The sequence below is a fragment of the Tenrec ecaudatus genome, chromosome 2, assembly GCF_050624435.1.
Source record: "Tenrec ecaudatus isolate mTenEca1 chromosome 2, mTenEca1.hap1, whole genome shotgun sequence".
In the NCBI taxonomy this organism is placed as follows: Eukaryota; Metazoa; Chordata; class Mammalia; order Afrosoricida; family Tenrecidae; genus Tenrec; species Tenrec ecaudatus.
In genome coordinates, this window is record NC_134531.1 from 171,810,543 (window position 1) to 171,946,540 (window position 135,998).

The following is a 135,998-nucleotide window of genomic DNA, read 5'->3' on the forward strand; positions in this document are numbered from 1 at the left end:
TGTATTCTTCATCAGTGCTACATCACACCCTGACTAACTCACCTCCTCCTCTAAACCCCTCTGTGAGGGGATCTCCAGTGGCCGACAAATGGGCTTTGGGTCTCCACTCTGCACTTCCCCCTTCATTCCACATATGCGTTTCTATGGATTGGTTTCTCTAGTCTACCTGGACTAGCACAAGTAACAACTTTCTAAAAGTTAAAATTCTAAGAGATCCAAGTAAGTGTGTAAACCAATTCAGTCCCAACTTGGCAAAACAATGTTCAGAGCAATAGGAATATCCCAGGCTCCTTAGTTTTGTGATCTCACTCTGACACATTTTTTTTCTGTTTTTTTAAAACAATTTATTAGGGGCTCATACAACTCTTATCACAGTCCATACATATACATACATCAATTGTTTAAAGCACATCTGTACATTCTCTGCCCTAATCATTTTCAAAGCGTTTGCTCTCCACTTAAGCCCTTTGCATCAAGTCCTCTTTTTTCCCCTCCCTCCCCACTCTCCACTCCCTCATGAGACCTTGATAATTTATAAATTATTATTTTGTCATATCTTGCCCTATCCGGAATCTCCCTTCACCCCCTTTTCTGTTGTTCGTCCTCCAGGGAGGAGGTCACATGTAGATCCTTGTAATCGGTTCCCTCTTTCCAGCCCACTCTCCCTCTACTCTCCCAGTATCGCCCCTCACAGACCTGGTCCTGGAGGTGTCATCCACCCTGGATTCCCTGTGCCTCTAACTCCTATCTGCACCAGTGTACAACCTCTGTCTGCTCTATCTAGACTTGCAAGGTAGAATTCGGATCATGGTAGTGGGGGGTGGGAGGGGGAAGGAAGCATTTAGGAACTGGAGGAAAGCTGTATTCTTCATCAGTGCTACATCACACCCTGACTAACTCACCTCCTCCTCTAAACCCCTCTGTGAGGGGATCTCCAGTGGCCGACAAATGGGCTTTGGGTCTCCACTCTGCACTTCCCCCTTCATTCCACATATGCATTTCTATGGATTGGTTTCTCTAGTCTACCTGGACTAGCACAAGTAACAACTTTCTAAAAGTTAAAATTCTAAGAGATCCAAGTAAGTGTGTAAACCAATTCAGTCCCAACTTGGCAAAACAATGTTCAGAGCAATAGGAATATCCCAGGCTCCTTAGTTTTGTGATCTCACTCTGACACATTTTTTTTCTGTTTTTTTAAAACAATTTATTAGGGGCTCATACAACTCTTATCACAGTCCATACATATACATACATCAATTGTATAAAGCACATCTGTACATTCTTTGCCCTAATCATTTTCTTTTTTTTTCTCCTCTTTTCTTTTTTTACATTTTATTAGGGACTCATACAACTCTTATCACAATCCATACATATACATACATCAATTGTATAAAGCACATCCATACATTCCCTGCCCCAATCATTCTCAAAGCATTTGCTCTCCACTTAAGCCCTTTGCATCAGGTCCTCTTTTTTTCCCCCCTCCCTCCCCTCTCCCCCTCCCCAATGTGCCCTTGGTAATTTATACATCGTTATTTTGTCATATCTTGCCCCATCCGGAGTCTCCCCTCCCCCCCTTCTCTGCTGTCCCTCTCCCAGGGAAGAGGTCACATGTGGATCCTTGTAATCAGTTCCCCTCACTCTGACACATTTGTACAGGAATTTTAACACACACACACACACACACACACACTCACGGAACCCTAGTGGTATCGTAGGTTATACATTGGGATGCTAACTTCAAGGTCAGTAGTTTGAACTTAACAGCTACTCCTTGGGAGAACGATGAGCTTTCTGCTCTTACAAAGATTGACAGTCTTGGAAACACAGAGGGGCAGTTTTGCATTGTCCAATAGGGATTAGAGAGTAGAAATTGACTTGAGGGCTGTGTGTGTGTGTGTGTGTGTGTGTGTGTGGTTTGTATATCTCTCACACACAAAGAACTTGTGGTAGCTTTTATACTTAATGGAGAAGTTAGGATGCGTGTAAAATTTCAACAGTAAATAGATATGGCTAACATCCCCATTGATGAACTATTACGAAGCTGTTTCTAACAATAAACAGGACAGCTTGATAGAGACATGGGGCATGTTTACAAACCAATGGTGGAGTAGAAAAACGATGTGCTATTGAATTTACATGGTGATTATGGCTGTAATATCTTTGCTATAATTGGAGTTTTGAGAAATAAAGCTGAAAAAATAAAGTTTTGCAGCTGATTTACTGCAAAATACATAATTTGATTTCTTTATTGTTTAAGTTTTATTGGCACTTCATACACGTCATACAATTCAATCATATAAAGAAATGTTGTACAATTATCACCACAATCAATCCAAGAACATTTTCTTCTTCCTTGTGCCCATTATCCATGTAATTATTATTTTTTTAAATTGTGATGAAAATATACACAACAAAACATTCTCCAATTCAACAACTTCTACATGTAAAATCCAGTGCCATTGATTATACTCTTCATGTTGTTCAACCACTATTGATATCCTTTTCCAAATTATTCCACCACCATTAACATCGACTCAATGTCATTTTATTCCTTGACGCCGACTCCATGGGCATTGACTGTGGAGTCAAATAAAATGAAATCCTTGACCACTACATTGTCTTCCCCACCCTTTGTCATGCTGTTGCTAATTAGTGCAGTTGTGAGGATTTTTCTTTTCTGTATGCTATGCTAACCCATGCGAAGGCTGCCATCTCTGATATTTATCACCAAGTGCTTCAAGTCCTCTCCGCTAGCGTTCCTTCGGCATCATCCTGCTATTCTGTGTATTACAGGCTGTTCACGAGCCTTCCTCCAATTCTTCTCCGGGTAGTCCAGCTTCTAGAAGCATTTGCTCTGCATAGAGACTGAATAAGTCTGGTGAAAGGATCCAATCTGGATGCATATCTTTCCTGATTTTACGCCTTTGTTGTTTGAACAACTCCTTTTGGGGGTCTAGGTGCAGGTTTTCACAGGAGCACAATGAAGCGCTCTGGAGCTCCCACGCTTCCCAACACGCATTCACAGTTGTGATGCTCCAGGCGGTTGAAAGGCTTTGCATAGTCAATAAAACAAAGTAAGGCTCTTTCTGATAGTCTCTGCTTTCAGACAAGATCCATCTGAAGTTCAGCAATGATAGCCTTTTCCCATATCCTCTTCTGAATCGGCCTTGGAATTTCTAGAAGCCCCTGTCAATGTGCTGCCACACTCATTGTTGAATGATCTTCAGCAAAATTTATTTGCATGTGATATTAATAATGTTGACAGTTTCCACATTCCGTTGGTCACCTGTCTTTGAAATGGGTGCACCCTATGGAGCTTTCCCAGTTGGTTGGTCAGGTGACGACTGTCCTCCTAATTTCTTGGCATAGACGAGTGAGTTTCCAGTGCTCATCAGCTTGTTGAAATGTTTCCATTGGCATTCTCTGAATTCTTAGACCCTTCTTTTTCACCAAAAGAGCTCTTGTGGTGCTGTCAGGTAAGTGTTGGATTCCTAACCACAGTGTCAGTGGTTCAAATCCACCAGCCACTCCTTGATAGAAAGATGAGGCTACTTTGATCCGGGGAAGGTGAATAGACTTGGAAACGCTGCATGGAGTCACTGTTAGTTGAAATTAACTCGATGGCATGGGGTTTAGTCTTTTTAACAACGTCTCAGTACAACTTGGACTTCTTCAAGACCATTGATCCTTGACCGCAGGCTGCCTTCAGGAATGGTTCAACCAGTTCTCTTTGATACAGTGACTCTGTATATTCCTTCCATCTTCTTGTGATGCTTCCAGGATCTTTTAATATACTCCCCACAGAATCCTGATGCAGTACCAGAAATGAGCGCCTGTAGCTTAAGAGGCACCCATAATGTAAGTGGGGAAGAGCCGCCTCTTTATAGCAGCGGAGATTTGAACCAGGCGATGGAGTAAAGTTCTGGGACCGTCACGTGCTGATGTGGCACAACTGCAATGAAAAGAAACCATGGAACACAGACACGAGCAAGCCGTGAAGAAGGTAGACTGTTACTGTGCTGTGGAGACGGCCGGGGGAGGAGCTGGGGGAACAGCCTTACAAAATTTGAGGGTTGTTTGGTAGTAGTGATGAATTTGTGATGTTGGGCAAGTCAGTCAACTTCTCTGAACCACAGTTTCTTTTTCTGAAAATGGAAACACTACTGACATTCATGCCATGGGGTATTTTTTAATAAACCTTTTTATTAGGGCTCATACAACTCTTATTACAATCCATACATATATCAATTGAGTAAAGCACACTTATACATTCGTTGCCCTCATCGTTCTCAAAATTCACCTTCCACTTGGGTTCCTGGAATCAGCTAATTTTCCTTCTTTCCCTCCTCCTCCCTCCCCGATCTCCCCTCCCTCATGAACCCTTAATAATGTATAAATTATTATTTTATCTTATCTTACACTGCCCGGCATCTTCCTTTATCCACTTTCCTTTTGCCCATCCCCCAGAGAGGAGGTTATCTGTAGATCCCCGAGATCGGTTCTCCCTTTCTACACCCTCTTCCCCTGGTGTCGCCACTCTCACTGTTGGCCCTGAGGGGCTCATCTGTCCTAGATTCCCTGTGTTTCCAGATCCGCCATGGGGTATTTTTGAGGCTGAAGTGAAATAGTCCATGGGAAACACTGAGCAGGGAGGCTGTCCACGGGCCGCAAGCACTCAATACATATTAGTTATTAGTTGCCATTATTATTTCATCATCATTATCAGCAAGAGGAAGGTCTTATATGGTAGAGGTGGGGTGTGAATGCAGTATAACCTTTTTGAATATTTGTAGACTAATAGAAAATGTTAAATATGTAAAACCTTTGTTCTATGAATATCACACGTGGGAATTCATCTTTAACAAATAAGTCTAGTGAGATACCTGACTAATCTAGTAAGAGGTGTGGACAAAGTGTTTATCCCAAGGTTATTTAGAATAAAGCAAGCTTCGAGACGAGCTAAAGATCCCGCAGCAGTTCTGTAAATTATGAAACAGGATAGGACATACCTCTGCACACGTGCACATGTTGTCAGCAGAGACCGGTGTCTGGAGAAGGGCTTCAGGGTCGGTAAAGCGGAGCTGTGGCGCAAACAAGGAAGCTCCTTCAATGAGATGGCGCCGGAGCAGGAAGAGTTTTGTCCGATTGTGCACAGGGTCACTGCGGGTTAGAAGCAAATCGATGGCACCGAACAGCAACATCCCTCTGTACCATGACAGTAACCTGGGCCTAGAGACTCCTTAAAGGGAATTTCTGAACGCTCCTAATCTAGTGCGTGGCACTAGGTGCTTCTCTGCACCCAGCTCCTGTTCCTTCAAGTGCATGGCTTGCGGCTTCTCTAGTCTGGCTCTCCAGACCAGGCCAGTGCTCGCACCATGACACATTCCTGTCTGCATCACAGCCCCCCACCCCCCTTCCCTCATTCCTGTACGCCAGCTCTCCACGTTCTCTGCTTCCCCAGTCTTCCTGCTTTTCCATATCTGCAAATCCAACAGGTCCTCCCTATTGGACTTTTAATGCCAGCTCCTTCCCAAAGATGCCCCAGACCCCGCAGCCAGACAGCCTCCCTCTCCTTCCAGGTCATAGGTCTGCCTCTGCAGGTACACGGCTTTTCTCTGCTGAGGCTAGGAGGTCTTTGGGGGAGGGTTCTGTCTCCTTCATCATGCCCACCGCATGCACACAGCAGGTGCTCCTTGGGCTGTGGTTGGGGAGGGCGTAAAGGATGGGTGATGGGAGCGTGGCCAGAGGACAGAATGAAGAGAGGCCAGCCCTGCAAACCATGCACAGTCCCTGGCTGGAGTTGGCAGTGGGCTGCCAGCCAGCACCTCCCCTGGTGAACGACCTCCAGGTCCTGCCATCTCCAGGCCCTGCCCATGTCATAAAGCGGGGTGCTTCCTCTTCAGGGGCGGGAGGGCGAAGTGGGGTGATCCAGGGGCTGAGCCTTAGCAGCAGGGAACGTTTATAAGCGGGGCAGCGGCAGGGCTGGGGTCAGACATCCCCTGGGCGCTGTCTTCTCCAGCTTCCCTCTCCAGCAGCATGGCCTTCAACGGCAAGTACGAGATCGAGAGTGAGAGGAATTATGACGAGTTCATGAAGCGCCTCGGTGAGTGGACTCCTGGACGCCTTCCCCAGGGCCGCCTCAGCCCAGCCAGCTCTGGGGCAGGAGGGCGGGGGTCTCGGCGAGAGCGGGGCAGGCCTTCATTCCTCAGGCATGAGTTCACCATGTCACCCACACTTACTGCTCCATGCCAGGCTCTGGGGACAACAGGAATGTGTCCTTACGGCCTTCAAAATTTACTGATGGGAAACTTGAGGCCCTGAGACGTCGAGCTCTCATCTGAAGTCACACAGTTAGTAGGTGGAGAAACTGAGGCTTGATTCGCTAATTCATCCCGACATGAGCTGAGTGCCTGCTATAAGCAAGGGCTAGCTGAGTGTGAAGGAGCCCGGGCAGCAGTGGTTAAGTGTTCAACGACTAACCTGCGAGTGTGAACGCTCTACCCCTTCTGAAGAGTAGTGGAGTAATAGATAGAAAATGTTTAAATGCATAAATCTTTTGTTCTAGGAATCTCACATGTGGGAATTCATCTTTAGCAAATAAGCCTAGCGAAGTACCTGCCGTGTCTACTAAGAGGTGTGGACAGAGTGTTGATCTCCAGGTTATTTAGAATAAAGCAAGCTTGGAGGTGATCTGACTATCCAGCAGCAGGTTCAATCTCACCAGCAGCTTCCCAGGAGGACGCTGTGACAGTCTGAGTCTGTAAAGACTGCAGCCTAGAAACCCTGTGAGGTGGCTCCACTGTGTTTTACAGAATCGTTGTGAGTTGGAATCGACTCATTGACAAAAGACTGGGTTTTCAAAATTTTTTAATCCCGTGTTACTCATGAATACTTGCCTGAGGTCACCTACAAAGTCAGTGACCGATGTCACATTAGCACCCAAGACTCTATGACTACCGGTGTCATCACACCCTGTCTGGCTGGGCAGGGCAGGCTGAGAGTACCGTAGACTCCAGCTTTGACAAGCCGTTCATTGACTCAGCCATGCACCGCACAGGCCGTTAGTTGTGCTGAATGCAGAGTGGAGGGGGTGGCAAGGAGGGGGATCAAAGGTCTCCTCCCTTCTATACCCGCTCAGCTCCCACCAGTGGAGGTGAGGGACCAGTGAGGCAGCAGCTCGACAATCTGGCAGGAATCTCAGTTTACCAAGTCCAAGGTCCTCACGATTGAGGTCATCATGACAGCCCCAGGAGACCTCCGACTTTGGAGGTCATGTCTTGCTTGCTAACTCAGTCATGCAGGGCCAGAGAGCTGGGGCTGTGGGAGGTGAGGGCTCTTTCGAGGCCATTACCAGCAGCCATTCCTAGGAGCACAGGGACTTAGCATTGGTCACAAGAGTCTGGTGTTGGGAAACTCAACGGAATTGCTGGTGCTTCTGTGAATCTGCTCAGAAACTAAAGAAGCCCTGTCCGCCTCTGGGCCTGTTTCCTTATCTACAAAGTAAAAGCATTAGAAGACACAGTCTCGAAAGTCCCTTCATTCTAGAACTTGGTGGGCTTGGCAAGTGCTTGTTATATGTTGGCTTTATTCACATATTATATTATATCCGAAGAACCCCAACCAAACTGTGGCTGCCGTGTTGATGCCAGCTGATGGCAATCACAGGTGTTACAGAGTCAAACTGAGCTCCACGGGGTTTGCTTGGGTGTTCACGGAAGCTGATTGGCAGGCCTTTCTTCTGCAGAGCTGTTGGGTGGGTTTGAACCACCAACATTTCAGTTAGTCGTTAGGCACACAGCACAGCGGGCGTGCCATGACTGGGTACCAACTCAGTGATACTGAGGGTGTACAAGTCACCGTCACCTTTAACGCCATCCTTGCCACCCCTGTGAGATGGCCTTTAATACGCACCACACTGTCAATGAATGGGAGGACTGAGGCTGGGAGAGCTTGCGCTTGTAGCTCCAGGTCAGCTTGCAGCTGGGGAGGAAAGCTTACTCCAAGCACAGCCTTGTAAGCAGCTCTTACGTGACATTCTGCTTGTCCTCCTGTCCAGGGCTCCCCAGTGATGCGATAGAAAAGGGCCGAAACTTCAAGATCGTCACAGAGGTGCAGCAGGATGGGCAGGACTTCACCTGGTCCCAGCACTACCCCGGGGGCCACTCCATGACCAACAAGTTCACCATAGGCAAGGAGTGTGACATGGTGACCATGGGAGGCAAGAAGTTCAAGGTGAGAGGCCACAGGCCAACCCCCACCTCCCGGTTCCTGGGCCTCGGGTTAATCTCCCCATCTCTTATGTGGCCTCCCTGCCCACCAACCCGAGGTCACCCATCTAGTCTAGCGCCCATCACCAAGCACGCCAGTTACTTGGGATTCAGCCCCCTGGCTCCACTCACTAACAGCCCTGCTGGTGTTCTGCAAACTGAAAGGTCAGGAGGTCAGCAAGGCAGGCTTTCTACAAAAGATTTGGTCTTTGAAACCCACAGGAGCCGAGCTACTCTGTCCAATTGGGTGATTAAGAGTTGGAATTGACTCAATGGCAATGAGGTTGTTTGTTTGTTTTCTTATTATCAAATAATAGCTAACATTTACCGAGCACTTAATATGCCTGAGGCACACGCTGTACACAGCTAATCACCTGAGGTTGAGACGGCGGGGTGGTGGTTGTTACTGCTGTCAACTGTTGTCCACTCTGACTCGCAGTGGGAAGGTTCTGGGCCACCTCCATGACGCTCGGTGTGTGTGAGCCCCTTGTTGTGGGGATTGCATCCCTCTATCTCAGTGTGGGGAACCTTTATTTGCCCAGATCCTCCACCAAACGTGAGAGCCTTTTCAAGGCACCCTGCTGGCACAGTGGGTTACTCGCTGGGCTGCTAACGACGAGATCAGCAGTTCAAATCCATCAGCCGCTCCGCAGGAGAAAAGTGAAACTGCATATTCCCACGAAGTTACAGTCTCAGAATCCCCGGAGAACACTTTCTGTCCTGTAGGGTCAACATGCATCGGAACCCACCCAGTGGCAGTGGGGCGAATCTGTTTGTCTTTCTGGCCACCAAACCCAACCCACTGCTGTTGAGTCAATTCTGCCTCACAGCACCATACAGTTTCTGGGATGCTTCCATAAGTCTTTACGGAAGCGACAGTCTCATCTTCCCCTGGCAGCACATTTGGTGAGTTGGAACCACCGACTTGTGGTTAGTAGTCCAACAGTGAACTCACAGCGCTACCAGAGATCCTTGTTCTTCTGCCTCAACTCCTTCTGCCATCGAGTTGATGCTGGCTCGAAGCGACCCTATAGGACAGGGTCGAACAGCCCCTGTGCGTTTCTGAGACTGTAACTGTTTCCCGGAGCAGAAAGCCCATCTTTCCCTGAAGGGTGACTTGTGGTTTTAAGTTGGTAACCTTGTGGATCACGTGGCAACCACAATATAGTTACTCTTTTTTTGGACAACACTGCAATTTGGATGCACCCATTCTGTGCTCCCTTTCCTCAGTGCCCGGGTTTTGCAGGCACAGGAAGTGATGGCAAAATAAGACCACGGCTCGTACTCTAATGGTCATGCGAGACCTACTCCCAGTGTACCGATGGGGTTATGTAATGATGGGACGGCGTAGCTTGTCCTCTGGTCACGTGACTCCGTGGCGTCCTTCCCTTCCAGGCCACTGTGCAGATGGAGGGCGAGAAGGTAGTCGTGGACTTCCCCAACTATCACCAGACCTCAGAGATTGTGGGAGGCAAGCTGGTGGAGGTAAGTGTCCTGCTGGCTCCTGGATGGTTGGAGCCACCGGTGTCCTCCACCGCTCCCCTCAGACTGCACCCCAGGACACCCTGGGTGCCCCTTGGCAAGCTCTCCTCTCCTTCCCCAGGCCAGGTCCTCCCACCTCCTGCATCCACGCCTCCCACATGTAAATCACGCGTCACTTCCCATGGCTCTTCTAGGCACCTGCATCCTCTAACCAGTGAAAATAGCCTGGCATGCCCAGCCTGAGCGTGAGGGCCCTGGGCTCCTCTCCCGTAGACCAGCCTTCACGTGAGGAGTCTGGGAAACCAGGGTGTGCTTGCCCCTTCCCTGCGGACATCCTCTGCGAGCGTCCCAGCCACCCGCTCGTCCCTGCCCACCCCCTTCTTGGCCTATACAGTTGCCTTTGTTAGGAATTTCCTGTCCTCCTATTTGCTTTCCCAAATCTACATAGTCTTCAGTCCAAATGTCAGACAGAGGGGTCCCCCAAATTTCTCGGTTTATGACACCCTTCAGCCCAACCTCCCCCCGCCCCCCCACCATGCTCCTTCCTGTGGGAACTGTTTTCCTGCCCTGGGTATCAGACCCAGCTGATGATGTGGGCACATCCAGCGAGAGCCTGTCCCTATGGTGCCAGCCCAGGGCATGGCACCCAGTGACCCTTAATGAGAGCATCTCCTTGCTGGCCCCTCCCCTCCACCCTCTGCACCCTGAGGGCGTGGCCCATATCCTCCCACCACACTGTCCCGTGCAGTGGGTGAACTTGGCCTCTAGATCTTGGGAAGGTGACCTGACTAAATGCCAGTTTTCTAATCGGCACACTGAGGATCCTTTCCTAGGGTTGCTGGGAGGATCGAAGGGGTAATTCCAGAGACGCTCCTGCACGGGTGAGCCTAAGTGGGCACATAGGAGGTTAGGTGACTGAGACCCCAACACCTCCCACAACTGCGTGGAGTCCACAGAGTGACTCAGGGAACAAACTGGGAGAGAGGCAAGGGGAAGTAGCACAACTGACAAGCTTCTCAGAGCTGGCCTGGGGCTTGTCTTCCATGGCTACTTGGGTCCCTGTCTGAGTCCTGGGTTCTGACTCCCTCTCTTCTGCCTGCGTCTTTCAGATCTCCACCATCGGAGGCGTGACCTATGAGCGTGTGAGCAAGAGGCTGGCCTGATCTGTGAGGTCGAGGCCTGCGGGGGCCTAGAAGCCACTAATAAAGCCGACACGAGAACTGACACTCTGCTCTCCGTCGTCTCTTCATTTGCGGTGTCTGTGTCTGGGGCAGTTTCTGGTGGTTGGGAATGATGGTCACTTGGCTACACGTTGGGCCTGAGTGCCCTGTGGCATCCGGGTGATGGTAGAGGGAGGCAGGCTCATGGACTGAGAAAGCCCTCGAGAAGTGGATGGGCACTCACTACCCCACTCTGCCACCTACTGCTTGCTGGGCCTGTGGTCACTCAGCTCCAGTTCTTGAGTGAAGGCTCCTCTAGAGAGACAAGCCACCGGGGAGGGGTAACATGCTGACACTCAGATGGCTCACTGAGCAGGCAGGTTGGGACTTACGGTGAGGACAGGAGGGGCATGGATTTCTGGGCTCCAGGCTGGGCACAGGTGCTCAGATGGATGCCCCGGGCTGAGCCGGGGAAGGTGGTAGCTTGGCTGTGGATCTGCTATCAATGGGTTGTGGGATTTTATGAAAGACCCAGCTTACTCACTGGGAGAGATGGGACCGGGGTGGGGGTGGGGGCAGTGAAGGACCAAAGGGGGGGGGCTGGTCACCTCTGAGATAGAGGTCATAGGAAGTATCTAAATCTCTGCTTTCAATTATCCTGGGTGGGAATTCTAGGAGTGGAATTCCTTGATTTGCAGATGTTATTTTAAATTATTTCCTCTTCATAAAGCTATTAAAAAACCCAAACATTGCCATCCAGTCAACTCTGACTCTATAGGACAGGGTAGACCCTATAGGACAGGGTAGACTATAGGACAGGGTAGAACTGCCCATGTGGGTTTCTTAGACTGGAAATCTTTAGCCAAGTTGAATGCCTCCTCTTTCTCCTGCTGAGCAGCGGGTGTTTTTGAACGCCTGAGCTGGAGGTTAGTAGCACAGCAGTAATCAGGGCACCAGCAGGGCACCTGGTCACAACTCTATAAGGCAGGTGCAGTTATGCCCCTGTTTTGAGGGGAGGAAGTCGGGGCACAGAGAGGTTAAGCGGTGCCCTGGTGTGGATGGAGACCTAGGAGAAACTTCACGAGGCCGTGGTGAGCTGGGAAAGGTGGTTGGACTACACTGTTGGCAGGGGTCTGGAACACGGGCTGAGAGGGATTCTGATGCGGTATTTGGGTCTGCTGGATAGCCTGTGACTGATGAGTAGGTCTTCCCCAGCTGCAGGAGGATGCAGGGTGGCCTGTTGGCTGTCCCTGGCTCGATCATTCCGAACGCAGAGCACTGAACAGGCCTTTTCTCCTCCCTCCGCCTCTCTCCGTGGTCTCTTAGCCACATCTGTGTACCAACATAAATAGTAGCTTTTTTTTCCCTGAATGGCAATTCACTTACTCTTACTACAGTGGAGACTTACCATCACTTCTGCACATGGAAAGTCAGTATCATGTGACATAAAGAGGTGGTTTTTAAAAATCAAATGGAAACAATGCTGCATTCTAGCTGGGTTCTGTTGCCAGGCTGAGGTCCTGATCTGACGGCTCCCTGCCTCGGGAAAAGGGAGAGGGAGATGCAAAGACATGGCAGTGCCCAACGAGCGTGTCCTCTCAGACTGATCAAAAAGCAATGACATGCTTCTGAAAAGGGAAGCGCAGACCCAGCAGGAGAGCTGACTGACCTCAAGACACGGAGTGCTCCCGTGACCGCTGCTTCCTCAGATGTGCAAGGGCCCCCTCAGGGGCACAAGACCCGGGGCCTTCACAGAGCCCTGCACAGCGCCTGGCACATAGCAGGCACCAAGTCAGGGCAACCCCTCCCAAGGCCTTCCCAACTGTGTCCCTTGTGGACCCTCATGCTCATGGCCAGCTTTGGCCTAGACGGATGGGATCGTGCAGCGCATAGGCAAGGTTCTCCCCTGAAGCTGTTTATTTTTCAAAGAATAGCATCCAGCCCCTCCATGAATCTCACCATTTGGGCCAAAATTTGCTGCTAATGAAGTGAACCAGGTAAGCATCAAATTAAACTAGCAGCGGTGCTGCTTCCCCTCGAGACTGAATGAGGACTCATAATGAGCTGGGGTAATCGGCGTCTAAATAACAGAGAGGCAACCACAGCTAGACTGAAAATGGAGAGAAAGTTGCAGAACGGGAGGGAGAGAAGGGGAGTGAATGAGAACGAGAGATGGCTGCTATTCCTGGCCGGACCAGTGGGCAGCGTGGAACCGTTTAAGCCATTATTGTTCTTCAGAGATTCAAGGAATTTTAGGACTTCCTAGCTTAAAGCCTGCCTTGGGCAGATTTGGAAACCAAGGTTTAGCGAGGGCAAGGGCCTCACCCCAGGCCACACAGCAGCGAGGGGATCTCATAAAGGTATTTAGGGGGTGGGCACGACTGGCCGCTATCATGAGGTCAGCAGTCTGAAACCACCTCACCTTTCTGCTCCTGTCACTGAAGAAGCTGTCATGACTTCTTGCTCCACAGACTGAAATTCTAGTGCTTTTGCTCCAGGTTCTACATGACTTCTGTCATTTCGAACCTTGAGAGTTATCTCTGCTGGGGGACCTCTTCCTTCAAGCCACATTTACCTGGTGGACGCTGTGGCTCCCCAAAGTATCTTTAAATACCACCACTAGGTGGTGCTCCACCACCCCAGCCTGCTGCCCTGCAGGCACCAAGTGGGCAGTGAAAGTCTGATTGGGCCTTGGGTGCGAGTGTTTGTGTCACCTCATGGTGACATGGTATGGGCTGTCACATAGGCTCCTCAGTCTGGCCTATCTAAGTGGGAACTCAGTCCCACCACCTACCTATGATGGCCCTTAGAGCCTCCCTGAGCGTCAGTGTCCTGACAAGGGAATCTTACTACTAATCATACTCATAAACTCTGAGGGCAAAGGAGAGTGAGGGCTTAAGGAGGAGGGGAGAGGTGTTAAACAAGGGCCCAGGGCACAGAAGGGAGCTATTAATGCTAAGCCCCTTCTTAATGGTTCCACTGGGGAAGAGGTACCCACAGAACCAGTGTCTGGACCGCAGGGAGAAGGGGGCAAACCTGGCTGTTGCAAGGAGCATCTCCCAGGGAGCCTGCTGAAGGGACAGATGCCCAGGCGCCCCTCCGCCCTGCTGAACAGTATTTGGAGATGTCCTGGTGACATGTCCCTGTGACATGATTTAGGAGACACTTCCAGTCCCAACCCTCCCATGTTCCAGATAAAAAGACCGAGATTGAAAGGAGGTCTGTGATCCATCCAGTTCTATATTGAGGGGGAGCAGACAGCCTGGGTTCTGTATAACCTGCCTGGGGCGTGTCTGCTACAGCCCAGGGCCAGTGCCCTGAGCACTTGGGCTGATCTTCCTTGATAGCAGCGTTTCTCAACCGTGGATCTTGACCCCATTGGGGGGTCGAATGACACTTTCACAGGGGTCTCCCAATTCATAACAGTAGTAAAATTACAGTTGTGAAGTAGCAATGAAAATAATTTCATGGTTGGGGGTCACCACAACATGAGGAACTGTATTAAAGGGTCATGGCATTAGGAAGGTTGAGAACCACTGTTTTATAGCCAGAGCTGAACCACAGAGGGAGGAAAACTGAGGCTTGCTTGAGCCCCCACATGAGGGAGAAGCTCACTTATTTACAATGTAGAGCTCACTGACAAATAAGGACGCCACAAATCCCAAATGGTCTCACCACACACCTGAAGTACACATCGGCTAATGGCCTCTTGCCTTGTAAATCAAGGTAGATTCAGAGACACACACACACTCTCTCTCTGACATGGAGTTGATGCTGATTCAGCAACTCTACAGGACTGAGAACTGAGACCAACCCTTCCCAGGAATAGAGGAGGAGCAAGCCTCACCTTCCTTCCAAGGAGCAGCTGGTGGGTTCGAACTGCTGACCTTGCAGTTGACAGAGCAAGTGAGTTAGCACACTATTCATCAAAATAGTAGCAATATGACCTAATGTAAGATATAATCTGCTAAAGTTCTAAACTATACTAGCCCCTTCCCCCTCTTTGCAGTTAAATTTTTATCCTAAGCTTAATCAGTAAGGATGTCCTAACTCAGAAAGGAGGCTAGCAAGGACATTAAGTAATGAGTAGCCAGTAATCATTCCCCATTCAGAAGCCTCAGGAGTTGTGGTCTCTTCCGGCCAGGTAGGAAGCATCACCCCAGTTTAGGTGACCAAAGGCACCTGAAGCTGCAGGGGACTGTAGTCTAATGGTCCCTGAGAAATGTGGGTGCAGATGATTTCCTAACAATCACTACACAATCTGCCTTCTTAGAGTACCACTGAACCTGTGACGCTGTAAAAACCTGCCAAATCTCTTGCTGGGACATTGCAAGCACTTGTTTCTGTCACGTAATTTGAGGTTTATTACGTGCTTGACTTTCCCTGGATTTTTGAAGCTGTTTGGAGGTTGCAAGCCGTGGTATCTCCTTCTGTCACGTGCTTCAGAGTAAACGTAAGAGTGTCTCAGCTCGGCCTGGTGCGTGGCTCTGGACGAACCAGTAGCAGGCGCTCGCGGACACTGTTTCCTGGCAGCACACTTAGCAGCTCAGTGAATCACCCAGTACACTACGGGGCTCGAGATGCGGGGCAGATGTGGCTTTTCTCAAGGTCACCCAGCTAAGAGCAGAAATGTCAGACTTTCCACCTCTCGGGACCAAAGCCCTCATGTACATACCGTGGGACACCCAAACTCACTGCCGTTCCAGCACCGTGAATCTGCAGGGGCAGCCAGCCTCATCGCTCTTCCTGGAGTGGCTGAGAGATTGGAACGGCAAATGTCCAGCCCAAGAATCACTCACTTTGGCCTGTATTTATATTCCTCCCCAAACAAAAGCAAATCAATTTCCAGCCACCGCGTCGATGCCGACTCACAGCAACACTGCAGGTCCAGGGAGAACTGCCCCTGCGAGTTTCTGAGACTGGGACTCTTTAAGGAAGTAGACCCATCTTCCTCCGGAGGAGTGGCTGGTCGTTTTGAACTGCTGACCTGGCAGTTAGCAGCCTAACACGTAATCACTAGGCCACTCTGGCTCCTATATTCTCACCAGGCACCCATTTATTTACAGTATCCCCCGCTTCTCAGAATTTCCCTGTATGCCACTGTGCATTTGGCCAAGATCTACACGAGCGCCTGCTTTCGCTGAGAGGCCCGAGGAAGCCTTTGTGTTTTCCGAGCAGCAGCAGCAGAAGCAGCCTGCAGGTTCCGCCTGTTGTGCAGCGAGCCTGAGCAGCAGGGACTGGGCCGGTGTCACCTCCCCCTTCCCCGGGAGCTGCACTCAGCATCCAGCCGCACAGCCTTGAGCTGTGTCTGTCAGCACGGTATGCCCGTGCGGTGTTCCATCTGTGCCATCTGGTATGATTTGGGAGGTTATTTTGGGGGGTTGGGAATGCTCAATTTTCCCATCTTCGTTTTGCACCATTTTGGCCTATGAAAGGTTTCACGGAGTGGCCTACTTTGGCGGTGGGGTACACCTGTATTTCCAGGAAGCTCAGCTCTGGGAGGGGTACTGCACTGCACTGGTTCGGTGCTGAAATGTTCTTAGCAGGACGCTTGCTTCGGGATTTGGCACGGCCATGCCACCGCTTCCGGGGTGCAGCTCACCTCCCCTGAGATGGCTCTGGTTTTGCTGAGTCTGCTGCCAGGAGCCCCTGCACTGTTCTTTGCTTTGTCCACACAGGCACACCTCTTGTTTAAGAAGAATTCCATTTCTTCCAGGCACAGCACCTCCATTTTTCAGAGTGGTGTGTTCCTGATTCGAGACCAGTAAACGTGGCCTCGGGCCACAGCTTTCCTGACACACCAGGGGCTTTAAAAAGCCCTTGGCACCATTCCAGCATCTTTTAAGTCCATTTTCCGCAGACTTTTTGAAGCTCCCCACCCTCTCCCCACCCCCCCAATACTACATTTGCTGGTTTGAAAATCCTGTTCCCAGCAGGCACCACAGGCTCCAAGACAGTGGAGCCAGATGTATTCCTATTGGGTTACGATTTCAAAATGCCATCTTCAAAACCACCCAGAGTCATGGACTTCATAGAAAATGCTGCTTCTCTGTGGGCTGGGGAGTGGGGTGTGTGTGTACACCTGGTTTGGCAACACAGAGCTTGCCTGGGGCGTGGGTGTGGTGTGTGTGTGTGCGCACCTGGTTTGGCAACACAGAACTTATCTCGCAAATGGCCCCTAGAAGACCCGGGCTCCACAGTCCTCAGTCCATAGCCCCTCATGCTCTCCGGGTTCCCCTACTGGGCCCCACCCACACATTACCAGCCGGCTGCTCAAGGGCATTTGGACTTGAAGCCCCTGCCGTGTGCTTTGCTGAAATTTAAGTCACAGGGTTTTACAGAGGAACAGGCTGTGGTTAACAGGCTCTAAGATGTCTTTCTAGGTACTCTGTGTTAGGAGTGCCCAGAAATGCAAATCCAGGCTGGGGCAGGGGCAGGGAGGGCAGCTTCCTGGGTGGTTTGAGCAGCTGGATGCCGCCCAGAGCCTGGGATGCAAGCCCCGCCTGGGCCGCAGCCAACTCAGAGGCAGGCCCCCTCCGGCTTGGGGAGGCAGCAGACCTCCCCCTGCACAGACTCAGGGGAACCCTCCCAGACCCGCGTCTGGCCCACAGATGGGGCGGTAAATCACGTTAGCCGAGGCGGATGTGCTAGAAGCGATTTATCCGTCTGCTGGTGAGCACGCTCTGGGAACTCCCTGCCTCTCCGTAAATCAGCGGGTGAACGCTAGGCAATTCTTCCCGTTTATGACCCCATGATGGCCACTATTCTGTCCCGCTGACAGGTCTCCTCCACCAGGTGAGCGGGCAGCCAGGTCTCCCACACATGGCTTCAAACTGAGGCAGTGCGGGTGCCCATTCAGACTCTGGGTTTGAACTGAGGCCCCTTCTCAGCCCGCTGTTGCCCTTAAACAACCCCTCCACGCCTCGGTTTCCTGATCTGTGAAACACAGCAGCACAGAGTCCCGACTGCTCGGAGCTCCTGAGATGATGAGAACCTCTGACCGTGGTGCTGGTGCACAGCAAAGGCGGGGTAAATGGCAGTCAGCCAGCTGCTGGTGTGCCTGCCACCCTGCCCGCCTTTCGGGATGCTCTGAGGGCTGTCAGAAGAGGGCGCCTGGCTCTCCTCTAGCCCTGCTTCCTAAAACAGGTGCACCCCCCTCCTAGGGGCACGGGAGTGATCCAGGGGGTCTGCCAAAGATCCATACCTTTACCCGGACTTAGGGGCCACAGAGCAAAAGTTTTCATTCGCCAGGGGCACACTGAGTAATAGTTTTTTCCGTTTTTCAAAGAACTAAACCCCAGAGAAAGGCTGGTCACATTGAAAGATGAGCAGGCCTCATCCTGACACAGAACAGACCGCTCTTCTCTCTCCTGGTCAAGCACGTCCCCATCCTCGGCCACCTCTAGCAGTCCTGGGTGCTCCCACCCCACTGTGGGGCCGAGGCCGGGCACGGGCACTGCTGGGCAGGCTCACTGGCCAAGCCCATCAGCAGCCTCATCCAGGCCCACGCAGGGCCTGGTGTCCTCGGGGAACATCCGTCCACCGCAGCTTCATCTCCGCCCTCAGCTCGAGCCAGCACTTCTAGCACCGAGTTTTTTGTTTTTTCCTGCAGTGCGGGGTGTGTGTGTGGGGTGGGGGGTGGGATGGGGGGTGTCAATTAAGTTCAGGAGCCTATGCTTTAGTGTAAGCGATGGGAAAAGATGAAATTATCTCTTCCAGTCGAGATTTACAGCCCAGGAAACCCCATAGAGTGGCTCGGAGTCAGAACTGATTGGCAGGCAGTGGGTTTTGTTCTGTTAATTGCTACAGAGCCCAGTGGTGCAGCGGGCTAAGGATTGAGCTGCTAAGCACAAGACCAGTGGACACCACGGGCCTCCACAGCATAAGGAAGAGGCTGACCACGCATGTAACGACTTAAGTCCTGGAAGTCCCACAGAGCAGTCTACTCTGTCCTATTGAGTCACGATGGGCCGGGATTAAGAAGTAGATGTCAGTGGGTTTAATGAAAGAAAGGTTGGAAGCCTCTTCAGTGACCGAGAAGCTGCGCGTGCAGCGATCGAAGGAAGGTGAGTGTGGGAAGACTCTGTTGTGAGCAGGGGCTGGTCCAATCTTTCCAGAGCGTGAGCAAATTGACATCACCTCACAGGGCCCTACAGTTGGCAGGGAAGAAATGAAAGCTGAAAGCAGCTGTCAGGCGAGACTCTGAAACTTGCTCTCGAAGGCAGAGAAGTTAGAGGGATTGGAGGAAGAGCTGAACAGGAAACTTCAAAGGACAGCTTGAGAAGACAAAATATTATAAAAGGATTACAAAGAAATGCTCTAAGACACGGAGTTAGAAAACTAAAAGGGAGAAGTCTTGCTCAGCATCTCGAAAGCTGAAAGAACCAGAGGATCATTTAACCCCAAATTGCCAAGCGCTGGGCACTGGACTAACGGCAGGGTCAGTGGCTCAACCCCACCAGCTGCCCCCGAGGAGGAAGCAGCAACTGTGTGCCCCTGCACAGACTGCCGCCTTGGGGCAGAGGACATGACCAGACAGCTCCCCAAGGCAGACATACATGCAGGTGGCCAACAAAGGAAGATCACCAGCCGTGCAAGAGCTGCGAGTCCAACTGACCAGAGAAGAGCAGAGGCTGGCGCGGGTGGGAGAGCCCGGAGCCCCCAGACCCGGCTGGTGGGGCTGGAAATCAGAGCAACCACTGTGGAAAGCGACAGGCTTCCTGAAGCAATTGGGACTACGTGGGAAACTGAGAACCCCAAGAGAGAACTTATCCGCAGACAAGTTCTTGATTCTCATGTCAGAAGCCTGGGAAGCAAACTTCTGGGTGGAGGGAAGCCTTCACAGTTGTGAGTTAGAGCTGGGTCCCAATCACATTCTCATAATTACGATTAACGGCCCCAAATGCCAATTTTAAGGTGCTCCTTGCGAGCATGTGGTTGCCTAGTATAGGCTTGAAGGTTAACTGCTTGAAGGCTCTGTCTGAAGGCTGTCTGTTATCAAAAGCAAGGAGACCCTACTGTCTGTCTGTCCCACCCTAAGTACGGCCCACTCCCTTCAGGCAAGGATCACAGATGGTTCCCCTGGAGAAGTTCAAGGACCCCTAAGGTCAAGCCAGCTCTGAGATGACCAAGTTTACACTGTCAAGTGTATGCCTTTGATACCTCCCCTTCCTATTGTGTGCACACCCCTAGCTTGTCCCCCTCATGTTATGTGTATGTCTCTAATACAACCTCTTCCTGTTACATACGTGCTTGTATGCCCAAGAGTCTATATGCTGTCAGAGAATACATTACTGCCTCATTCTGGTTCCAGTCGCCACCGAAGAGGTGGGCCCTGCTTGCCTTGTCAGTTGCTCTTTTAACGTACCCCTCAATGACACAACTGCCCCTTGATCCTATTCGGTTGTGGAGGCTGGTCCCCCACAGGAATAGAAATACCATATGACCCAACAACTATGTGTTGGTTCATACCATACCGAAAAAACAAACACAGCACAAGCAAATATATGTGCACCCATGTGCATGTCAGCACTATTCAAAATAGCAAGATGGAAACAATCTAAATGCCCATCGGTGGGTGAATGGATAAGCTGTGGTCCTTTACAATATGGAGTCTTTTGCATCATTAGAGAATAATGGTAAAACTTTGAAGCACTTCCTGGCATGGGTGGATTTGGTGGGCAGCACACTGAGTGAATGGGCGACATCATAATAGAGCAAAGAGGAAAGTTGTCATAGGTTTATCTTGCCTGAAGCCACAATCCAGTCATGCTCAGGGCAGCAGCAGTCCAGAGATAATGGGAAGCACTGTGTAAACCTGCTGCTTAAGCCCCGGGGAAAGTGCTGAAAAGCAAGGCTGCCACGTTCAGGACTCGGGTGCACCTGACCCCCGTCATGGTGACTTCAATCACCTTTGATGCAGGTGAAAGCTGGATCCGGACTGAGGTAGACTGAAGAAGAGTCGATGCATTTGAACTATGGTGTTGGCAAAGAATCTTGAAGCGCGATGGGCTCCCCCCAAACACACAGATCTTTCTTGGAAGGACAACCAGAATGCTCCTCGGAGGCAAGGATGGCAAGACGTCGCCTCACGTATCTTGGCCATGTTCTCAGGAGAGACCAGTCCCCGGGAGGGACATCAGGCTTGGTCCAGGAGAGCAGCAGTGAGCGAGAGGAAAGCCCCCAACAAGATGGACTGACAGTGGCTACAGCAGCAGGCTCAAACGGAAGGACAATCGAGAGGATGGAGCAAGGCTGGGCAGTGTTTTGTTCGGCTGTACACAGGGTCACTGTTGAGCCAGAACTGACTTGACTGCACCTAACAACATGCTGAGTGACATCAATCAATCACCAATGGACACACACTGTATGAGCCACTGACTTAGGGGGAAAAAATCAAGAAAAAGTTTTCATACAAAAAGCAATAGCTTTTGATGGCTACCAGGAGTGGGAGGGCCAGGGGGCGGAGAGGGAGCAGTAGGCTGGTGGGTGGACAGGTGTTAAGTTTGGGAGGAGGGGAAGACTGTACCGCAAGGGGTTGCTGAGGGGGAAGAGGAAGGGGAAGTAAGGTGAGCCACTGAGGGGTTGCTAAGGTGCTCGAGTTGCCGACTGCAAACAGGGCTGGATGCGAGCCCCTACCTAATTCACAATAAAACGTTCTAAGATTTAGTCTCAGCAGCCCTGTACAGTCTCCCAGTTGGAATCTATTTGTGTTGTTTTTGCTAGTCAGTTCCAACTCAGTCAATGCCTGTGGACTTGGTCTAAGTTTGCAATAAAGCTTCAAGAAAAAAGAATGACCCAACCTAAAACATTCATAGTGTTGGGGGGGAACACCCTGTTCTAGGTCACAGCTGACACCTCCACGAGAACCCTGTTTTCTCGAGGTGCCATCGTGTTGGGGCCGACACACTGCGACCAGTGCGGCGCCATGCTCACTGTGGTCCCTCTGCCTGAGCCACTTTCGGCCACTGTGTGGTCCCCTTGTGGAGGGCCCTCTGCTAGGAATTCCCTGTCCTGTTTGCTTTTCCAAATCGACTTACTCTTTAGGGCCGTTCAAATGTGAGTCCTTCACTGCTTCCTTGGTCAGGCAGAGGGCTCTCCCCCTTGTCTCGGTTTGCCCAAATCCCCCCATGCCCCTTCCCATGGGAACTCTACTCTCCTGCCCTGGGTACCAGACCTGCTGATGGTGTGGGCGCATCCAGCAAGAGCCTGTCCCGATGGCGCAGGCGCAGGCCCAGGCACTGAACGCCGTGGCCCTTAATGAGCAGCATCTCCTTGCCGGCCTCTCCCCTCCACCCTCTGCATCCTGAAGGCATGGGCCACCTTCTCTAGGGACTGGTCTCTCCTGACACGTCCAAAATATGTAACATGAAGTCTCACTCTCCTCGCCTTTAAGTACTTCTTCCAAGACGGATGCTTGCCCTTTCAGCAGCCCCTGGAACTGGTCCATGTTCTTCTCCAGCACTCAATCCAAACTCATCAACTCTCTTCGGGCGTCCTTGTCCAATGCCCAGCTTTCACATGCGCACGAGGCAACGGTGCAGGTCAACTGCACTCAGGCCTCAAAGTACCCTCTGGCTTTTCAACACTCTGCAGAGGTCTGTGCAGCTGACTGACCCATGCAACACGTCTCTTGATCTCATGTCGTCCCTCTTTCCCCTTGAACATAAAGTACCGGTGCCTGTGAGTGGAGCACATTTGACAACAGTGAACTTGTGTTGGACCGTATTGCCACTGAATTTTCATGAGTGCGGTGACCATGGCCACTGAACGGGTAGAAAGCTGGCACCTCCGAGAGGGTGGCTCCACTGCCCTCCTGGCAGAGCTGGAATGCCAACCTAGGGTGTGCGTCCCAGAGGCTGAGGACCAATCAGAGAGCAGGAGGTGCTCCAGCAGAGGCACTCCTGCAGCCGGGCCTCCTCCACCTCCTCTCCGCTGGGCTGATGTGGGAGAGGGAAAGAAACTTAGACACCCGAGAGAAGGGCAGGTACGGAAACCAGAGACACAGAGAGCAGGTGATGGGTTTATTAGGGGCGCCTTTCTCTGCAGGCCGGGGGTGCCTCAGCAGCCCCCAGCCCCAAACAGATACAACAACTAGGAATCCAAACCTGCCGCGCATAAATAGTTGGAGGTCGGCAAAGGAAAAGAGGTGAGCGAAAAACAAACTCGCGCTTTCCTGTGTTCGTCTGACACCACTGTCGTCGCCTGCACACAGGCTTCCTCCCTCCTCAGTCCGTTTCCACGGCGCCAGAGGCAGAAGGGACCCGTGACACCCTCGGATCCAGCTGAGCAGTGCGTGGTCACCTTCCTGGCCACCCCCTGCTATGGTCTCCAGGACTGACAAACTGGGCGCAAAAGCCAAGATACGATTCTCTTAAAAAAAAAAGACCAAAAAATTGTCCTTTGCACCCCCTAGTTATGACAGATGAACAGTGTGACTCCCCAACCACCCAAAAGAACAGACAAAGCCCAGGCTGCCGTCAGGATAAAAACATATTGCACATGGTTAACAAGCATCTTCCTGAGAACCTCGCACGACAGACACCCCAACTCTGGCTTTCCACCCAGCCAATCTGCGCTATCGATGGCTGTGTTCCCCACCTCACCACCCCCAACATTCCACCATTACACTGCACGCTCGAGATGGAGCTGGAGATGGAGGCTGGGTCCAGCTCCACGGACTGTGCGAGGGGAGGGGAGGATGGGTTGTTTTAAACCACTGTGTGCTTTTCAACCTTCCTCCTCGGGGTGCTTATCGAAGTTCCAGGACTGGGGCAGGCAGTGTGGCAATGAGAAGATTGTTTTTTTCTCCTAAGGGATTTTCAAGTATCATCAAGTCCCTGATACAGTATGTAAACAAGGTGTCGTACGGAACTAACAGCTAGGTCACTTCGGGAAGCAGCAGCACGTGAAATATCTAGAAGGCTGAGTAAAGTTTTAGGTCCAACAAAGTGTTTGTCCTCTGTGCCTGGCAGGGTTCACACACACACACACACACACACACACACACACACACACACACACTCTCTCTCTCTCTCTCTCTCTCTCTCTCTCTGAAGGAAGCCAGGGAGAGCACCAAATTGGAAATTTTACACACACACACACCCACACACACACACACACACACACACACACACACACCACCACCACCACCACCACCACCACCCCCTTTGCAGGAAGTCAGGGAGAGAGCACCAAACTGGACATTTTACACACACACACACACACACACACACACACTGCCTCTGTAGGAAACACACACTCTGCAGGATACACACACACCTTTGTAGGACACACACGCACACCCACACACTCTCTGCAGTACACACACACACCCTCTGCAGGACACACACACCCTCTGCAGGACACACGCACGCACACACACACACTCTGTAGGAAACACACACACACACACTGTGCAGGACACACACGCACACACTCTGCAGGACACACACACACACACACTGTCGGACACACACACACACTCTATAGGAAACACACACACACTGTGCAGGACACACATGCACACACTCTCTGCAGGACACACACGCACACACTCTCTGCAGGACACACACGCACACACATACCCCACCACCCCCTTTGCAGGAAGCCAGGGAGCAAGCACCAAATTGGACCTTCTCCAAGGATCCTGAGACCACGCGGGGCTGCCGCTCCCTGGTCAGGGTGATACAGTTGCCACCGGCAAAGTCTGAAGAGCTTTCAGACACTAACAACTGGGCATGCTCGGGGCATGTGGCTGGCATCCAGTTCCCCGAGTCCTGGCCTCTTGCCAGGTCTTTCGTGATTAACTGGGCCCCGTGCTTGAAGGGACAGCCACCAGGCCGTCTGCAGTGTGACCCCCCAGTGCGTCAGAGGCGTGTGGCTCAGGTGAGATCCGGCACGGAAGCCTTCTCTCGGCATGAGCTGTGTTTGGAAAGGGCGCAAACCCTGCGTGTTCAAGCTCCAGGAGCCCCCGAGGGGAAGGCTGGTTGTGGCCTCACTCCGCTGACTCCCCTCTCCGGGCTCCCCTTCTTCTGCTGGCGCTTCAAGTCCTCCCGGGCGGCCCCCGTGGCCTCTATCTGTCAAAACAACCCGTGGGAAACATGTGGCTCCCACTGAAGTAGCTGCCCCCGTAGGTGGAGGCCAGGCAGTGCCTGGGCTCGGCTGTGATGGCCATCTGCATGCTGAGGGACGCTGGCAGGGGCACGGGACACACGTCCAAGGGCTGGAGGGCAGAGTAAGGCATGTGCAGGGATGAGCTCGTGCCCCCCGAGAGCAGGTTCCCTGGGCGGGGGGCCCGCAGCGAGTCCCGGTAGGGCAAGCACAGGTCTTGCACAGGGGGCTGGCACGGGGCCAGGAGCGCCGGTGGCTGGCTGAGGGTGGAGTAGGCGGTGGGCGGCTGGAAGAGCACCTGGCTGGCGGCCGGAGGCGTGCCAGGGACCATGGCCAAGGCCTGGCTCTTGACTGCGACAGCGTCCTTCAAAACATTGTCGTACGTTCTGGAGAAAAAAGACCCAGGGAGAGTTGGAGGTAAGCGGGAGCAGGCCTCACGGGTGCCCGGCCACGCAGCTGTGCCGGGTACCCACCCTCCTCCCCAGCTGCCCACCCTCCTCCCCAGCTGCCCACCAACAAAACTCTCTGGTCACTCCTGAGTGAGTGAGCTCAGACCCCAGGCAGCCCTCCCCCAGGACCTCCCGTTGTCCATCTGAAGGACGAGCAGGGTGGGGATCTTTTTTGTTTTCCCTCCCCTATCTACCAGTTTCCTTCAACGTTTTCTGGGAAGAATAAAACCCGAGGGTCTGCAGGAAAGGGTCTGCAGCTACTTCAGGAGCTGCAGCCGCAGCAGCGAGGCGGGGGCAGCAGCGAGGCGAGGGCAGCACACGGCCTGGGAAAGGCCCGGTGCAGGCATGTGCTCTGACTCTGGGCGTCCACCACAAACGAGGTTTACACAAATGTGTTTGATACACTTGATGTTCTAAGAGCCCCCAATAAAACGATGTATTAATAATTTTAAAATACCAGGGAAGTAGTAAGGGGGTAAAACTTCAAACATTGTTTGTTGTGTGCTCAACATTTAAAACCAAAGCTGTTAAATTGGTGTATGTTTTGCTGTGTATTTTCCTGATAACAAAATAAATAAATTTGGAAACGGGAAATAAATAGATGACATAAATAAACAAGATTTAGGGCACAGGGACCACATTGCAGTGGGCTGGGATCCAGCTTCCAGGACATGGCTTCCCTTGCTGGGTGGAAAAGGGACGGAGCACAGCCTGCACGGAGACTGTGCTGTGGCCAGCTCTGAGACAAGGAACCCACCGTGCGAGGCCCGTGCTGCTCGTACCATGATGCTGGCACACGGACCCAACAGCCCCAGCCTTGAGAACAGAGAACCTCCAGCCACGGCATTCAGTGAGGACTGAGAAGTCCTCAGTGCCAGCGAACATCACACGCCTCACCAAAGAGAAGCCGTTTCCGCCGTCACTGTAAAACTCACTGCCGAGTCAATGGCAACTCACAGCGACCCGAGAGGGCAGGGGACAACCGCCTCCGGTGAGTTTCCAAGATTATAACTGTTCACCGGAGCAGAGAGCCCTGTCTTTCTCCTGAGGAGCGTCTGGTGGTTTCAAACTGCTGACCTCACCTCTCGGATCGCAGGCCAACGTGTAACCACTATGCCACCAGGTGAGTTAGTGAATAGTTTGCCTAGTATGGGCCAGGAATGATGTCATAAATGTCCAGATGGTCCTTGGCAGACAAAAGGTTCCTCAGCCCTGCTTTAGAAGGACATGCACACAGTCCCTCTTGTCCCCGGCTCCTTCCCACTAACAACTCAAGCCAGAGGCTTCCCCAGATAGGAGGGAGCCAGCTCTTTGATGGAGTCACCATGGCCCATTCGGTTCCCAGCCCTCAGCAAACCATCCAAGACCAGAGGTGGGTCTCAAGAGCAAGGCGAGGCGGCAGCACACGGGAGGCACTCACACGAGCAGGATCTCGATGCAGACACTGAGCTGCTCCGGCGAGTAGTGAGCGACCCTCTGCAGGTCTCGGGTCCAGTAGGGAGAGAGCTGCAGGCAGATCCGAGAGGCCCCGACACAGGCGGCAGCGACCACAGACGGCTGGAACTTGTAGAAAACATGGTCTGGAAGAGAGGCGCAGCGCTCATAAGACAAGATGCTGCCCCTCAGGTTTCAGGCCCCCTCCTGCCTGCGTCCACAGCAGGGCTGCGAACAAACTTCGAGGACCAAGGCTGTTCATAGCTAGCATACCTACCTACCTATCTACTTTATCAGCTATGAGTCTGGGCCCTGATGGCATACAGGTTAGGCAATGGGCTGCCCACTGTTAAGGCCAGCAGTTCAAAGCCACCATCTGCTCCTCGGGAGAAAGAAGAGGTTTTCTATTCCTGTAAAGAGTTACAGTCTTGGAAACCCACAGGGGCCATTCCACCCTGTCCTATAAGGTTGCTACGAGTAGGCAACTCAATGGCAGTGAGTTGCATGTCTAGACAGGTATAAATCTGCAGTGGTGTGGAATTCCATCTTGAATAGTAAACTTCACGGTCCTTAACTAAGGGCTACTCCCTGCTCCCTTTTACTTAAAAAGAGAGATGGCCTCTCTCGACTTTGGAAGTTCCCAAATCAAGTCTATGTTTAGTCTTCTTTGAGCTGAAAACACCGAGGACGCCATCATCTGACTTTCCTCAGCTCGGGTACAGGGCAGGATCTTTAGACTTCCCAGGTTCCCACAACCCGAGATTTCTGATTTCAGCCACAAGCAGTGACTTTGCAGAGCACGGTCAGCAGTGGCCAGGGGCTTGCTGATGGGAATACATGGAGCCACAAACCACCTGTCTTCTCCTAGGTTGTTGTGGGCAAACAACATGGTCATTCGGACTTCAGATCTTAGTCTGACTAAAGGTCCCGGGGAAGAAGCCCTGGGCTGCTAATCTCAAAGGTTAGCAGGTCAAAACCACCAGCCACTCTGAGGAATAAAGACAGGCCTCTCTATGCCAGAAAAGAGCTAAGGTCTTGGAAGCCCACAGGGGCAGCTCCACCCTGTTCTCTGGGGCCACTAGGCATCCAAATCGGCTTAATGGCAGCGAGTCTGACATTTCGAAAGGTCCCAGGTGGCACAAACAGTGTGCTAACCACAAGGTCGTTGCCTCAAACTCACCCAGCAGCTCCGCAGCGAGAAGCCCCGGAAAACTGCTTCTATAAATAGTACAGCCAACCCCACCCCGCCGAGCGGTTCTACTCTAGCACCCGGGCACCACAGGTCAGAATCGGCTGCAGGGCTGGGTGGGGGCTGGTTGGAAAGGTGAGCATTCTGAGCAGGTTTCAGCGAAACTTCCCAGGACAGACTAGGGAGAGAGGTCTGGTGATCTACTTCCAAAGCAGCAGCCATACAAAGGTCGGATGCAGGGCAGCTCGCAGGGTGGCACAGGGCCAGAGTGTTTCCGTCCACTGTGCGTGAGGCCCAGTGAGCTGGGCTTACTTGACAACAGCTGAACCAGCAGAGGCTACTCCCCACCGGGAACAGGCCCTGGCCTGGCCCACGGCCCCGCACTGCCAGTAGTTGAATCTGACGCGCCGTGCAGAGGGTACCTCGCCCTTCACCTGTGGATCAGCTGGCTGGTGGGTTCGAATGGCTGACCATGCAGTTAGCAGTCCAACACCTAACCCACGGCATGCGTGGAAACCCCCAAACATGCCTAGTTATCAGTGCACAGTCACGCTGTCCTGCGTCACTCATGAGTTTCAATGGCTTCGACGCTTTAAAGGCCCTCAATCAGGCAGTGTCCTACTGGTTAGAGCACTCTCCAGGAGCCAGACCCTGGAGTATCGACTCTTAGCAATAGTCTTGGGGGACTTCCTTCAGCTCTTGGCATAGACTTCCCCAATTGTAAGAGGATGATTGCGGAAAAGGCCTTCACGTGGGTGTGAGGTGTGGAAGAGCATGTGCGGGCTCTTAAATCCATGTGTGCTTTAGGGCTGCTGAGAGTTGGGGTTGACGTGATGGCAGTGTGCTTGGAGCTCTTCTGTTTGTTTTCCAGTCATGGTGATTGCTCCTGAGTGTTTTCGTTGGTGTTGAGGCATTAAAAGAAGGCACTATCATTCAGTTGATTGACTCAGAGTGGCCTATCAGAGTAGAACTGCCCTTTCGGGTTTCTATGAAAGACTCGGCAGCCTCGTTTCTCTACTAAGCAGTGACTGGTGAGTTGAACAGCTGACCTGGCCGTTGGCAGTCCAACGCGAACCCCCTATATCCCACCAGGGCTCTTGGTGGGGCACTGAGAAGCGACAGATTCCTGACTGGTAGTTGCCGGGTGGTGTAAACCAGTAATGTGTCCATGGCTGCTGACCAAGAGACAGCGGTTTGATCCCACCAAGGACCCTTGGAAGAAAGGCCTGGCGAAAACAAGGCACTGAAAAGCCCATGGGACCCAGTTCTCCTCAGACCTGCACAAGTTCGGCATGAGTCAGACTCGGTTTACTGGCAGCTGGTTGGGGTTTACCTAATAATTCAAATTTCAAAACACTGGGGGGAGTGGGTGTCGGGTATGAGTCCCCAGTGATTTTTTGGCTAAAGTGGATGTAACATCACCCTCTCTTGTGTCCGACCTGTCTGGTGGGCAGTTCGTAGGGCATGACCGACCTGTGCATCTGTGCTGTTTAGATCACTTGTACTGTGCCAGGTAGCAGCGCAGGGCGTTAGAGGCTGCCCCTCTCTTGGTAGGGCACCGGCTGCCTGTGTACTATGCTGTGGGGTGACATCAGCTGGGCTCCGACTCACAGCAACGCCGTGTGCAAGAGAACAGAGCACTGCCCATTCCTGTGCCACCTCCTCACAACCGCTATGCTGTAGCCTCTGCGCCATGTCTCCTTCAGACCTTCCTCTGTATGACCGACCTACGTTACCAGGAGCTCCGGTGGCATCGTCGGGTAGGCACTGGGCTTTCAACCACAAGGCAGGCGCTAGAAACCCACAAGCGGCCCTGTGGGAGGAAGAGGAGGCTGTCTGCTGCATGAGATTTAGCCTTGGGAATCCTGTAAGGAGTCACCGTGAGTTGGAGTGGACTCAACGGCAGTGGGACTACCTTACCGTGATGTCCTGCTCCAGGGCCTAGACCGTCATGGTAACAAGCATAAGCTCCCGTGTCTGTTTGAAAGGTTACTGGTAAAACACATTGCAGAGTCATAGTGGCGCTGTGAGCTAAGTGCGAGGTCATCAGTTCAAACCCACCAGTTGCTCTCTATGATAAAGATGAGGACGGCTGCTCCTGTACACATTATCTTCTAGGAAGCCCTTGATTGGGTCTCTGTGAGTGGGGCTCAACTTGAAAGCGGCAAGCTGGGTCTGGGTTGGTAACATGCCAGCCAACTAGCCACCACTCCCTTGTTCACTCCCGTTCTCTGCCTACAGCCTAGTGTACCAATGGGGTGGGTGGGCATGCCTCACAACACCCTGATCCTGCCCCTGTGGTGGGCACAGGGTACACCTTGCCTCTCTGCTGCCCTCACCTTGCAGGGTGACCTCTAGGAAGTAGTGAGCATATTCCTTGAGGCACTCTTTGGTCTTGCGTTGGCAGGTGCTGGGCCAGCTGTGGCAGTGGTGGTCCTTCTGGCTGACGGAGGCCAAGAGGTAGTAGTCCAGGAAGTGGGCAGGCGTGGGCAGGCAGAGGTTCCAGCCAAAGGCTTCCAGCAGCAGCAGCTCGGTGCTCAGCAGCTCCTTCTTGGTGAGCGTGACATTCTGGCTGCTCAGGATCCGAGTGCTGTTTATCTGCTCCAACTTGGGTACGTGGTCTTCCCTGTCCTCGAACTTACCTGTGGGAGAAGCACAAACACTTGGTTCCGACCTTCACCAGAAAGCCAAAGGCCCCCACGAGGAGCCCTGAGGCTGTGGTGGTTATAGGTTAGGCTGCTAACCACAAGGTCAGCAGTTCGAAATCATCAACCAGCTCCTTGGGAGAAAGTCGAGGCTTCCACTGCTGTAGAATTACAGTGCTGGACACCCACGGGCACAGTTCTACCCTGTGCTGTAGGGTCACCATGAATCAGCACCTACTCAATGGCAGTGAGTTTTAAAGGCCACCGTACCTGGATGGGTGCTGGTGGAAGGGACGGAGAAGAGAAAGGCCGAAGGGAGTATGAGCAAAAGCATACACTCTGGCTCTCTCAGACGCGGGCTCAAATCCCTGTACCACTGCTTTCTCCTGTGTGACCACACGCAGGTGTCCCCAGCTCTGTGGGCCTAAGCCCCTCATCTGCAAACGGGACAGTAATGGCACTTACATACCAGACCTGTTTTGTTAGAATCAATGAGAAAACATGCACTTCATGCTCAGCCAGCACCTGCATCACAGATGGTGCTCAGTTAATTTCAGCTACAGGCTGGGGAAAATAAGGTGGGTCCCTCCTTGCCAGACTTCCAATGACCTACCCTCCAGGCCACTGTCAAAGACCTGGCCGATCTGACCCCGTCCCTCCTGATGTGTACATGCCCTTCCGTGGCGGCCCTGATCCTCAGTATGAAGTTTGAGCTCTGTAAATGGGAGCTTACTGTGCGTTGCCTCACAAACAGCCTTCTTTGGAGGTGAGGGGAGAAGTCGGGGAGAAAGAGAAGCAAGCCCACCAGGCTACATTCTAGCCAGACGCCACTGTGGCCAGCTGGCTTTTCATCCTTCCGTGGAACTCTGAGCAGCCATGGCGAACAGGAGCCCACCTAGGGCCAAAGCCCGAGGAACCTACCTATGTCTCCCTGGAGCTCACCTCCCAGTGTGGCCAGGTGCCCACTGCCATCCACCCCACAGCCGAAAACGCTGTGCCAATGGGATGCTGCCTCTGGCAGAGTGAGTCAGTCTTAGGTACATGGAGGGTCAAGGCCCCAGGCCTGCAGGGTGGGCTGATGCTGCTGGGCACCTCACGACCCCCAAATCTCCTCTCCACATGGGAAGCTGCCCCACACCTGTGGACTGGAAGGCTCGTGGGCGTCTGAAGACAGTGTGCTCTCCTTGCCTCCAAGCCTCGGTCTCTGAAGGCCTGCCCATCTGTACCAGTCTTCCCCAACCTCTCTTTACTCAGCCCACCCCACTAGTCTCAGCCTCGGGCAGCCTTCTCTGATCAGACGGCCCCAAGGTACCTGACTTCCATGTGAGACTACGAACCCTGGCCGTGGCCTGGGCAGCTTGACCCTCGAAGCCCAACCTTACCAGGTGGAGCGCAGCCAGGGGAGGCCCAGCGGACCTCGAAGCCCGTGTCTGGGAAGGCGAGGGAACAACAGAGCACACCACACACCTGCTCGCAACGGCAGGTGCCCTCTGACCTAGTTCTCATGAGAATCTCCTGCTTTGAGGATAGACCAGGAAGTAACCTCAACAGGCTGTTCCTACAGAGGAGACAACACAGACCTAAGTAGGGCTTCAAAGTATGTCACCACCAAGAGCCACGTGGACTCTGTGACGCCATGCACAGCCGCCTCCCAGCACCTGGCAAGAGCCCACCGACAGTGTTACGGATTCAACTGTGACCCCCAACCCAAGTTGTGTGTTATTTTGTCTTTTTTTCCAAGTTATGTGTTACAAATGTTAGTGCTTGCTTACTTGTATCGTAATCTGATGTGGAGGCAGAGGTCTCTGTCTGTCAATGAGAACAGAGCAGTGTGGGGTGTGCCCGTAAGCCAGCCACGCCAGAGGTATGGAAGAGCTGATCAGTCACAGAAGCTAAAGGAACCCCATGGAGATCACTGCCGGGAACCCAGGGACATTCCTTCCCGCAGCGCCGCCAACGGGGAGAAAGCCTGCCCCTAGCGCTGGACTTCTAGCTTCCTGTGAAAGACCATGTTTGTCTGCCGCACCAGGGACACTTCTGCTCTAGCTGCACTGTGGGTGGAACAGCGCCAAGTGGAGCTCTGGCCTGTGACAGGTGGGGGCCACCCGGTGAACGGCAGAGGAGATGGACAACACCCTGAAGCTGGAGAGGATGCCCACCGTGCCAACCACTGACACACCACACACCACACGCCAGCTCCTCTCAGCCCCGCCTGGCATCGCCTCGAAGGACACCGTCCTTGTTCAGAGCAGATACAGAATTCAGGCAGACAATGTCAAGGTTGCCCAGGGGAAGAGCCTCACGCTGGAAGCCCCGGGGATGGCGGGTGGGAGATGCCAGGTTGCCTTTCTGGTGGCTTGCACTCTCCCGCCACCTCTGCTGCCCTCTGAGTTCGGGCCCATCCTCACAGAACTCCCACCCACCCCTCCCCTCGCCCACCTTAGCACGCGTCATTCTGGGCACAGTTCACAGGTCACAGACGATGTCATCAAGGTTCTTCCACACTTGCTTAGTATCTGTGGTTGGCCCTTGACACCAAATCCCAGGAGGCCTGGAACTAGTCTCGCCCCTCCCCTGCTGGGCCCGGGTCCCAGCACTGTGCCTGGCCCACAGCGCCAAACCAGTCCTCGTCCACTTGTTTCCAGCTCGTGGGGATGCCATGTGCTCCAGAGAGCTTCCCAAGACTCACTTGGCGGGGCAGAGTGGCAGGCTTTTCTTCAAGGTGCTCTCAGGTAGCCTTGAACCGCCAGCCTTTCCATTAGCAGCGACGCACATCACCCGCGTGTGCCACTCAGGGAGTCCGCGTCCCCAGCTGATGTCTAGCAAGCATTCACTGAAGGAGCGCATGGTCCTCTCTGGGGAGTGGAGTTTAGGCCACTTGAATGCTTCTCTGAGGACAGGCATGCCCTAGCTTTTCTTCAGTTCTTATGATTGTGCAATTTGAAAGGGAAAAGGCGAAGTAGGTAGGCAATATGTATCTAGCTGTAAAGCTGCTCAAGGTTTCTCGGAGCCCTGTGCTGAACTGCGCCGACCTTGTTGGCAGGCCCTCAATAGATGCAGCGCTGCTTCCTCCCCGGGAGAAGGGGAAAGGTTACAGGCTGAGAGAACAGCATTGTGCTGGGGTGGCACTGAGACCCTCGGAGCCATCACTGAGAGCCGGCAACCACAGATTAGTTCTCCTCCCTCCACCGGGGGCTTCTCAGGCCACTCCGACCCCTGCCCCCTCCCCAAATACCAGGCCAAAGGAGGTTCATTCTCAAAAGGGCCAAGGATTCCTGGGAGTCCCTGGGTGGTGTGCAAACAGGTAAGCCCTCAACCACTAGCCGGAATGTTCCAACGCTCCCAGGGGTACCTCTGAAGCAAAGCCTGGCTCTATTCTGCAGCCAAGCGGTGGCTGAAGAGTGGGAGCGGGCTCTACAGCAACGGACCTCTGGCAGGAACAGCTCAGAAAGCCGTCTGGCAGCAGCTTCTGAAAGAACCCCTAGAAAGCCCACACTGCCCTGACTGTGGGCGCGCAGGCACCAATCCCGGAGTCCAGTGCTAGTACGCCTTTAATACAGCGTTTCACCTGGCTTCAGTGACTTGTCTGAGGGCATTCTACCCCACCGCCGCCTCTACCGATGATGCCTTCCTGAAGAGTTATATTGGAGTTGAAAAACAGATTTTACAAAAGACAGAGCGTCTGGGGTCTTAAAGGTAAACAAGCGGCCATCTAACTCAGAAGCAACAAAGCCCACATGAAAGAAGCACACCAGCCTGTGCGATCATAAGGCGTCAAAGGGATTAGGTATCAGGCATCAAAGAACAAAAAATCATATCATTGTAAGTGAGGGGAAGTGCAGAGTGGAGACCCAAAGCCCATCTGTAGGCAACTGTACATCCCCTTACAGAGGGTCGCAGGGAAGAGATAAGCCAGCCAGGGTGCAGGGTATCAGTGACGAAACATACAACTTTCTTCCAGTTCTTAAATGCTTCCTCCCCCTCCCACGATCATGATCCCAATTCTACCTTGCAAGTCTGGCTGGACCAGAGGATGTACACTGGTACAGATAGAAACTGGAAACACAGGGAATCCAGGACAGATGACCCCCTCAGGACGAGTGGTTAGAGTGGCAATACCAAGAGGGTAGAGAGAGGGTGGAGAGGGGGAATCGATTACAAGGATCTACATATAACCTCCTCCCTGGGAGATGGATAACAGAAAAGTGAGTGAAGGGAGACATCGGGCAGTGTAAGATATAACAAAATAATAATAACTTATAAATTATCAAGGGTTCAGGAGGGAGGGGGAAGCAGGGAGGGAGGGGAAAAGTGAGGAGCTGATACCAAGGGCTCAGGTAGAAAGCAAATGTTTTGAGAATGATGAGGAAAACAAATGTGCTTGACACAGTGGATATATGTATGGACTGTGATAAGAGTTGTAAGAGCCCCCAATAAAATGATTTTAAAAACCATTAAAAAAAAGAGAGAGACAAAGTTACTCTCAAGCAAGGATGGCCACCTCTGATGCTTTCAAAAGTCTTTCTTCTACGAATGAGAACGTGTGTCCTCAGTGGGGCCCTGGGGCTGCTGGTGGGTAAGAGCGGCAGGGGCCTGAGGAACAAGGAACTAGCCCAGGTCCTCCCCATCTCACCGACCCTCCACTTTCCCCACACCATGTCTCTCTCCAGGGACTGGTCCTTCAAGATCGCATCTTCAAAGCTGGTGAGATAAAGTCTTGCCATCCTTGTTTCTAAGGAGCATTCAGGCTGTACTTCATCTACGACAGATGGATCTGTCTTCCTGGCAGTCCACGTCTATTTGGTATTCTTCACCAACGGCATAAGTACATCCATTCTTCACTTTTCCTTCTCACTGTGACAGTTACATAATCGGTCGACTTTTGAAGGGCTGGAGTTTAGCTTATTAGGTCACTGACCTCATTTGGAAGCCAAAGGAGATAAATAGCTCACTGGAGGGCAGACACACTCTCTGCTTCATATTCCTGATGATAAGACACATGGAGCTACACTAGAGCCTGGAACTGGAGGAGCCATGTGGAGACCCATGCCAGTGCTGAGATGCTTACACGGCCACTGGCTGCACAAGTGCTTCCAACCCGTGGCCTGTGATCTTCCTGCATTCAGCTTCACTGCGTGCGTTTCGTGAGTCTGAAGAGGAATTTATAGATTGGTATTGCACATACGGGCTGGGATGTTTTCTCAATATTCAGTTGCTCTTGTATTTAAAGCTCTTTCTTATGAGTGTCTATGGATTTGCTTCTCTAGTCTACCCAGACTAACACTGTTCAGCTTTGCCATCCATAGGAGGTCAATGAAAACATCATGGCGAGGCCCAGGTGGCCCTCAGTCCTCAATAAGTCTGTATACACTGGCCTGTTCTAGAGATTTCATTTGAGTGTGCTGACAGTTTGTGTCTGACTTACCCCACTCAGCAACGTTTGGTGGTTGGTGCGCATGGTGGCATGTATCAGGGCTGTTTCCCTTGTAGCGAGTGCTATCGCAGTGTGTTACATGTAAACCACATTCTGTGGATCCACTCATGTGCGGATGGGTGTGTAGGGGTTTCCACCGTCTAGCCATCGGGCTCTTCATAAGCCCCTCGAGCTGGCTCCCACTCATGGGGCCTTTGGGCCTAACAACAAAATGTCGGCCCCTCCCGTGTCACTGTCCCCACTGTGGCCCCACTGGCCCTCCGTGGCCCCGACTATCCTCCTCCAGAGATGGGTCTCTCCCGATGGCATGCTCAAGGTCAGCGAGTCAACAAGGCTCTCCTCTCCCGTGACCCACTGGGGTCTCCGTGGCTCACTTTTGAAAGTAGACGGCAAGACTGTTCTTCCTAGGTTGCCTTTAGCCAGGACGCGCTGCTGAGACCCGTCCATCGTGGGTAATCTTGCTGGTATTTAAATTACAAGTGGCAGAGCTTCTGGCGTCACAGAAACAAACGAGTCACCACAGTCTATATGACAAGCGGACAGACAGATGATGAATGATTCAGGGCTGACCCCAGTCACAGAGGCAACAGCAGGTTAGCCTATGGATGGGAAGGGATGGGATGGGATATGACGTGGGGGAGAGAAAGAGTGCAGGGCAGAGCAAGCTGACAGTCCAGCCACCATGCAGTGCTTCCCTTGTCTGCAGCGAGGACCTGTGAGGAGCCTGAGAGAAGGGAGGGCGGTGGCGCCCACTTCTCTCCTGTCCTTCAAGGTCTGCTACTCTTGCTGCTTCCAATCTCTGGCACCTCTGATGACCCTGCAGGCAGGCACCGCCCCAGATCACCAGCATGCACCCACCCCAGGCTCCCCAAGGAAACAAAAGAAGCCTGCTTCCAGTTCCTCCTCCTTCCCCTCCAAAAAGCCAGGCTGCTTTGCTGGGGCAGCACCGCCAGTCTCTGGCAGTCTGCCCACTGCTGTGGGGCCTACCGCCATCTACCGCGACCCTACAGGACAGAGCAGAACTGCTCTGTACATCTCCATGGGAGCAGATGGCCTCATCGTTGAACCTCTGACCTTGGGGTCATCAGCCGGACACTTAACCCACTGCACTACCAGGGTTCTTTCTGGCAGAGAGTGGTCCCCAATAAATACTGAAGGCAGGCAGGCAGGAAGGAGCGGCAGCAAGCACAATTCCAACAGATGGAATGAACTGCAGGGTCCCACGCTGGTAACAGAAACTAGAGCTGAGACTAGGGGTGGTTTGTGTCCTCCTGGGGGGTCACAGGTGACATAGAGTTGGTCACACCTGGCTCCCCTGCTCTGGCTTCACACAGTGATGGCTTCACACAGTGGCCACTCCGGCAAATGCCCGGCTCCTCCACGGCCCTCTTTACAAGGGAGCCCGAGTGTCTTCCCAACGCTGTCCGGGGTGGTCTGGAAGCTGTGGGCTGCAGGGAAGGGGTTTGCTCCAGAGCAAAGGCTCTGACGACACTGCTTTGCAGATGCTCATGTCTGACCCCTCAGGGGCAGCAGAAGAGCACAGAGCCCATCCTCCAGGCTGACAGGGTCAAACACAAGGCTCCCCTGGATCCTGTCCAAACCTCTGCAGGGCCATTTGTAGGCCACTGGATATCCCCTTACAGAAGGGTCTCGGGGAGGAGACAAGCCAATCAGGGTGCGATACAGCAACAATGAAAAATACAACTTTCCTCTAGTTCCTAAATGCCTCCCCCCCGCCCCCTTATCATGATCCCAATTCTACCTTGCAAGTCTGGCTAGACCAGAGGATGTACACTGGTGCAGATAGGAGCTGGAGGCACAGGGAATCCAGGGCGGATGATCCCTTCAGGACCAGTGGTGTGAGTGGTTATACTGGGAGGGGAGAGGGAGGGTGGGTTGGAAAGGGGGAATGTAAAAATGTGCTTTACACAATTGATGTATGTATGAATTTTGATAAGAGTTGTATGAACCCCTAATAAAATGATTAAAAATTCACTAAGGAAGCAGACAGACTTTCGGCCTCCACTTAAGAACCGTTTGTTCTAATAATGTGGCACTGTATGATACTCACCTTCCCGACAGGATTGCTGAAGACAAAATGGTTGCATAAGCAAATGTGGTGAAGAAAGGTCACGATGCCTGGATATTAAAAAATATAGCGTCTGGGGTCTTAAAGGCTTGTAGTCAAACAAGCGGCCATTGAGCAGAGAAGCAACAAATCCCACATGGAAGAAGCACACCAGTCTGTGTGATCCTGAGCTGTCTACAGGAATAGGTATCAGATGTTCAAAAACAAGCAACCAAATCAATGTGAAGGGGCGGGCCAAGTGGAGACCCAAAATCCACCTGTAAGACAACTGGGGCGGATGAGGAATTCAGGCTGCAGTATATCACTGATAAAATTTGTAATGATTGTCTGGTTCTTTAATATTTCCTCCCCTTGCTATTTTACCTCACTAATACTGTTAGACCTCTGTATGTTCAGGTGTGTAAGTAAGATCATTTGAGGCAGGAATGCCAGGATGGGTGATCCCACAGAAACAGCAAGGGAGCATGATTCCCGGAGGATACAGGAAGATGGGGGTGGGCGGGGTGGCTGATAGTCACGATGACTGTATAGTTCCACTTGAGAGGAGAGAATAGCAGAATTGAAGGTGTATATATATGTATATGTATATATATATACATATATAAAACAAGGGTTCATGGGGGCAAGGGTGGGGAAGGGAGGGGAGAATGGGGAGCTGATATCAAAGAGTTCAAGAAGAAGGAAAATGTTTTGAAACTGATGGTAGCAATTGTACAATTATGCTTGAACTACTTGAACTATGGAATGTTACGACATCTGTAAGAGTTCCCAATAAATTGATGAATTCCAAAAAAAAAAAGGCTGTTGTGTAGTGGCTGAGGCCAGGACTCACGACTGAAGGCCTGGGCTCCCCTCCTAGCCACACCGCTTCTTAGAAAGGCATCTTCCCTTCTGGACCTCAGTGTTGTCCTCCAATCTTGGGGAAAACACAACACTGCTTACCAGCTTGTTTTGAGAATTAAATGAGTAAACCCACAGGACAAAGCGCAGTGCCCTGCCTGGCATACCCATGTTAACAGAGCAACTCTGCCACCACGGAGGCTGGAGTGTGGCTGCTCCCCCAACATTCTGGTTAAAAGAGGGCAAGTCCAGTGAGATTCCAAGGGATATTTGCTTTCGTCTGTTTTTTCCCCCTTTAATTTTATGTAAGGAACAAACAACACCTTCTCACCGACAAAAAAAGAAACCTGGCAACGAAACAAAACAAAATTCAAAATCTTACAGAGGCAAAATTCTATTGATGGGAACTTAGAAATCAGAAGTGGCCGAGTCACTGTCAGAAAATGTCAGAGAAGGTTCCAGAATGTGTGCCTGTCCCGCCCACAGACATCCCGGTATGAAACTGCTCCGCAAGTGCCCACATGCCTGGAGGTGTCAGACTTTCTAAAAGAGCCTCAGGAGCTCCAACAAGTCAGCGACAAAGAAGAGACATTTCCTGTCTAGACGCCAAAATGCTTGCAATTGAAACTGAGACTTGGGAGGTGGGGAGGCAACACAGGCCGACTCCTGGAAGGAATCTTGAAAACGCCGACAAAACAAAAATAGTTTCCAATTTCCCCACCCAGCAAACGTCCACACTTGCCTGTAACGGCAGGTGCTCTCCGTTTCCAACGTAAATGCAGCACTAGTCAGCGAAGGCGGAGCAATCCGGGTCCCTCCTCAGTCCTCAGATCGGAGGGACATTTCCAAGCCAAGAGTGGTGAGAGCAACGACCCTAGAGACAGTCCCCTCCCTCCCCAGCACGCCTCGGCATGGGAAGGAACGCCCAGGAGGACTTCAGCACCAACAGGCGGAATCAGGCAACCCTGGCTACCGCAAGGGAGCCTAAAGGGATGTAAGGCGCAGGTGTTCATGAGAGCATGCTCAAGGTTAAAATGAATAAAAAGAAAACACAAACACCCAGTTATCTGCAGTCCACCCTCAGAATGCATGGACAGCAGATCGGATGCTGGATGTCAAGGTCTTCCTAGCTATTCTCCCGCTGACAGCGGAAGCCAGGCTGCTCTAACAAACAGCAAGGACATGCTGACCCTGTGAGGGTGACAGGCTTGGTCTCCATACACGCCCAGACACCTGTTGGTCACGCCGAACCTGAAGCAGCTCCCTGAGCAGATGCCTGCAGACAAGGGCTTGATCTCCTTTGTACTCATCTGCCCTCCCAGCCCCAGGAGCCCGGGCCTGGCCAACCACAGGCATGTACAATGCATCTGCTTCCACAGGGGGTTTGTGGACAAGACCTCCTCCACCTATCATGGTCTCCCCAGCACCAGGCACAGGCCTGGCCATGCTGGGTGCCATGCAGCCTGTGGTGTGTAGAGCTGCTCCATAGGGTGTCACGGAGGTGAGCTTTCGGAAGCAGTTTGCCAGGCATGTCTTCCGTGGTGTTCTGGGGAAGGGAAGGGTGGTGGTGGGAGAGGGCTTAGATTTGCCAATGTTTCAGCTCGCAATTGAGCACTTACCCATTTGCACTACCCAGGGGCTCCTGCCTGGTTAATACCACAGCCTGAGCGCAATGCTGTTGCGTACATTCCGACACACGGCAATGCTATCGTCCAGAACAGAACTGCTCCGTAGACTTTCCAAGACTGTAAATATCTTTACAGATGCAGGCTGCCACACTGTTTCCCTCCCACAAAGCGGCTGGTGGGGGTGCGCTGCCAGGCGTTGGTCAGCAGCCAAGCGCTTTCACTATGCGCTACCAAGGGTCCTCCTCTGAAACAGCTCACTGCCCACGGCTAGCTGGTGCGGGTCCCTAGAGGACCCGGTAGGGTTAGGGAGATGCCCCTGTGAGTTTCCACACATCCTGACCACAGTGGAAAGCTTCATGGTTCTCCTGAGGAGCGGCTGGTGAGTTTGAACTGCTGACCTCGAGGTTAGCAGCCCTATGTATAAACACTAGGTTGCTAGGGCTCTGGCTGGGAATATAGTAGAGGTCAAATGAATGGCTTTTGAATGGACTTAGCTGTGGGTCCGGTGTCCCTGGCACTGCAGGTTAAAGTGCCCCTAACACGCAGAGCCAAGGGCCCCAGGCCCTGGACAACAAAGACCAGGCTCCAGCCTTAAGGTCAACTGTACAACGTGGGAGTTTCCAGCCCTGCCAGTGGCACGTGCCCGGCAGTTCACCCCAAACCCCTCCCCCGAAACAGCTCTAAGGCTGCCAGTCTTCGGGGGTTCGCACAGGAAATGGGAACTGGCCATGTCCTCAGCTCACGCTGCTGAAACACTGGGGCCTGAGACAGGATTTGCCATGCCCTCTTTCCCTGCTGCTAAAATGCCACTGGCCAGGAAAAGATGCGCCATCGATTCTGCGGCAGTTTTTCGGAAGGAGAAATAAATATTGTCCCATTAAGAGCGCATGCTGCGTGCAAGACCCAGGCTGATTTCCGAACCGTGGAGCCGTTTCTGAACGCCTCCAGGGAAGCGGGAAATCTATTTCTCCTGGCCACTCTTGCATGTGATGCACGGGGCTGTGAAATCATCTGCTGCACGGAGGCGGCCACACTTCTTTGGAGATTTGGGTTTAATCCTATAAATAAATGTCATGCTTTGTCTGAAAGATACCCCTGAAAAAGGCCACCTGGAAAACTGGCCATCCCCCTGGTGTCCCCCAGAGGCCCCTCAAACAATCCCGGTGTGGGGGTGACTGTCTCCAAACACAAAGGCAGCTCATTACCCCAGCCCATGGACCAGAAGGGATTAAGGCTGCTCTCCAGGTTCCGCAGGCTTCAGCAGGGCAGCCTCACCCCCTGCCTATGGGCCCCAAGAAGCTGCTGCTTGGAAGCAACAGTTGCCAAGTAATCCTTGAGCAGGCTAGTGGGGATGAGGAAGGGGAGGGGCAAGGGGGATTTCTTGGGAGAAAGACAGGCTTCACCTGGAATCTCCCGAGGCTCAGATGCAAGTACCAGACAGGCAATTACTGGTATCTGATCTCAGAGAGGGCGCTATTGACTGTATCTGACCTCAGAGAGGGGGCTATTGACTGTATCTGACCTAAGAGAGGGGACTATTGACTGTATCTGACCTCAGAGAGGGGGCTATTGACTGTATCTGACCTCAGAGAGGGGGCTATTGACTGTATCTGACCTCAGAGAGGGGGCTATTGACTGTATCTGACCTAATAGAGGGGGCTATTGACTGTATCTGACCTAATAGAGGGGGCTATTGACTGTATCTGACCTAAGAGAGGGGGCTATTGACTGCCGGCTTCTGGAGCCCTACCCCTAGTTGGCCGGAAAGCTCAAGGCTGGTGTGTGTAGCCGGACGGAGCAGCAGGGTGCAGAAGAGACAGACCTTACTCCTCTTTGGATGATTTGTTCTCCAAAGATGCCCCCAATTTAGTTGAATTTGAGAAGAAAAATGCTTTCCACCCTCTGGCTGTTGAGTTAAACCACTGCCAGGCAATTTATAACCCCACTCATCAGAATCTTAAATGCACACACCCTTGACCAAAAATGATCCCTTATCTAGGGGGTTATCTTGCAGAGACACACACAGGGGTGCAGAACAGAGAGAGGAGGTAAACCAGTTGCCGCCGTATTGTCTGCCGCAGTGGCGACCAAACCGAACCAAACCGAGGAACTCGGATGCTCACCGATGGACCCACTCCCTGCCAAGGAGCTGATGCCGACTCAGCCGCCCTGCACACAGAGCAGAGCTGCCCCGGGGTGTCCGCCACTGTACATCGTGACGGATTTCAATCACTGACGTCAAGGTCAGAGCCCAGTGCTGACACGCTCTACCAGCAAGGCCCCTCCATCCAGAGTGGAATCTGTACATAGGAGCTGGTGCTCCTGTCTCCACAGAGACTGCCCCCGACAGATGCTTCTTGAGTTCCTACGAAGAAAGCAAGTCGAGTCTGAGCTCACTGTGTCACTTCTACTTGTACGTCCGCACGGGGCATCGTGGAAAACACACCAGATTCTTTTTTTTCCTTCGGGAGCAGAGAGCCAGGCCTTTCTTCCTCTTTATATTGAGGTGCCTCTGAGAGGACTGGAACCATGAACCTTTGGGTTAGGAGCAGAGAGCTTGATGGCATGTGCCACCCAGAGCCCTTTTGGGCGGAGACATAATAAACGGTTCCCAGAAGTTACCTTTGGAGATCGGGGTGGACAACAGACTTCTATTTCCTTCTGAGCCTCGGTTTGCAAGGAGGCTGGTGATGCAGCACGATAATGAAGCACTTCGCTGCTAACTGAAAGGCTGGCAGTTCAAACCCAGCCAGCGGCTCGGCGGGGAGAAACCTGACCGCCTGCTCCTGTCGTGATTACAGCCTAGGAATGGCCATGGAGCCATTCTTCTCTGCCACACGGGATCGCTGTGGGTCGGAATCGATACGGCAGTACCTACTGACAACAGACTATTCAAGTAAAACACGTCGGTAGGGACACGGGCCTCTCTCCCTCTGGCAGGTGCTGTGCACACAACAGGCTCCGCTGGGTGAGGCACCATGACCTGCGCAGGCAGGCGCTCCTCCCACGGGGGTCCTCTCTCTGCAGCCTCCCCCTTCGGCCTGAGGCTGAGACCGGAGATGCCCTCCGCGCTTCTAAAAGAGCCCTTCACCTACACTTTGGAGGGCTCCCCCAAAACTGACTTCGTCTACAGACAAGTCACAAAGAAGGGGTGGTTCTCTTAGATCGCGTGCCCCCTGCTCTTCTCTGGCATGTGCACGTTAACGTTACGTAACGGTGAGCTGAGGAAGCGTGCAGGGCAAACTGGTTTCCATGCAACGATCCGGACACGTGCTGACCAGTGACAGCGATGACTGTCCCAACAATGTAACAGGACCCTCCCGCTTTCTTTCTGGATTTTCCATTTCCATTTGTCCCTTCCTATCCTTTCCCGCCTTCCAAGCTGCATCCCTGGGCAAAGCTGCCTCTTTGATCTCGTATGGGCTATGTGCCTCTCTGGTGTTACTGCTGACCTTACTGGCCTATCTCTTGTTTGGCCGAATATTGAGCCAGGGGGCTGAGTTCAGTTCTCTGTTTAGGAGGCTCTAGTCTGAGTTTATTTTATTTAAGAGTTTGAAGGCTTGGCTATGTACTTCTGAAATTCAGCCAACGGTAGGAAACCTAGTAGAAAAGCAACAAACAGAATGTAATTAAAATGAATGTTAACATGTTGTGGGAAATGTAACTGATGTTGCTGAAGACTTTGCCTAGAAATTATGAAATGGGAACCCAATTTGATGCATCAACTGAACACGCAATAAAGTTCATAAAGCGAAACAAAACAGGAAATATTGGATCACAAGAGCCCAATCCCCAATCCATAGCAGGGATGGCGGAAGACCAGCCTGCATCCACTGTGCAAGGGCTTCCCAGGAGCTGGGCCCAATTTGATTGCAGCTGAACAGGCTGGTGTTACGGCGCCTGTGTGCACGCAGGCAATTTCCCTCGCACGTGTGTGTGCAGGCTCTCATTCACTGCCATCAAGTCAATGCTGAATCACGGCGACCCTGTGGGACAGACTAGAACAACCCCTGTGGGTTCCAAGACTAACTCTGTACAAGAGTAGAAAGGATCCTCTTTTTCTTGTGGAGAGGCTGCTGAATGCGAGCTGCTGACCTTGAGGCTAGTACCTCATTATGCCCCCAGGGCTCTCAGTGTGAAAGCAGCAGGTGCCAGAGTAACTTGGCGACAGAGCGAGGAGGGCTCCTCCACGTGCCCAGTAGGGAGTGACCAAGCAGCTTTTGTTTTCCCGGCCTCCTCCTGCGACCCGGGCCCTTGCGCACTTTTTCAGGATGGCAGACGTTCAGAGGCCCCGGGTGGGAGACCGCTTGAAGACCCTCAGCACTGGCAAGTGGGCCCGGAAGAACCTGTAGCTCTTCTTATCTGGGAACAAGCTGGTACTGAATTAGCAGAATCCCAAACTCTCTGAGGTCCCGGGACCCCTCCTCTGAGTCTCCCCCAACACAGTGGGCCTGGGGAGTGGGGGAGGCCAGGATGAAGGGGCTTCCAGGCTGTCATGGAAACTTTTCTTTCCCTGAGCCTCTGGAGCATATGGCAGGTGCCCTGAGCAGGCTGCTCCTGCCGCCGCCGCCCTGAGGCTGGCTGCTGCCCTCAGCGTGTACGCAGGGCATCTGCCACTCTGTCTGAAAGGCAGCACAAAGGAGTCCCCAGTGTGCACCTCCCGTCCTGGCTCCCCAGAGAGTTGCCCAGTGTGAGCCTGCGGTCCATGAAATATAACTCCCAGGCTCCGAGCAGGCTCGACGCGGCCCACAGATCACAGACAGCAGCAGGCTAAAGGTCACGGCTTCTCCTGGGCCGCCTGAAATGTGATGGCCACTTTGTCCTCCACTGATATCTCCCCCAAGAAGAAAAAGAGATGGGTATTGTCCTGGGACTTTGAAAACAGCCGAGGCCAGACAGGCTTTCTGTGTAGAACAGTCAGAGGGGGAGGAGGGCAACCCAAGAAGCCAGAGGGGTGATGAGGGCCAGTGGGCAGGAAATGCCAGGTTGGAACACAAGACCGCAGGAGAAGCTGCACAACTGTGCCCCTGGGGCTTTCTGGCAGGGGATCAAGAAAGCACAGACACAGGAGAAAGCAGGCACCATCTTCGTGCAAGGCACCAAGGACTAGGATTGATGGCGTCAGGCAAGAATGAACCATGGAGGAGTAGGTTAAGATTTTCCTAGAGTCTTCTAAACAGCAACTGAGATTCTTACATGTCAAGGTGTATGGCAGCTCTATCCGCAATCGCCAAAAGGGGAACCCGTGTGCCTATCAACAGACAGAGAAGCCAAAGGAGGCAGATCCATACAACGACTATTACTCAGCCATAAAGAGAAAGGAAGTCCTTGAGATGTGCCGTGACAGGGACAGACCCTGAAACACCACTCAGCGAGCATGGAAACAGAAGTACGCCGAGCACAAAGGACAAATGCATGATTCCGCTTATATAAAATAGCTAAAACAGATCTGTGATTCCCAGGAGTGGGTGTTTTATTTTCATTTCTAATGAAGTATTATTATTTTAAAATTTTACTTGTGTTTTATTGTCTCTTCCAAAGCACGGGGCTGTGCGCATCATCCAACTCTGGGCAGCCTTGAGAAGAAAGGGAAACCAGAACACTTCATTGTGCTCCTGCGGAGCCCGCAGCTGGGTCAAGAGAGCGCGTGTGAACAGAACAAGGGGATTCTGCAGGGTGTAAAATCAGGAAAGGTGCGTGGTCAGGGTTGTATCCTGTCACTATGCTTGTTCAATCTGCATGCGGAGCAAATCATCAGAGAAGTTGACGACTATTATGATGAAAAATACAGTCTCAGGCCTGGAGGAAGGCTGATTAATGACAGCCTTGCTGGCTGACAGTGAGGAGGGCCTGAGGCACGTGCTGATGAGGGGCAAGGACTGCAGCCTTCAGAGAAGACCAAATCCTCGCAACGGGACCAAGGGCGCACCACAGGTCAGCGTGCACTGGCTCGGAGAGTCGTCAGCAAGACGTCACTGTGAGGACTGAGGCGTGTCTGGCCCCCTACGCATGCGCGAGTTGGATAGTGCATAAGGAACACTGCAGGAAGATCGATGCCTGGGAACTAGGGTGCCGGTGAAGAATCCTGAGCGCACCATGGACTGCCAAAAGAACAAGCAACTCTGTCCCGGCAGAGGTGCAGACAGAACGCTCGCTGGAGGCAAGGCTGGCGAGTCGTCGTCTCCTGGGCTCTCGGGTGCTGTCAGGAAAGGCTGGCTCCTGGAGGAGGCACTCTCGGTGAAGGAGGACAGCGAAGAAGGAGGCCGGAAAGGCCTGAGCGATGGCTCAGAGGCCAGATTCTCAGAAAAATGAATCTGAGACCGTTTCTTAAGAAAGCGGATTGTTTTCTTAACTTAAAGTTCGTTTGTTTGTTTTGTTGTGGGGGTACACCTAGAAAACGCTCCTACAACAGCGTCTAGTGTACAGGTCAGCGGCCCTGTCGACCTCCTTCAAGCTGTGCGGTCGCTCTCAGCCTCTTTCTGAGTTACTCCCCCCATTGACGCCAACTCACCGCGCCCAGGAGGGCTCCTTATAGAAGCAGACCTTTAAACGTTTGGGCTTAAGACTTTAAGGCAGCAGTTCTCAACCTGTGGGTCGAGACCCCTTGGGGGCCAGTTGAATGAGTCTTTCAGAGGGGTCGTCTAAAACCATCGGAAAACACATAAATATTTCGCAGTATATAATTACATATTGTTTTGTGATTAATTACTATGTTTTAATGATGTTTAATTATGTTCAATTTGCAACAGTGAAAATACATCTTGCTTATCAGATATTTACATTACAATTTATAACAGTAGCAAAATTATAGTTTTGAAGTAGCAACGAAGACAATGTTATGGTTGGGGGACTGTCTTAAAGGGTCACAGCACGAGGAAGGTTGAGAACCACGGCGTTAAGGGGTCTATTTGGCTTATGGTTTAAAGATTATCTTGGGCAAGAGTTTCCAGGGTTTATCCTCTAGATTCAGTTTAGCATTTGCTCCCCTCTTGATCAGGATTCTTAAATGTGCAGTCGTGGCAGTCAGGTAACATCCTGCTCTTCTGGTCTCATGGCAAAGGAGACCGTGGTTCACGGAGGCAATTAGCCACCCGCTCTGTCTCTTCCTCCTGTTGCTGACTCCGTCCCTCCACTGCTCTAGGCGAACAGGCCAATTACTCACAGCGGTCATGGCGAGCAGCAGCACAGCCTGCCAGATCACTCCAGCAGCAGACTATCTGTGGAGTAATCCTTACTGAGCAGCACGTGGTCGAAGTGATGCTGTGCTTTTACCCGAGTTCTCTTTGGAAGATGTAATCTCCATGAGGGCTGGGCCCAAGCCTGGTCCTGCTTGGGCTCACACTGAGCAGTTCCATTTCTAAACATTTTCAGGAAAGTGGGTGCTTGGTTCCCCTTTCTTCCCATGCAGGGCCCACGCCGTGCCATGGAGTTAAGGCAGGAGAATGGCAGCCTGCAGCCTTGCAGGACAATCCTGTCTCTGCCACGTTCTTGTTGCGGAATCCCAAGCCAGTGTCTCAACCTCTCTGTGCCTTGTGGCTACTGACAACATCTGTATCCTAGCTTCACCGTGTGGCTTAGTTAAGAACGACCCAGAGGCTAAAATCCTTAGCACTTAGCCTAGTACATTGCAAGTGATTTTTTAAAAAATTGCATTAGTTCACACTCAGCTAAGAATGAAGAACGACGTTCAAAGGCCACGGGAATGCAACTCACTCAGGAGAAGAGGACACGCCCAAGGGGAGAGGCAGCAGGGACAGGGGCTGGGTTCCCACTTACTTGCAAGCAGGAGGCAGGAGACAGCCACGGTGTACAGGTGCTTGGAGGTGGAGATGTTGTAGCGATCCATGAAGTGGTCCAGCAGGTAGACGGCCAGGTGCCGGGCTGCGGGGCACAGCTGGCAGTGGCTGCTCAGGAGGGTCACAATGTCGACCAAGAACCGGCGGCTCTTCAGGAGCGGAGAGTGGGCTCGGAAGGCCGGCAGCTTCAGTTCCTGGACAGGCAGGGCAGACGAAGGGGAGTCAGGGCTGCCGGAGGAGGCAACAAACCCTTCCAGACCCTTATGGGGAGACCCCAGTTCAGAAACTCCTGGACCATCTCCCAGTCAACCTCCACAGCACAGGCTATTAAGTGGTCAGGGGCTGTCGTGGTTGAACTACCACATGTACTCGAGTATAAGCCGACCCGAGTATCAGCCGAGACACCTAAGTTCACCACAAAAACGGCACTTACAATGTGATGGGAAACTCGGCTTATACTCGAGTATACAGGTAAGTCCTGCAGAGAGATATGGGGATGTCTAACCTAAAAGTAAGGTGCAGACATGGTGACACTGTCCCCATGCGGAGACTTCTGTCAAGAAGATGGTGGAGGAATTGGAGGAAAAGATCATGCAAATTTCCCGCCATCTTTTTGAAGCAAAGATTGATTTTTTTTGCTGTGGCAAATAGTTAAGAACACTGTTCACCACACTTACAATTGAACAGCGAACGACCAGACACTCTTGGTCAAGAACTGCCAAATAGGAAGCTAACGAACAGCGACGCCGAGGAACAGACAGCAATGGAGCAGCGGGCAGAGAAGGAATTGCGAGAACTCATCGCTTGGCAGACTCCTCAGGGAGGAGATGAAAACAAACGAGTCTCTCTGCTGTAGAATGCTTGTCTCGTGATCCGAGAGTTTTATTTAACTAGCAACAGCTCTGGGACTAGCCGATACCTGCGTTTTCATTTATTTTCCACTCACTCAAAAAATATTGATTAATTCATTTCACGCAATAAGAATCAAGCACACTCTAGAGGATAGGCATTATTCTAGGGACCAAGATACGGTCTTGGGTAAGACAGACACAGATCTAAATGTAAATTACAACTTTAAGAGTTTTATGAGCTATAAAGTTTAAAAAACGGGAATAAGTCAATGCTTTCTTAGCTATGAACCCAAATGCAGAAGTCATGCAAGGAAAATAGATGGATTTCAAAGTGTAACACTTCTGTGCTTCAAAGGGGCATCACCAGAGAGCGAAGACAGCCCACAGAAAGGGGAAAACACTTCGAAATCATATCTGCCAAGAGACTGGCATGAGAATCATTTTAAAAGCCTTATAACTCAACAATAAAAAGACAAGTAACCCAAATTTAAAATAAGCCTAGGGGATCGAATAGAATTTCTTTGAAGACGATACAAAAGGGTAAGGCACAAAGGACTGCTACAAAACTCAGCACTTTAATCTTTAGCAGAATATCAAAATGCGAGGCCGCTGTTTCTTGAAATACCCTCCAGCCAGGTCAGCACACCTCTGTGGTGTTTCCTCTCTAACTCCCCGCCAGGAGTCCTGTGCTCTTCCAGCTATGGCACAGCAGAACGGCACTTTGGGCTCCTCGGGGCACGCAAATTGCGTTTCTTTAGAATGCTCTTGAGTTTGGGGAACAAAAAGATGCCTGGAGGGGCACGATCAGGGAATAGGCTGGATGGGGTGAGGGTTCCCAACAAAATTTTGTGGGGGGAGGAGGAGGTGAGGGAGAAGGAGGTGTGAGCCAACAAATCCAGGGACAAGGAAACAACAAGAGATCTAAAATTGATGAAGAGGAGGGTGTAGAATGCCTGGTGGGGTTTGATCAAGTGCAATGTAGCCAAGAGGAAGTACAGACAACTGAATGAAGGTTGAACATGATAGTGGGACAGGAGGAAAGTAAAAGGAAACAGAGGAAAGAACTAGGAGGCAAAGGACATTTATAGAGGTCTAAATACAGGCATGTACATATGTACATGTAGTTACATATAATGACAGGGAAATAGATCTATATATATTTATTTATGTGTTAAGTATTAAAGTAGCACACGGTCTTTGGGCCTCTACTCAAGGCCTGTCTCCCTCAATGCAAGAACATTTTGTTCTAATAACCTGGCATTCTGTGATGCTCACCTTCCCAACACAATCACTGAGGACAAAATGGGTGCATAAGCAAATGTGAAAAAAGCTGATGGTGCCTGGTTATTACAAGATATAGTGTCTGAAAGCAATACAATACAAAACAAAAGATACAGCATCTGGGGTCTTAAAAGCCTGAAGTCAAACAATGAGCCATCTCTCAGGGAAACAATAAAGCCCACATGGAAAAGGCACACCAGTCTGTGTGATCACGAGGTGTTGACGGGATCAAATATCAGGCATCAGAAGACCCAAAACAAACAATCATATTGAGGCAAACGAGAGGCTGAGTGGAGATCCAAAGCCCATCTGTAGACAAGTGGACATCGCCTCACAGAAGGGTCACAAGGAAGGAACAAGTCAGCCAGGGTGCAGCATGAAGCACACATTCTTCCAGTTCTTCAATGCTTCCTCCCCTCCACTATCATGACCCCAGCTCTATCTTAACCCATCAAGACCAGAGCACGTACACTGGCTCAGCTAAGAGCATACACCCCACGCGAACAATAATGGGAGTAGGGATACTATGAGGGTAGGGAGAAGGTGGGGGAGAAGGGGAGAAAAGGGAAACTGATCACAATGATCGATGTATAACCCTCCCCCCGTTTACACTGGATAATGTGCGATATGAAAATAATAATAAGGGGCTTAAGTGGAGAGCAAATGTTTTGAGAATGATGAAGGCAATGAATGTACAAACGTGCTTTACACAATTGATGTATGTATGGATTGTGATAAGAGTTGTATGAGCCCTAATAAAATTATTTTGTTAAAAGAAAATAATAATAATTTATCAAGGGTGGGAGGGTGGGGAGGGAGAGGGCGCAAAGGAACTGATACCAAGGGCTCAAGTAGAAAGAAAATGTTTTGAAAATGACAATGACAACATATGTACAAATGTGCTTGATACAACTGATGTACGGATGGTTATAGGAGCTGTAAGAGTCCCCAATAAAGTTTTATGTATGTACGGGTGTGTGTATGCATGTATATATAAAGTCATGTGGGGCGACCCCCTTGCTACCTACAAGGAATGCGCAGGTGCACTGCTGTGATAGACAAATGCCTCTGTGCAACCTGCCGGGCCTTTTCCTTACCATCACAGTGTGCGATTTCCTAAAATGTCTTCCTAATCTGTGTGGACATTCACCACATCCACATCCACTTTGCGATCACCTGTGTTCTTTAAGAAAATCTTGGGGAGGGAGGGGGAAAAATGAAGAGCTGATACCAAGGACTCAAGTAGAAAGAAAATGTTTTGAGAACGATGATGGAAGCATATGTACAAATGTGCTTGACACAATGGATGGATGGATGGGTTGTGATAAGAGCTGTACAAGCCCCCAATAAAATGATTAAAAAAAGGAAAGTGCAATTCAAAAGCACAGTGAAATACTACCAGACACCCACCCCACAAACCCCACCGCCATCAGCAACCCTCCAGGCCAGGCCACAACAGTCCCTGTGGGTTTCCTAGACTGTGATGCTTTACAGGCGCCCACTAGGCCGGCTAAAAACTCCCAAATAAGAACCCAGACGTTCATGAGGACAGAGACCTCGGGACCCTGACACACCGGTGATGGGACTGTAAAGAGAAGAGACACCTTGGGAAACTGACAACCAGCTGGGCAGTTGCCATGACCCAGCAGCTGCACTCGCTGGGATGTGCCAAAGCGAACCGACACACACTCACACAGGAAGTTGGATGAGTCTTCACAGTCCAACAGCTGCAAGGCAGAACGAGCTCAATGCCCACCAACTGATGAATAACAAAATGTGGCCTATACACACAGTGTAATACTGTTCAGACATAGAGAGGAATGATGTTTTTAAAACAAAACAAAAAGGAATGACGTACTGATACATGTTGTAACATGAAGGAACCTTGAACATATATATTCAGTGAAAGAAGTCGGATACAAAAGTGTGTGTGTGTGTGTGTGTGTATATCCCATATGAAAGTATATGCAAATCCACAGAGGTCTACAGCAGTTGACAGTTGCCCTGGCTTCCACGTGGAGTGACGTGACGAAAAAGTTGCGGAAGTGGATCATGGTGCTGATTACGCAGGACATGGTGAATGTACAGAATGCACTACATTGTGAACCTGAATGTGATTAAAACAGTAAACTTAGTTCTACCTATTTTACCACAACCCCCCAAAGAAAACAATTAAGTCCTGATTTATGCTGCAACACGAACAAACTTTGAAAACATGATGCTACATAAGGGCACCAATCATGAAGGTCACATTCTCCGTGGTTCCATCTATGTGAGGTGTCTGGAAGAGGTAACCCCACAGAGAGAGAAAGCCGTGGGGTGGCGGCCAGGGCCAGGGGAAGAGAGATTAGTGACTGCTGATGGACACAGGGTTTCCTGTGGGAATGACGAAAATCTTCCCAATTTGGACAGTGGTGAGAGTTTCACAACTTTGTGAATGTCCTAGGAACAACTGAGTCTGTACTCTGTTAAAGGGTGAACTTCTACATTCTTCAAGGAAAAGGTCCACCTTCTGGGAATATTTTTCCTCTCATTACTTACGATCTGTAGCCACCACAGGACAGTCCAGGCCTTGAGGGCAGGGTCTGGACCGGCTTTAGCTCATCATTATTTCCAAGTGCCTTACTAAGCTGAGGACTTGCTAAAACACAACGCAACCCCCAAACTCACTACCATCAAGTCGATTCCAACTCATAGCGACCCTATAGGACTGAGCAGACAGCCCCTGTGGTTCCCCAGGCTGGAAATCTCTGGAAAGCCTCATCTTTGTCCCAGAAAAACTGGAGCACGTGGAAGGGCCAGACAGGCAGTAGGCACCTGGAAAAATCCCAAACCAAACGCACTGCCATCCAGTCCATCCTGACTCACAGCGACCCTACAGGCCAGACCAGAACTGCCCCTGTGGGTTTCTGAGCCTCTAACTCTACTGGAAGAGAAAGCCTCAGCTTTCTCCCGAGGAGGGGCTGGTGGTTTCAACCTGCTGCCCTCATGGCTAACAGGCCAACACATCACCACTACCCCTCCAGGGCTCCTCCTGTCTGGGCAAACGAGGCTGGAAAAGCAGGCTGGATCTTTGCTTGTGTGCATCTGGCTTACCCAAAGACACTGGAAAGCCACGGGTGGTTCTGGAGCAGGGCATCAACCTGGCCCTAGAGACCATGAATAAAGCTTTACAGGACAGCTGTCTGCAGTCCACAACTAAACTGTCCAGAGCAGCAGCCAATGTGGGGCTCCAGCTTCTCCTAGCAGCCCCACAAGGACTGCAGGCTGCTTAAGTATTTCTTCCAAGGACAGGGGTACAAATCCAGGCTCGTGATAAGAGGCAATCACAATCATAGGTCCTTGGTGTCCCACAGTCCAGCAGCTGCTGCTGAAAACCAGCCAACTGACTTCTGGCCCTGCGCTGGCCTCGCTGGCCTTATCAATACAGTTCAAGGCCCCCCAAACACACAAGTCAGAGATGAAAGGTCCTGTCCTCCCTCCTCGCTCAACTGAGGCAAGCTCAGTCCCTCCCGCTCCTCCTGGATTTTGCCCTGTGGCTAGGAAAAGCGGGGGGGGGGGCGGGGGGGGGGGGGCTCAAGGTCTGTCTCTGTACACCTTTGCTGGGAAATGGTCCGTGGCTGCAAGGACATGCCCCCAGGAAGCCATACGCACAGGCGGGCAGGGAGCATGGACTGGGCAGCCACGCACGTAGAGAAATAGATCATCTCAAGGGTGGGCAGCATTTGTGAACGTGCCGGGAACCACTGCGTCTATACTTATGCTCTATCTGTTCAAATGCCACAGCCTCACAGGGAAGGTGGCGGGCGCGGTGGTGCACACGGTCACTGCGCTTGGCTGCTAGCTGAAAGGCTGACAGGCAAGCTCACTGAGGGGTGCCTCAGCAGAAAGGCCTGGTGAGCCGGTTCTGCAAAACCGGCCATTAGAAACACTATGGAGAACAGTTCTACTGGGACACACCGAGGGTCTTTATGTGCCAGGAGCAACTTGATGGCAACCTCCTTCCCTGACCATCCCCCATTCATCCCAAACCAGGCCGCCTTCATCCTTCTCCTGGCACAAGCTCTTCCCAGCCAACTGTTGATGTTCGTGTCTCTCTCTTCCTGCTAAATTAGAGACTCCAGAGAGCAAGGCTCATGTCTATTTTGCTTACACTGTTTGCAGGACCCAGTATAGTGCCTGGCACAGAGGGAGGAGCTAAAAACTACTCATTGAGGAAAAAGGTAACACACCAAGATGTCTTTCTCTGCCAACTCCCTCCTTCTTCCCCTCCCCAGCCCCCCAGCCTCCTGTAAATGGAGGGGCAGCTTAACACAGGCTAGGCAGGTCTGAAGTCAGACAGTTGTGGGTAGGAATCTCAAACTTGGCCATGTGAACTGACCCTCAGTGTCCTCATCTGGCAAATGGAGCCACTCTAGAAAATGTAAAGCCCTTCACAGCAGCCTGACCAGCGGGGTAGCCAAGCTTCAGAGGGAAGCTGAGTTTACCCGCTTCTGTCAGTGCAGTTTCCCTGCTTGTGTGCTGGAGGACCCCACACTGAGCATGAGGTGAAAGCTCTGGAGGGTTCATAGCTAAGGCGGGGGCCCAATTGCAGGAAAGGACACCTGCTACACGGTCTGTCCTCCACTTCTGATCTCTGGATGGCAGTGGAGTTGACCCTGACTCACAGCGATGCCATGTATCCCAGCAGAACGGAGCTCCGTAGGGTTTTCAATGGCGGCTTTCCCAGAAGTCTGCCAGGCCTTTCTTCTGAGGTGCACTCAAGCCTCCAACCTTTCAGTTAGCAGCCGAGCATGTCAATTGTTTGTACCAACCAACCTGGGCCTTCCAGTCCTCCACTTTGCAGATAACTAGCTGGAAAGCTGGAGTTCCAACACACCCAGAGAAGCCTCAGCAAGCACTCCTGGTGATCTAGCTGCTTCTGCAGGCTCACAGCCTGAGAACCCTATGGGGCTGCACGCACGAGAGCGCACCCCACCCCTCCCTGACCCATAGAAGGGCGATTATTTGGCATATAACAAGCATGCTCATCCTGTTTGGATGGAGAGTGCAGCTGATGATCCCTCACCCCATGGGTGGGGAAAGAGGCATTCATTAGCAGGGCTTTGCTCTAGGGAGACGCATTCCTCCCCAAGCACTTGAATCTGCTGCAGCCCCTTCTGCTGGGCGGCCTGGATTCCAGAAACAAAAGAGCAGCCTGCCAGGGCGGGTGGGGTGTAAAGCCCTCCCAGGATTAGGCGGGCACTTGGCAGGCTCTCAACAGCAGGGCAGGCGGGGCCGCAGGAGCCCAGCTGGCAGGGTGACCTTCTCATGAGGGCCTGACAGGGCTAGGGACAGCATCAGTGGAACCAGCAAAAAGGTGGGGGAGGTGGAGGGGGGAGGGAAGTTGGTAGAGGCTTCCTGACAACTCCCTCTCCTCCCCTGGCTTACCAGAGGCCAGTCCTTTAGCACCTGAGCCAGACAGAGCTCTCTAGACTGAGCGGACAAGCAGGCGGGAACACGCTGAGAGCCGACTAGGATGGAGTTAAAAAGCAAAATATCCATGCTACAAAAACCTGCTTTTGTGATCACAGGTTATTTTTGTCTCAAATATTAAGTACAGGCTTCGGGGGTGGGGGTGAGAGAACAAACTAGAAGATACACACACACACACACACACACACACACACGAAAATGTTAACAGAGGCTTGACTCAAAGGGCTGGGATCTTGGGTGATTTTTCATTTTCCCATATTGTCTGGACCCCTCCACCCCAGCCCCAGCTTGCTAATGTTCAACATTTAACAATACTATCACTACAACTACTGTACTTCTGGTTTGGGAGAAAAATGAAGAAGGCAGAGGAAGTTGAGTTGTGGGTGGGGGCCTATACATGTTGTGAGGTGCCAACGAGTCAGTTTTGCCTCCCAGTGACCCCGTGCACGACAGAACCAAACACTGCCCACCAGCTTGCCACCCTCACATTGCCCCTCCGCTTGAGCCCACTGTTGCAGTCACCGTGTCCATCTATCTTGTCCAGGGCCGTGTTCTTTCTCATAGCACCTCTGCTTTGCCAAGCAGGCTGTCCTTCTCCAGGGAGCGGTCTCTTCTGACCACATGTCTGAAGCACGTAAGACAGTCTCCCCATGCTTGCTCTAAGGAGCACTGAACACACTCCTTCCATGACAGAGGGGTCTGTCCTTCCGGCAGTCCGCGGACCTTCAATACTGTTTGCAATCACCACAATCCAAACTCAGCGACCCTTTGTCAGTCTTCCTTAGTGAATGACCAACGTTCACATGTAGACGAGGCAACTGAAAAAATACCACTGCTCAGGTCAGGCACACCTCACTGCTCTCCAAGTAGCATCCTGCTTTCCAACACTCTACATAGGCCTTGTGTAGCAAAGCCTCCCCCCCCAAAAAAAAGATATGCTCAAATCTTCATCCCCAGTAACTTTGGGTGTGTATCATATTTAGAAGCGGGGTCTTGGCAGGTGTGATCATCCTTAAAATGAGGTCACGCTGGTTTAGGGTGGGCTCTAAATCCAAACGGCTATTATCTTTATAAGCCAACCCAAGCCAAACTCACTGCCAGGGGCTCAGTTCCGGCTCCTAGCCACATTCCTTATAGGACAGAGTAGAAATGTCGCTGTGAGTTTCCAAGACCGCAGCGCTACAGGAGTGAAAAAGCCTGTTTTCCTCCTTTGGACTGGTGGTTTCACACTGCACACCTGCCGTCAGCAGCCTGGCAGGCCAGCACCACACTACCAGAGCTCCTCTTACAAGGACCAGGACAAGGACATTTGTCCACAGATACACACACAAAGGTCATGAGTACGTGACCATGGACTGCCAAAAGTGACCGGAAGCTAAGGGGAGTCAAAGAGAGCGCTTGCCCTGGAGCCTCCAGAGGGAGTACCAGTCCTGCCAACACTGTGATTTCAAACTTCTGGTCTCCACAATTGGCAAGGGAGAGTCGCCCCGTTGGTGGTGCACTGTGACGGCAGTCTTGGAAAATCAATACGGTTAGAGGCCCACTGCCATCATGTCGATTCCAACTTAGTGAAGTTGTGCAGGGTTTCCGAGGAAGTGCACCTTGCTAGGAGCAGAGAGCTCTACTGTCCTCCCTCCGAGCGACTGGCGGGTTCCAACCACCAACCTAAGCAGCCCCACGCTTACGTATCCCACAGTGCTACCCGGCTCCTTAAACAGGGCTAGCCACCCAATGAATTAAGGCCCAGCTCAAAATGTATGCCTACGAATCCTCTACAGCATCCCTTTAACAAATCAGTCCTCCAGCAGTCACATCGCCAGCATGCACTGCCAGGCCCTGTGATGTGTATCCGTTTTTCCTCACCACCCTGCGGCATCACCCCTCACCCCCTGCCCGGACTTACAAGTAATTTTTCTTTCTTCTCTTTTTAAATACTGACTAGAATGTGTGCTCATGGACCAGGTTTAAAAGCGGAGAATATCAAGTATGACTTGTATTTGACTTATTCAGAGACTGTTATTAGATGTCAAAGTGGCTCTACTCATTGCAACCTGATATACGAGAGCACAAAGCTGCCCGGTCCTGCACCATCCTCAGTCGCTGCTATCTTCACGCGCGTTGCTGTGGTCACAGTGCCGATCCTCGTCTCGGAGGGCCTCCCTCTCTTCCACTGACACTCGGCTCCACCAAGCATGACGTCTTTCCCCCGCGGTTGGTCTTTCCTGAAGACATGTCCAAAGTAAGCAAGATGAAGTCTTGCCATCCCTGCTTTGAATGAGCGTCTGGCTGTCCTTCTTCGAAGATAGACGGGCCATTCTTTTGGAAACCCATGGTCTACTCAGCGCGATTTGAATGAATCAATGCTTTTTTGGTCTTCCATTTTCATCTTCCATGCATTGTAAGACAATTCAGAGTACCACAGTTTAGGTCAAATGCACCTTAATCATCCACGTGGCATCTTTGCCCAGTGTAATATGAATTTCTTTCTTTTTAAAAAAAGTTTTATTGGCATAGAGTTTGCATAACACGCGATTCAAAAGTTCAGTCACATTAAGAAGAGTTGTAGTCATCAGCACAATTAGCTTTAGAACATTTTCTTTCTCGTACTCCTTGTTATTAGCGACCCATTTCCCCCCAACCTCCCCTGCCGTATCTCCAAAGAACCATCAATCCAGTTACTGTCCCTAAAGACCTACCTATCCTGGATCCCACACATAGAAAAATATAAAACTAACAAAAACAACAAAGTAACACTGATAAAATCCTCAACTGAAATGAAAGGAAAAAATTTTAAATAGAACACTTTTAAATGGATCGTTAGGGAGAGCAAATGTTAGGGCGCTAAATGTTACCCTAACTGCATCTGCAACAATCCACTGTCCGATGCGTTCTGCACATTAGCCAGGCTGTTCACAGCCCTGGGCAGGGTCCGAGGGGATGCACCAGGGACTTAACCCACACGCTTTCCTCTTCATTTTTTAAAAAACTGAAGCAGCTTTGAAATGGGTCACAGGGTGATCAGCATCGTTTTTCCCTTGACTGGTGTTTCCATGGTCACTGATGGTGGACCACATTAAAACGGTATCCTTAGCAGCGTCCATTTCTCCACCAATGCTCATGGTATTGCTTATTGGCCCGGGTGTAACGATGTCCAGGTGGAATGCACACTGAATGCTGTAGTCTTTGATCTTCATCGTAAGTGCTTCAAGTCCCCTTTGCTCGCACCAAGCAACTTCATCATCGGCACCTCCAGACCAGGGTCGCAGGCTTTGACCGCTTGGGAACAAGCCTACTTCCATGTATCATTGCGCACAGGGTTTGAGAGCCAATTCACCTGGGAACACCAACAGCCACCTCCACCTGTCCCCATGGCACCCCGCCGTTCAGAGCACTGGAAGGAGAGCTGTCGTGGCTGTGCCAGAAGGTACCATGAGTTCCCACGTTCCCACTTGGGGCATCTGGGCGCTTCCTTCCGTCAGGCTTCGATTCTGGGCACTCCTCAGAGACCTTCCCTGACCCCATCACTCAGCACCCTTAAGTGCTTCCCTCACTGAGCAAGGCACAGCCAGCGACCACTGTTTCCTGAGCTGTTTCCACCATGCTCATCAAGTGCTCCCCTCCACTCCACATCTCTCGTCACCTGGCTGCACCCCAGGTCCTGGTCCGTGCAAAGGGGAGTGAGTATTGGCTGAATGGATAAATGAATGAATGAACGGTGCTCTGCTGAGATGAACACAGGTGTGACCTGAGTACACACCAGCTGGGGGACCCTCCTTCCACCTATGGTCTCTGTGCCCCCTTCCCTACCCCAGTTCCCGTCCCTGGTGGGGTAACTGCTCTCCTGGGAGGGGCGAGCCCACTCTGCCAGTTCAAGGAGGCTCAGTATTGCAGACCAGAGGAGCCAATCTCGGAGGGAAATGTGAAAAGACAGGCTGGACTCTGAGCAACGACTCTGTGCTGCCCAAGAGCTCAGAGAGCGGCCAAGGGCGTCCAGACCAGAGCCCCCCCTCAGGGCGGGGCAGCCAGTGAGTGACCTGTCTGGAAGCTTCTTGGGTAAGACACGCGGCCATCTCCTACTCCCTCCCCTAACCCAGACACTGGCCTTGGCGGGGTGGCAGTATTCACGGCTGTGTAGGGCGGAGGGGAACCCCCAGTGCAGCGTGGGCCTGAGGCCCACCCATCGCCACCGACAGGCAGGAGGTGTCAAGGTCCTGGGCCCACAGGGACCACTCTCATAAAAGGGAGGAGGGAGGGCCTCCATGTAGCGCCGCCCCCCCCCCCCCCCCCAGTGATTTTCTGAGATCCTCGCTGTTTCTGAGATCCACTCCGGCTCGCCGCTTCGAAGCTGTTTTCTGGAGAGAATGTTCCCTGGTCATGTTCCTGCCAGCTCTTCCTCGGGCACCTAGGACGTGTACTCTCCCCTTCGTTTCTTTATGAACTCACTCCTCCCCACTCGACTGTGGCCCGCGTGCGGGCAGACTGGTTGGTCTTGTTCGGCGCTGTGACGACGCCCCAACAGGAAACCCGCAATCTGGGGGAATGGCAACCCCGAGTTGAGGCGGTGAGGGGAAATGGCTTGATGCTGGCTGTTCACCCTGTGAGCGAGTCTGCGTCCAAATGAGCAGAACTTCAGGGGAGCGAGAGCACTGCCGTGTGCCTCCGCCTACCCAACAGCGAGCGAGGGGTGCCACGCAGAAGAGGTCAGTGTTCACAGGGACAAGAGCTGCAGGGCACTTGGCGGGCAGTGCTTCCCCAGGGGCCACCACACCCAGCCTCAGAAGAAAAGAACTGCACGCCATTGGTTTGGAAAACAATGCACGCTGCGTCGCCCCTTCCTACAAGAAACCCCTATTTCCTCATTAAAACCCGCGCAGAACCTGCCGGTCCCACGCACGCGTCCGGACTAGAGCTGCTCCGAATGGTGTTCTTACGGCGATCCTTGGAGAAACGGCCAGCCTTTACGTTAGGAGACGCACAGGCTGCGCTGCCTAGGCACCTCCATTAGCGGCCCAGAAAGGCTTCTTTAGAACATATAGATTTAGCACTGAGAACCTCTAGGGTGAATTCATTTACGCACAGGGCACCCGCCCTAGCCCCATGGGGGTGGAGTGGCCCCACTTCACAGAGAGCAGGCTCTCTGGCCCTCGGGTCTGGGTGGCGCCGCATGGGAGTTAAAGCGCAGCACCTTTGGGAGGCAGGATGCGTAGGCGACATTCCCTGGTTCGCTGCCTACGTCTAGGAATAGCCGGCAAACTGGCTGACGGCAAGAACCACGCTTCTCGCCTGCAGGCCTGCGCTGGGAAGAACCACGCTTCTCACCCGCAGGCCTGGCTGGGAGGCACGGTCACAGAAGGGGTGCCCCACACGGGCTCGGGTGAAACCACGAGGAGCTAAGTGCTGGGTGCCTTGCATTTTAGGAGGTTCTGGGCATGGACCCGAGATTAAATCCCCCACCCCTGTGTCATCCTTTGAAACATATACGAGGGGGCTTCCAAAATTCCAAGGGAAATGGAATTAAAAGCAGCAGTGAGTTTGGCTTGGTTGAGTCCATCCCTGTCCTCACAGTGGCTGGCACACTGGACATCACTATCGCAGCCACTGACAAGTGTCAATGCGTCTGCTCAACGGTCTTCCTTTGTCTTGCTGACCGACTACCAAGCATGACGTCTTTCTCCAAGGAAGGGCTGGCTTCCCCTGATGACATGTCCCCAAAGAATGGGAGGCAATGTCTCCCCACTCTCTCTTCCAAGGAGCACTCTATTCTGCTTGTACTTGCTCCAGAGCAGGTTTGTCCTTTGTTCTGACAGGCAGTTCGTGGTACTTTCGAGATTCTTTGCCGACACCATCATTCAAACGCATCAGTTCCTCTCTGGTCTTCATTATTCAGTGCCCAACCTGCAGACGCAGATGAGGCAGGTGACAATCCCAGGGCTTGCGACACACAGCCCTGACAAGAACTTCCTTTCTCCTTCACCCTTTAAAGAGATCTTGGGCAGCAGGTTTGCCCAATGCAATCCACCGTTTGATTTCCTGACTGCTTCCATGGGCAGTATTTGTGGATTCAGGTAAAATGAAATCTTTGACAACTTCAACGTTTCTGCATCAATCATGTTGCTGCTTATTGGTCCACTTGTTAGGATTTTTTGTTTTTTTCCTTTTTCTGTTGAGGTGAAACCCCTACTGAAGGCTAGATAGCCCTTCATCGTTATCAGTTTTAAGTCCTCTTTGCTTTCTGCAGCATGTCTGCCATCTGCTTATCACAGTTTATGAGCTTTCCTTCAGTCCCGATCCATGCTCTTCGTATTATCCAGGTGCTCTGATCATGTGCTCAGTACTCTGACTGAAGAAGTGTGGTGAAAGGACACAACCCCAACACACCCCTTTCCTGAGTGTAAACCGCTCAATATCCCCTTGGTCTGTTTGAATGCCTGCCTCTTGGATTAGACACAGATTCCAGATAAGCACAATTAAGTGTTCTGGAATTTCTATTCTTAGCAATAATTCCCAAAGTTGGTTATGATCCACAGTCGAATGCCTTTGCATAGTCAATGAAACACAAGGAAACACCTTTCCGGTGTTCTCTGCTTTCAGTCAATGACACCCCTCATTCCAAGTCCTCTTCTGACTCTGGCTGAACTTCTGGCAGCTCCCTGTAAATGGACTGCTGCAGCGTTTCTGAGTTATCCTCAGCAGAATTCTGCTGTGTGTGATATTAATGATGTTGTGTGGTAACTTCTGCCTTCTGCACTTTGAAATGGGCACAGGGATCTCTTTGGTCAGGAGCTGAGGGACAGCTCTCTTGGCACAAACGAGCGAACACCTTCAGTCTGTGAAACATTGCCCACTTGTTCTGTCCTTTAGTCCTCCCACCGGGCCCCAGATGTAGGGACTGAGGGTCTGCAAGCCAGGATTACTGCTAAAGATGGCCCAGGCAATTAATAACTTGCTTAAGTTTACCGCAAATTAATTCAGAGCACAGGAATCTCAAGACGCACAGCCTTGGAACTCCATGCTCTGAATCCTCCCATCCAGCGCCTCTGTGGGACGGCGTCGGCAGCGCTGGTGGCACAGCGGTCATGCTTCGGGTTGCCCTCACAAGGCCGATCTTTCTGCTCTGTCCTACAATGCCCTCCGAGTCACAGGCCACTCGATGGCAGTGGAGTTTGAGCAAGTTTTTGATGGGATAGCTTAGATTTGGTTATTTTTTCTCCCAAAGGAGAAATTAGTTAATGGGTTATAAAATACCTGATGGTTTAGAAAATAGAAATGTGTGCAAAGAAATGAACATTGCTGGCAGTCCCACCTGCAGGTGGTCAGGGGGGTTGGTATGTGCCTTCTCATCTCACTTCCTGCCACACACACGCCACTTCTCTCTCTCTGGGGCTCACGGGGGGGGGGGGGCCCTCACCCCTACCCCCACTCTGGCGAAATTTAAGCTGCGAGGGCCTGCGCTGCAACCTACGCTCATCCTCCAGGTGGCTGCTGGAGCTCAGCACCCAGACTCAGTCAGTGACCACAAGCCTGGGCGTGTCCAAGGAGGCACTGGGTGTGGTGCCCAGGGAGTGCTCCTGCAACAGCCACAGGAGAAAGTTCCCAGACCTCTGTGCCCTCTCCACCATCGAGGCTGCTCCGCAGGGGCTGCGCACCCAGGCGCGGGGCCAGCTGTTTGAGAAATCGCTTAGAGGGGTCACGCTGACCTAAGAACACAAGAGTAGCAAGATATGAAGAAACACCAAATGCAACCGAGGTGACCAACAGGAAGTAGAAACTTGCACATTGAAAGGGAGGAGAGAGAGAGACCGAGAGAAAGGACAGGAGGGAGGAGGCGGACTCCTCACAGGTCTCTGCGTTTACACACCACCCACCTGGGGATGTTCATCCTGGCCACCTCCCTCTCAATTGCTGGACCCAAGGAGGTGTTTTCTGTGAAGAATCCGCATCTCTGTGGGGACCCTCTGTCAACATTCTCGAAAGGGTGGCCTGGGGCACAATGCCAGTGACACTCCTCACCTACAGAAGTCCAGCCTGTCGCTTCCTCCCGGCAGAGGAAGGTCACGCCCACCCCAAGTCACTCTCTGTCCTCTGGAGTAGCTCTTCATCCTGACCCGGGGTCTGTCACTAGCCTGCACAGCCACCTGCCCATTCTGTGCTGGATCCCTACCAGTGGCTGCACACAGATGTGCCTGCTGCCCCTCCCGTTTCTACCCAGACCACGGTGCCCTCCAACATCTCCCCAGACCACAGCCACCGCCTTTTAATGAAATGCCCCCAGCTCTGCAGATGTAGGGGTGCCCTTGGTCTCCCAGGCCCTCTGTTATATGAGGTCATGATGTGATTGATACACCAATCCTTGGCTCTCTCCTCATCCTCCTCCCACCCCCCTCAGGGTGTCCCCCCTTCCCCCTCTGCCGGGGCCTCCGAAGTTCTTCACTCCACACTTCAAGTGCCAGCTCCAGATTTCCAACCATTTACGTGGATTCTCCGGGGTAAGCTGGCCTCAGGTTAGTAGGAGAGCCCACCGATGCAGCCGGCGGCTTCAGCTGCGACCCGCCCCTGTGGATGGATGTACAGTCCAGAGTGGTTTGCTCACATGGTCGGGTGACCACAGGCACCAGCCTTCAGGTGGTGGGTGTGAACATGGACGCTTTCTGCTCCTTTCTCAGTTCACAGAATCGGAATCTCGGGGGGAGGAACAACCCCCTAACAACAAACTCACTGCCTGGAGTCGTGTCTGACTCATCGTGACCCTGCAGGGCCCGGCAGAGCCCCGCGTGTGGGGTCTGAGACAGTGACTTTACAATAGGAGAAAGCACTGCATTAGCAGCCTAAAGCGTCAAACCATGCTCACTGCCTTCAAGCCGACACTGACCCGATAGGGGACACTGCCCCTGTGGGTTTCCGAGACATGACCTCTTTACCGGAGTAGAAAGCCTCTTCTTTCTTCTGCAGAGGGACTACTGGTTTCAAACGGCTGACTTTTCAGTTGGCAGCTCAATGTGTAACCACTGTGCCACCAGGGCTCCTGGTGTAATGAGTGGAGACCCCAGATTCAACTATAATTCAGAGAGGCATGGTTATTGTCTTAAACAGGACAAAGACAAGACAAAAGCATGACTGGTGGCAGGTCGCCACACCAGAGTTGCAGGCAGGCCTGCAGAAGCAGGAAAGGGTCTAGACTTGGGAGAGAGACAGGACTGCAGAGAAAAGCTTGCAGCACTGGTTCAGGGCCATCAGGGTCACGATCACGCAGACTCTGCCCCTCCTGGGCGGGCAGGGTCACTTTCAAAGACTCTAAGCCTGATGGCAAAGCTGTTCACCCGACTGATTAATTCGGTCAGAAATAACTCAGAGGAGGCTGAATCTATGTGGAGACTCAACATGGATTTAGAGGTATAAATGGAAGATGCCCCCAAGCCTCGTGCTTACAATTGAAGCTGCGGCGAGCATCTCTACATTTACCAAGCACTGGTGGTGCTGCGGACCAGGCGCTGGGCGGCTAACCTCCAGGTGGGCAGTTTAAATGCACCAGCAGTTGAGCAGGAGCAGACGAGACTGTCTACTGTCGTAGGATGGCCAGCTCAAAACCCGCACTGCCGCTCTCCTTCCTCCTGCGGGGCTCCTAGGAGCAGAAATGGACCCCACGGCAGTGCGTTTGGTTTGTTTTCAGTTTAACTAAATGCTTCCTATAAACGTCATGAAAAGATAGCTGTCCGCCATCAATACCCAGTCAGAACTCACGGAGGCAGCAGGAGAGCAATCATATGACAGCCTGCACTGGGCAAGTCTCCTGCACAGACCTCTTTAAAATATGAAGGGGCAAAGGACTTGTCGCTTTCAGGACTAAGAAGCTCCTGCCCCACGCCGAAGTATTTTCTTTCTTTTTAAAAAATTTTATTTATTTTATTTTAGCAGCTTTATTTTTCCTTTCTTTTTAAAAAATATCATTTTATTGGGGGCTCCTACAACTCATCACAATCCATCATCATCATACATCAATTGTATAAAGCACATTTGTACATTCGTTACCACCATTCTGAAAATATTTGCTCTCCACGTAAGCCCCTGGCATCAGCTTATTCCCCGCTCTTCCTCCCTGTTCCCCACTCCCCCATGAACCCTTGATAATTCATAAATTATTCTTTTGTCATATTTTTTTTTCAGGTTAGGTGTCCCACAGGTAATGTAGCTTGCAAATGGAGGTGTTCCTTGGTCTGATGATCAAGGAATGAGAGAGTGAGAGAGAGTGAGAGTGAGTGAGTGAGTGAGAGAGCTCTTCTGTCATATTTTACACTGCCCAACGTCTTCCTTAACCCACTTTTCTGTTGTCCATTCCCCAGGGAGGAGCTAATATGTAGATCCCTGTAATCAGTTCCCCCTTTCGACCTCCCCCTTCCTCTCCCGGTATTGCCACTTTCACCACTGGTCCTGAAGGGAATCATCTGTCCTGGATCCCCTGTGCTTCCAGTTCCCATCTGTTCCAGTGTACATCCTCTGGTCTAGCCAGATTTGTAAGGTAGAATTGGGATCATGATGGGGGGGGGGAGCATTTAGGAACTAGAGGAAAGTTGTATGTTTCATCATTGCTATACTGCACCCTAACTGGCTCATCTCCTCCCCAAGACCCTTCCATAAGGGGATGTCCAGTTGACTACAGATGGCCTTTGGGTCCCCACTCCGCACTCCCCCTCATTCACAATATGATTTTTTGTTCTTTGATGCCTGATACCTCATCCCTTCGACACCTCGTGGTCGCACACCAAGCCAAAGTATTTTCAACTGCTGCACAGCCATGTGCAAGCTGGACAATGAATGAGGAAGACTGGTCGGCTGAGGGTTTGTAGTTTGGTGGCAGAGTAGGTTAAGCATTGGGCTAACTGAAGGGTCGGCAGTGGGACCCAATGGGAGACAGACAAGGCTGTCTGCTACTGTAAAGATTTACATCTTGGAAACTTTACTCTGTCCTATCCCGAGGAAAGCACTCGGCAAGAGTGACTGAGACAGGGATGGGCACAATGGGCACAAAGTAATTGAGAAGATGGCACAGAACCAGGCAGTGTTTGGTTCAGCTGTAAATAGGGTCACTAGGAGCTGGAAATGATTCCATGACACTTAACACTCCCCTACCCCAACACTACCATAGTGCAATAAACTGCAAAAAAAATTCATGATGAGTGAATGAATGCCCACTGAGATTTCAGAACTATTGCCTCGAACTGGACAATATATTTATTTATTTGCACAGTAAATTTAACTGTGCCTTTTAAAAACACAGAACCATTCACATGAGGTCAGACACAGAAGGCATTCAACTGTTTGCACATTGTTGGTACCCTAATAAACATCACAGGAGAAAGGCGGAGATCTACTCCCGCAGTCACAGTCTCGGACACCCTACGCGTCGGGGTCTCTAAGTCGGCATTGACCTGATGGCAGTGAGAGAGACAGGGTCTCTGAGTGCTAGGTCCCCGTGAGTTGGTCTCCTCCACAGCAGTAAGTTTAATCCCCATCAACTTCATGAGGAGCACATTGGGAAACCCTCCAAGATTACAAAGGCACTGGCAATTTCCAGAAGGACAAGGCTCCCTGTGAAAACGCCTGGTCATGCTCAGTGAGGGGAAGTTACTTTGTTCCAACTAGTGAGAATCGCGCCGTCGTCGTCCACTCCCTTTGTTACCTGGTCTTTCTGCCTGGGCGCAGGTGCCACCGCCCTGGACCACAGCAACACCCACACCTAGTCTCCACTTCAAGCTGACCCTCCTCGCCTCAGCTCTGGTCTTCCTCTCAGGATTACGGGGCACCCCACCCCCACCCTCAGAGTTGCTCTTCCTGGTCCCATCTCCCTCTCCACCCCCACCCCCACAGCGGGGTCCAACTTTGAACTTGGTGATCAAACCTCACACACAGCCCTGTGCCCTGGTAGACAGAGGTGTTCTTCTACAGCTCGTGCTGCCTGGCGAGTTTCCACTCATCCTGCCAACCAAGTCAAGCTAGCAATGAAATTTCCTTTCTTGGTACGTGCTGAACAGTGTGAGCTCAGGAGCCATGCGGCCTGGACTCCTATCTTGGCTTTGCCACCTAACAGCTATGTGGCCTTGGCTAAGTTATTTAAAATCTCTCTAAACGTTGGCATGTCCCATCTGCAAAATGGCAGTACTACAGTGGTGGAATTCTCCACGCAGGAGGCCCAAGTTCGATTCCCAGGCAATGCACCTCACGCACAGCCCAGGCCCTGTCTGTCTATGGCAGTTTGCATGCTGCCGAACAGATCTCAGTGGTGCCTCCAGGGTAGGAAGAGAGTCCTGGCAATGGCGTTCTGAAAAACCATTCAGGGGAAGCTCTATGGATCCCAGCGTTCATCTACAACTTCAGCAGATCCTGAGGATGGCACCAGGCTGGCTGCAGCGCCTTCTTCTTCGGTAGGTAGGTAGGTAGGTAGATAGGTAGGTAATGCATGGGGCCTTGTTCCCTTAGATGATGGAAGGTAGTGCGTGGGGCGATCTTAGCACATAGTAAGCACCCGTTCAGTGTGGGCTGTCATTGTTAACATTAACTGTCTGCTATGGCCATTAACATACAGCTCCGGTTGATATTACAGGACCGCGACCTAGAGGCTAAGAATCCTCTCAGGCAGAGGTTGGTAGTAGTTCGGACCCTGGCAGAGCCTCCCATGGGCCTGTGATTTATAGCATGGCTCTTTAAACGGGGGCTCACTAACCCACCGCTGGATGAGGAGACTTTCTCTCACACTGTTTGCCAAGAAGATGGTCCTGGGAAATGTGCCAGCGCCCTGCCCATCTTGGACTTAGGCCATCAAAGCCTGCTGGGGATCCTAACCTGGAAGTGGAGTTGCCCCCCCCATCTTTCTTCTTTATTTTTTTTTCTCTCTCTCTCTTTTTAATTGGTCATTTTATTGGAGGGCTCTTACAATGAAAAAAATCATTTTATTGGGGGCTCTTACAGCTCTTGTGACATTCCATACATCAATTGTATCAAGCATATTTGTACATGTTACCTTCATTATTTCCAAAACATTTTCTACTTGAGCCCTCAGTATAAGCTCCTCTTTATTCCCCTCTCTCCCCCATGCCCCTCCCCTTTCAAGACACACACCCCAGGAGGTTCTGGACACCTGAGGAAGTGTCCCTTCTGCAGTTTGACAAGATTTCCCAGAAGAAACACACCAGCCTGTGTCATCACGAGGTGTCGAGGGGATCAGGCACCAGGCATCAAAGAACAAATAATCCTATCATTGTGAATAAGGGGAGGAGTTCTGAGTTGGGACTCAAAGCCCATCTATAGGCAACTGGACATCCCCTTACAGAAGGGTCGCGGGGAGGAGACGAGCCAATCAGGGTGCAGTGTAGCAACGATGAAACATACAACTTTCCTCTAGTTCTTTAATGCTTCCTCCTCTCCCACCCCCCCCCCCCACCGCTATCATGATCCCAATTCTACCTTACAAATCTGGCTAGACCAGAGGATGTACACTGGTACAGATAGGAACTGGAAGCACAGGGAATCCAGGACAGATGATCCCTTCAGGACCAATAATGAGAGTAACAATCCCAGGAGGGGTAGGGGAAGCCGGATGGGGGAACAGATCACAAGGATCTACATATAACCCCCTCCCTGGGGGACGGACAACAGAAAAGTGGGTGAAGGGAGACGTCAGACAGTGTAAGATATGACAAAATAATAATAATTTATAAATTATCAAAGGGGTCGTGAAGGAGGGGAAAAATAAGGGCTCAAGTAGAAAGAAAATGTTTTGAGAATGATGATGGCAACAAGTGTACAAATGTGCTTGACACGATGGATGGATATATGGATTGTGCTAAGAGCTGTAAGAGCCCCCAGTAAAATAATCTGAAAAAGAAAAACAAACAAGGAACCATGTGAGATAAACACTGGTGTATTAAAGTACAATGTTGAACTACGCTTGCAAGTTGGGGGGGGGTAAGGGTAGATACAATACAGAAAAAGAGAATAATGCAAATATAGTACAATGTTCAGAATTGTGTACTACGCTTCCAACACTTCTCAGAGTGTGAAATATTACAAAACAGTTCACAGAAAAGGAGAGAGAGCCGAGAGAGATTTCAATCCAGCCTTTGAATCTGCATGACTGTATACCATGAACCTCACCTTCACCTCTCTCAGGGGCTGCCCAGGGTGTCTCCTGACCTAGCGGGAAAATCACTGTTACACTATAGCACTGGCTTCGAGGCTGCCTTGGAATCTGCTGTGTGGGTGTGTTTGTGCTGTCAGCCAGCACATTAAGGAGGCGCAAAGTGCTTAAAATCATACCTTGTTTCAGCACTTCCATTTGAGGAACTGTTTCTCTAAGCACTCGCCGATGTACGACTGTGCAAAGTCAAGCGACACACAGAGACCAGTTTCGAACCAGTTCATTTCTCTTCTGCTGAGAATTTCACTTTCCATTTCAGAGCTACTGAGCCACCACATTTCTAATGTCTAGAGTCGCCTGGGATTCTGCTAACATACAGGTTCTGACCGTGGTCTACCCGAGGTAGCAAGGCAAATGCTCAGCAAGGGCCCAAATTGGAATGAACTGGTTTTAAAGCTCTGCGAGAAACAAGCCCAAGGCCGGCGACAGGGAAAGGGACAGGGTAGAACTGCCCCTGTGCTCTTGTCACGCGTGGAAAGACTCATCTTTCTCCCACAGAGCAGCTGGCAGTTTTGACTCTGACCTTGTGCTTATCGGCCCACATAGTGCTAACCACCATGCACCAATATTCCTTAAGCAAACACGGCTCAGCAATAAAAAGGGACAGACCTCCGAAATATGCACCTTAATCCTCAAAGTGCCACTGTTGCTTTTCAACACTTTAAGGTCGTCTTGTACAGAAGACCTGCCTAATGCGATGCCTCTGCTGCTCTCCTGCCTGCTCTCCCGTTAGCACTGACAGCAGACTCCAGCAGTGTTTTCCCCATTTGTCAGGATGCTACCTGACCTACTGGTGCAGTTGTGGAATCTTGGTCTTTACACTGGGTTGTAAACCATAGGGAAAGCTTCCATCTTTGAAAAGCAAGGCTTCCTCACTTTCAGCAAGAAGGGTGGCGTCATTTGCATACTGTACCTCCGCTGCACAAGGCCTTTTTAAAGTGTTGAAATACACAGAGGTTGCTTTGAAGATTACAGGGCGCCTGACATGACCACAGGATTTTCTGTCACCTTGTGGTAGTTACGTAATTTTGTGCCAACTTGAAGATAAAAGTGTAGGGATGCTATTCGACCTGTCAATCAGGTCATAGGCCGGATGGCGCCTCCTTGTGGGTGTGGCCTTCTCCTTAGGAGGGTCTTGGGAGCCTCACCCTCTGCCTTCCCCTTCCTGCTGGCTGACCCTGGACGCTGTGAGCCTTGCGATGTGGCACCTGCCACTGGGTCCACACACCTCTGTACGAAGCGGCCTGTGCATTTCCTGCATCACTGCCTGGACCGGTATCAGAATACTAGTACTGCACGTATGGACTTGACCAGGGCTGGGCTAGGAGGTTTGCGCGACATACAATTACTTCTTGATATAAAACTTTCTCTTACACACATGAGTGTCACTGGATTTGTTTCTCTGGTCAAACCAGCCTAACACATGCCTCATACATGCATGTGAAAGTTGGACACAGAATAAGGAAGCCTGAAGGAGAATCAATGCACTTGAATTATGCAGTGAGAAAACTATTGAAAATCCCAAGTCCCACGGACCGCCAAACAAATAAATCAGTCTTAGAAGAAGTGTATTCAAGGGGGAACTGATTACAAGGATCCACATGTGACCTCTTCCCTGGGAGAGGGACAGCAGAGAAGGGGGGAAGGGAGACTCCAGATAGGGCAAGATATGACAAAATAACGATGTATAAATTACCAAGGGCATATGAGGGAGGGGGGAAAGGGGAGGGAGGGGAAAAAAAAAAGAGGACCTGATGCAAGGGGCTTAAGTGGAGAGCAAATGCCTTGAGAATGATTGGGGCAGGGAATGTATGGATGTGCTTTATACAATTGATGTATGTATATGTATGGATTGTGGTAAGAGTTGTTTGAGTCCCTAATAAAATGTAAAAGAAGAAAAGAGAAAAAAAATGATTAGGGCAAAGACTGTACAGATGTGCTTTATACAATTGATGTATGTATATGTATGAACTGTGAAAAGAATTGTATCAGCCCCAATAAATTGTTAAAATAAAAAAAAAACTAAAAAAATAAAATAAAATAAAATAAAAAAGAAGAAGTGTATTCAGACTGCTTCTTAGAAGCAAGAGTGGTGAGAGTCTGTCCCACGTGCGTTGGCCACGTTGCCGGGAGAGTTCAGTCCCTGGAGAAGGACGTCCAGCTTGGGAGAGGGTCGGGGAGACCAGGAAGACCAGGACTGACCCGACTGCTGCAACAACGGGTTCCAACACCAGGAGAGTTGAGAGGATGACATATGAGCAGCGTTTCATTCTGTGACACGCAGGGGCACTCGCTCTGAGTCAGGACTGACTCAGTGCACCTAACAACAGCTACAGAAGCATGAATGAACCCCAAAAGTGGTAGGCCAAGTGAGAAAAGGCAGGCGCAAGAGAATACCTACTGAACCGTTCCACTGTGGGACGTTCCAGAGAAGTTCGCTCTAACCTGTAGAGCTGCAAGGGGCCCTCAGGGAGTGCCCGGGGCAAGAAGAGGGTGGGCGGGGCGAACTGCCTCTAATGTGGTGAGGGTGGGAGCGGCCTGAATGTACACTCTTCAAAGCTCAATGCACTGGATGTGCACACAGTTGTCCTCTATATAGCTTCCACTGCAGGGTTTTAAAACAACGAATAACAGCTCTACCTAAACAGCCAACGAGGGAGCGAGTTTGGTCGTGACGGTATAGCCAATGAAACGGCAACCACGAAGGCACAACAGAAGCGTCAACAGCAGGGATGTAGACAGCTAAGGGAAGCAGTCAAATTCTGAACCACAACACGTGACGGGGGCTTTAAGCAGAAAGCCAATGTTCTGAGAATGATGGAAGCCACAAATGTGCTGGACGCAATGGATGTATGCATGGATTGTGAGACGCGTTGTACGAGGCCCCAATGAAATGACTTTTAAAAAAAAGCTTATAGAAAAAAAGATTTTTCCCCCATAAAAATGATTTTCCCCCATGAAGCCACCTCATATGACAGCACTTTTATCAAGTACTCATATACACCGCTATTGTTACAATAAGCTAAAAAGACAAACAGCTCTCTGTTCCTGGAATTTCTATTCAGTGGCTTTGATTTAAATTTTTAATGGAAGTTATCAGCATCATTGCTCTTTTAAAGAACCATCTACAGGGTATCCAGTTGGCCATGGCAACCAGAAAGGTCAGACAAGCTCAGTGGGCAGTGAGTTTGTTAGAACTGAAGCAATGACTCAGAAGAGGCACAACTTGAAAAATCTAAGCAAGGCCACCCATCTATCTCTACATAAACAATGCTGAATTGGTGCATGTTTAGCTGTGCATACTTTCAACAATAGAAGCAAAGTTGTAAAAATAGATCAACCTTAAAAATCAGGGTACAGGACCCACCAAATCCACTGCATGGTCCACGTCCGTCTGACTGACAGTGACCCTGTGGGGCGAGGACTGCGGCCCAGGGGTTTAAGGCTGAGAGCTCCAGGGAAGCAGGCTGCCACGTTTTTTTCCTGATGGGTTGGGTCTGTCCACCTTCTGGTGAGTAGCCTAGTGCCTTAACCATGGTGTCACCAGGGCTCTCTACGGTGTAAGAATGCATGGAAATGATACCACCACTTTGTTAAAACAGAACATGCACAAGCTTATTTTTGAACAAAGCAATCTGGAAGGGCTGGCAGGCATTGGGAACAGTGGTGCTCGGGAACACAACTAGGAGAAGGGGTGAACGGCGGCCTTTCAGCAGCTCACTAGCCACCATTTGCATAGCTGGGGAGGGACTGTGCAGGGAAATAGCCTGGTTTTCAAAATTGTGGTTTGTGCCAAGTCCACAGAGCAGATTTAAAAAAAAACCAAGTTCATGTGTTATCTATTCTAAACCAACATGATTTCTTTTGGCTCATGTCCAATAATAAAAATTTTTTGCTAATGTCCAACAATCAAAATTCAGGTGGAGCTCAGTAACAAATGGAAAGGTCTATGTGGCATACTGACAACTGTACAGAGCTGTGAGACAAGGCATTTCCAATTTTTGTACTGAAAATTAATAAGAAAGGCTCACTCAAGATGACATGCATTCAGAAGAACAGACACCAAAACGGTGAACAATTATTTGGGGGAAGAATTATTTCCAAGTCTTCAGTGTGTGCAATTCTTTGCTTCCTTCTGTATTTGTTTTTACTGTTTCTTAAAAAAGAAAGAAAGAAAGAAACTTATGTGTCAGTATTGAAAAGCAAAAAGCAGACCCACAATCCATCTCTTTCAGTCAGGTGCTCAGCTCCCCCGGGGAGTCATTGGCGGCCCTCCCCCTTCTCAAGAGACTGCGGGAGTCAGGGAGACAAGAGCGAGTCAAGGGCAAGGGCTTGAGGCCAGCTCAGATCCTCAGATAGCCTCCCCACTTGGAGAGCACAGGCCTGATCCGTCAAGTACCTTCCTCACCACGTAACCCAGAAGCCCCAGGGGCTGCCGGAGTTGGACTGGCCACCCCATTTTTTAGAGACAATGGCTTCTTCTAAAAATGAGGCACAGTGTGACCAGGTCTGGAGGGGTGCCATGCGCATGCCGAGTCATACCCAGGGACTTCGAGACCTGGAGGCGAAAATGGAGGCACCGAGGTCAGGTTGTTTGGTCACCAGCTTTCTATGCTGGCGTTGGGCAGTCACAGAGCTGGCAGCCATTTCATCCAGTCCGCCAACCTCATTGTTGTTTTCAATCCTCTCAATCTCTCTTCCTGCTGTCTTCCTAAGGCTCCAAGGGCAGCCCACACCATCTTTTGCAGGCTAGACCGAGAGCCTTCGCATGCTCATCTCTGGGCGGGCTCTCAGGACCAAGTGTCAGGGACTGACTTGACGACCACAAAACAGTATCCCACCCCTGGGGTCTGGAATACTTTATTACTGGCAGTCTGGGCCTGTCTCATGCTTGGGAAACCCAAATAGAAAGGGAAGGGGGAAACTATCTAGGGGGAGGACCTAGCCTTCCTTTACTTCCTATAGGAGGGCAGACTTCGGCCTCGCATGATTTCAGCCACCACGGGGCTGTCAGGATTCGGGCAAACAAGGGAGGCCTGGAGATGTCACCTTCTTGGTTAACGTAGAACATCCCACCACACGTACCCCAGGTCCAGGGACTAGCAGAGGCCACATCACTTCAAGGTGAGACACACCACCACAGGTGAGGCAGCAGGCCCTGCCACCCACCTGGACCAAACAAGGGAGGCCCTTAGACCTGCAGTCAACCCAGAGCACAGCCCAATGGCAGGGCAGCTAGCTTTTCAGAGTGGTTGAGGGAGAACCAGCTCTTGGGAGTCCTGGTGGTGCAACAGTTAAGCTTCGGCTGCTTTCTGAAAAGTCAGTGGCCCAGACTCAGCCAACGTCTCCAAAGGAGAAGGCCACACGGGCAAAACCCAACGAGGCAGTTCAACTCTGCTTGAGGTCACTACGAGTCAAAATCAATGAGACAAAACATAACAACCACCTTCTGGACAACCACAGAACAACCACAACACACAAGTCTGATTTTTGCCTGACCTGTCCTTCCATTCTGTGAAAATGTTTTCTTCTTCGTCTTAACTTTATAGGCGTAGCTGTAACTTTGAGGACCTTAGATGCACTGACCCAAGTGAGGGTGTTTTCAATCGTCTCACAGGCATGTGAAAGCTGGACACTGACTAAGAAGACAAAGAAGAATCGATGCATTTGCATTATGGTGCTGGCGAAGAGTAATCACTGTACCATAGACTGCCCAAATGGAAGCAGCAGAGTCCGAAAGCCCCTTCGAGGCAAAGGAAGGTGAAAGTTCGTCTCATGGACTTTGGACATGTTGTCAGGAGAGACCAGTCCCTGGAGAAGGACACCATACTCAATAAAGCAGAGGGACATCGAAAAAGAGGAAGACCTTCCACAGGATGGAGTGGTTCCGTGGCTGCATGGATGGCGCCAGACCAGGCAGTGCTCCTGCTGCTGCGCACAGGCGTCTGGGCCAGAGGCGACTTGACTGCACCTAACAGCAGCAACAGCTGTCATGGAGTGGTCACGCTGCAGACTTTGGAATCTGACCGCCGTGACTGACGTTCACACTTAGCTACAATGAGAATTTAGATGGCGGGACAGCCACGCCTGTCCTCTGAGCCTGGCAGTTTCCCTGTCCCTGTCTGTAAAATGGGGTTGACCCCAGTACCGAGGTGAGGTGAGCATGACTTGAGATAAATCATGGGCATGCTCCGCCCAACGTTAGAGACCGGTATACATGCAACAAATGGCGGCCACCAACATTACCATCACAAAGCAAGATTCTTGATATTGTTTTGAAAGAAGTACGTAAAAGTTCAGCCACAGACCAGTGACAATGTCCTTTATTAGCCCACTAGTTCAAGCGCAATGGGAATACTCCGTAGAAACCAGAAAGGCACAGTGTACTTGTGCTTTGGACATGTCCTCAGGAGACCAGTCCCTGAGGGACATCTTGCTTGGTAGAGGAAGGCCCTCGACAAGATGGGCTGCCACAATGGTCTCTACCATAGCCACTGTGAGAGGACCGTGCAGGACTGGGTGGCAGTTTGCTGTTACACACAGCGTCTCGCTATGAAACGGGAAAAGCACACTGGGGGGCTTGCTCTGCAGATCTCTAATCTGGGGTCAGACCAAAGAGCCTAAGGTGGCTTGTGATTAGGATCTTGTGAAAGCTCACTGCCACTGAGTCGATTTCTGACGCACAGTGACCCGACAGGGCAGAGTCAAGCTTCCCCCTGTGGGTTTCCAAGACTGTCCCTTTTTACAGGAGCAGAACGCCTCATCTTTCTGCCAATGGTTTCAAACCACTGACCTTGTGGCTAGCAGGCCAAAGCATAACCAGCATGAGGGCTTATACTTTGGATCCCAGAAGGAGCCTTTGACACGGAGGTTCCAGAATGCAGGAAGACAGAGCCCCTCGTTTGTCTCATAGACCTGTGCGCTCAATATGCCCAAATCTGTCCGCTGCTGAAGTTCAGACCCAATTACGTTCAAACTCAGGGAGAGAGTTTTGTTAATAGATGCACCTTTCAAGGGAGGTAAAAAACAACTCTCCATTTTCTCCAAGAGCCTTAGGTGACACAGATCCAGGTCCAGGGACCCCGCACCATCGGGTTTCAGTCCCCACTGTCCCATGGTGGTTTGCCCCTGCAGGCTCCCTGAAGGGATTCAAGTGTATCAGGAAACCTGACACCACATGCCCAGCAGAGGAGGGCCAGACAGGGGTGTCAAGCTGTCTGTCTGAAGCAGCAGGGCCAGGAAGGACTGGGTGGGAGGAGGGCTTTGAGCGCAGGATATAGGAGGCTGTTACACTGGCTAGGGACAGGAAAGATGACTGCAGAGCGATGGGAGGATGGGAGGAAGCCTTGCTTGCTCGTTCATCCAGAGGGCGTGCTCCTGACTGGCCAGGACTTGCTAATGGGAGCCCAGCTCTAGGTTCCGGCCCTCAGCAGGCACATGAACTGACCTCTCCCAGGCTCAATCCCCATCACCTGCCTAGTGGAGACAGCAGTGGCTTTCTTACAGGGCTAACTGGTCACACTTGTGGCTACAGACCCAAGCCTGGAAGAGCAGGACCCTTGTTTAAGGAGTACACACAGCAGACACAACCACAAAGAAACCACACCCAAGCTTGCACCTTCCCGTGTCTTACACAGTTCTCAGGTTCTTTCCCTCAACCCTTACTCACTAACCCACTCACTCACCCACTCACTCTGCCGCTGAGTCGATTTGGACACAAAACACACTTCCCCCGCTCTACAGGAGAGAAAGTACATCAGATTGACACACTCCTGCTTCCCCTAATTCCATACAGATAGGGCGGGGGGAGAGGGGGAAGCGCAACTCTACCGAAGAAGACAAACAGGCAAAAAATTTAAAAGAAAACCAAAACAAAAAAAGGGCAAACACGAGTTCCATATATTAAGCAGAAAATAATTCTAGATGTCAGTAGATGTTATAAAGGAAATGAAATGGGGTGATGTAAGAGTGCCAATGAGACACAATCTCAGATGAGAGTGGACAACCATGTGACAAACTGAGGAAAGAAGATCCCAAAGAAATGCAATTGCAGTGCAAAGGCCCTGCGACACAAACGAGCCACTTTGGCACTTTGGAGGGGGGAAAGGAGGGCCATGGAGGTGCGGTGTGATGAGGGCAGCAGTGGGTGGGAAACAAGACTGGGGAGCAGGCAAAGGCCAGGCTGTACCTGGCACTGCAGGGAGCGGCCAAGCTCGGCGAGTCCTGTGTAAGTGCCACAGGTGGTCGTTAAGCAAGGAAGCACCAGAGCCAACTGCTGCGTGTACAAGAAAAGACAACAGGGGCTTGGAGAAGTGAAATTAGCAGCTGGATGCTTCACAAGTTTGCATCTATTAACAAAATTGGCTCTTTGGCGTCCCGTTTTGTACACAGTAGTAGGATGCTCACCTGGAACCTCAAATCTAAAAACAGAGGGCGCCATTTTGTGTCTGGGTTAAGTCTGATGAATCTCACCTCTCAGGCCTTCCCTCCTGCATCAAACAAGGGCTGGGCGTGCTTCCACAATGCCGACATGTATGTAACCATGCTTGGTACTCACCTGCCACAGCATTCAACCAACCGTGTCAAGGTGTTCCACAGTGTTGGAAAGTTATAGCTAAAGTAAATCTTGCATTTTTAAAAGTACCCTGTACGGGAAAACGAAGGCCCAACTATCACTCCTCCCGAACGGTGAAGGCAGAGAGGGTACCGGGTACCCCTCGTCTTCACTTCAGGCTACCATGCTTCCTCAAACATCATCATCTTTGAGAGGCAATAGGAGAGAAATGATTACTGGTATATTGGGACCGCAGAGCATTACAGCCAAAGGACCGTGGGATTTGTCCAAGGAAGACCTGCTTCGAGTCAGACCCTGAGTATATCAGCCCCAGAGCGTTTTCTATCTCAAACCTGTGAAAGGTGACAGACGAGATTCTTCCTCTTGGAAAGAGTTGCTGTCTGGGCCGCTATGAGGAGGCACTGACCAGTGGCAGTGAGTCAACCGTAAAACTAAGACAAACTCAGCTTCCCTCTGAGGGTGGTGCACGGCCCAGAAGCAGAGTGAAACAGTATGAAGCCATGGGCCGCCTTCACCTACTGAGTCTCGTGGCAACCCACACAACGGAATGGAACACTGCCCACTCCTGTCCGGTTCTAGGACCAGCTGCAAACGAGGCTTTGAAGATCCGTAAGGTTTCCATGGGCTGAGTTTCTGGTTTTCTTCTTAGTCAGGAACCTCAGATGGTAACTACTTAACGTCAGAGCACATGCAAGCCTCCAGTGATAGGTGGAGGCGGCTTTGCTCGGTATCAACAAGGCCAGCAAAGATTCATGGTGGCATAGGTAAAATATTATTTTAAAGGTAAAATATAATTAATGGGCAACTGCTTCCTTGCTCCTGTGAGAGGCTGGAGGGGCATGAAAACACCCCTGCTGATTATATAAATAAGGTTGGAGAGTCTCAGGCAACCAAGCTGGTCTATTTGTATGGGTACGTAGGTGTGTAAATCCTTTTTTTTAATTGCAATATTTTATTGTTTTCAGTGAAAGTTTACAGAGTAAATTAGGTTCACCTTGAACGATGTCTCTGCAATTTGTGCAGTGATATCAGATATATTTTTCACAGTGTGTCAACTTTCTCATTATTTCCATTCTGGTCATTCCATTTCCAGTCATTGATTTTCCCCGCTCTGCTCCCGCTGCCTTCCCAACGGGGTGAGTTTATAATGCTGCCAGAAATCTCTTCCTCTCAGAAGGGGCAAGTCCGGTCAAAGCCATTCTTCTCATGAGGGGTGGCAATGGCAACTCCTCCCAGCATATGAAGAACAAGTCCAACATCATGGCAGCCCTTGCTAACCCACTCAGCCAGGCCCTCCGGACAGGGGCCAGGGCCACCGTCCCTTTTCGTTTTGTTTTTTTAAAATCATTTTATTGGCGGCTCATACAACTCTTACCACAATCCATACATACATCAATTGAGTAAAGCACATTTGTACATTCATCCCCCCTTTACAACCGAACCACCAAGACCCGATCTCCAGATTCCTAGAATGGGAGCCATTCTGCTTGGGGAAGAAGACTAAGGGGAAGCAGGGGCAATATACAGCCTAGACAAGAAATGCTGGAGAGAGGAGAGGAGAGAAGACAGAGAGAGAGAGAGAGAGAGACCAATAGGTACAGAAAAAGACAACAAAGTATTTATTTGGTAGGATGCGATCGAGGCTAGTCCGATTCATGGTGATTCAGGGTCTGTGGGAATAGAACTGTGTCCCATTGGGTTTTCAAGGCTGGTTTTTCAGAAACAGACAGGTATCTCACCAGGTCTTGCTTCCAAGACACCCATGGTGGGACTGCCACCTGCATTCTTTGATTACAGTGCACCACCTGAGGGCTCTGGTTAAAAGCTGCCAAAGCTAATGAGGGGAAAGCCCTGAGTGGTTGCACAGGGCTCCACAGACACACACCTGGTGCAAATTGGCTGGATGTGGGACCCAGGTATCCAGCCCAGCAGGGGGATCTCTCCCCACTCCCTCACACCTGTCTCTCATCCTGTCCTCCCCAGCTTCTGCCCCAGGGCAGGAGGCAAGGCAGACGTTTCTGACAACCTGAACTTTCCCACCTTGCCCAGGCCTTCTCTCTTGGTGGGGAAGGGGTGCAGGGATCACATTTCAGCTGCTTGCCCCCCCCCCCAGCTTCTGCCACAGGGGGCAAGGTGGCAAGGGAGCTTTTGTTTCCTCCCCATTTTGCAGCCTGGCTTTCAGACCTGTCCCTCTTAAATTTCAGTCTTTCAGCCTTATCTTAGAGATTCAACCCCCAGCCCCCAAACTACATGTTCCTTACACTATCATCCACTTCACGTTTATTTCAAGTCCCCACTTTTACGTACACAAATGTACTTTAAACTGAAAGTTCCAATAAATAAGCAGTGTCCCATTTGCCATGCAAACCTTGAAAGATGAATATGTTCATGTGTACTTCAGTATTAACATAAATGCACGCGAATTTTTTTTTTTTCCAATTCTCATTTACGTGCCATCGCAGTTTACCTGGGGTCCAAGGGGGAGTTGGGGGTAGGGTCTATCTCCGTTTAGCCGACCAGAACTCTGGGCTTCTAATCAGAGACAACTCAAAGATCTCCGATGATCCCATTTTCCCCGGTCAATGGCGTTCACCTTCTTCCCCAGACACACGGCAAAAGGGCAAAGGGCAGGAGCAAGGAGAAGTCGCTGGGTGGTCCGATCTCCCTACGGGGTGACCCGAGGACGCGGAAAGTCCAGAATGCAAGGGGCGTTCAAGAACCCAGTCCTGCGAGTGCCTGGGGTGGGGAGGGACTGACCTTCTCGCGCAGGGTGCAGTGGACGTCCGCGGCGACGCGTCCTTCCCACCACGGCTCGTCCATCATCGCGTCGGCGGCGCCGCGACCCCGGCTATCGGGCTCCGCGGGCGCACCCTGCGAGGGGGACAGGGCAACTTCAGCGGCCGCCGACCCCGGCACCCCGCTCCTCGGAGTCGGCGGTCGCCCCCAGTCCCGCGAAGGTGGCGGAGTTCCCTCCCGTGGCCCCGGGGCGAGCCGCAGCTTTCCGCCAACCTGCAGGGCTTCGCCGCCCGTGGGCAAGAGGTGCACGCAAAGTGGTGGGCTCCAGCCGCCCGCCCGGCGCGCCGTCCCCCCGCCGCCCCCGCCGCGCAGCCTTTGTCCTGCTCGCCCATCCTGCCCCCGGCCGGCCGGGCGACACTCACGCATCCCTCCCGCTCCGCGCCGGCGGGGCCCTCGAGTGCCTGCGTGCGGCCGGGTCTCCGGTGTCCCCCCGGGGTCCCCTGCACAGCCCGCTCGCCCGGGCCGCCGCCGCGCCCCCGCTTGCGCCCGGCTCCCGCCGCGCTCGCAGCCTCCCTCCTCCCTCTTCCCTCCTCCTCCCTCCCCGGCCGGGGACCTGCGGGCCGGCGTCGCGCATGCGCGGCCGCGCCGGCGCCCCGAGGACGGGGGGCTGGGAGCGCTTCTTCCTCCCGCCCGAGCGGCCCCGTTTCCTGCCCGCCTGCCTCCCTCGCCTCGGCCCAAGGCTCCCGCCCACCTTCGCGGAGGCTCCGGGCCGCTTCCCGCGCGGCGAGCGGCGCTGCGGGGCCAACGGCCGGGGCGGGAGCGCCGAGAACGGCGGCGCCACCTGCGCGCCCCACGCGTGCAACCCCGCGCCTGGGTGTTCCCGAAAGTTCGGCCGCCGCCCGCCGCGCGCTAGCCAGGCCTTCTTGGGGGCCGCCTGCGTTTTCCTTTCTCCTACAGCCCCCCGCCCCTCTTTGCACTTAACCTGCCCGGCCTCGCGGCTGAAGCTTTCCAAGCGGCGACCCCCACCAAGTCCTGGACCGGTACCTGGACGGCGAGGCCCGCTTCTAAGGGAGTTCAGTAAACACGCTGGCATTTATTGGGCCCTCCTCCCGCATTTCTAACTGGAGGAAGATCGGACTTTTGGAAGGGTTGGGGTGGATGGAGAGCATTGTCTTTCCTAGTCCCTTAGTGGAGACCCTCCCTAGAATTAGAAGTCCGAGTCAACTCGATGGCAGTTTGGAGATTTCTGCTCTCTTGGCGCGCGTGCACGCGTGCGTGTGTACTTCTTCAAACAGCCACGTGTGTGTGCGCGCACGTGCGTGCATGCGTGTTTCTTCAAACCGAGCCTGAAATACCTTCTGTGTAGAATCAGGATACAAACTGCCGGAGACATGGTACTATTAGATAAGATGATTTGTGGTAAAGGGTTAATCCCCACGCCAGGTATGAAGTGAGCACTCAATAAATTGTCCAAAGACTTTTTAGTTTCTGACTGATCTCCTACAACACTTTAAAGTTTGCTTTGATAAACATAAAGTGACGCTTGAACAATTTTATAAATCAAACAACTCTTATTGAAAAAAGATATTGAACTCTTGCAAAAGGTAAAACCCATAGGAAAAAATTTAACCAATATGAGGTCCTTCATGAAAAAAATGATGAAGGCTGAAACATAATAAGACGACCCAACAGAAACAAAAAAACACTCAACTTTACCCAAATCACTCTAGTTAATGAAATTCTAATAGTTATGGGTGCATAAGCAGGAGGAACATCTAATAGTATTCTACCATACGGAAGAATGTGACAAGCTGTGGGATTTATGTTCAAAAATGAAAGGTCTGTGTTACCACAGCTTAACGCATGTTGCAAAGAATACCTTACTGGTGTTGACGCACGATTGCCTGAATAGGCACTAAAGGAATAGCTGAAAGTCTAGGAGCATATATGATACGCTGCAAAAGGACATCACTGTCGCGAGAGTGACAGTTTGCTTCAGTTGAGAAAAGGATCACTTCTGCAATACAGTGTAGTTGTTAGCTCCTGTCCGGTCAGTTCTGACTCAGAGTGCCTCTGTACAACAGGAGAAAAACCCCAAACAGCCCATTAAAGTTGTCGAGGAGTTTTTCTTGCTTGGATTGTGATGAACTGCTTGTCAACTTTAATGGATTATTCCAGTCCGTGTCAGCCTCAAAATTGTTTTGTTTGAGCTCACCATTGTGTCAATCCATCTCTGACACATTCTTCCTCTTTTCATGCCCATCTAATTATGATGTCCTTCTCCAGGGACATCTCCTGATAACATGTCCAAAGTACATGAGACAATTTCTCAACATCCTTGCTTCTAAGGAGCATTGTGGCTGCACTTACTGTAAGACAGATTTGTTGGTTCTTTGGGTAGTCGATGGTACTTTCAATATTGTCCAGCGCTGTGATTCAAACAGATGGATTCTTCAGTCTTCCTTAGTGTCCAACTTTCACACGCATATGAGGCAATGTGAAGATACCATGGTTTGTATCAGGCGCACCTTAGTCCTCAAAGTACTATTCTTCTTTTCAGTACTCGGAAGAGGTTTTGCGCGGCAGATTCACCTAATGCAACTCAGCTCTGGACGGCTGCTTCCATGAGCATTGATTGTGGCTCAAGAAGACAAAAATCATTGACAACGTCAGCCTTGTATCATTTATCATGATGTTGCCTATTGGTCCAATCTTGAGGATTTTGGTCTTCTTTCACACTGAATCATAATCCATACCAAAGGCTGCAAGTGCTTCAAGTCGTCCTCACTTTCATCTGCATATTGCAAGTTGTTAGCAAGCCTTCCTCTAATCCTGATGCCATATTGTTCTTCATACAGTCCACCTTCTCTGATGGTTTGCTCAGCATTTAGACTGAACACGGATAAAGACAGGATACAACCCTGACGAACACCTTTACTCATTTTAAACCATGCAGTATTCCCTTGTTCTGATGGATCAACCGCCTCTGGATCCATGTACAAGTTCTGAATGGCACGGTCAAGTGTTCTGGAATTCCCATTCTTCTCAAGGCGATCCAGTTTATTATGGCCCACACCCTGGAATGCTAATGCACAGTCACTGAAACACAAGGAAACATCCTCCTGGTAGTCTCTGCTTATAGTCAAGATCCTTATGACATTAGCAATGATAGTCCTTATTCCACATCCTCCTATGTATCCGCCTTAAACTTCTGGCAGTTCCTTGTAAACGTAGCACGGCAACCATTGTTGGATGATCTTAAGTAACATTTTACTTGTGTGTGCTACCAATGAAAAAGTTCTATAGTTTGAGCATTCTGTTGAGTCACTTTTCTTTGGAATGGGCACAAGTATGGATCTCTTCCCGTCAGCTGGCCAAGCAACATTACCTGGCATAGAAAAGCTCATGCTTCCTTTGCTTCATCAGCTTGTTGAAGCATTTCAGTTGGTAGCCCATCAATTCCTGAAGCCTTGTTTTTTTTGCTAATGCTTTTAGTGCAACTTGAACTTCTTCTTCAGAACAATTAGTTCTTGCTCAGATTCTACCTCCTGAAGTGGAGGAATGTAGACTAGTTCTTTTTGGTACAGTGACTCTGTGGACGATTTCTTTTTAAGTGAATCTTGCTATGTAGGCCACACTGAAAGAACTGCTACCCACTGCCATCAAGTCAAGTCTGACTCATGCAATCCTGTGGGACACAGTAGAATTGCTCCTGGAGGCTTCCAAGGCTGTAAGTATTTATGGAGCAGGCAACCTCATCTTTCTCCAGCATAGCAACGCATTGTCGATTTTAACCTGATAGCTGAGCAGCCGACACCTAGCTTTATTCTGAAAGAATAAAGGCCTTCGTTATTCATACGTTTGGAAGGAGTTCCCTTTTCTTGCACTGTGGTTACCAATTATCAAGGGTTCTAATTGCTGAGGGAGGGAAACAGAAGCAGTGGATTTTTCTCCAGCAGTTTTTTGAGAGGATTCTAAATGTGGTTATGCCAACTAGACATTCCTGGCTAAAGCTCAACCCACCAGTCATTTGGCAGCATGATGGCATCTCCTTGGGGGCGTGGCCTTTTTCTAAGAAAGAGACCAAGCAGAGTTGAATCCTCTTTGACCCCTCTTCTGTTGGTGCTGGGTCTTGTGTCAGGTCCCTCAGTCTCCTGTGGTGCTTCCCATCAATTCCAGGAGCCATCAGCTGACTACATACTATGCATCCATTCCCATTGTGCTGACTTTGGATTCATTTACCTCTGCGTCCACCAGCCTGGGCCCCCTCCTCCTGCTTCATCATCCTGCTTCCTATTCTGTCAGCTTCCGAGAGTTAGTAGAAGACTGACTTGAACCAGAGTGGACTTAGCAACTTCTACAGTGGTGGAAGCCATTTCTCAATACGAATCTCTTTCTATAGACAAACACACACAAGCATCGCTGGTCTTGCTTCTCTAGAAGACCCAATCTAACATATGAAATGTATGTATTCTGCACTTGGTTGTGGATCACCCTTTGGGGTCTCTCTTTCCCAGGCTCTCTGAAGAGCATGCATACATTTCACCACAACCTGCCGGTTAGTGTGTGAAATAATGTGGGTGCACTCAGCAGAGGGGGGTGTCCAGTGCTGGACTGGCTTTCCTAACTCATTCCGTCCTCAACATGGCCAGACATGCATGCATTATTTCGTCCGTTGTTCCAAAACGAAATGTTTATCAAATGTTTAAATCAGTTGCAGTTGAGTCAACTCTAAGTCATAGTGACCCCGGCCGTGCCGGAGTGGAACTGTGCTGTGTAGAATTTCCTGTGACTGGTTTTCACAAGTAGATTGCCACGTATCTGTTTCCAAGCAGTTTCCGGATAGACTCGCATCTCCAGCCTTTCAGATAGCAACCAAGCATGTTAAACATTTGCATTATCCGGGGACTTCAGCAAGGAGGCCACGCTCTACCACACCTCTGAAGTGCACGTGGCGGGAGACCCAGATGGAGAGCAGGAACATTCTGTCTCCAAATTTCCCATGATCCAAATGAGGAAAAGGAAATAAAGCAAATCTCTGCCTTTCCAACTTCCCGGAGGACAACATCGCCTACCATTTCCACTGTGGTATTAGTGTATCAAGTTCTCTCTTGGCGTGAAGCTCTCCTTTCTGTTTCTTTCCGACAGCGCTCACCATTCCGAACAGGAGCGGTGAAATGTGCATGTGCTCACTCAGGCTTCAGGCCTCCTTCTCCTCCTTCAAGAGATCCACCACCGCGCTGCCTTCCAGGTTCCTGGGCGGCGCAGGTGGTCTGTGCAATGGGCCATTGGAACCCACCCAGCGATGCTCTGCAGTCAAGTCCTGGCTATCTGGTTCCATGTAGACTGCAGTCACACAAAAACTGCATGGACCAGCTCTACTGGGTAACACATGGGCTTGCTAGGAAAGAGAGTTGACTCCGCAGCCGCTCATTAATCTGTTTGTTTGTGGTGTTTCCTTCCAGAAGGAATCTAAGCAGATGCATCATCTCTGCATCTCTGCATTTACCAAGATAACCATTCTTTTTTAAAAAACAAAAAAGACAGTACATCACACATACCCTTCCACATGTTGCTTTAAAAACTCTAAAGTGATTCTAGAGAGTGTTCCCTGTTAGAGTCAATACAGCTGCACAGTAGCCCCACGTGGGGATCTATCACATGTGTAAGCCCATCCGACGTTTTCTTACTGTCAGCTAGGCTGCTGTGAATCACCTGGGCAGGTGCCAGTTGGTATCAATGTTAGAACACTGTATTTCTCAGGGAAAGCTAGACATGAATAGTTCTTCCTTAGCTTTTGGTAGCTTTATGTTGTCTAAGTCCATCATTAATAATTCCATGGCTATTTAACTGCCAAACCACGGAGAACCCTCACAGCCAGGGCTACACTGGCCTTGCACTTGGTATTTATTACTGCACACCTGTGGGGAATGACGTTTCTTAAAATGGCCCAAGACGATGTAACTCTTACCAATGATCGATGATTGTGGGTCAGGGTGGGGAGGCCTATGCAAATAGGATGTGTGTGACACTAATCGAGGAGACTGGGCAGTTTTCTTTACCATCCCCATGGCTATCCAAGATGAGTCATGTTTGAAGCTGCAGCAGAGAGAGAAACACGGAGAACCTTGGAAAAGCACATTCAAGCTCTCTGTCAGGTCCTGGAGGCCACTGAGAGCAGATGCTGCAGAGACTTGGCAGGAGCACCACGACTGTGGGGTAGCTTCTCATCTGGCCTGAGACGATGGAACTATGGGACCGAGGAACAGGTCACCTGCCTTCCTGGCCCATGGAGGCATAGTGCCAAGGGACTGCATGGCTGAGAGACATGACTGCTGGCTGAGGAGACCAATGACTGTAGCCTTACTGTTGGCTGTTCCTATTGTTCCTTTGTGAAGTTAAAGAATGTCAGATGTAAACGTGAACTTCGAGGTAATAAAATAGTTCCCAAGTGAGGAGTCAGTGCAGCATCCCCCACGTTCTACGAGCACAGAAGTTTGGTGGCTGTGCCAGGGTGTGGAGTTCAGCAAGGTTTAAAGCAAATAGGTAACAGCAAAATCATGACTGGGAATGACCAGGCTACACTCAAGGAGAACTTAAAAGAGGGAAAATGTATCAGCTGCTCAGAGGAACTAGCATACCAGAAGATCCAGCCCTGAATGTTGAGTGGGTGTAGCTTCTATGCTTTATCTTAAAGAGCAAGGTCACAGAAGGGGAACGGGCAGGAATTTCTAGAGCAGACAAGGTCAGTACAGGAGGAAAGGGCTGGGGGCTGGGTGCATTCCAGGAATGAGGAAGTCCATGGGGTGTGCCAGTGCATTGGGTTCCTTTTGTAAAGGTTAAAATTTTAACCTTGCAAATGTAAGGTAAAAGTGTTGCACCCAAAATCCACTAGTCGTGATGGAGTTGGACAGAGACAACCCCAAGAGCCTCTGCTTTCTAGTTGAACCTGGACTTTCATTGAATAACCAAGGAATCTTGTCATATCCTTTTTTATTGATACTATTTCTCGGTATTAGGCAACCGCGCATGGTGACATGGAAGGAAAAGGAGAGATGGGCAGCCAACCCCTAGCTTCTTTGCAAACTCACCAGCGCTTCCTTCCTCACCAGGAAGGCGGAAAGGGTTGCTTTAACGTGCAGCTGTCAATAGCCGAAATGAAAGCAGTTGAGTTCGCTTTGTGTGTTACCACGTGTACCCTGACTCCGTTCTTCCCTGACCTCTACTAGAAAGCAAATCCACTTTTGTTTCCTTTCAAAGATATTCTGCACCTGAACTCACCCATCTCCTCTTTGGTCAATCCTTGGGGCAAGAATTTCCCCATTGGGATGATTTTGGTTGCTATTAATAAATATGAAAACAACAAAATAATAATTTATAAATTATCAAGGGTTTGTGAGGGAGGGGGCTGTGGGTTGGGAGGGGAAAAATGAGCTGATACCAAGGGCTCAAGTAGAAAGCAAATGTTTTGAGAATGATGATGGCAACATATGTACAAATGTGCTTGACACATTGGATGGATATATGGATTGTGATAAGAGTTGTACGAGCCCCCAATAAAATGATTAAAAAAATAAATATGAAAACAGTCAACCATATGTTGTGTGTTCCGGTGCCCTAGCAGCCACTGAGAAAAGGCTCCTGCACCCCACAAGTAATTATCCATCTGCTATCCTTCATTCGCCACCCTCCTACCCCCACCTCTATTTACCCTCACAGGTTTAGCATCCTTGAAGACCTGGCTGGATCTTTTTTATCCCTATCCTCAAACCCCACCAACCCCACCCCACCCCCACCCTAGCAAAATGCCTGAGGTACGGGAGTCGGTCTGTACTTATGTTTCTTTGTCAAGACTTTAGTGTGAATTGGGTGAAGGTTTGCAGAGCAAATCTATTTCCCATTCAGCAGTTCTTATGCCTTTGGTTTCGTGCCATTGATTGCAATCCTCACCATGGAACACCATTTACCCCACTTCCTCCCTGGGCCTCCTGTTTCCAATGCTCCTTCACTCCTAACCCTTATGAACGTTGTCTTTGAGTAAATGCTGGCTGCCATTTTAATCTTAGGTGCCTGATTATTCTAAGATAGGCATGCCTCTCTGGGGTTATTGTTTCCCTGATGGACCTATGCGTTCAGTCCCAGACTCAAAGGGTAACTAAGGGCCATAGTCTTGGGGCCCCACCAGCTTTTATCTGACTAATAAGCCTTGTCTTTTGTGCAATTTAGGCACTTGTGCCATATTTTTCTCCAATTCTACCTAGAACCCGCTGATGGGACCCCTGTAGAACAATAGCCTGACACTTTCTAGTCCTGGACGCAGAGCTGTGGAGGCCTAAGTCCACGTGGTGCATTAATCCACTGGATTGTTTCCTTGAATCCTTTGTTTTTCTTCCTTCTTCCCTCTGGTTGGAAAGAGACCAATAGTTGCACTTTGGATGACTGCTCATGAGTTTTTAAGTCAAAGTCACTGAGTAAGATGTTGCTTTTTGAGGGAACCAGAGCAGGCTAATTGACCTTGGTGTCTGTCCCGGGACCATATTCTTAAGCATCCCCAGGGCCTCTGACTCACTCACTCAAGGTATTTGGTTATACTATAGACATTTTCATAACTTTGCTCTACTACTTTCATGGATATATTTGCAGAATCGATAAATTGCACGTAGAAATATCCTGTCACAACTATATATATTCATGGATATAGTCTGACTCTCTCTCCTACACCTATTCCGTCTGGGTATTTACCCAGGCGTCCATTCATCAAAAACAAAGACAAAATATCCCTCACTACCACTGAGTTGATTCTGACTCATAGAGAGCGAGCTGTGTGGATTTCTGAGACTATAACTCTTTGGGGGAGCAGAAAGTCTCATCTTTCTCCCTCGGACTGTCTAGTGGTTTTGAACTGGTGACCTTGCAGTTAGCAGTCCAACTCATAACCTGTAGGCAAAGGTATCGCAGGATGGTGTATATAACAGTATTCACCTCTGTGGCATTTAACTCACAGTCTCTTGGTGTCTATTAGTGCCTCCATCATTTTTGACTGACTCCCTCTTAGTGTGCATCACCGACGTCTTCACCCAAGTTCACATGTGCTTGTCCTCGAGTTGGCAATGTCCCTTGCCTTCCCTTCCATCCTTTGGCTGCGTGACTTTAGCCAGTTCGTAAAAACTCTTTGGGACCCCTAATCTACACCTGTAAAGTGGAGGAACTATGCATTGGAAGCTTTTATGTTGTTCCATCCGTTAGTAATCACCAAAAGATGCTTCTCTTAGTATGAAAATATTTCCTGCCCTTCTCAATAGTGGTCTCGTACAACATTTGTCCCTTTGTGGTTGACTAATTCCATTCAGCATCATATCTTCGAGGTTCGTCCATGTTATCACATGTTTTGCAGATTCATTGTTACTACAGGTTGGCTGGCATTTCACTGTGTGTATGTGCCACAGTCTGCCTCCCCCTTCTTCCATTGATGAGCATATAGGCCGTCTCCATCTTTTTGATATTGAAAATAGTGCTGCGATGAACACGGGTGTGCAGATCACACGGTGGCTGAAACCCCACGAGGATGATGCGCATAGGAACAGTGGCGCTCAGAGGACCTCACGGAGCCTCCTGCCTCAAACATCAGACTGGTTGGGGGTTGTTATTATTATTTTATTAGTTGGAATCTAATACTTATACCAGAATATTCCATATTTCAATCACATCAAGTAGAATTGTATACTTGCTACCACAATCAGTTTCCAGCCATCCCTTTTCTCTGGACTCCTTGACACCATCTCCCTTTGCCTGCCTCCCTCCCTCCTTCCCTCGTTCCACCTCTCCCTGGTAGGGGATCGCTGTCTCTCTCTTTCAAATGAGACCCAGAGGGTGGGTTGGGCTCCATAATCGGTATCTGTAAAGTGGAGGAACTGTGCTTTGGAGGCCTTCATGTTGCTGTGATGCTGAACAGGCAAGTTAGGAAGAAAGGCCTGGCGATCCCCTTCCAAAAATTAGCCCAGAAAAACAAAAATTCGCCCCGGAAAGCCTTACGGACTACCCGGTCCTATTTTTTTGAGCATAGCTTCATCGTAAGTCAGCAGTTGCCTCTGTAGGCATTTGACACCACCAACCCACGTTCCTTGAAGAACTATTGTGACCATGGAAAGAAGTAGCATACATGGAAGTATAAACTGCCGCCTCCTAGCTGTTATGCAGAATAATAACAAAGCATGCTACAATTCCCTAACATGGCAGTCGGGAACCCAGAAATGGGAACCCAGCTTTGTGTAAACTCACTATGGGGATTTGGGCGGCAGCCTCCCTTCTGTGGGCTTCAGCTTCTCTGTGAAAGGAGAAGGTGGGAAGAGACCCAGGGTTACGGGTCCAGGGGTCTGTGGGGGCTGGGAAAGTGAAAGAGAGAGCATGTTGGTGTGAGAAAAGTCCAGTCTTCCGTCTGTCTCCCACCTTGAGAAAAGAGACACAGAGATAGAGACTTCTCTCTGAGAAGTGGCCACACCCTTTTGCTGGTAAATGGCAGCTCAAGCCTTGGGTCTCTATGCTGGGAGGCGTGAGAGGTGAGGGCCTTGGTGAGACTGAGAGCTCTTACCACATCCACAGGGGGCTTGGGTGGCTTGGGTGACTGATGCAGCGGGTTTGGCTGCTGACTGAAAGGCCAGGGCTTCAAACCTCCCAGCGACCTTTCCGCAAGGGAGGCAGATGTGGCAATCTGTTTCCATCAAGCTCCCCAACCAAACCCATCACCCTCTCGTCAGTCCCTTTTTGCTTTCTGAGACTAAATCTTTACAGGAGCAGACAGCCTTGGCTTTCTTTTTTGGAGCAGCAGGTGGGTTTCAACCACTGACCTTGAGGTTAGCAGCCCAAAATCTAATCCACAATGCCACTAGAGCGCCAGTCCGTAAAGATAGCAGCCTTAGCAATCATATAGGAAACCAGTCCTAGGTGGTTGCTGAGGTGGAATCAACTGGATGGCAGTGGATTTGGTGGTTTCTTATTGCTAGCTTGTCAGATTTTTCAAACAAGAAAGAAATTAAGATATTTCTTGCTTTTAGAATCTTGGCTCTGCCCTCTTTTAATGTGGTATGGACCACACACACCATCAGCCCAGCAGGCTGACTCTGGGATAGGTGTGAGATAAGCCTGGCTACAATCTGTGGAAACAATGAAGCAATTCCCCAGACTCCAGGAGGAGGAAATAAAACGAAGCCATTAACTTCAAAGTCTCTCAGCTGCCAGACCCCCTCCTCTGGCAGACAATGAACAGGAAGGAGACTGAGACTGGACAGTAAAAAGTGACCAGACAAGCCAGTCCCGGCGCTTGTGGGACTCTCAAGCCCAATATACTCCTAGAAGGGAACCGCTGTGACAAGGGCCTGGGCAGTTGAAGGTTCCTGGACAAATTAAAAATGGATCTCTAGGAAGGCAGGACATAAACACCCCCCACAACAACCCTGTGAGTGTCGCCTGCTTCCCCAGACCTTTTCCAAGACTTCTGTCATGAAAAAAAAAAAAACCCCAAACATTTTCCCCTTCATTGATTATGAAATTCGATACACTGTTTAGCTAGCCATTTCTTTGCTCTCCAGCAAGTCAAGGGCTTAAAAACGTGACTGTAGCTTGCATGGCCTTCCCATCACCTGTCCCTTACCCATCTTTCCAGAGGTGTTGGCGTTTTGCTAAAGCAACAGCTGAAATGCTGTATAAAAAAAGCAAGCAACCTTTGGAGTTTGTGGCAAATGTTTTTCTTGCAGCATCTTGACATTTTATGTTAGGGTTTCTCACTGACAGGACATAAACACTCAAGCCTCCTTTAGAAAACAAAAATTCAGCTTGCACCTTTGCAAAGTCCGGGCTGTAGGCCTGCCTGCCTCACCCTGGCGTGCTGCCTCAGGCTCCTCTACGCCCAGCTTCCCCACCTGCCAATGGTGGAGGGGTGAGGGCACTTGCAGAGGGAGTTGGCTAAACTTCTGAGCATCCGCCCAGCGCTGCCATTTGACGCATGGCCCTCGATCTAGACATTGGGCACCTTGGTCCTGAGTTCAGAGCTCATTTCAAAACGCAGTACTCATCACACAGGTCTCTTAACTGCTCTTCCTCTTTTGGACCTCCGTGCTCCATCCCCTTGCTAAGAGGCAGTTCTGAGTTTTCTGCTCACACACCTTTGAGGCTGCTGCCGTCTATATACTGGACTCCCACAGGAGCCCTGGTGGCATAGTGGATTTCGAATTGGGCTGCTAACCACAAGGTCAGCAGTTCAAAACCACCAGCCCCTCTTGGGGAGAAAGATGAGTTACTGTTTCGGAAAACCACAGGGGTCGCGGTCACTTCTCTTCTGTCCTACAGGGTCACTTGGAGTAGGGATGGACTGGGTGCAGTGAGTTAGTAGTCGCTGCCCTAGCTCCCTCTCAATTGACTGGGTGCAGTGAGTAAGTTGTTTCTGCCCTAGCTCCCCCTCGCCGATCTTCTGGCCTCATCAACTGCTGCTCCCTGTCAAAGTGAGCTGCTTGTCATTTCCCAAATATTCTTGGTCTGGCCATTGACTTTGCTGGGAATGCTGCCACATTCTCCATGGAAAAAATCTTAAGTAACTTTTAATGATCAGCTCAGCACCACCTGCTCCATTAAAACTTTAGCGACTGTTAAGGAATGCAGAGGAATTTTCCTGTCCTCTGAACTATAATGTTTACATGTCCCGTGGTTGCTGGGTGCCATCGAGCTGCCTCCAGCTCCTAGCCACCCCGAGTCCCACGCCCGCTTCACCGTGAGGGTTCTGTATGAGCCCACTGTGTCAGCCCGTGTGTCAATCATCTCATCAATAGGCTTCCTCTCTTTTGCTGCCCCTCCACTTTACCAACCATGATGCCCTTTCCCAGGGGTTGCTCTCTCCTGATACCAGTCCAAAGTCTGGGAGGGGAGTCCCTTCATCCTTCCACTAGGCAGCATTCTCGTACTTCTTCCAAAACAGATGTCTGTCCTTCTGCCATTGCATGCTGCCCTATTACTCTGCCAGCACCATATTTCAAATGCATCCATTCTTCTCCAGTGTTCCTTAGTCATAGCTATTGATATGCATAGCCGATTTCTTGAACAGAGTATACGAACCTCCGAGGTGTTATGGCAAGCCACTTCACTAGGGAGTGCAAACTTGCAGCCTCTTTATTTTCCCATCAAAATCCTGATTTGCGCCCTAAGTCCCTTACCCTAACCCTAATCCTTACCCTAAACCTAACACTGAACCTAACCCTAAAACCCTAACCCTAACCCTATCCTCAAAACCCTAACCCAAACAACAACAAAAGATCCTGATTTGCGTCTTCTCTTGAGAAAGCAGATCTGGTCCAAATTCCTAACTCAAAAACCAAATCCATGGCTATTGAGTGGCTTCTGATGCCTGGTGACCTTACAGGGAAAGTGTTTGGGCACCATCAGGACACACCACCTATTTTTGTAAATACACTTTAGGGCTGCAGGACAGCCATCTGTTTACATACCTGCGTACACACCTGTAGCTGCTTTCTTCCTACGGTGGCCAAGTCGTTAAGTGCTCAGCTGAGTCTTTGTGAGAGTCACAAGCACTCCTGGTGGCACCTTAGTTAAGTGCCCAGCTGCTAACCAAAAAGTTGGCAGTTCAAACCCACCGGCTGCTCCACATGAAACAAGTATGGCTGTCTACTTCTGTATAGATCCCAGTCCTGGACATTCTGTGGGACATTTCGACCCATAGGGTTGCTATGAGTCCACTGAACCCAATAGTGGTGGATTATAGAGTTTGAGGAGTCTGTTAACTAACTAGTCATTTGCCAACAACAACCAATTTGTCTGCTGGGAGGCACTGACCTCAGGAATTCAGAGGCTGCTCCCCTCCACTGGAGCATGCGCTCTCCAGTTCACTCCAGGACCAGCACCCACCTCATCCTGACAAACCCAGCAGGCTCCAGTATCTAGTGTGCCTTCCAAAGCTTTGAGCCATTCAAGGTTTGATTCCTCTTGATCCTCTAAATCATACCTTAATACAACAAGAAAGCGATTAGGTTATCCAACAAGACAATCTCTTTTTGAAAATACTTTAAAAATTACAATGAGGCTCCATTCCCATGACTTATCATAAGTTGGTTCTGACAAAAGCTGAAGACCTGCTTTTTGTTTTCATTACTTTTATTATTGATAACTTTATCAATATATCTGATCTTTGCCATTGAGGAATGGAAACCTTATCTAAAAACTTCCCAACCTCTGCCATCTAGTCAATGCTGCTTCATAGCAACCCTGGAACACAGGGTAGAACTTGTTTCGGGGTTGGTTTACCCTGGTTCTCGCTTCACAATGCTGAAAGAATTCACGCAGCAGAAGCACTTTTGTAAGTCCAAGTAATTTTTATGGAGGAAAGGGAAATTTCAACTCTCAAAAAATACACACTGTCTTGAGTCCCTAATAAAATGTAAAAGAAGAAAAGAGAAAAAAATGATTAGGGCAAAGACTGTACAGATGTGCTTTATACAATTGATGTATGTATATGTATGAACGGTGAAAAGAATTGTATCAGCCCCAATAAATTGTTAAAATAAAAAAATTAAAAAAAATACACACTGTCTCTGGAAAGCGTGCAGGTCATGCGGGAACCAACGGGAGTTTGCAACTGAAGATGGCCACTGCAGGGGTGTGTGAAAAACCAGGTCAAAGGAATGCCAGCCGGGAGTGCAGAACCTGCGTGTGCGTGCGGAGTCAAGTGTGTGGAGCCAAGAGCAGGAAAGCCCAAGACCCTCTGGCCCTGCCTTTACCCCTCCTACATTACTTGAGGGTACTGGCCAACCTTATTGGTCAAGGTCAGGTGCATGATGTCACCTGCATGATGTCACGTCTCTGGTACCTGGGGGGTTTCCCATTGGTGTCCAATGTGCCAATTTTTTCCCAACCCTTTATTGTAGCATTTGATGGAGACAACCCCTCTTTATACCTAATCTAGTCATTGGGGGGACAGTGAGCAGAGAGAGTCGTTCAGGCTACACCCTGCTGACAGATGGACAAGAAGGGGGCTTCAGGCCAGTTTCTTCTTGCTGTCTTGGAGGGGTTGTTATCCACTTAGGGGTCCATGGTGGATGGGGCTGAGGTGATTCCGATATTGGTGATCCTGAGATTGAGTGTCATTAGTAATCTGATGACTTCCAGAAGAGACAAAACAGGTGAACTGTTTGGGTAAGGCTCTGGCATGAGCTATGGAATGGCAATGCCGATGGGTGTGGGCTTGTCTCACACTGGAAGATTCCAAAGAAAATCCCAGGCGGTGTTAACATGGATTGACAGGCACAGCCTGCAAGCTTACTTTAAGCACGGGACTTGTGTCCTCGCATTTGCTAGCTTAAAGACTGTTGTGGGTTTGAGGTGTGGTTTTCTACAGAGCACTTACCTGTCTCAGGGTGCCAAGGAAACACCATCTGAAGGCCGTCTAATGGTTTCACCGGTGTACTGATCTTGCTCCGTTTGATCTGAGTCTGAGGGAGCGGCTTCCAATGGTTTGCATAGCTTTACCCGGGAATGGGTGAATGGGGGTCCATGCCCCCTGACTGGAACTTTAAGGGCAGTAGAGGCAGAGAGGATTACTGGGACAGACCCTTCCAGACTGGCTGTAGTTGGGAATTAGGGGACCCATCCTTGCAAGTTTGTGTAAGAAGTAGCTCTCCCAGAAGGCACAGAGGGATCGTTTCCTTCCCCTGGGGCCTGGATAAGCCCATGCTGATGGAATGCCTCTTGGCATTGGGCTCTGTGATGGCGTGCTGCTGTTTTAAGGACACTTCAGAATGTATAGCTGGCTCTGTTACAAGGAAAAGCCGTCCATACAAAGCTTCAACATGTAGGATGCCGTGGGGCAATTCTAAGACGTAACAGAGTTATTGGCAGTGCCATCTTTCCAGTTAATCTGAGTCCCCTGTGTCAATTTCCTGTGGGTTAGTTTTAAGTGTTGGCTAATTCTCTCTACTTGCCCTGAGGATTGTGGTTTCTGAACACAGTGGAGGCAATAAGCTATACTTCAGTGTCAAGCTGCTGCTTGGAGTCTGGGGAAAGAGGTTAGGAGAGAGTAGACAGCACTAAGTAGGAAAAAAATGGACTGGCCTCAATGCTCAACCTCCATGCACAACCTCCATGCACAACCTCCATGCACAACCTCCATGCACAACCTCCATGCACAACCAGGGGTCCAGAGCGGTGGCAGTAATCTGGCTGCTTCAGTCTTCTGTTGGTAGTTCAGACTCGCCAGCGCCAGCAGACCGCTCTCCTCTTAGGTTTTCCCCATGAGACAGAGCGCCACCAGTGGCCAGTTCATTTACAAGGAGAGCATGGCCTTCATGGAGCTCTATTCCTGTCAGGGAAATGCTTGGCCCAGTGGCCTACATGCCAACACACATCACACTCTTTACCCTGTGCAGGGGTCTTTGCAACCTGGCGGCAGTAGGCGGGCGCTCATTAGCTATGGCGACCAGTACCTGGGCAAGCCCAGCAGCTTGCTTTTTCTCCCTGTCCTGAGCCCCTTGCTCCCTGTCCGCATTGTAAGAGGTAGTATTGGCAATAGTTAAACATCTGGAAATTTCTTAATTTCCTTTCATACTCACTCTTCATCAAAATCTTTCATAGTCTGTCCTACAGTTATCATTACATCCTTCCAGGCCAAATCATAGGCCAGGGTGAGTCAGGTGCCGAAAGGTGTCTATGTACTATTTAAGGTTATCTGAGTAGTTGCCTAGGTTACTCTCAATCTGCTTGAGTTCCATTAGGGTGAAAGGCTTATGAGTCAATAGGAAACCAAATTCTATGGCCGCCTCTACGAAAGGCAGAACTTTGGCGAGGCCTCTTCCTTCTTAGCTTCTCTAGGTTCGGTATCTGAGGGCAGTGGAGTTGGACCCTTTATAGGGTCATTGGTACATTTAGAACAAAGGTCATTACTGTTTCTCAAAAGGAAAGCTACCTGGACATGAGGGATTTCAGCCCACTCTCCCATCCCCTTACATGAAAGCTCTAGCTACATTCACAGTAGGGAAAGAGAGTGTGCCATGCCTTGGCCAGCATTCCCTTTCACCTAATATGTACTGGGACCAGGCAGAGCTGCAAAAGAACATTAGTTTCTGCATCGTTACCATCTGTGGGGCAAATTTAGACCAATTAGACAGGATGCAGCACAAAAACATTCCCCTGGGAATGGACTCCTGGTTGACCATCTAGAAAACACATAGCAAAAGGTCAGAGTGCCCAGCATCCTGGGGTCTTTAACCAGAGGTTCCAGTGCTCTGGAACCTGAGAGCCTCAGACAGATGTCTCTGTTCTTGGCAGTGTCGGGACCCAACCTGAAACCGTTGACTAGTCCGAGCACATTTTCTAGACAGCAAGCTGGGCATTAGAGGACCACCACCTATTGGCTGCAGTACCTGTCTAATGGCTCATTCTGAGTGCAGTCAACTCTAGGGAATTGGGATCCTTGGCTGTGTATTCATTAACCCAATGGAATTGTACCAAGGATGTAAATAGCCCAATGTATGGGTCCTTTCATTGTGTGGAAGCAGGAGGCACAGGTCTTGCTTAAGAAACCGCTTGAGCGGTCTTGGCAAAGATAGGATGAGCAATTATTCAGGGCGTGGCAAAAAGAAAAACAGAGAAACAAAGACCAAAAAACAAAACAGAGTAAACTCAAGAAAACCAAGGCACTCCCTAGTACCCAGCTTATATATAAAGTGGAGGAAGGGTGCTTGGAGAAACCGGAGGGGGTTGGCTTAGAGGAACCAGAGTCCAGCCCCCAGGATCATGTAGTTGGACTTGTGGGGGGATCTAGAAGCCGTCTTGGCAATGAGTCAGCAGAGGGTCACGTGTTCACCTATCCTGAAAAATACACAAGACAGAAAGAGTCCTCTATTGAGAAAGTTGACATTGGTTTATTGTCAGTTGTGGTTGTAACTCTCCTCATGGAAAGTTCTGGAACATCTAGATCTGGGACCAGCAAACTGGCTCTCAAGCCATGTGCAGCTCTTTCGGTACACACATGTGGCTCTGAAGTAAATGAAAATAAGATGATCATAGTTTCTTTTATTTTTAAATGATTAAAAATCATTTTATTTTATTTTTAAAACATTTTATTAGGGACTCATACAACTCTTATCACAATCCATACATATATCAATTGTGTAAAGCACATCTGTACATTCTTTACCCTCATCATTTTCAAAGCATTTGCTCTCCACTTAAGCCCTTTGCATCATGTCCTCTTTTTTCCCCTCCCTCCCCGCTTTCCCCTTCCTCATGAGCCCTTGATAATTTATAAATTATTATTTTGTCATATCTTGCTCTGTCCAACGTCTCCCTTCACCCCCTTTTCTGTTGTCCGTCCCCCAGGGAGGAGGTCACATGTAGATCCTTGTAATCAGTTCCCTCTTTCCAACCCACTCACCCTCTATCCTCCCAGTATCACCCCTCACACCCCTGGTCCTGAAGGTAAAAAAAATCATTTTATTGGGGGCTCTTACAGCTCTTCTTACAATCCATACATCCATCCATTGTGTCAAGCACATTTGTACATATGTTACCATTATCATTTTCAAAATATTTTCTTTCTACTTGAGCCCTTGGTATCAGCTCATTTTTCATCAGTTTCATTTAAAGGATATTATTTGGATAATGGTGATTTAATTTGATTTTTAAAATATACTTGAGGTCCTTAAATAATCTCTAAATTGTTGTGAGGGACAAGATTGGCTCTTCCTTCTCAAAAGTTTGCCGACCCCAATCTAGCTTATTTCTGGGAATGAGGTTAGCATTTCTAGTAAGAAAAATGAGTAAGCATGTCAATATAGCCCTTACTTTTCCTTTCTTCATATAGTTTGTTGTAGCATCTCATTGCTTCCCCAAATCTGTCTACCAACTGCAGCAAAACAATCAGTGGCGGGCACCACATTTTCCAGCAACCGAAGCCTCTAACTTACATAGGAAGAAACCCCAGCTAATCCTCTCATCATAAAGTTTTTTGACAACGTCTCTCCTTCCCTGTCATTTTTTTTCTTCAACAGGTCTTCTCTTCAAAACCCATTAAGTCTTGATCTGCCAATTCCCTTTCTTCCTGATGTATGAGCTGCTCCCCATCAGCGCCAACAAGTCCTGAATTTAGCGTGCTGGCCATGTGGCTGACTCTTCCACTTGATCCTCCATCATATTACGCTGAGCAGATTCTTGGAGCATGTTCACATAATTCCATGAGCACTTATGTCAATTGGCTATATGCACATTTCAATGGCCGTATGACACTCTAGCTGAACATTCCCAACTTTCTATGAGCTTCACTCCCAGCGCTTGACATCAACGCCATTGAGGACCAGGCTGTGCCTGCTGTGTGGCGCTGTTTGACCTGTCAATCACAAACCTGCACATCTGTGGGTGGACATTTCAGAATGACAACATCAGCAAACCGCATGCTGCAACACTAGGTGTGCAACATGTAACTATTAACAAAGATAAAAACAACAACAGTTGACAGTAATCAATAGACTATGATGTAAGTCGGAGAATACTTGTATCCCATGTGATGGTTAGGTGTTTTTGGTGCCAACATGGCTCCAGTAGGAACCTGTGGGAGGAGTTTAGCCTGTCAATCAGGTCGCAGCTTGATTGGAGAGCTACCGAGATAATAGCGCCCTGGAGGCCAGCCACACTCGCTCTCTCTGCTTCATCTTTCTGGTGGAGAGCTACTTCGAGCCACACTGGTGGCAGAGCCCTGGAGATGTGTCCACCACCATTGGATCTACAAGACTTTGCATCCACCGGCCTGTGATCTTCCTGCAGTCCAAATCATTGCATGTGACTGCATGAGTCTGGAAAGGGATTTATTGACTAGTATCGGACTCATAGACTTGATCTGGACAGGGTAGGGATGTTTTCTTAATATACAACTACTCTTTAATATAAAGTTTTTTCTTATATATATGAATATCTCTGGATTTGTTTCTCTAGTCAGCCCGGTCTAACATACTCTAACACTAAATTTGATGTTCAAGTCTAAGATTATTCCTCTATTGATGAAATAAGTTCTTTGGCTCTAAATTCAGATTGTACCACCTGTGAACTGGGTAGCCCCAGTAAGCAAGATTCAGTCTTGGTTTCCTCATCTTAAAAGAGGACCTGATGGATAGGGCTTAAGTGGAGAGCAAATGCTTTGAAAATGATTAGGGCAATGAATGTACAGATGTGCTTTATACAATTGATGTATGTATATGTATGGATTGTGATAAGAGTTGTATGAGCCCCTAATAAAATGTTTTAAAAAAAAGAAAATGATGAGGGCAAAGAATGTACAGATGTGCTTTACACAATTGATGTATGTATGGATTGTGATAAGAGTTGTATGAGCCCCTAATAAAATGTTTAAAAAAAAGAAAATGATGAGGGCAAAGAATGCACAGAGGTGCTTTACACAATTGATGTATGTATGGATTGTGATAAGGTTGTATGAGCCCCTAATAAAACGTTTGAAAAAAATGAGGATAATAAAAATACCTACACTTTGAAGGGATAAAGTTCATTTAACTAATATTTTTTGAGAGCTATTATCTGTGCCTAAATCACTGTCTCAACATCTCCTATTGGGAGAACGTCAATTAGGAGAGAGCATAAATAAACAAAAATAAGAATGCACACGAGAGTAGTAAGAATTAAAAATAGGTTTGAACGAGTGAGTGATGAAGGCCAGACTACACTGAGGTGGCAGGGCTTGGCTTAGGCCTGAATGATAAGAAGAATGCAGTCATGCCTGGACCTGGGAAAGGAAAATCTTGGAGGGAATAACTACTACACCCTAAGGCCCAAGTGTATTTGTGTATTCAGGAAGAGAAAGGTCAGCGGACCGCGAGTTCAGTGGGTAGGGAGATGAGGTGGAAGAGAAGGCAGTCCATGAAGAGCAGTGTAACCAGATGCAGCGGGCTGAGACACTGTTCTCAGTGCTGTACTATGAATGAGCAGTCATCAGAAGCTCTGAAAAGACTACCAGGAGCCGAACTGCACTTGCATACTGTTGTGTGCGAGTGGGCTACTGGGGAGAGTGGAAGCAGCATGGCTCTTTAGGAAGCTACCACAAGGGATGCTGTTGGCTTGGACCAGTAGCAATGAGAGTGGAGAGAAGAAGCCACTTTGGGAGATGTTTTGCGTAGTCCAAATAGTCAATGTACTACTCTGTGAACACAAAGATTAGAGCTGGTGTCCACCTGGAGGCACCTCCTAAGAAAGTGCTAATGACCTGCTTCTGGAAAGGCAGCCATTGAAGGAACTCTGTGATGCTCTGCTCTACTCTCACATACACTGCACTGCGGGGAGTCCGAGCCGACGCCATGAGAACTGGGTGGTTGTTTGAATATAAAGGAGTCCCAGGTGGTGCTGGTGGGGCTGATCTGGTGATCTCACCTTGAGAACCATATCCTTTGCCCACTCATCTGCCCCCTCTTCAAGGACATTAATTCACCCCTTCTCCTTTTCATCCTCTCCCAACATCTCGTCCTGCGACACTTCCCAGCAGCAACCACTGAGAACCACTGGGCGCTTCCTCCTCGGATGTCCTCACCTCTCTGTACCTGCACTCATGGGCCACCTTCCTTCCGTTACTGCAGAGCAGCCTGGGATGCTTCCCCTCCCTCAACAAGTATGCTGTAACTTCCCTGAGCTTGAAAGTCACTCACTTAATATCCTCCTTTACGTAATAATCTCCTGCTTTACCAAAAATTCCCCAAACAGTTGTCTATACTTCTTGTATCCTATGATTTGTCACCTATTGTCTCTTGAAGGAGCCCTGGGGGTGTAAGGGTTACATATAGGTCAGCCGTTCAAAACCACCAGCTACTCCAAAGAGGAGAGAGGGGTCTTGCTTCTCCTATAAACAGCTACAGTCTCTCCCAGATCCATGTGCAGAGTGTTCAGTCAGTTTAAGCCACTGGCAGACCCCTCTAGCCACAGGCAAACAGATCACAGCCTTGCTCTCAAACACAGGTCATTGTAATCCTGATTATGCTGGATCAGGCTTGATACCAGGTCAGTTGTCCTCCCTTGACACCCAACCTGATTATGTTCTAGGTGCAAGGAACTCTTGCTTGTTTCATGACAAAAATTTCTTCCCTGACTTTCCAAATATTGATGGCAGTCTTTTCTTTTTTACTCATTGTAGTTTTTTTAAAATTAAAAGATCACTTTCTTGGGGACTCTTAAAACTCTTGTCACCACCCATACATCACTTGCATCAGGCAAATTCATACATATGTTGCCTACATTCTTTTCTAGACCTTTACTTTCTATTGAGCCCTCCGTATCTGCTTCTCTTTCCCCCCTCTTTCCTCCCCTCCCCCATAACCCACTGATAGAGATTGTACATTGTTGTTATTTTCACTCTCTCCCTTCCCCTGTGTTTCCTGTTGTTCTTCCCCCTGGAAAGGGGTGTGTGGTTATGTGTCGATTATTGCGATCGGTTCCCCCTTTCTCCCTTCCTCTCCCCTTGCCCTTCTGGTATCACTATTCCCACTCCTGTTCCTGGACTCTGTGTGTCATGAGCTCCCATCTCTTTCTATACCTGTGTACATGTTCCGGTCTAGTCTGAAATGAGACCCAGCACTGGGGTCATGGTAGTGGCGGGTGAGGAAGCCTCAGGAAACCAGAGGAATATAGTGTGTTTCATCTATGCTTTACTGCACCCTGGTTGACTCATCCCTTCCCTGTGACCCTCTGTGGGGGGGTTGTTCCATTGTCTACAGATGGGCTTTGTATCTCTGCTCCAACCCTCCTGTATTTTTATCTTTATATTACTATTGTCTTATTCTTAGAAAAGAGAAAAGGAGGAAAAAGAGGTACAGTCTTGGAAATTCACAGGGCAGTTCTATCCTGCCCTATAGCGTCGCAATGAGTCAGCATGGACTCCATGGCCGTGAATTTGTTTTTGGGTTTATTGTCTTTTGACCCTTCTGCAGTCATGTTTTCTTCCCACTTCACCCTAGCTAGCCTATTCAAGGCATCTGTGTACTCATCTTCCAAAAGCCAGAGGGCAGCGAGTGGTCTTGATCTTACCTTTCCCATCTGCGTCATTGGAAATGGCTGATCGCACCTACCTTCGGTATCATTGGCTTCACTTGACTATCAAGTACCCCAGTCTTTGATTTTATCCCGCCTCTGTAGCTAGTATTTCTTAGATTTGTTATTGGTCCTTCCTCATTTACCATACTCTAGTGGACCTAGTGCTTCGGCTTTCCACTTCTCCATCTGCATCCCCTCCCCTGCTTATTACAACTGGGGTATGACTTCAAATGCAATCTGTCTTTGTTCCTGCTGATGCTGTAACACATGCCACAAGACGGTGACTTGAAAGAACTGAATTTTTTTTTCAGTGCTAGAGGCTAGAAGTGCAAGCCAAGGTCTGAGTCACATGAATTCCTCCCTTGTTGGGAACCTCAGGCATCCTTTGGTTCCTGGGTGGTCCTCACTAGGCTGCTGTCTCCTGCAGTATGTGCACACTTCTGCTCTGTTTATACATCAGAAGTGATCAGGTTTCAGATACACTACTCTTAAATGGCCTCATTAACAGAACAAAAGAAAGCCTATGTCCAAACAGGATTGCATTCTGCAGCGCAGTGAATTACTTGATATGGTGTTTCCAGCCAGCCTTTGCGACTCCTGTTAAATGACTATGAGGTGCTCTTGTCCACCAACAATTACCATTAAGACCAGGACGACCGATGGCAACCCTGTAGGACAGAATAGAATTGCCCCTGTGAGTTGCTGAGATGCTAACTTTATAAGAGTAGAAAGCCCCAGCTTTCTCCCAAGGAATGGTTGGTGGTTTCGAACTGTGGACCTTGCCTATAGAAGCCCAACACATAACAACTAAGCCACCAGGTCTTCTTCAAGGGAATAGATAGGTTGCTAATAATACCAATAAGGGGCATGGCACAGTCCTGGATGGGACCAGGTAAATAAAGTATAAGGAGAAATGGTAAGGGCAGAGGCTGCAGAATCAGAATGAGACACATTTTGTGGGCTTCCTGGACCAAAGAGTAAGAAAGCTGAGTGCCTTCAAATTGGAAGTTTGCTGACACTAAGCCACCAGGGCTCCTTCAAGGGGCAGAAAGGATGAACACTTACGGGCAGAGCTAAAAGAACTTTCTTACACTTGCCCGAGCAGGACGAGGTCAGGTGGGGAGCCGGACTGAAGGCCTGAGGACCAGAGAGAGGAGTTTCTTCCGGCCTTGCGGTCCTCATCAAAGAACTGTATCCTGAGCCTTCCAAAACCTGAAGACTTCTGAAATCTGTTTGTTTCTCAAATACATCCTATAATTGTGAGTGTTTGTGAATTCCGTGGGGCCATTAGACTGCATTATCAAACCCAACAGAGTAGAGCATCTTGGTAGGGATGGTTAGTATTGGAAGTCATGGTAGAGATGCCTCATAGGAACCTGTGGGAAACTTAGAAATGGGAAGAGAGTGTGTGGACAAATTCTCTACGCTCAATATCGAGAGTCTGGGCGGCAAACTACAGTGGAGGAAGGCCTTCTTCACACTTGTGAGTTGGCGATGAACCCCAGTCCTATTCTCCTACTAAGTTATTCCCCACGATGCAGCACCCACACCCCCATTACAATGCTTAAGATGCTTCCTACACTCACCATATACTTGCTCACCATACACTTGAAGGTAGTTGAAGGTTACCTGCCTGAAGGTTGTCTCCTGTTGAGAACAATCAGACCCTATTGTCGGGCCTGCCCTAGGTGCAGCCAACTTCCTTCTCATAAGGATCATAGATGTTCCCCTGGAGAAGAGCTAAGGGACACCTAAGGTCAAGTCAGCTCAGGGACAGTCAAGGTTAAGCCAACATCTTAACTCTAGAACTGCCCACTTTGTTATGTATGTGCCTTCCTGTCACGTGTATGCCCCTAGTGTCTCCCCTTCCTGTTACATATGTGCTTACCAGGGCTTGCTAGCCCAAGACTACGTAAGCCTGTTGGAGAATACATTTGCTTTCTCTCTGGTTCTGGTCTCCATGTAAGAGGTGAGCCCTTGTATGTCTTGTCTGCTGTTTCTTTAATTTACTTTTCAGTTGTACAATTGCCCCTTAGGGCTAATTTGGTTGTGGAGGCTGGTCTCCCACAGGAACCAGACTGTGGAAATGGTTAATGGTGATCCTCATCTCCCTTCTTGTGAATTTATAGGACATTATATGCCACTCCCATACCATTTCACACACCCACAGGTATATTTTCCTTTTTCTGTGCTGTCCAGGTGGTTCTGTACAACTGCCCAAAATATTGCCCAGGCCTGCATCATCTTTGCAAATATTGTTGCCTGAGCTCATTGTTGCAGTCACAGTGCTCATCCATCTCGAGAGTCTCCTTTTTGTTGACCCTGTATTTTACCGAGTCTGACTTCTTCCCCACGGATTGGTCCCTTCTGATTTTATGTCCAAAGGAAGTAAGAAGGCTTGCCATCCTCCTTCTGAGGAGCATCTATTGCACTTCTTTGAAGAACAATTGTTGATTCTTCTGGAAGTCCATGGCATGTTCATTATTCTTCACCAACACTATAAGTCAAAACCATCAATTATTCACTGTCTAGTTTTCACATGCAAATAAGACATTTAAACACACTCTTGCTCGGGACTGGCATATCCTAGTCCTCAAAATGACCTCCTTTTTCTTTAATGTCTTAAATATGTCTTTTGCAGCAATTTGCCCAATGCAGTCTGTTGTTTTATTTCTTGGCTGCTGCTTCCACAGGTCCAGTTGTAGATTCAAGTAAAATTAAATCCTCGACAATTTCAATATTTACATTTATCGTGATATCGTTTCTTGGTCTACTTTTTGTTTTATCTATGTTGATGCATAGCCTATACTGAAGGCTGTAGTTTTTAATCTTCATCAATAAGAGTTTCAAGTTATTTCATCTGCAAATTATAGGTTGTCAGAGAAGCCTTTCTCCAGTTCTGGTGTCATGGACGTCTCCATATAGTCCAGCTTCCCCTTGCTTGTTCAGCATGCAGGTTGAATAAGTACGGTACAAGGACATAACGGTGACGTACACCTTTCCTGGTTTTAAAGGACTCCGTATCCCCTTTTCTCTTCAAAGATGCCAACATATATCTTTGAGGACCCAATTCAGTTCATAACACCATCTTTAGACTGAGGATTTTCAAAAATACCTTTCAGTCAGTCAAGACGTCCGCTTGGAACACCAGCTGTTGCAATGTGTTGAATGGTGCTCCACCTTCACAAAAGATAAACCCACAACAAATTCTTCTTTTTGTTTCTTTCCCCACACCAAATTCTTGGAACCTGTCAATGAAGTCCATTTTGGAAGGAGGGTCTTTGCAAATTCGATTCAACGATGTCTCATGAGGGGCGATTAGATTTCCCCGGCAGGATGGGTGCCCATCTCAAAGAAGCGCACAGGCCAGAGATGTGCCAGCAGAAGCAGGGAAGGCCATGTCCACGGACACAGACATGGGAGCAATGCGCCCGTGCAAGACACAGAACGCGGGGACCACCCCACACTTGAAGAGATTAAGATCAGATTTTCACCTAGAGCCTTCCAAGGAAGGACACACAATTCATTCATTTTTGAATTTTTGGCCTCCAGAACGATGCGAAAATTAATTTCTTTTGTTTTACGACACTACCTGAGTTTGTTATGCTAGTCTTAGGAGGCCAATACAGGGGTTTAACAGACATCTCGAATATAACATGTCCAAAAACCATCTCTTCATTTACTTACCTCTCCTGGCCACCTGCCGCACCTGCGCTTCCTGCAGTCTCTTCCGTCCCAAAAAGAAATCGCATCCTTAAAGCGGCTCAGGCCCCAAACCTTGGTTTTACATAGATCCCTCGTTTTCTACCCCACACCACATAGAAACCTCACCACTTTCTACTGGCTCTGCTCTCAGGGATGGTCAGAATTAGATCGCTTCTCACGTTCTTCCCCACAACTACCTGTGTCCAAGGGACATCCTCTTGCTGCGATGACCGCCACAACCGTCTACCTTTCTGCTTTCCACTTTGTCTCCTACAACTGCTGCTCAAAACAGTAGCCAGACTGATGATGTTAATATCTAGGTTGGTCTCTCTGCATGGACCTGGCTCATAAAATCATGACTTCGGAGTAGTATATTTCATAGACTGCCAGAAGAATAATAAACAAATTGTTCTTGAAAGAAGTATAGCCAGAATATTCTTTATAAGCCAGTATAGCAAGACTTCATTTTATGGACGTTGGACATGTTATCAGTAGGGGACCAGTCTCTGAAGAAGGACATGATGCTTGGTAAAGTAGCAGGTCTTATAAAAAGAGAGAGATCTTCAATGAGCTGGATTGATGGTGGCTTCAACCATGGGCTAAAACAGCAGTGATTCTGAGGATGGCTCGCGACCTGGCAGTGTTTGTTCTGTTTGTTCCCTATGAGTTGGAACCTGCTTTACCGCACCTAACACCACAAAATCGATAGTGTTAATACACGATGGTAGTCAGCTGGGTTGTGTCTACTTTGGGCTACGATGAATAAAATTTTAACCTTCTTGCACACACACACACACACACACGCAAATTTAAGTAAGATGTTGTCACTCATTTGCTGAAATCACAATTGATTCTTCATCTCGCTCAGTTGGAAAGCCTTCACAATGTCCTACCCAGCCCTACAGGACCAGAATGGAATGCCTGTGACCTTGTGGATCTCACCCTGCTCACTGGGCTCTTTGGACTAACCAGACAAGTTCTTACCTCAAAGACTTTTTCCTGAACCTGCTGGGAAGGGGGAGGACGAGTGGGGAGGGGTTGATGCAATTGACGGTTATATTTTGTGCCAGTTGTATGTCGCAGAAATGAAGTTAAAGTGAGACTCATCGGCACAGCTATCTGTTTGCTTTAGCATTCGGCCAGGGGTGAAAAGGGAAGAGCTGAGTCGGCTAGGCTAAGGTGCTGCTCAGGGGAAGACATTCAATCGCTAGGACGTCAGTGGTGTTTGGTAAAGCAGAGGGCAGCTTCAGGGAGGTGACGGACACGATAGGATAGCTGCAGCCTGGGCTCAGACCCAACGACGGGAGGGCAGGGCCAGGAAGAGTCTCTGCTGTTTCTATGTAAGGTCACAAAGAGTTGGATTGGAGTCTATGACAACCACCACGGGCCTCTACCGAAGAGGAAGAATGAGAGGAAGGAGGGCAGTGCATAAAGGTCATTTGTGTTAGGGGTGATTAGTAGGTTGAACCATGACATCCAAGCTGAGGAGGCAGGGATTCCCTTGGGTAATGCACACCAAGCACTGATGAGAGGGCCCCAGCACGTTTAAAGACCCAGGAAGCATGAGCCATTATGACCACACGCGTCTGTCATAAATATACTAAAAGCTCTCTTAAAGCTAAAAAGGACCCAGCAAAATGAGTTGCAGGTCCACTCTGTACCCCAGAACTTGTTATTAAACCCAAATCCTTATAAACCACAGATAACTTTGAAGATAGAGCAATAAAATCCAATCCTAAACATAGACATACATATATATCTTAGTTAAGAATACATCATGGCCAACATGCAAAAATGCCATCTACACTTGCCCTTTGATTTAAGGATACACCCACCCATCTAAAGATTTCAGCCTGATAATGTTGTGGTTTTCTTCCTAGATAAATGCCTCATTTTACAAATTGTCACTGACTCGCTTCCAGTTTCACATGGTCGCTGACACAGAAAGTGCTTACTCATCTGTTACACATCTCTGCCTGCCAAGTGGCAGGCTGTGGTAACTAATTGGAAACACACAACGTTATCAGTGTGTTCTGGGCACCCAAAGCCATGGCCCGCTTCCCTCAAGCTTTAATATTATTCAAAGAGTCAGTTAAGGGGGCAAACAAAGCATCATCTTATTTTTAAATTCATATAAATAGAGATGTTAATGGGTAGAATGTCAAAATGGCATTTATTTTAAAGATCAAATCATATCAGCAAAATTCAGAACCAGACATATGAAGCCAAAAAACAACAGATGGCAGTCGTGGTGGGAGGCTCCCTCTCCCAAGTCACCTTTCTACCTGAGGGTTCGAGATGCCCGTCTTGGGTCAACAATGGGGATGGGGGCTGGGCGGGATGGGGAGCAGTGAGGGATGACTTCTGCATCATTGAACTGAGATCCGGCCAGTAGCTACAATGAGGTTAGACTAAACGGCTGGGAGTTCAAGGCCGGGAGTTCTTACACTTCTGCCTGCGTGTGTTAGGTTGGGTTAACAGAGAAACTGTAAAAGAGAGCTTTATATCAAAGAGCAATTGTATATTGAGAAAACGTCCCAGCCCAGTCCAGATCAAGTCCAATATTAGCACATATGTCCGATACTAGTCCATAGATTCCTCTTCAGACTTCATGTAGCTACTCACAATGATGCCGAATACAGGAAGATCACAGGCTGGTGGGCAGAAAGTCTTGTGGATCCAGTGGTGATGGAAGCATCTCAGTGCGGTCTCAGGTCTCCATGTGGCTCCTCCAGCTCCAGGGCTCTGGTTGCCATCAGAGTGGCCCCATGTGGTTTGTCAACAGGAATGCGAAGCCGAGAGAGTGTCTTGCCTCCAGAGAGAAAGAGAGGAAGTTCGCAGAATCCTCATGAGAAGGCCACACCCACAAGGAGGCATCTGGCTGTAGCTGATTTACAGGCTAGACTCCACCCCCTTTACTCTTAATATGCACAAGATTATGTAGCTACCACACATGATGTCAAGCCATCTCTTTGAGGGTCTTTTTCTTTTTCGCTGCTTTACTAAACATGATGTCTTTCTCCAGGGACTGGCCTTACACACATGTCCAAAGCATGTAAGAGGAAGTCTCCCCATCCTTACCTTCCAGAAGCACTCTGGCCTTACTTCTTCCCAGACAGATCCCTTGGTCCTTCAAGCAGTCCACGGCACTTTCAATATTCTTCTCCAGCGCCACAACTCAAATGCATCCATCAATTACTTCTTCTTTGGTCTTCCTTATGCAATGGCCAACTTCACATGCATATGAGGCAGGGAGAACATCATGGGTTGGATCAGGCACACCTTAGTCCTCAAAGTAACATCCTTGCTTTTCAATACTCTAAAGAGAGCCCGTGTAGCAGATTTACCTAACACAATATGTCCTTTGATCGCTTGACTGCTGTTTCCATCAGCATTGCATGTGGATCTGAGCAAAACAAAATTCTTGACAACTTCAACCTTTTCTCCACATATCATGATGAAACCTATGGGACCAGTTGTGAGGGTTTTGGTCTTTTTCTTTCTTTCTTTTTTTAAAAAACGTTTTATTAGGGGCTCATACAACTCTTATCACAATCCATATATACATCAATTGTGTAAAGCACATCTGTACATTCATTGCCCTCATCATTTTCAAAACATTTTCCCTCCACTAAAGTCCTTGGCATCGGGTCCTCTTTTTTTCCCTCCTTCCCCGCTCCCCACTCCCTCATGAGCCCTTGATAATTTATAAATTATTATTTTGTCATATCTTGTCCTGTTCGACGTCTCCCTTCACCCCCTTTTCTGTTGTCCATCCCCCAGGGAGGAGGTCACATGTACATTCTTGTAATCAGTTCTCTCTTTCCAACCCACTCTCCCTCTACCCTCCCAGTGTCGCCACTCACACCCTTGGTCCTGAAGGTATCATCCATCCTGGATTCCGTGTTTCCAGTTCCTAGTTGTACCGGTGTACATCCTCTAGTCAGACTTGCAAGGTAGAATTCGGATCATGATCGGGGGGCTGGGGGGGAGGCGGGCGGGGAGGCATTTAGGAACTAGAGGAAAGTTGTATTTTTCATCATTGCTATATCGCACCTTGACTGGCTCATGGTCCCTCTGCAAGGGGGGATCTCCAGTGGCCGACAAATGGGCTTTGGGTCTCCACTCTGCACTTTCCCTTTCATTCACTCTGGTAAGATTTTTTTGTTCTGATGATGCCTTATACCTGATCCCTTCGATACCTCTTGATCTCACAGGCTGGTGTGCTTCTTCCATGTGGGCTTTGTTGCTTCGGAGCTAGATGGCTGCTTATTTACCGGGCACCATCAGCTTTCTTCACCACATTTGCTTATTCACCCGCTTTGCCTTCCGCAGTTGTGTAGGGAGGTTGAGCATCATACAGTCGCAATTTAATGGAACAAAGTGTTCTTGCATTGAGGGAGTACTTGAGTGGAGTCCCAATGTCCTTCTGTTACCTTAATACTAAACCTCTAAATATAGGCACATAGATCTATTTCCCCCTCCTCATATATATATATATTTGCATATGTATATGTCTTTGTCTAGACCTCTATAAATGCCCTTTGCCTCCTAGCTCTTTCCTCTATTTCCCTTGACTTTCTTCCTGTCCCACTATCATGCTCCAACCCCACCTGGGTTTCAGCAATTCCTCTTCATTACATTACCCTTTACCATGCCCTACCTGGCCTCCCACATCCACCTCACCACCAATTTGGATCACTTGTTGTTCCCTTGTCCCTGTGTTTGTTAATTCCTTTCCCTCCACCTCCCCTTATCCCATGTCCCCCCAACTGTCGGTCCCGTTGTTTGCTCCTCCAGATTGTTCATCCAGCCTATCTTATTTAGACAGACCTGCGGAGATAATAACATGCACAAAAACAAGACAGAGCAAACCCAAGCAACAATATACAACAAAACAATAACAACAAACCACTGACAAAGAACAAAACAAAAAACAACAAGAAAGAAAAGCTTGTAGTTAGTTCAAGGATTGTTTGTTGTCCTTTAGGAGTGTTTTCCAGTTCAGTCTGTTGGGGCACCACGCCCTGGCCCCAAAGTTCACCTTCAGCATTCCCTGGGGACCTTGCCACTCCATTCCCTTGCTGTTCCGCTGCACTCCCCCAGTGCTTTGCCTCGGTGTGGTGGGATCAGGTCAGGTGCAATTCCCACACTGTGTCTCCGGTGCTGTCCCCCGCAGGGCCATGGGTCAGTGAGGGACGTTGTGCCTCATAGTGGGGCTGGCCATGTGGTCCTCTCTGTGGACTGGCTGCTCTAATTGGGCTCATCGTCCTCAGGGCCTGGTGGGTCAGGATGTGCTCCACTCTCCTCCTCCCCCTTCATCTGCTCCTGTGTGCTCCGATCAGATAGGTCCCTCTCCCGGAGCTGCAGATTCAATGCCATCCTTTGAAATAAATTCTTCTTGGGGGAGGGGCAGGCGTCTACTTAGTATTTGGAACTGGGGCCAGCCCCCCACACCTCTCCACTGGTTCCCTACTCCACGCCTGAATGTTGCATCCACACCTTGGGGCACTGGGTTGAAGTCTGGTCCCTCTTTCCCTGTGGAGATATAAACAATAACCTCCCCTTGGGTGGGTTAGTGCCCCATGCCCCTGCTACCAATTTCTTCCTTATTTTCCTCCTTTTTCCCCCCCTTTCCCCACCTCCTCCCCAGTTGTCTACCATGTGCATCCCTGCATTTGATCTGGTCCTTACCATATTACACGGTCCTCACCCCAAGTATGTTTGTATACAGTAGCTTTTAACCTATGTCCCTTTTGCATTTTTTTTTTTAACGCTTACCTCAGCGGGCTCATGTTGTACTTGTCCTTTTGTGCCTGACTTACTTCGCTTAGTATGATTTCCTCCAGTTCTTCCCATGCCGCGATGTGCTTCATACCTTTATCACTGCTTTTAAGTGATGCATAGTACTCCATTGTATGTATATACCACAGTTTTTTAATCCAATTGGCAGTTGATGGACATTTGGGTTGCTTCTAACTCCTTGCAATTGTGAACTGTGCCGCAATGAACATTGGAGTACAGATGTCTGGCCTTGGTTTGTTTCTTGCCTCTTCTGGGTATATGCCCAGTAGGGGGATTGCTGGGTCATATGGTAACGATTTACATCTGTTTTAGATATCGCCAGATTGATTTCCATAGTGGCTGTACATACTTACAGTCCCACCAGCAGTGGATGAGAGTTCCTATCTCCCCACAACCCCTCCAACACTTGTTGCTCTCTGATTTTTTGATTTGGACTACCTTGGAGAGTGTCAGGTGGTACCTCATTATTGTTTTAATTTGCATTTCTCTTATGGCTAAAGATTCAGAACATTTTCTCATATGTTTGTTGGCCATTTGGATTTCTGCCCCATGAAACTTCTGTTCAAGTCCTTTGCCCACCTCTCAAGTGGACAATTAGTTTTTTTTTCTTTTTGAAAGCTAGCAGAGTATTGTAGATTAAGTAATAAGGCCTTTGTCTGATGTGTCATTGCTAAAGATGTTTTCCCATTCTGTGGTCTCTCTTATTACTCTCTTGGTGAATTCTTTCGATGTACACAGGTGTTTTATCTTCAGTATATCCCATTTGTCAATATGTGCCTCCTCTGTGTTTGCATCCTTCCCTATTTCTGATAGCCTATGTATTCCCTGTTCCAAAGTTCTCAAGTTGGTTCCAATTCCCTCATTGATGGCCCTAATAGTTTGGGGTTTAACTTCAAGGTCTGTGATCCACCTTGAGGTTATTCTTGTGCATGGAGTGAGATAAGGGTCTTGCTTCATTTTTCTGCAGGTCCATATCCATTTTTTCCAGCACCACTTGTTAAAGAGGGCATCTGCTTCCCATTTGATATTTTGGGGGCCCTTATCAAAGATCAGTTGTCTGTATGCCGATGATTTTATTTCTGGGTTTTCAGTTCTTTTCCATTGGTCTGAGTATCTGTCATTTTATATTTTGGTCTTCTTTATATTGTGTTGTATTCTATGCTAAGACTAAAATCCTTGATCGTCATCAACAACTGTTTGAAGTTCTCCTTGATTTCAGGAAGCAAGGTTGTGTCATGTGCACATCACAGGTTGCTAACAAGCCTTCCTCCAGTCCCGATGCCACAGTCTTCTTCACATAAGCCTGCTTCTCTGATGCTTTGCTCAGCATACAGATTCAATAAGTATGGTAGGAGGATACAACCCTGATGCACACTTTTCCCAAAGTTGTACCATGTAGTATTCCCTTGTTTTGTTTGTACAACTGCCTTTTGATCCATGTGCAAGTTTCAAATGAGCACATGAGGTCCTCTGGAAGTCCAATTCTTCTCGAGGCTGCCCATAGTTTGCTATAAGGCACACAATCTAATGCCTTGGAATAGTCAGTCAGACCCAAGTAAACATCTTTCTGGCCTTCCCTGCTGAAAGCCAAGACCAATCTGACATCAGAAATGATATCATTTGTTCCATGCCCTCTTCTGAGTCTGGCCTGAACTTTATCATGTGATCTCTAGCTTTGTTTCTATCACAAATTATGCACAAGTGCATATTTTCCAACTACTGTTTCTTTCTCTTTGTTTCCAACTTTTGCATTCTAATCACCAATCACTATCAATGCATCTTGATGGCACATTTGATCAATTTCTGACTGAAGTTAATGATACAATCCTTCAATTTCATTATTACTAGCTTTTGTAGTTGGTGCATAAATTTGAAAATTTGAATTATAGTTGTATTGATTTGATTTTCTTGAAGGCAGATAGATATAATCCTATCACAGGCAGGATTATACTTCAAGATCAATTTTGAAATAGCTTGTTTGACAATGAATGCCATGCCATTCCCCTTGTTTGTATTATTTCCAGCATAGCAAATCATAGGATTTTCTGATTCAAAATTACTCAAACCAGTCCATTTCAGCTCACCAAGGCCTAGTATATTGCCTTTTATGGTTTCCATTTCATTTTTGAGTACTTCCAATTTTCCTAGCTTCATACTTTGTGCATTCCAAGTTCCAATTAGCAGATTTTTGCAGCTGTTTCTCCTTATCTTTTTTTTTTTTAAACCTCCTTACCTTGAGTCGTGCTGCATCAGCAAATGAAGATCCTGAAGACTCCACTCCACAGGTTTTACCTGGCTTATGTCACCACGGCCCACTCTGAGAACTCAGCTCCTCCTCAGTCACCTTTCCGGTATCCTCCAAGGCCAAGAGGCCCTTCCTCCGGCACCGTCTCCGACAGCATTTGGCTTCCAATCTTTCCGTCTCAGTCAACGTTTTGAAGCTGTGCATACGTTTTTCAGCAGCCCCTTCCTCCGAAGGAACCAAGTCCTTCTTCATGATCTGTTCTTAGCCTGAAAGCTCTTGCTGAAACCTGTTCACTCTGGGTGAGCCTGCTGGCATTTGAAATACCAGTGACACAGCTTCCAGCATCACAAGCCGCTACAGTCCGACAAACGGACAGACAAGTTGTAGAATATTACAGTAGAAATTGTTATTAAATACATTCAAGGCTAAAACTGTGCTAATTTACTTTAGAACCTTCCAATCTGAGGAGTGCTTGGGAGTGGGTGGGGGGTCAGTGGTTTATGAGTTGGGCTGTTAACTGCAAGGTCAGTATTTAGAATGCACCGACCGGCCCCTCCTTGGGAGAAAGTGGAGGCTTCCTGCCCCCTCACATCCTGTCCTAGAGGACTGCTATGGGTCAGAACTGACTGGATGGCAGTGAGAAGAGAGAGAGTTAATGTCCTCTGTCAGAGTTGTCACTATGATCCGGTTTCAATGGCACTTGGAATGCGTGGTTTCATCTGCACGCACCACCCGCTAACTGTGTTCTGTTGGTCTGTCTGTTGCTGTGTTTTCCAGTTGACGACTGTCAGATGTTCTGATGTTTTAGCTACAAATGTGTGGTAATTAATATTTGTGAACAAGAACTTTTTTGAGAGTGAAACAATCAGTAAAGGAAAAGGAGAAAAAGTTTATGAAGACTTCTGCTCAGTTATTAATAATGCTGTAACTAAAAATGTAATTCGGTGCAGAAGAATTTTACAAAAGTGTGGTGTTTGGTGGGCTTCTTTTCTGGCCCCCATATCTAAAGGCAGAGTGTTCCAAATAGCATAAAATGGAGAAATGGTATCATTAGTTTACATGGGAAAACATTTTTTAAAGATCATTTTATTGGGGGCTTTTTTAGCTCTTATAACAATTCATACATCAATTATATCAAGCATATTTATACATATGTTGCCATCATTATTTTATAAATATTTCCTATTTGAGTCCTTGTTCTCAGCTCATCTTTTTTTCCCTCCCTCTCCCCATTCCACCCTTGTGACCTTTTGATAAATTACAAATTATTATTATTTTCATATCTTAACACAGACACTAGCTCCCTTCCCTCACGGTTTCTGTTGTTTGTCAGCCCCCCAGGGGGTGGCTATGTGTCATTCATGACAATTGGTTTCCCCTTCTTCTTCCCCTCCTCTCGCGACCTTATGGGAAAATTTTATGAACATAACCTAGGAAGTAATTGCAAATATCACACAAAACCCAAAACAGCACTAGCACATAGTAACAGAAGGAATGATATGATACGTGGTCCATCTAAAATAGAAATAATGCTCTTTGCCGCATCTACTGCGAGGATGAAGACCATTCTCAGCAACCAGACTGTGGACACTCCAGAGAATGTGGACATCTCCCTGAAGGGGCGCACGATCATCGTGAAGGGCCCCAGAGGAACCCTACGGAGGGACTTCAATCACATCAACATAGAACTCAGCCTCCTTGGGAAGAAGAAGAGGCTTCAAGTTGACAAATGGTGGGGAAATAGAAAGGAACTGGCTACAGTCCGCACAATCTGTGGTCATGTACAGATCATGATTAAGGGCGTGACACTGGGCTTCCGATACAAGATGAGGTCTGTGTGTGCCCACTTCCCCAGCAACGTGGGTATTCAGGAGAATGGGTCTCTTATTGAAATCTGTAATTTCTTGGGTGAAAAGCCCATCCGGAGGGGTCACATGAGGACAGGTGTTGCCTATTCTGTTTCTCAAGCCCAGAAAGATGAGTTGATTCTTGAAGGAAACGACACTGAGCTTGTATCAAATTCAGCTGCTTTTTTTCAGCAAGCCACGACAGTTAAAAACAAGGATCTCCGAAAGTTTGTGGATGGCATCTATGCTTCCGAAAAGGGAACAGCTCAGCAGGCTGTTGAGTAGCTCTAGGAGGTGTCCAGCAACAGTCTAGATGACTCCTTTAGACTTGTCTGTGACGCTTTGATCCAATCCAATAAAGTTTATGTAACGAAAAAAATAGAAATAATGAATAATTCATGCACATCCCATGTAGCTCCCGGGGATGGAGCTTGGTGACCCCATTCATGAAGTGCAGGGTGCACGATGCCTCTCACTGCAGCTCGCTGCAAAACAAGTGTAGAATGCTAGTTTCTTCACTTTAAACATTTGTTGCTGTTGATAAAAGCAAACGTCCTCTTCAGATTGCTTTCAGTTAGCAAAAAAATGGTACTAATTCACATCTTTTATGGAAGTGAAGGGTTGTAAAACGAACTTGCAGGACGCAGGAGAAACCTGTATTCATATAATCTAAGAAATACTACATTTAAGCAATTTACAGATATATTTATCACATATTATTCTATGACGATCATTTATTAATAAAGATTCCGTATGGTCTGGTACTTGAGGAGTTCAATGGCAGGGTGGGGTGGGGTGACACCTTTGAGCTATCACCCAATTATTCAGTGATACCAAGGACGTCAACCTCAGGTTCAGACATCACCAAGACATGGTTCACTGGTTAGCATTTCTGATGTTGCCCAAGGAGCTCTGCTGGTGTAGTGGTTATAGTTGGGCTGCTAATTGCAAGGACAGCCATTGCAAACCACCAGCTGCTCCTCAGGAAAAAGACAGAGTTTTCTACTCCCATAAAGAGGACCAGCCTGCATACTATGGTTTCTCTTCAGAAGGGAGTCGACACACAGTGTAAGACATGAAATGACAACAATAATATATAATTGATCAAGGATTCATGAGGGTGGGAGAGTGGGGGAGGGAGGGGAAAAAAGAGGAGCTGATACCAAGGGCTCAAGTAGAAAGGAATTGTTTTGGAAATGTCGATGGCAGCATACGTACAACTGTGCTTAATACTACCGAATGACAGCTTGTTATAAGATCTGTAAGAGCCCTCCAATAAAAAGATTGATTAAAAAAAAGAGTTACAGCCTCAGAAACCAGCGAGGGCAGTTCTACCCTGTAGGGCCAGTATGAGTCTGTGTCAGCGATAGCAGCGAGCTTGGTTTGTGTTGTGTTGTGCAATATTAGCCTATCGCCATCAAGTTATTACCGTATATGCTCATGCAGAAGTCGAGTTTTTCAGCATTTTGTATGCCGTTTTTGTGGTACAATTAGGTGCCTCGGCTGATATTCGGGTCGGCTTATACTTGGGTATATACAGTAATTCCAACTCATCTTGACAGAGCAGAACTGCCCTATAAGATTTCCAAGTCTGTAAATCCTTATGAAAGCCAAGCCTTACCAACTGTGCCACCAAGGCCCCTTCAACTAATTTAAAAGTTGGCAATCTGAACCCAGCCAGCTATGTCATGGAAGGAAGCTGTGTTGATCAGTTTCCATAACGATTCCTGCCAAAAGAAATGCCGTGGGACAATCTACCCTCTACCCACCTCATGAGGTTGCCTGAGTCAGATTGGACTTGATAGCAGGAAGTTTGTTGTTTGGTTTACTTTTGATTGGTTAGTGTTAAGAATGTACGAGTATTAAAAAAAATAAAGGAATGTACAACTATTGCATGATTAACCCATTCAAAGAGGGAGTGTTTGTATTTTCAAGGAAGGAAGAGAAACTAGAGGGCCAATGCTTTCCCTCTGTGTTGCTTGAAGTAGTAGGGACCCGGCTAGCGAGGGTGCTGTGCTGATTGAAGGGGTGTAAATGGCATGCGGTGTGTAAAGCTTTCAGGGGAGGAGGGGCCGTGGAGGAGGGGCAGCCGCTGTCTGCGGATGTCTCACTTCCCAGTCTGGCCTGCTGATAAGATTTCCATCTTCGCCTCATCAGAGCTAGTTCAGGCAGAGGATGGCAGGAAGAGGAGAGGGGAAGCATCCCCACTTGCTCTGTGGGATTAGCTCTTATCTATCAGTTGTTGTATAACTAGGTTCAGGGAAGTGCCTTTCTCTGCAGCGGGTTCCTATCGTGCTTTGTTTGGTTAATTTCAGAGACGTTGAATTTAGAACAATGTCAGACTCTTGCTTACCCACTCAGCATTTCTGGATTCCCCCTCTTGTGCATGAATCAGTCAATGACTTGAAACTGTTATTCAAAGCAGAACTCCAGCCGCTCTCCATCTCAAAGTCAAGTCCACGCCAGGCCTAGGTCTGCCCGGCCACTGTGGTCCACACCTTTCAGCTCCTGGAAAAGTTTGTCCTCCACGCCTCTACTCTCCTCATCCTCTCTCTGTCTGCTCGTCCACGGTGCCTCTTGGCCGTTCCTTCAGCACACTGGGCATGCCCTTGTCTCAGCCCTTGGCACCTCTGTTCCCTCTGCCTGCTGTGTTCTCCACATGCCCAGAACGTTCTTGCCTCGCCCTTTAAGAGGTCTTCATTCTAGGATGGAACTGGCCTCTCCCCATCCAAGGCAGAGTGAAGAAAATCAAAGATCCAAGGCAACAAAGTCCAAAGGACTAATGGGCCACACGGACCACCTCCACGGCGTGAGGCCAGCAGGAAGATGGTACCCAGCTACCCCCACTGACAACGCTCCTCAGGATCATGATAGAAGTCCTGGTCAGAGGAGAAGAAAAATGTACAACATTTCACATCATACAAATGACACGGCCTAACACACTAGTGGAGGCCCTGAGACCACGGCCTTAGTTGCCTCTCAAACCTGGAATGGAACCCCTTCCCCCTCAGGAGCTATCATTTAGCTAAATGATAGCAAGGCCTCTGAATGGAACAGTAGCACCCACGAGAAGCATCCTCCTCTGGGTAATCCAGCACCCAAGACCAGAAGGCCACAGAGGCCCTCCCCCACAGCTCAGAAGACAGAAGGGACAAGGCAGAAGGGAGACTGGGAAACGAGGGCACAGGCATGGAGTGGGCGGGGCACAGCTGCAGGAGGGGATTGCAATGGAGGAGAGGGTTGGGGGGGGGGCGAAGGAGGGGTTGACGACTCCGCAACCCTTCTAGCCAAACTCCCTGTCGGCATACTCCGCCGCCAGGTGAAGTCCTGTGAATTGTAGCCCCTGTGCCTATGTTCCTTTGAGGACTAAGGTGCACCTGGCCCAAGCCATGGAGTTTCCCATGGCCTCATGGGGTAGTTGGCCACTGGCTACGGAAGACTGAAGAAGAATCAATGCATTTGAGTTGCCGTGCTGGTGAAGACTGCTGAGGGCGGCATGGACGGCCAACAGGACAAACCGACCTGGCTTGGAAGAAGTAAGACCAGAGTGCTCCTTAGAGGCAAGGATGGGAGACTTTGTCTTACATATTGTGTCAGTCTGGGTACTTTAGAGAAACAAATCCACAGAGACTCATGTATAAGAGAGAGTTTTATATAAAGGTTAAGTGCACATCAAGAAAACATCCCAAACCAGTGCTGCCCAAGCCCACAAGTCCAACATTCATGCGTTAACCCATATGTCCAACACCAATCCACAAAGTCCTCCTCCATCTCACAAAGCAATGATGCCGACTGCAGGACGGAAGCCGAGTCAGTGAATGTGTAAGCATCTCAGCACTGGCAGGGGTCTCCACACAGGTGCTCCAGCACCCAGGGCTGCATCGAGCTAGGTCCCTGTGGCTTCTCCACAGGGATGTCTTGCAGGAAGTGAGCCTTGTCAGTTGAAGCAGGGAACTGGCTAAGGCAGCTGCACCCTGGTCCGACCATCAGAAAGCAAGAGACCAGAGAACTAGGAAGGCTCACGGAGCTATTGATCCCTCCGCCCTTCAATTAACCCCACATGTGGTTATGGGCCAGGTTGGCACCATAAACTAACTACCCCCCATACTTTGGACATGTTGTCAGGAGAGACCAGTCTCTGTAGCAGGACCTCATGCTTAGTGGAGGGGCAACAAAGAAGAGGCAGGCCCTCAAGGAGATGGATGGACACAGTGGCTGCAGCAACGGGCTCGAGCACAGGAACAATCATAGGACAGCACAGGGCCGGGCAGTGCTTTGTTCTGTTGTGCGTGGGCTGCTGTGGGTCAGAACCCCTCGATGGCTCCTAACCACTATCAACCACCTGCCTCTGGTTAGAATCCCACTTTGGAGGAACTTCTCTGGATTCAGCGGGGCCAGATCATCACTCCCTACCGTACTTGAGGGTGTGACGTCAGTTTTCCTTCGGGGGATGGTTGGCTGGAAGATCAATATCACACTCCATCAAAGCTGTGCCTTTGAGGACCTCCATTTTCCTGCGTGAGCATTGGGAGAAGCAGGGAGATCGGCTCGGGCTTTGTTTGGTTTCTGGATCTGGATCTTGCATTTGGTTTGCCGCTGCCTGACCTTCAGATTTTCAACTGAACAGCACCCACAGCCATGCGAGTCATCGTCTTACAGTTTGGTGAGTTTCTGGGAGATGTTGCAGCAAATTTCAGAACTCAGGGACATGAGGGAATAGACTAAAGCAGCAGTTCTCAACCTGTGGGTCGCAACCCCTTTGGGGGTCAAACGACCCTTTCATAGGGGCCATTGGATCCATAACAGTAGCAAAATGACAGTTATGAAGTAGCAGCGAAATAGTTTCATGATCACAACAACATGAAAAGATAAAGTGCCAAGGGTCTTAAAGCCTTGAAGTTAAAGCAGACAAGCAACAAAGCCCACCTGGAAGATGCACACCAGCCTGTATCAGAAATTAAAAACCAAGCAATCAAATTAGGTTTAAGGAGCGTAGACAAAGTGGAGACACGAAACAACCGTAAGATAATTGGACAGTCCCTCACAAAAGGGCCTCATGGAAGGGATGATATATTCTGGCGCAATAAAGCACTGATGAAGCACATAACTATCCTCTGGTTTTTAAATATTGCCTCCCTTTACTATTATGGTCTTAGTTTTACCCCATTAATCTTGTTAGACCTGTAAATGTTCATTTGTACAATTAAGATTGTTTGATGAATGAAATCCAAGCTAGATAAACCCTTCAGAAATAGAAATGAGAGGGACAATTTCCTGAGGGTACAGGATGGGGGGAGGGGAGCAGAAAGCAATGGTGACTGTATAACCCTCTCAGGGGAATGAATAACAGAATTGTAAGTGAACGGATACATTGGATGGTGTTAGATACAGATACACACACACACACAACGTATATACTCGAGTATACACCGAGTTTTTCAGCACATTTTTAATGCAGTTTTTGTGGTAAAATTAGGTCCCTCGGCTCATATTTGGGTCAGCTTATGCTCGAGTATATATGGTATATCAAAGAGTTCAAGAAAGAAAATGTTTTGAAAATGATGGTGGCAGCAATTGTACAATGATGCTTGATCTAATTGAATTATGGGTTGTTATAATATCTGTAAAAGCTCCCAAGAAAATGATTTTATTAAAAAAGTTAGAGTTTCAGAAACCCACAGGGACAGTTCTATCCTTTTTAAAAGGTACCTGTGAGTCAGAATTGACTTGATGGCAGTGAGTTTTGTTGTTGTGGGAGTTACATAATCTGTTGCTAATTTGAGACTCTTAAGAGTGAAGGGGTGGAATTTAGCCTGTCAATCAGGTTGCAGCTTGACGACCTCATTTGGAGGTGCTGAGGAGATAAACAGCTCACTGCAGGTGGGGCACACAGTCAGTCCCTGAGAGACATTCCTGTTGACAAGACACATGGAACCCTAGAGCTAGAGAAGCCACATGGAGACCCCTGACAGCACTAAGATACCTCTGTTAGGTCTCTCTCTCCGGGACTAGATTTCAGCCTCGGTCCTTGGCTCCGCGCGAGAAAGATTTCACGCCGAAGCCGGGCTCGTGATCCAAGTGAACTTAATGAAGGTTCAAAGAAGCATCAGGTTTTACGCGGCACCCATAGGATTCCTTTGACCATGCGGCCTGGCAGAGACTGCTCCGGGACATGCAAGGATCTCTCCCCTCCCACGAAGACGACCAGACCACACAAGCAAGCCAAGCAAGCCCCTCTCCCTCTCGGTTCCTGCCTTCTTAAGGGTTCCGGGGGAGACGTGGTGAACGACCCTAGGTCGATTCCATTGACTGAATTGCAGTCACCTGGCCCAGGTGGGCTGCTCCAGGTGTAACGCCCATCTCCACCCACTGGCGGGAAAATCCAGCTTTGTCCTTTGCTGGCTCTCCTGAGCATGCGTAAATGGACTTCCCAATTCCCTAGGCTAAGCTACCTAACACCTCCACTTCCACTGGATCCATAAGACCTTCTACCCACTGTGATCTTCCTGCATTTGGCGTCATTGCATGTGTTGTGTGAATCTGAAGAGGTACTTAGAGATTGGTACTGGACATATGGGCTAATATCAGACTTATGGACTTGATCTGAACTGAGCTGAGATGTTTTCTTAATGTACAATTTCTCTTTATATAAAACTCTTTCCTATACACAAATAAGTGTCCACGAATTTGTTTCTCTAGTCTACCCAGACTAACACAGTTGTATAAAAGTGAAAATTGGACAATGAATAAGGAAAACTGAAGAGGAATTGATGCCTCTGAATTACGGTGCTGGTAAAGAAGGCTTACTAGACCAGGACTGCCAGAAGAGCAAGCAAATTCGTCTTGGACCAGCATGTTCCTTAGAAGAGATGATGGTGAGACTTTGTCTCATACCCTTCGGACATGCTGCCAGGAGGGGCCAGTCCTTGGAGAACTAAAGAGGGCTGGTGAGATGGAGCGACACCGTGGCTGCAATAACAGGCATGAACATAGCAATGCCTTTCAGGATGATGCAGGACGAGGCGGTGTTTTGTTCTGCTATACATCGGGGCGCTAGGAGTTGGAACTGATTTAAGGGCAGCTAATAAGAAGGTTAACCTTTGAAAAGGGTGTGTTTGTCACAGAGAGAAAGCCCTCTGGTACAGTTGCACTCTGACTTAGGTGGGGTCACTGTGAGTTGGGGTTGACGCCACAGCATCGGCGTCTTGGTCGAGATGCAGGAGGAGGAAGTATATGGAAACTCTACAGTCTGCACTTTTTTCCTTTCTTTTGTAAACCTAAAGCTTCTCTAAAAAATAAAGAAATTTAAAAATGTCTTTTGAAAGTTGGCTTTGGATTGAACATGTCTGGGAAGTTCAAGTTCTAAGTATTTGAGAGCAGAGATCTAGAAGCAACTTTATGCCTTAGAATTCAGGTCCGGTGGAAGGAATGTGCTGTGGAGCTGTGGTGGGGACTGCCAAGCTGACAGGCTTCTAGGCTCTTATTTCCACTGAGGTTCAGTGCGTCGTAGGGCAGACTGATTCATCTCTGCGTCTGCTTCCTCCTCTGTAGAATGGGCTGACGACACTGCCCTGCCGTCTTGAAGAGTCAGTCCAGGAAGCATAAAAAACCCCCCAAATCCACCAAACTCACTGCCATTGAGCCGATTTTGACCCACAGGGACCATAAAGGACAAGGTAGAACTGCCCCTGTGGGCTCCCGAGACTGTAAGACTTTCCTGGAGTAGAAAGCTTCATCTCCCGCCTGAGAAGAGCCTGGTAGCTTCTAACTGCTAACGGGATAGTTAGCGGCCCAAGAGGCAACCAAAGGTGCAGCCACATTGCCTGCGGCCGTAGTTCCGCTCTTGGCCCTCCCAAGTTTCTTCTTTACATTGCAAGGTGGCCAGGTGTGGTTGCCCCAGGCGGTCAGGTGCCATGCCATAGCAAAGGACTCTGGAAAATGCAAAAGCCTCTCACAGGTGGAGGCCTTAATTTCCACTCTCTGATACTCGTTCGTCTCTTTTGAAATTTCTCATGGCTGTCCAGCCCCTGGGACAGAGGGCCAGGTAAGCCTTTGTCCTCAGAGCTTGGTCTGTTGGAGTACTGGCGAGTCCAGTGAGGCGGGCCTCCTGGAGGCAGATGAAGCCAGGGTGGCGGTGGCTGGGAGGAGCAGCGGGCTAGGCTCAGCTTGCGCTCCGGTCCTGGAAGCCACGCCTGGGTTCCAAGTCGTGGGCTGCCCACCAGTGGACTAATCAACCACTGTCAAGCTGTGTCCTCTTCTTGGACGCCCCTGTGAAGTGGGGGTGGAAATGTCCCACAAGGGCTGTGTGTGACACTCGCATGTAGAATAGATCCTGACCTAAATTCCGTGCCTAGGAGTTTCATCCACTGTGATGAGTGAGGGCAGAGCTGGGATAGCAGACTTGCCAAAACAATGCAGTGGCCGCAGTACGAGACGCCTCTGCCATTGTTGTTGCTAGTTGGCATCAAGTCATCCTTGATGGGCTTGTGTCAACCCCATGTGCAACAGCACGAGATGCTGCCTGGCCCAGAGCCATTTCCATGGTCCGTCTAGTCTAGTCGGGGAGGGCTCACCTTTCAGGACTGTCTCAGACCATATTTTATTATAACTCCAAAGGTTGCATCTTGCTTAAGAAGTAGATTGCCAAGTTTTTCATTTTTCTTCCTAGTCTGCCTTAATCTGGAAGTTTTTCTAAAGTCTGGCTACAACAAGCAACCCTGCTGTTATGTAAAATACCAGGGGCAAAGCTCCCACAGCCTAGAGGGCTCAAGCCACACAGCATGACAAACAGATAGCGGGTCGGTGAGAGGGAAACTTTACTGACTATTGGCTGCATATGCTGCATGCGTCAGCTTATCTCTCTCACAGAGCAGCCTTCGAGGTGGGTGCTATACCCTCATTTTTCAGAGTTGGAGCTAAGATCCAGACACTGGCTCACTTGCTTAATACACACAGGCGCTGGAGCCAGGACCCAAAGCCCCAAGCCGGTCCTACTGACTTCAAAGTTCTAGTTCACTTGTAACCATGAATTTATGACTTTCTTGTGGCACCCAAGCTACCGTAGGAGTCAGCAAGTGGTCCACAATATGTGGTGAGCCCCTATTATGGGGCAGATTTCAATGGTCGTGGGTAGGAGGGCCCTTCAGCTTCTCTGGTAGCAATGGTCCTGCCGTGAGCAGTTTACATTCTAGTTGCGTATATACTTGTGTACAAGCTGAGTTTTTTATGCAGTTTTTGTGGCAAAATTAGGTGCATTGGCTGACATTCGGGCCGGTTTATACTCAAGTGTATACGGTATTATTGTTGCTAGGTGCTGTCCAGCCGATTCCAATGCATAGTAACCTGGCCCTGCAGGTCCTCATAGTCATTGTCATGGTCAAGCCTATGCTTGGAGCCACCCTGTCAATTGATCTTGTGTGTGTGTGTGGGGGGGGGGCTTCCTCTTTTTCACTGCCCTGCCCCTCCTCTTTATCAAGCCTACTGTCCTTCTCTGGGGAGTGGTCTCTCCTGATAACAGGTCCCAAGTAAGTGAGACCAAGTCTTACCACCCTTGCTTCTCAGGAGCTTCTGCCCCTGCTTCCTCCCAGACCGCTTTGTGTGTTCTGCTGGTGGCCCCTGGGGCTTGCGGTATATTCTTTGCCAGCAGCACAATTCAAATGCACCCATTCTTCTTTCACATAGGACAAGATAAAAATATACGCATCAAGATATATATCTTAAAGCACCATGAAGAAGATTGGTTATGCGCTAAAGGGCAAAGGCAGATGAGGGGAGGCCGTGGGCCGTCCGTGGGGAGGTGACCTCCGGCTGAAATCTGTAGGCAGCGAGGAGGGCAGCCATTCAGACAGCTTGGGGTGGGTACCCCAATAGCTAATGGCATAACTACAAAGCCACTGGGCCTCCTTGCTCCACACCAGGAGACCAAGTGGGGGCGAGGTTGGCAGTTTCAAGAGACCATAAAGCCACCATGAACACTAGCCCCAAGCAGCAGAAACCCAAGCTGCCGAGGAGTCACAGGGAGAAGGTTGAAGAGGTTCTTTGGGGCTTCTTCCTCCACCAAGCTCCTAGGCCTGGTCACGCTCGCCTCCAGGTGGGCGCTGCCTTGGGAGGGCTGCTCTTAGCTTCTGAGTCAATATTCATCAGCAGGGGAGGCGATCATGTCCGAGGGGTGGGGGTCTGCTGCCGCCATTTCTTCTCCTCGCCAGCTTCTCTGCAGCCTGGGTCTAGAGAGCCGGAGGACCAAGCTACAAGGCCTTGGGTCACCTGCTCGGAGGTCAGAGCCAACTTGGTTTTGCCAAGGCCCCTGCATCTGTCCGCTCCAGCAAGCCAGTACTCTTGGGGGCAAGGCTCTGGCAGCAACACCAGGGAACCATGAGATCACACAATAGTCGAGCTGGAGTGAGTCCCACCCACCCAAGGGACAAACTTCCCCAGACAGGGCCCCCCACGTGGTTTTCCCCTGCATGTGGCTGCACAGGAGGCTCAGTTGGGGAGTCAACAAATATTCCCAGTGCCTCGGCTGCACCTCCAGCTAATTGTATTGGGGTCCCTGGAGGGAGGGGCCCCGGCATTAGAATCTTAAAACCTCCCCAGGTTGCTTCAAGTGTGCGATCAAGGTGGAGGAAGAGGGCTGAGGTCACTCAGGGTGCTGCTGTCATTAGCAGTGGGTCTGATAGACTTGGATTTGAACTCCGGCTCTGCATCTTATCCAGAGGGGACCTTGCACCATTTACTGAGCTCCACTGAGCTGCGCCTTCCTCTCTCTAACAAACCACACTGGAAGACCTCGAAGGAGTCTCTGTGTGCTTCCAATGACGAAGCAATCCTCCCCAACAGAGAGCTTGGCAGTTGGAATCCTCAGAAGCAAGGCCGTAGAAAGGGCATTTCTACTAGAAAGCGCTTCTTTGGGTTAAGCTGGAGGTTCTGCTACAGCCCACTTAAGACCAGGCGGTGGTTTCCCAGTGGTCTCAGGACCACACTGAAGTTGCTAGGCACCCCGCCCCGCCCCCACCCCATCTTTCCATGCTATACCTTCTTCCCCCCCACACCCCTCCCCCAAACATGAGAGAGGCATGTCTTCCTGCTTGCCTCCTTTGTTCTACCACGTGGCCTTTGCACCAGTGCTCCTCGCTGGAGTGTCTCCCCCACCCCACTTCCCCAGCTGACTCCCCCTCAGCCCTCAGTGCTCAGCACCCCATGTGGCTGGGCAGAGCCTCACCTGGGGATTCTCACGGCCTGCATGTGGTCACCACGAACATTTTGCATGTGTTTGCGTGGCCTCTGGCTTTGTGTGGCTTTTCACCTGCGCTCGATGATAATCTCCATGAGGACTAAACCTTTATCTATGTTGTTGGGTTTTTTTTTCTCCCGTATCTATGTTTTGTTCATCTCGGTATACCCAGTGTCTAACTCCCAAAGTTACTGCGCAAGAAACACTTGTTGAATAAACAAGCAACACTGGCCTCTTTGTCAAGTCCATTAAGTTGTCCAAGTTCTACCCCCTGGAACTTCTCAATTCTGCTCCTTCCACCCCTCAGGGACCCCCAGGACCCCTACTCGTCCCTCCTCAAGGCTGCAGGGTCACTGTGCTTCAGAGTGGGCCCTGGGGGGTGGGACTGTCCTCTTCCGGACATGCTCTGATTGTAGGGGGCCTGCAAAAGGACTCAGCATTGCAGGCTGTTTTCCCAACAATTTGTTCCCAGTCGTCTTGAGGCCCTTGCTGACTACTGTCTCTGGAAAAGAGGGACTAGGATGGGGGGGGGGGGAGAGGAGGGATAGTAGCTAGGACCTTCACGAGGTCATCAAGGTGAGCTGCCCCCCACCCCACCCCCTGCAGTCAGAGACTGGACCTCTACAATAGGGGTCTGTGCCCTATTGTAGAGGTCCATTTCCCCTCCAGTCAGCCATGGCAGTGACAGCAGGTAAGGGAAGGCAGAGAAAAGGGAGCACACAGGCCCCCTCCACAGAGAGCACAGTGGGAGCTGCCTGGTTTGGATCTCCTTAGTAATCCTCTGGGCCCACTATGGAAACAGTGGGAGATGCTGAACCTCTGGGCAGGTGAGGGTGGACAGAATCCTGACAGTCAGCCTGACTTGAGAACCACAGACCCATTCCAGCCTCCTCTAAGCAAGGGCACAGGAGCTGAGCTGTCTGCTGCACTGAAATGAAGCCTTCAGCCAAGAGGGCAAGATCCCGCTCTGTGAAAGGCCACTAGGGCGCAGTCTGGGTCTGGCCCTCACCATTCAGAAGCGTTTTAAAACCAGAGCACAGTGCTATCAAAAGATATAGCGTCTGGAGTCTTAAAAGCTTGAAGATAAACAAGTGGCCATCTAGCTGAGAAACAACAAAGCCCACACGGTAGAAGCACACCAGCCTGTGTGATCATGAGGTGTTGATGGGATCAGGTATCAGGCAACTAAAACCCAGAACCAAAAAAAAATCATATAATTGTGAATGAGGGGGAGTGTGGATTAGAGACCAAAAGCCCATCTGTAGGCAATTGGACATCCCCTTACAGAAGGGTCTCAGAAAGAGATCAGCCAGTCAGGGTGCAGTATAGCCCTGACAAAACACACTTTCCTCTAGTTCTTTAATGCCCCCCAACCCCACTGTCATGACCCCAAATCTACCTTGCAAATCTGGCTAGATCAGAGCATGTACACTCATATAGACAAGAGCTTGCAGGAATCCAGATAAAGCCCTCAGGCCCAATAATGAGAGAAGTGATACCAGGAGGGGAAGGGAAGGTGGGGGGAGTAAGGGGGAACTGATCACAGTGATTGACATATTACCACCTCCCAGGGGGATGGACAACAGAAAAATGGATAAACGGAGATAGGGGTCAGTGTAAAACATGAAAAAAATGATAAATTATCATCAAGAGTTCACAAGGGAGAGAGGGTGTGGGAGGGTGGGGGGAAGTGAGCTGATACCAAGGGCTCAAGTAGAAAGCAAGTGCTTTGAGAATGATGATGGCAACATATGTACAAATGTGCTTGACACAATGGATGTATGTATGAGCCCCTAATAACATGTTTAAAAAAAGAGCTTTAAGAGCCCCCAATAAAATTATATACATATATATAAAGGGCACATCCAGGGTCCTTCCTCTCTCTTTCTCAGAGAAGAGGCCCAGGAAGACTTTCTCCACGAGGGCCTCCAGATAGCTCTGAGCACGCCGCTTTGGCCCTTGTCTGGCTGCCCTCTCCCAGGGGCACTCAAGTGGTGGGCAGTGCCCCCTGGAGTGGCCCCTGGCGTTTCAAGTGTGGTCTGTGGTTCAGACAGGTCAGTTCCCATCAGACTGAGTCCGTTTGTCCACGAAGTGACCTTGGTACTGTCCTGATCGTCTTGCAGATTCCTCCATGTGTTAAGTGGGGGCGACCATCGTGGGAGGAAAAGGAAAGATGAACCTCACAACAACCATGACAATGACCAGCGCCTCGGACCTGCTCACGGGCGGCCCAGAAACCGGCCAGGTCTAGCTTGTGGCTAATGTGCAGTAGCAGTGCTCCTGTGCCATCAGGTCCCTGCTGACTTCTATTGACCCCACAACATTGGAACTGCCCATCAGCCTTCCTAGGCTCTAATCTTGGAGGGAATCCACCGACAGGTCTCTTCTCCCACGGAGAATCGCTGACCTTTTGCTTAACCGCTGTGCCACCAGGCCTCCTTGGATTAAAATAAAACAAAGTAAACCCCCTTATCATGGAGTCCATGCTAAGACTGAACACCTACAGACCCACCTGTGGTACCCTTCTCTCCCTGAGCAGCTGCTGGGCTTGAACTATGGATCCTTAGGCTAGCAGTCAACTGCTTTAAGCACTGCACCAGGAGTTAGCCTTAATGATAGGCTAGTCCTCTTGCTCACTGCCACCCACCCACAGGCGATCCCAGCCCCCCGTGGGTGTGCCTAAAGGGTGGACAAGAACTGCCCATGCTGGTTTCCCAGGCTTTCAGTCTTGACAGGAGCAGAAAGCCTTGTCTTTCTCCCTTGGAGCGGCTGGTTGATTCTAACCGCTGACCTTGTGGGTAGCCGTGCACTGTGTCCCCGCTCTGCCAGCAGGGCCCCTATGCCCCAGTCTAGGAAGTTTGTAAAGGTCTTCAGCGGGCAGCCACTCTGCCCTGCTACCTGCGGTTTGGGGACAGAAGCATGTTTGGTGTCAAAATGAGCTCTGAGATCCTTGGTCCAAGCCTTCATCTTGCAGATGGGGAAGAAACTGGGGCCCCGAAGTGAAAGGGCTTGCTCCAAGGAATCTGAAGACAGAGCAGGGACTAGAGCACAGGGGTCTTCCCCCTGGGATGACTGTCACACCCACCCAGGCAGCCGTGAGGATTCAGAGTGGACTGGAAACCCGCGAGGAGCCCTGGTCGGGGGTTACAAGCTGGTTCGAAAGCACCTGCCGCTGCAGAGGAGAACAAGGAGAGGCTTTCTGCGCCGGCCAGTCTCAGAAACACACAGGAGCAGTTCTCTGCCCCAGGGAGTTACGTGGAAGTGTTAGAAGGTAGGGGTTTTATTTCTTTTCTCCAGTCATGGTCATGGTCGAATAATAGCAAGGACCAGAAATCACAGTCTCCCTCTTCCCTCTCCTGTCGTGCCCCCCCCACCCCCGCCCCGACACCCCCTTTTCCTCTGCTCTCCTCTCTCCCCTCCCCTCTCTCTCCTCTCCTTCTGGGTGTGTTTCAGCTGGGAGGGAAAGCCCAGCCTAAGCCTCAGGACAGATTTGTGTGGTAGACTTCCCCCCCTAGTGGAACGAGTGCAGATGACAGGCCAAACTCACACGCAGGGCTACCAGTGGATACCTACTCAAAGTAGCCCTGGCGACTGTTCCTGCGCGTTTCTGAGACTGACAATCTTTATATATATATATATATTTAAAACCCGCAAGTTCTCTGCTACCAAGTCCATTCCGGCTCAGAGCCGCTAAGGGTCAATGGCACTTAACCACAGTAGAACTGTGGGCTTCCGAGACCAAGTCTTTGCGCGAGTAGACAGCCTAGCATTCATGCACATATGACCAGCAGTTATAGTATCCCGGCACATACCCACTACACTAGCAGGCCTCAGAGGACAGGCAGAGGGTGGAGACGGGCCTGGCCGTCCAGGACCCATCCGCTGTGGGTGGGACACACAGGGCACCACCTCTCCTGGTGTCACTCCATCGTCCTCACCTGGGCCTGCCGGATCCTGTCAGAGCATTCATGCTGAGATTTGGTTCAACATTTTTGGCATTAGGTTTGACTCTTAAGTAGCATGAACATATTATTTATATCAGTTACTGTACTGCTGCATTAAAACACTATTTATATTGATCACTGGAGCCCTCATAGTGTAGTGGGCTACATGTTGGATGCTAACTGCAAGGTCAGCAGTTTGAAACCACCGGTCGCTGCATGGGAGACAGATGAGGCTGTCTGTAAAGAGTTAGTCTCGAATGGGACTAGCGATACCAGGAAGGTAGAGGGAAGGTGGGGAGAAGAGGAGGGAAGAAACTGCAGGGGAAGGGAGACAGCAGTCAATGTAAGAGATGAAAATAATAATTTATAAAGGGGTTACAAGGGCGGGAGTGAGGGGTGTGTGTAAAAAGAGGAGCTGATACCACAGGCTCACATAGAAAGTAAATGTTTAGAAAATAATGATGGCAACATATGTACAAAGATGCTCGATACAAGTGATGTATGGAATGTTATAAGAGCTGTAAGAGCCCCCAATAAAATGACCTTAAAACAAACGAGTCACAGTCTCGGAGACCCACAGGGCAGTTCTCCTCTGCCCTACAGGGTCCCTGTGAGTCAGCATGGACCTGATGCCAGTGAGACTGAGTTCTGTTTAGCTTTGCCTCCTTTATCCCCCGGGAGAGTGCTCCCTCCCCCAGTCAGCCCTACCACGTGCATCAGATAGGTTGGGTGCCACCCTCGTTTCTCAGGCGAGCAAGGGCCAGGCTGGCTTGTTGGGGCTGGAGTCAGGGTGTGTCCCCGGAGAGGAGATCCTGGGTGTGTGTGTGTGTGTGTGTGTGTGTGTGTGTGTGTGTGTGTGTGTGTGTGATTTTATTGCACAAAGATGCACCAGGGTCTTGGCCTGTGTGAAGACCCCCAACACAGGGAGGTTACGTGGAAGTAAGCAATCGGAGCTTGGAGAAGCTGTGCCCAAAGGCAGCTGCCCAGGCCTTCCTGTCTGGGCCTCGCCCCTGGCACCATCTGTCAAGGTCTTTCATGTGGCTTGATGAGGAAGCAGTGGCCCTCAGAAGTGAGGGATTGAAGGGGGGGGGGGAGCCTGAAAGTGTGTGTGTGTGTGTGTGTGTGTGTGTAATGAAGGGGAAAAGAGCAGTTCACAAGGCTGCCGCTTGAATTCAGAAGGCTCTTCCTCCTCATGGATAGGGCAGCCCCCCCCCCCCCTCCTTACTCAGTTAGACCACAAGCTCCTCTCCTGGCTGGGCTGGGCCCTCTCTTCAGCTCACCCAAAGCCTATACCTTTTGTTCCCCAGCAGGAATACAGGTTATTTAAATAAACCCCGTGTCTTTGTGTATTGGGGGAACACCTTGTATATCACACCTGCCCCCAGGAGCACGCTGGCCCCGCCTTTCCAGCAGTCAGGGAGCTGGGCTCCATCAACAGACTCCCTCCAGCGGTGACTCCCGGGTCTGTTTCAGCATGGCCAGTTTGTCCTGTGGCTTCCATGTTCCTCAGAGTCCTGCACCCTGGAGACCCCTGGAAGCAGATTCAGGTGTGTGAGACCCCGGCAGGCATGGCTGGTGCCTCTTGCTGATGGACACGTGGCTCATTCGTCAGCTGATTTGAAGCTAATGACAGAGATTAAGGCTGAGGTGGTCCCGGGACTGATGCCACCCTCCCGCTTGCATAAGCTGTCTTGGCTGGAATGAACTCTTGGCCATGCCCCATGCGCCTCTGTGTTCCTCTGTGTTCCCCTGGCAATTCGGAGTCTGAGTTTGCCAGCTCAGCTCACACCTCATGCCTCTCTCCCCACCTCACTGCCCGCAGCCCCGGCCTCACACAGGCCCTCAGACATGTGAAGCTTTCGCTTCTTTTTCTTTCTCTTTAAAATCACTTTATTGGGGGCTTGTACAACTCTTATCACAATCCATACATCCATCCATTGTGTCAAGTACATTTGTTGCCATCATCATTCTCAAAACATTTTCTTTCTACTTGAGCCCTTAGTTTCAGCTGCTCATTTTTCCCCTCCCCCCCACCCGCCCTCAAGAACCCTTGATAATTTATAAATTATTCTTTTTCATGTCTTATACTGACCAATGTCTCCCTTTACCCTCTTTTCTGTTGTCCAACCCCCAGAGAGGGGGCTATAGGTAGATCATTATGATTGGTTCTCCCTTTCTCCCCCCATCTTCCCCATACCTCCTGGTATGGCTACTCTCAGTATTGGTCCTGAGGGGCTTATCTGTCCTGGATTCCCTGTGTTTCCAGCTCTTATGTGTACCAGTGTACATGCTCTGGTCTACCCAGATTTGTAAGGTAGAATTGGGGTCCTGATAGTTGGGGGACCTGAAGCATTAAAGAACTAGAGGAAAGTTGTATGTTTCATTGGTGCTGTACTGCACCCTGACTGGCTCATCTCCTCCCTGTGACCCTTCTGTAAGGGGAGGTCCAATTGCCTACAGATGGGCTTTGGGTCCTCACTCTGCACTCCCACTCATTCACAATGATAGGATTTTT

The 135,998-nt window shown here is 49.8% G+C and overlaps 2 protein-coding genes and 1 pseudogene across 2 annotated transcripts; 2 read left to right on the forward strand and 1 right to left on the reverse strand.

Annotated features, from left to right (window-relative positions):
* Positions 1-6,030: 6,030 nt before the first annotated feature.
* Positions 6,031-10,915, forward strand: FABP6 (fatty acid binding protein 6). The gene is made up of 4 exons (XM_075543181.1): positions 6,031-6,106; positions 8,060-8,235; positions 9,666-9,755; positions 10,862-10,915. The coding sequence occupies exons 1-4, from the start codon at positions 6,040-6,042 to the stop codon at positions 10,913-10,915; spliced, it is 387 nt and encodes a 128-aa protein (XP_075399296.1). The 5' UTR covers positions 6,031-6,039.
* Positions 10,916-24,098: 13,183 nt separating this feature from the next.
* On the reverse strand, positions 24,099-82,060 carry CCNJL (cyclin J like). Its single transcript, XM_075542720.1, has 5 exons — positions 81,656-82,060; positions 48,509-48,722; positions 30,436-30,738; positions 26,894-27,053; positions 24,099-25,410 (listed from the first exon to the last, which is right to left on the reverse strand). The coding sequence occupies exons 1-5, from the start codon at positions 82,058-82,060 to the stop codon at positions 24,987-24,989; spliced, it is 1,506 nt and encodes a 501-aa protein (XP_075398835.1). The 3' UTR covers positions 24,099-24,986.
* A 35,958-nt stretch (positions 82,061-118,018) lies between these two features.
* On the forward strand, positions 118,019-118,594 carry LOC142439506 (large ribosomal subunit protein uL6 pseudogene; annotated as a pseudogene).
* The last annotated feature ends 17,404 nt before the right edge of the window (positions 118,595-135,998 follow it).

Bases quoted from the DNA above. Each gene is read 5' to 3' on its own strand.
- CCNJL (XM_075542720.1), bottom strand. From the start codon at position 82,060: ATGCGTGAGTGTCGCCCGGCCGGCCGGGGGCAGGATGGGCGAGCAGGA. The intron at 30,739-48,508 runs GTAAGTGGGAAC...CTTCTCCCACAG, and splicing joins CTCCTGCCTCCTGCTTGCAA to GTAAGTTCGAGGACAGGGAA. The intron at 25,411-26,893 runs GTGAGTGCCTCC...TTTTTTCTCCAG, and splicing joins TGCATCGAGATCCTGCTCGT to AACGTACGACAATGTTTTGA.
- FABP6 (XM_075543181.1), top strand. From the start codon at position 6,040: ATGGCCTTCAACGGCAAGTACGAGATCGAGAGTGAGAGGAATTATGAC. The intron at 6,107-8,059 runs GTGAGTGGACTC...CCTCCTGTCCAG, and splicing joins CGAGTTCATGAAGCGCCTCG to GGCTCCCCAGTGATGCGATA. The intron at 8,236-9,665 runs GTGAGAGGCCAC...CTTCCCTTCCAG, and splicing joins TGGGAGGCAAGAAGTTCAAG to GCCACTGTGCAGATGGAGGG.